Here is a 144,179-nt window from a genome sequence, read left to right as displayed (position 1 = left end):
CCGACCCAACAATTGGGTTGTTTTAACCCAATGGTTGAGTTGTTCTTACCCAGCAATTGGGTTGTCTTAAGCAACATTTAACCCAACCACTGGGTTAAAACAACTCAACCATTGGGTTAAAACAACTCAATTGTTGGGTCGGTGCATTTTCAACCCAACTTGGGTTGTTTTTAACCCAGCATTTTTTAGAGTGTATGTTCTATATAGCATGGATGTGTGAATAAAACTCTGACGTATGACCATGTTGTCATTTTTATGTGACATGGCATCAGTTGTGCTTCACATTCATTCACAAATCCCGTGGTCTCATGGGATAGTAAAATTTCCATTGAATGCACACTTCAGTTAGCCTAGAAATCTAGACGCACCCTAGCGTCAGCAAATTTAATCTGCCCGCAACTGTCGTCTAGGAACTCTCAATACCCTTCTGAGCTGTATTCCTCTCAATCTGGACGGGCCAATCACATCGTGTATAGAGTCGGCGGGCGGGGCCATAATGATGACGGCCGAATTGTGTTTGCGTTCTTCTAGTAAACACAGAAACTGGCGAATGGCGGCAGTCTTTTGAAACAGCTTTGACTCCGATTCTGGAAGACTTGGAGTTAAGCTTATCTCTGAGAAAAGAACAAAGAACGGCACTGAAGTCATTCTTAAAAAGGGAAGATGTGTTCGGAGTTTAGCCGACCGGATACGGTGAATGTTTAATCTATCAACAAGCTCTGTTTCACCTTCGTTGCTCTGGTTGGTGTAGCGCTATCCTATCGCGTGCAGAGGGAATTTGAAAGACAAACGTTTATTCCGCCCCTCGGATTGAGCCCTGTCTATGGTGAGTTTCCAGACCAAACATCTTGATGTGGGTCTGGCTTGTCAGGCTACACTTCAGTATCTCGCTGAAAGAAATAGGTCATCTGTGTACTTTTCGCCAAATGTGAGCTTGAAATGCCAATACTACTTGGCTCACATACTGTTTTTAGTCTACTATATATGTATGTTTGGCAGTATGGAAGTGTGTATATAAGTACACTCACCTAAAGGATTATTAGGAACACCATACTAATACTGTGTATGACCCCTTTCACCTTCCGAACTGCCTTAATTCTACATGGCATTGATTCAACAAGGTGCTGAAAGCATTCTTTAGAAATGTTGGCCCATATTGATAGGATAGCATCTTGCAGTTGTTAGAGATTTGTGGTATGCACATCCAGGGCATGCAGCTCCCGTTGCACCACATCCCAAAGATGCTCTATTGGGTTGAGATCTGATGACTGTGGAGGCCATTTTAGTACAGTGAACTCATTGTCATGCTGGAAGTAGCCATTAGAGGATGGGTACATGGTGGTCATGAATGGATGGACATGGTCAGAAACAATGCTCAGGTAGGCCATGGCATTTAAACGATGCCAAATTGGCAAAGGTGTGCCAAGAAAACATCCCCCACACCATTACGCCACCAACAGCAGCCTGCACAGTGGTAACAAGGCATGATGGATCCATGTTCTCATTTGGTTTACGCCAAATTCTGACTCAACCATCTGAATGTCTCAACAGAAATCGAGACTCGTCAGACCAGGCAACATTTTTCCAGTCTTCAACTGTCCAACTTTGGTGAGCTTGTGCAAATTGTAGCCTCTTTTTCCCATTTGTAGTGGTGATGAGTGGTACCCGGTGAGGTCTTCTGCTGTTGTAGCCCATCCGCCTCAAGGTTGTGTGTGTTGTGGCTTCACAAATGCTTTGCTGCATACCTCGGTTGTAACGAGTAGTTATTTCAGTCAAAGTTGCTCTTCTATCAGCTTGCATCAGTCGGCCCATTCTCCGCTGACTATCAACAAGGCATTTTCGCCCACAGGACTGCCGCATACTGGATGTTTTTCCCTTTTCACACCATTCTTTGTGAACCCTAGAAATGGTTGTGTGTGAAAATCCCAGTAACTCAGCAGATTGTGAAATACTCAGACTGGCCTGTCTGGCACCAACAACCATGCCACACTTAACATTGTTTAAATCCCCTTTCTTTCCCATTCTGACTTTCAGTTTGGAGATTTTCTTGACCAGGACCACACCCCTAAATGCATTGAAGCAACTGCCATGTGATTGATTGATAAGATAATTCCATTAATGAGAAATTGAACAGGTGTTCCTAATTATCGTTTAGGTGAGTGTATATTCGCACACAGCATGAATGAATTAGGGATTGGGTGAATCACTCACTCAGATATAAAGATTTTCTTTTCTTTCTTTCATTAACACGTATCTCATGTATGGCAATAATGGTCCAGAACTGCTTTTGATGCCCTCTTCAAAAATGCATGAGCTACCGTGAAAGAGAATATATGTTGAATGAAGTAGCTTTAGTAGAAGGATGTAGTTGGTCAGAGGTTGATGACTAAGCACTTTTTCTGCAAAAAGTGCATGTTGAAGACAGAGAGGCAGTGACAGAGAAAAACGTAAGCTTTAACATGGTAAAATACAGCTTAGGTTGGAACTCAGCCCATTGTACTTATTAATACTTACTCCCTGGGGTCGGAAGTGGATGGGAAGTCTGTCATGATGATGTCACCCAGTGAGAAATATGACCTACATGCACACAAACACGTGTGCGATGCTCTCCCACATCACAAACCGTTGGTTGGGATGTCATGTCACTTATCTTAAGCAGTGCAGAGATGTGTCAGGAGATGATAACACCGAGCCTGACTGAAAAACGCTGACTGCTTGGATTCGTGAACGATCGGCGGGGACCAAACATCTAGAATCACAGCATGAATGCCTTTAAAGTTCTGTAAAAAAAAAAGAAAAAAAGAAAAAGAAAATGTTTGGGAAGTGAAAACTGAGCTTTGTGCCAAGTTCTTGATTTGCTGCATCAACTCGGAGTGCTTGACAAATTACTCTCAAAGTATTGCGCTCGCAGCCTCGACTAATTACATTTAATTATTTAGCACTTCCCATTTTTAACTTTAGGTTCTTACTTAACTTTCTCACTTCAGAGTATTAATTTTCAATTTTCATAGTGAGTGAACATGTACAAAGTGCACAGTTTTTTTGTAATGAATTCTGGATTATACCGTGCGCTCTCCTCCCCTTCCGATGGGGCTTAGGGAGTGCACGCAATCTCTTGATAATGTTGATGAGAGCATTATAGGTAATGACTTCAACAATAGCAACAGTCATACTCATTTTCATTTTCGTGATTGCGTTCAGTCTAACGTAACACCCTCCTTTTCTCTGTTTTCACGACGATTCAACTGAGAGCTTCCCTTAAGGGAGCTGCTTCTGATCTCATCCATACTGCATCATTCTGTCAACATGGACGTCTTGTTGATGCCATTCACGCTGCGACTACACACTTTTCTTATCCTCTAGCCCTAAAATGTTTGTCTTTAAATGCATATGCGTTTTTGTTTGAACCCACAACTGTTTGTCAGCCCCCATTTACGAAGAGGGAACATCTATTTTAAGCTCTGCACCATAGACCAACCACCCACACGCTGCTAGTGAAGGAGAGAGAGAGGGAGAAGAAGGAGATAAAAAAGTGAGAGAAAGAGAGAGAGCCTAGCACATGGGGGAGAGAAACGGAAAGAGAAGGTTTGCTTATGTGTGTCAACAGTTCATCAAAAGCAACAATGCTGTTGGCACAGCAACAGTTTATTTATCACACCTCATACACACATTATAGGCAGATGCATTACATATAGATGATACATTAGATACAATATTTTCTCCAAACAGAAAAGAAACCGTCCGGAGTTTTCAAACTCTTCTGAGCAGCACAAATGGAGACCATTTTCCATGCTCTTATCCACGCAATTACAGTGAATGGAGACTGAAGCTTTCAAGCTTTAAAAAGGATGCAAAATCACCATGAAAGCAGGCCGACTTAATACGAATTTAGAAAAAATGTAAAATAAAAATCGCATGTATAATGAATCAAATAAGCTAATTTGTGACATGAGTATGTGAACTTCTTTGTACAAAAGGTCAGATTTTCTTGCTTCCATAAAGCACATGATGCTTGGAAAACAAAAGAACAACATTTGAAGACTTGTTTTCCTACATGCAATTACAGTGAACAATTAAAGCTTTCAAACCTAAAGTATCATCGTAGGCAGTGTGGCATATTCCTAAATCTCATAGTAAAAGTCATAGTGTTAGAAACAGGCTAACATTTATGCCATTTTCACAGTCTTTTGTTGAACTGAATCACTTTTAATTCATGTATGAATCATTCAGACCTGTTTTGGGAACAGAATGAATTGAGGCACTGAAAAGATCTCTCATGGACCTGCAAAGGAAGAGCAATGTTGTATTTAAATTAGTAAATAATATTTTTTTAGCTTTCGTATGACTTTCTTATGAAACCAAATAAACTTTTATGGTTCTTTTGTGTCTTTTTTAAAAGTAAAGCCTCCATCTTTAAATTGCATGCATGAAAAATTACCAATTCATGACAATTTCCTTTTGTTTTCCACATCAAAAAAGAAACCAATAGAGGGGTGTGTTTCCAAAAACCGTAGTTGCTAACCTGTTATTAACTTAGTTTGTTGACATTTGGGAATTTGCATTGCAAAGTTGCTAACTTAGTTAGCAACTACGGTTTTTGGAAACGCACCCCAGGTTTGCAACAACATGAGGGTGAGTAAATGAGGGCAGAATTTATTTTGGGGGGAATAAATTCTGAATAGTCCCCCAGTAGTCAATAATTGTATCTCTTAAAGCTCATCATTGATCACCAAAATGACATTTTAAGTGGTAGGTTTGTTTTTTTCCTTTGAAAAAAATACACTAAACAGGCATAACATTATGACAGGTGAAGTGAATAACACTGTTTATCTCTTCATCATGGCACCTGTTAGTGGGTGGGCTATATTTGGCAGCAAGTGAACATTTTGTCATCAAAGTTGATGTGTTAGAGGCAGAAAAATGTGTGAGTTTGACAAGGGCCAAATTGGGAGGAGTAGACGATCAAATCATATATATATATATATATATATATATATATATATATATATATATATATATATATATATATATATATATATATATATATATATATATATATATATATATATATATATATATATATATATATGAGATCGTACCAGCTTGACCTCATCTAACGGAAGTTACTGCCGATGGGAAAATTGGATGAGACTTGTTGGGATATGAGGTAAAAAAAATAAAAAAATAGACTATTCGGTTTCTCACAAAAAATGATCGGTTCGTGTCTTAACATCAATGTTTCGTCATGAGCAGCAGGGTTTTTGTGCACGGTGCTTAAGCATGTTTTTTTTGTTTGTTTGTTTTGCTCTCATATAATTTGAACCTATTCACCCCATTATATGACTGGCACAGCAACGGTTGGAGTTAAAAATCTACATTTGTCTTCTACTGAAGAAACAGACACACCTACATGTTGGATGCCCTGTGGGTAAGCAGATAAACATCACATCTTCATTTTTGGATGAACTAACCCTTCAATTCGTCGATATATGTTTGAACCAGAAAAGGATTCAGAAGTGGAATTATGATTTATACAGGCTTGTCTATAAGTCGATGTATCAGAATGGTAATGCATTTTATGTATTGCTCTCTACAACGTCAAACAGTAATTAATATGATTAGCCTTTGGCTTGAGTAAGTTATTAAACAGCTAATAATGTGTTGCTAATGTTACAAAAACCATTCACCAGCAGGCTGCCTTTTTAAAATCAGCATCCTTTAAACAACTCAGATCGACAGAGTATACATCATATACATAAATCACCCGCTATGTTGCTAAATGTGCGGATTTTCCATATCAACAGAAAAATATACCGGTATGCCCTTACGAAAGGAAAATATATTGACCAATATATTACTTGAAATATATTTTAATATATTGTAAATATATGTAATAATATATTGAAGGTATTATAAAATATATTATATATTCATGTAATATATTGAAAAATATACAAATGATTGCCGCATTCAATATATTGCAATATATTGGAAAAAATAAATATTAAATCCCATATATGTGGATATATTGCCTAATGTATTGCATGATATTTTCCAGTGTACTGCTGCAATATATTTTTGTTTCGTAAGGGTGGCTTCTCTTGAGACTCCCCAGCTTCAGAGCATAGTTAATATGCTAAAGCTGATGGGATTGGTTTCAAGGTAGCTTGTGACGTAAGAAACAACATTTTTTTTTAGACTCTTTTTTTTCACTGCAGTTTTAAGGAGAAAAAAAAATCAGCAATGGTGTTGACTGATGAATTTGCACATGGTTTGTCTGAAAGCATATTAAAATCTCCACATAGGCAAATTAACAAACATTTAAAAACTTGATTTTCACCACAGGAGTCTTTAAGCTCTATTTTAGAGCATCTCAGTACCAGAAGGTAGACAATGTGTGTGTGTGTGTGTGTGTGTGTGTGTGTGTGTGTGTGTGTGTGTGTGTGTGTGTGTGTGTGTGTGTGTGTGTGTGTGTGTGTGTGTGTGTGTGTGTGTGTGTGTGTGTGTGTGTGTGTGTGTGTGTGTGTGTGTGTGTGTGTGTGTGTGTGTGTGTGTGTGTGTGTGTGTGTGTGTGTGTGTGTGTGTGTGTGTGTGTGTGTGTGTGTGTGTGCTTGTTCTTATCCTCACATCACACTGTAACCAGGAAAATGACACATGCTGAACTCTGCAGTTGCGAAGAGGGCTTTTTTCCTCACTGTGCATTTCAGCAGCAGGGACAGCAGAGCACGCTCAGTACTGACCATGATTACAGCCCTCACCGAGCCTCATTTTGTCCTCAAGTGCTTTCAGATTGCCTTCAACCACTGTCTGTCCATCTATCTGACTGCTCTCTCACTCTGTCCACTGTACTGCAGAAAAAGAAGGAAATACTATTTTCTCTCTCAACGAGTTTATGCGTAAAAGTTTGATTGACCAGGTACATAAAGTGCTCAGCAGCAGCACGGTTCTAGGATCAGGGGGTACTTGGGGTGGGTGCATATGGGGTCATCCTTTGAATTATTGGAATATGATACACTTTCTTTTTCTTTTTTTTTCTTTTTTTTCTTTTTTATGAAGTAAATATTTTAGTATTACTGGAACAAAAAATAAAAAAGATTTGTCTAATCCGTTCAGCATCAAACCCATCGAAGGTCAAATGTTGTGCATTTTTATCACTGTGCGTGTAGTGAGGTTCAGAAGTCTGAGACCACTGTTTTTACATTATTTATGGGAATTAAAGGTTTAGAACATTTTAGAAGAAATATTACACAAAATTAATAAGTAATATTTCTGAGATTCTGCATTATTTCTAAACCACTAATTAAATAAGCAAATTTGATTTAGAAGATCCCTTTGGCCTTTTTTATCGATACACACTGGACAGAGTTTTATAATATAATTGGTATGCTAGGTTTTTTGCAGTTCTATTTAAAAGTTAGTTGGCTGTACAGCAAGTACTTCTTTGAGAATTTTGTATGGATTTGCCAGCTTTGCAAGGCTTATGGCACCATGCCTTAAAGGGATAGTTCACCCAAAAATGAAACATTTATTTTCTATTTTATTTACTGTATGAGTTCCTGTCTTCTGTTGAACACAAAATAGATATTTTAAAGAATGTTGGTATAGCAGACAGTTGACGGCAAATGTATTTTTACAATAGTATTTTTTTCATACCATTGAAGTCAATGGCAACCATCAACTGTTTGATACCAACTTTCTATGTATTTATCTATCTATCTATCTATCTATCTATCTATCTATCTATCTATCTATCTATCTATCTATCTATCTATCTATCTATCTATCTATCTATCTATCTATCTATCTATCTATCTATCTATCTATCTATCTATCTATCTATCTATCTATCTATCTATCTATCTATCTATCTATCTATCTATCTATCTATTTATGCAAGACTCACACATGGCTAGACTTGTGTTTTACAGTTACATGGCCAGGTACATAGATAAGATACAAAATTCTTCTCTTTTTTTTATTTCTTTTAGTTATATTTGTAAAATGTTTAGAGCTTAAAGGGATAATTCTATTTAAAATGAAAATTACCCCATGATTTACTCACCTTCAAGTCATCCTATAGGTGTATATGACATTCTTCTTTCAGTCAAATATAATCAGAGTTATCTTAAAAATGCCCTGGCACTTTCAAGCTTGATAATTGCAGTGAATGGCAGCCCAAAATTTAAAGCCCAAAGAAGAATGTCATATACACTAAGGATGGCTTGAGGGTGAGTAAACCATGGGCTAATTTAAATTTGGGGGTATTTTATTTATTTATTGATTTTTTTGTAGTTGTTTGTTTGCAAAACAGACCGCTTCCCCATTATTTAAATGTGCTGCCAGCTTCTTCTTCTTTTCTTCAGAATAAGCTACATGCCAGATTTTATGCCAATAGTAAGGAGTCTGTTTTGTGAGATTGGGTATGAAGTGTAGCAGTATTGCATCTCTAAATTGTTTTATTACTGGCCAAAAAAAAAAAAAACAGAAAGAAAAAGATAAAAAAGAGCATAAAATGTTACTGGGAAAGACAAGGCAATAAAAAAAACATTCACAAGCACACCCCAGTGCTGCCCATCTTCTGCTGTCTGTCTCTGGATGCTGAGTGACTGAATGCGGCTCCATCATTCAATATGGAAAATTATTCAGTCCCATTGTTTTGATGTCTATTCATGTTATGCTGCCAATATTCTTTGCATGCTATGCATCATACGCAGAGTGTACTGAATACATAAGAGTATCAAATATTCATATCAGTGCTTGAATGTGTGAATGTTCGTGCCACACGTTATATATGTTTAATTTGTGTGCTAACTTTGCATTTTCATTGTTTGTGTGACCTCAGGTCCATGTGCATGTGAGCAATGGGGGAAGCTATTGGCAAACTGTTTCTGATTTAAAGTAAGTAAACTACAGTAAAGCTACCAACGAATGAACAAACAAATTAAACAAATAAGTCCATCCTTCATATAGACTTGACTATGACTCTTTATTCCATGATAGGTATGCATTATTTCTCTTCTAATTAGACAATTTTTTCTAAACTATTAAAGGGTTAGTTCACACAAAAATGAAAATTCTCGAATTAATTACTTACCCTAATGTCGTTCAACACCTGTAAGACCTCCGTTCATCTTTGGGACACAAATGAAGATATTTTTGTTGAAATCCGATGGCTCAGAAAGGCCTTCATTGACACCAGTGTCATTTCCTCTCTCAAGACCCATAAAAGGCACTAAAGACGTCGTTACAAAGCCCATCTCACTACAGTGAATCTACAATCATTTTATGGAGCGATGAGAATCGTTTTTGTGCGCAAAAAAAACTAAATAACGACTTATATAGTGATGGGCCAATATCAAAACAAAGCTTCAAACGGTTATGAATCAGTGTATTGACGCATCAACAACAAACAAAAAAAATTTAAATAAAGTGTTCGATTTATATAGCACTTTTCAAGGCACTCAAAGCGCTTTACATTGAAGGGGGGAATCTCCCCAACCACCACCAATGTGCAGCATCCACCTGGATGATGCGACGGCAGCCATATTGCGCCAGAAAGCTCACCACACACCAGCTGATTGGTGGAGAGGAGACCGAGTGATGAAGCCAATCAGGAGAGGGGGATGATTAGGTGGCCATGAAAGACAGAGGCCAATGGGCAAATTTGGACAGGATGCCGGGGTTACCCCCTTACTCTTTTTCCGAAGGACATCCTGGGATTTTTAAAGGGGGGGGGGGGGTGAAACACTCAGTTTCAGTCAATCTCATGTCAATCTTGAGTACCTATAGAGTAGTATTGCATCCTTCATATCTCCGAAAAGTCTTTAGTTTTATTATATTTATAAAATAAATATGGGCTGTACCGAGTCTTTCCGGAAGAAAAAGAGCGCCTCGAGGCGTATCGTGTGGGCGGAGCTAAAGAATGACGAGCACACCCAAAGCCGTCCTCAAGCATGGAGAAACCCATGTATGCTATCGATCGGATTCAGCTAATACGTGATCCAGAATCAGGCTGAAATAAATTGAACAGGAGAAACAACAACAGCAGGACACTCGTCTCTGTGGTATGCACTGTATTTAGTGGCCTGTCAACATTTTTGTGTGTTTACTCGCAGTTTATGAGGACATGATTCGGTTTATGGACTATTGTATGCGACTAAACCTTAGCAGTAGCAAGCAAAATGGTTTTGCACGTCAGACTAGTGTAACGTTATACATAGAACAACAATGGAGTAACCATTAGCGCATTTGAATGACGAAGCATGCGATCGTGTCGTTTACTGATGTTTACTCACGCGACGAGCCAACAGCATAGACATTTGAAGCAGTTTAACTCACCGGCTGCTTCCAAAGCAGGACCGAACCTTTATCGCTGGGACCGCTCCGTCAAAAACACACTTCTTTGGTATGATTTGGTGAAGTCCTGTGACAGCAGTGACTGTGGAAATCCGCGATGTTGTGAAGCTTCCCGTCATTTCTGCGTTCAAATCGGTTCAAATGCAGCGCTGCCTTCCGGGAATGCTGTGCTGAAGCGTTGATATCACCCATAGGAATAAAGTGGAGGGGGAGCGCGGCGCCATAAGTGTTCACGGACGAGTGCATCTGCATCTGAGCGAGTGTTTATGGGCGTGCATTTCCTCTCTCACTCTAGTCACGCGCGGGCGCACCCTACCGGGAGAAGAGCCCGTACGGCCCATACAAGGACCTTCCGTTCTATTAACGTCAAGCCGACCCATACTCGAAAAAAACTCTCCGAAACTTGTGAGAAACCGGAAGGAGTATATTTGACAAAGAAATACTCCATCAAACGTCCAACATTAGTTTTTGAAACTTTGTCTATGTTTAGGATGGGAATCCAAGTCTTTAACAGAGTAAAAAGCTCAGTATGCATGAAACAGCATTTCACCCCCCCTTTAACGACCACAGAGAGTCAGGACCTCGGTTTAATGTCTCATCCGAAAGACGGTGCTCTTCGTCAGTATAGTGTCCCCATCACTATACTGGGGTGTTAGGACCCACACAGACATTAACAGGCATTAGCGTGTCAAACCACCAAACTGCTGAAATCACGTGACATTAGCGACCCGAATCATGGATCAGTACGCTGATTCATTACCGGTCAAATCTTTGTTTTGAAATCGGCCAATCACGGTCTCACAGGTGTCAAACGACATTAGGGTAAGTAATTATTGACCGAATTTTCATGTTTGGGTGAACTAACCCTTTAACATAGACATTTTGACACTAGCACCACAAAATGTCCTCCACATTGTTTTCAGATGTTAAAAGTATAAACATTGACATCAAACTGAATTATCTATCATTTAATATATTCAAAAAAGTATTATGATCTTTAAAATGATTAATTCATACTAAGAAAACTAAATACACTTACTGCACTTCTGAATTTTTAAATGAGCTCTATTCTGCTCGTTTTCTCGGCTACTCTGAATTTCTCTACTCTACAGAAGCTGAACTCTGATATTTGACCTTAATCTAATTAATATTCATAAGCCATTTTGTGACATCAGCATGTCCCCAACCTTTACACTTCAAAACTATTTCTTGGCCACATGTTAATATGAATTGAAGCGCATGGAATCGTCTAAATCGGTCGAAGGCCGGGTTGCATAATTCCAGCAGTGTTCTGCCACTCAGACCTTCATTTATCCTTCACGCGTCCTCATTTCAGATGCATTTTCTTTCATTTTCCTTTCATTTTCCCTTGCGTTTCGCACACCTGTTCGGCAGAGGTGTGGCATCAAACTGAAGATTCACTCCGTCTCCTCAAGGCCACCTTTAACATGTGCCTCACCGTGAGGCAGAATCCTGTTTGTGGGCGGTCGGACCTGCGGAGATGGAATTCTCTATTGGAGATTGGTTTTGGAATTTGAATGGAACTGTGGGACCCGCGGCTTGAATTGGCGAGATTGAAGTGAGATGGGTTTTAGAGGATGAGGTGGAGATGAGGTTGACCTTGACCTTTTTATCCCTCCCATCTCGACGGCACTTCCTTTTGTCCCGCCACCGCAAATGTACTTTTAACATTGAGCCTGAGAGTTAGTCTTTTTACATCTATATGTCTTTTCATCCTCAGTCTCCGTCTGCTCTCTCTCTCTCTCTCTCTCTCTCTCTCTCTCTCTCTCTCTCTCTCTCTCTCTCTCTCTCTCTCTCTCTCTCTCTCTCTCTCTGGTCTGCATGAGGGATAAACCCCACATTATGGGGACAAAATGTCCCCTAAAAGATGGCAATATCCGAAATCCTTGTCCTTGTGGGGACATATTTTGTTCTCCATGAGGAAATAATCCTATAAATCATAATAAGAGATGCTTTTTTTTGAAAATGTAAAGAATGCAGAAAGTTTTCTGTGATGGGTAGGTTTAGTTTAGTTTAGTTTAGTTTAGTTTAGTGTAGTGTAGTGTGGTGTGGTGTGGTGTGGTGTGGTGTGGTGTGGTGTGGTGTGTGTGTGTGTGTGTGTGTGTGTGTGTGTGTGTGTGTGTGTGTGTGTGTGTGTGTGTGTGTGTGTGTGTGTGTGTGTGTGTGTGTGTGTGTGTGTGTGTGTGTGTGTGTGTGTGTGTGTGTGTGTGTGTGTGTGGTGTGTGTGTGTGTGTGTGTGTGTGTGTGTGTGTGTGTGTGTGTGTGTGTGTGTGTGTGTGTGTGTGTGTGTGTGTGTGTGTGTGTGTGAGCCTGTTTATGTGGTTTATGAGGACACAAATTTGTATAACTACATTGGTATTACACTGGTATTACACTTTAAATGTGGTTTATGAGGACATATCAAATGTCCTCATAATTCAAATGGCCTTAAAAACATACTAAATTATGTTTTTTTTAGAAAGTAAAAATGCAGAATGTTTCCTGTGATGGGTAGGTTTAGGGGCAGGGGCAGTGTAAGGGGATAGAAAATACGGTTTGTACGGTATAAAAACCATTACGCCTATGGAGAGTCCCTGTAAACCACATAGACCAACATGTGTGTGTGTGTGTGTGTGTGTGTGTGTGTGCTTATATCAAGACACAAATGTGTATAATGACATGGGTATGCATGACACAGGTATTACAAGGAGAGGGTGAAATATGAGGACATTACCCATGTCCCCACTTTTCAAAAGGCTTATAAATCATACAGGATTTATAGTTTTTTACAGGATTCAGTTCTTTTTTTTTTTTTTTTGAGAAAGTAAAAATGCAGAATGTTTCCTGTGATGGGTAAGCTTAAGGGCATGGGCAGAGGGGGATAGAAAATACAGTTTATGCAGTTTAAAATCCATTTCTCCCTATGGAATGTCCCCACATTTCACAAAAAACAATTGTGTGTGCGTGTGTGCGTGCGTGCGTGCGTGTGTGTGTGTGTGTGTGTGTGTGTGTTGATGCATAAAGGGCCCTCTGAGCCCCTGGACTGACGTTGTACGTGAAGAAGTCGACCATTCAGAGTGAGTCAGATTTCCTGATTCATAGCCAAGACCATGTCGCCTTGAGACACTATTGCACATGAGAGAGTGCATGGGGGTGTGTGTGTGTAGTATGATGTAATAGAGTGCATGTGTTTCCATTCTTATGCTTTTTACAAAGGTCCTGACTAAAAAGGCAACGGCATTTTACTGCACACCATCAAAAAGTATCTCTCATAATGTTATTCTGTTATGTACAGTATTATGTAAATGCATGGGCAATAGTGTGTAACAACAATGAACTGTAACCAGTTCAACAAGAATGCATTACACTGATTAAAAACTAATTTATTTTGTTACATTTCCATTTCAAATAAATGCTGTTTGTAATACGGTTCGTAGATGGGAAGGAAGGAGGCGGGAACCGGCGAACGTTTCCAAACTTTAATTCAACATAAATAAACAAAATGAAATTAAAACCGCGGGCAGCCCCTCACGGACAACTGCCCAAAATACACAAAATAAAACGTGGGCAGCCCCTCACGGACGTAACATAACATAAACTCCAGGCCTGGTCCTCTCTCGTCTTCCACAGCTCTTGTTCCTCCTTTTATGCTCCCGTCACATGGCCGCGAGACGAGACCGGTGTGCCACACAGCTGGCACTCGTCAACATTAATCACCGGCCCGCTCTCGCGGTCCCTCGCCCCGCTGCCTGTCACACCACACTGTTCTTTTGAACTTTATATTCAACAAATTATTATAAAAATGTATCATGTTTTTCACAAATAATAATGCAGCACACTGTTTTCAACATAGGAAATTCTTTGGATTAGAAAATCAGCATATTAGAATGATTTCTGAATCATGTGACAATGAAGACTGGAGTAATGATGCTGAAAATCAGTTATGAAAAAATAAATCAAAGAAAATGCCTATGTATTTTTGGAAAAATAATGCAGCCATGGTGAGAATAAAATAATTCTATCAAGAGCATTAAAAACCCCAAATGTTTGACTGGTAGTGTAGATGGGATAAATAAATGTAAGGAAGAAATCATCATCACTGTCAGTTTTGAATACAGAATATTGAATTATCTTATAAGTATACTAAGAAATAAATCCAGCCGTTTAAATCTAAAGTGACAGCGATGATATTGTAACATTTTAATATTAAATTGTGATTGGTAATAGTCACCTTGATATAGTGCTTATACAAAATATATTTTTTTCAAAGCAGCTTTGCAGGGATAAACAGAAAAAAAAGAAAAAATAATAATAATAATAATAATTCATTACATTTATATAGCGCTTTTCTAGGCACTCAAATTGCTTTACATTGAAGGGGGAATCTCCTCAACCACCACCAATGTGCAGCATCCACTTGGATGATGCGACGGCAGCCATTTTGCGCCAGAACGCCCACCACACACCAGCTGATTGGTGGAGAGGAGACAGTGATTAAGCCAATCAGGAGAGGGGGATGATTAGGAGGCCATGATGGACAGCGGCCAATGGGCAAATTTGGTGCCGGGGTTACACCCCTACTCTTTATCGAAAGGACATCCTGGGATTTTTAACGACCACTGAGAGTCGGGACCTCGGTTTAACGTCTCATCGGAAAGACGGTGCTCATCACTATACTGGGGTGTTAGGACCCACACAGACCACAGGGTGAGCACCCCCTGCTGGCCTCACTAACTCCTCTACCAGCAGCTACCTGTTTTTTTTGTAATGATTTGGTGATGCAAACAGAGTTCGATTCTGCTGTAAAGCAGCTCTAGAAAGACTATAGTGCCATCGTCCAGCTGAGGTCAGTTCAGTGTTGTTTCAGTTCCATTGAATAAAAATATAATTCAATATTAAATAAATTCAGCAATAAAGCAGCTCTGTGGAAACAGTGATGTCATTGTCTAGCTCATTTAAGTTCTCACCCAATAGCACAATGCACACATAAGAATGGAATTACCTACGAAACAACATCTTAGCTGTTCAAGGTGAATTCGTCGAAGAAAACTGTGGGAGAAGAAAGAGAATAAGAAAGTATGAGTGATATTAAAACAGCACTGCCTTGTGTACATTGTAATTTCACCTGAGGTGAAGTGGAACCCAAGTATTTGTTTTCGCAAGACTGCAAAAAGAGCCACTACAAGCCGATACAAACATTCTAAAGATTCCACGTTCTTAAAGAGAAAAAGAAAAAGAAAAAGAACACGGTTGATCGCCTAGAGAGCTCTTTCTGCTTTCTGCATGCATAAGGGGCCTACTCATCAAATTCTGGTGGAAGTGTTCAGTGAGATGGAGCCCAATTCTGCCAAGGTACATCAGTATACTAGGTCTGTCAGGAGGCTACATGCAGCAGACTTCTTGCATGACCTGCAGCTCACTCTATTGTCACATCCTGTATTGCCCTTCGGGTGAAGAACTCTGATTGGTCGAGGCGGGTATAGCCAGGCTGTCACATGTTCCTGTGTGGAGAGTGTGAATGGGCCTCGGGCTAGAAGAGTGGGTTCATGCAAACAGGTAGAACACAGACAACTCTGACCTGGGGGAAGGGCACGTATACACACGTTCACACATATGCATAACAGTATGTGTGGGTGTAAGGACATGCAAGACAGAAAGTGAAACAATGTATTGGCTGTTTTTAACGGATAGTTCATGGAAAAATAGAGGATAACCTAAATGTATTAGGTACGCTTAGGTTTGAAATCAATTACAAGTGGAGTCTAGCTTCAGTGGTGTATTAAATGAGGTTTAAAGGCGTCCTAATGCCCCTTTTACAAGATGTAAAATAAGGCCACATCCACACGATGCCAGAGCTTTCCCTAGTCAATCTTTTTTTTTCCTCTTCTAAAGAAATATCTGTGTACACACGGAACCACTGAAACAGACTCAAAACGATGTAGTATATGTCAGACCAGTGTGTGGCGCTGTAATTCGGCTACAGAGATACACTAAAATAGAGAAGAAGACTTGTCGCATGTGCCTGCTTGTGCAGAGACAAGGGGTGATGACATTATCATTTCACAAAGTATATTCGGATTGGCTGTACACATAAAAACGCAGAGTGTTGTTTTCAGATTTAAAATGTGCCACTCTGGGGTACAATTTTAAAAAATAGAGGTTTCAGGCTCCCAAAACGCCGGTGATATGATACAAAATTTTTAGTCCCTGATGTCCCCAGAGTGTGTATGTGAAGTTTTAGCTCAAAATAGTCCACATATCATTTTATATAGTATGATCTTTTTGAGGGTGAGCTAAAAAACAAAACATTTTCTGTGTGTGTCCCTTTAAAGGTGCACTATTCAACTTTCCGTCCACTGGAGGGCACCTATTCTAAACAAAGGCGTAGTTTGATGACGCCAAGTGTGAGCGCAGTATCTTGGGACATGTGGTCTTCACCTCACAGCCGGTGGAAAATAGGACTCGGGCAGAAATCATGTTCATGGATGCGGTTATTAACGTTACTGTAGTGTCAAGCAGAGCAGGACCGAGTGTTGTGGAGCTGAGCACGGCCGCTGGAGCGAGTGTTATACAAACACACGGAGTACTGGGACTCGCGAGTACGGGACGGGACACAGTCGCCGGGCGCGCGCACTTTCGCTTTTTCCGGTCATGATTATAAGGTAACGCAGCTCTGTTTATCATATTAGATACAGTTAAGTGTGTTTAAAATTATGTTTTGACGTTCCTCTTTGCGTTCGCTCGGCGCTGCTGTGACATGTTCACACTGCTAAGAGAAAAGCGCTTCTGCAGAATAAAACCGAGGGTACGCAGATATGACACGTTTGACAGGCGACTCGCTCAAACGCTATGCTGAAACGTCCCGGTCCTTAGTTAAAATTGCAATTTTCTCACAATTTACAAATTGTTGGAGACATTTGGGATATTGTAAGTACTCAACTGAACAAAATATATAACACTGGCCTACACTCTAAAAAATGCTGGGTTAAAAACAACCCAAGTTGGGTTGAAAATGCACCGACCCAACAATTGGGTTGTTTTTAACCCAGCATTTTTTAGAGTGTATAGTGGTTTGGATATTTTACTGCAAAAATACTACATAGTGCAACCTTTAAATGCAAATGACCTGCTGCTCACAGCCCCCTTTCAAGAAAAGGCTCCAATTACCTCATGCAGACTGTTAGTCTTTTATGTTAAAAACCATAGTCGGGACAATGATGGGCAGACTCAAAGAAGTGACAACATGTAGAATGCAACAGGACATTTCTCTATGGTTAGTTGATGAATTTATGTAGCTGACGTGGAGTTAGCTATCTTCAAGTCATTGATTAACATATCCTGTCATGATAATCTATAAACTGCTGATGTGTCAACTGTTAGAACAGGTATGGTTTAGTTTCATCTTGCTTTTATTCTCTTGCATTTGTTTCATATACTGTACAGTATTGCAATAAATATGAAAAGACAGATGTGACAGCTCTACTTCAACAGCTCATCTTCTTCTCAACATGGCCTCGCCCCCTTTGTTCCGTGTTCCGAGGGCAGAGTTTTATGCAAATTTGAGGGTCAGTGATGTCACTAACCCGTGAATATGCTCATTGTAGTTCAAATCCTTTGCTTTGAAATTTGAGCATCATAACTTTGCAGATGTTTGCACAAATGCAATTAAAGTCACTTGGAATTAAATCATTGGCCACAAGCCATTACATGTAATTTTGATCATGAATTTGGTTTTAAATTGGTCAGATCCTCGCAAAAATCATGTGTTTAGAGGATATAGCCTACACTTTAAAAGTTTGTAAGATTTTTTTTTTAAATGATTTTGAAGTTTCTTAAGCTCACTAAAGCTGCATTTATTTGATCAAAAATACAGTGAAAATAGTAATATTGCAAAAAACTTTATTACATTAAAAAATAACTGATTTCTATTTGAATATATTTAAAACTGTAATTTATTCCTGTAATGCAAAGCTGAATTTTCAGCATCATTACTCCAGTTTTTAGTGTTATGTGGTCCTTCAAAAATCATTTTAAATATGCTGATATGCTGCTCAAGAAACTTTTGAAATCAGAAATAGTTTTCCTCAATCACATTGCTCTCTCTCTCTCTCTCTCTCTCTCTCTCTCTCTTCTCTCTCTTCTCTCGCTCTCTCTCTCTCTCTCTTTCTCTCTCTCTCTCCTCTCTCTCTCTCTCTCCTCTCTCTCTCTCTCTCTCCTCTCTCTCTCTCTCTCTCTCTCTCTCTCTCTCTCTCTCTCTCTCTCTCTCTCTCTCTCTCTCTCTCTCTCTCTCTCTCTCTCTCTCTCTTATCAGGATGACAAGTGCCATACCATTCTGTGAGATGTGCCAAGACAGAATTGAGCATCTGTCAAAAACACGTCGGTCCCAGCGGACGCTTCGCTGATGGACGCAGACATGCAGGAGAGAGAAAGATAGACAAAAAGGCAGACAAGGGATGGCTGAAAAGAGTGGTGGATGATTTGGATGGGTGGGGTCTCGTACTCACCTGCTGTGCCCACCAGCATCCTTGAACCCCGTTTCACCTTCATCGCTGCGAGGGGTGGACGCAAAGGTCTTCCACACGGTGTCTTCCTCTATTTGTCTGTCCATTTTGATTGTGCATGCTTACAAGCATACTAATGAACTCAACAGCAGAGAATAGAGCAAAAAACAAGAAGAGAAATGGAAATGAATGCCACGGCTGAAAATACAATTAAGTAAAAACAACACATTTGGTTTCTCCTTGCAGTCCAATGCATCTACTCAAGAGTAGAATTGCAAAGGACTATTAAATATTGCTCATTTTATTAATTCATTTTCACAGCATGTTTTGCTTCATGCAAAAACTTGAATCCATTTCAACAGGTCCACTCGCTCTTATCACAAGATAAACCAGTGGATTTCTTGCAGGTTGTTCTCAAGAGGTTTCAGTTGTCTAAAATAGCAACTTTGTCTTAAAGGTGCCCTAGAATAAAAAATCGAAATTAACCTTGCCATAGTAAAATTCAGTGCATGGACATCACATACAGTGAGTCTCAAACACCATTGACTCCTCCTTCTTATGTAAATCTTGTTTGTGAAAAACTCCAAGGAAAACAGGCGATTCTCAACATGATACCAACTGTGACGCAATCGCTGGGATAATTAATATGTACCCCCCCCCCCCCCCCCCCCAACATTTGCATGCCAGCCCATTTTCATTGTCAGGTGGAAATGTGCAGCCGAATCATCAGGAGTTGTTCAGGTAAATAAACGTCACACGAGGATAGCGAAAACTTTCAAATTCAAAGTTGTTTGTTTGCTAGGCCCATTTCACCATGGAGAGTTTTTCTAACCTGGGACGATATCAAGCAGGATTCGCTCAGCGTCTAAAACTGAAGAAAGGGCCGATTCCATCCATATTCAGTACTCAATCCCTCAATCTCTCCTCTCCCTGAACTGACAGGGGAGTTTAAGCTCATTAAATATGCAAATCTTCTCCAATTCTAGCAGTGGGCGTTTACTTCTAAGTCTCCAGTGAGTAGTAAACACTACAATGACTATTTTGAGTGGCTTTTATTCAGTAAGTAGTGATTTTATCCACTTCTTGCCTGTCAAACCTATTTCTGATTAAATTGTAAATTTCTTAGTAAGACAACATTAACAATATATCCCCTGTGTTGTCTAGATCTAATGCAAGATGCTAGTACAATTGGAAACTCCATTAACACAAATAACTGATTTAACAAATAACACCAATAAGTAGTTTGTCAAATGACAAAGGTTAATATTATTTCCTGTTAGTGTTGTCATAAAATACAACAGTAGGTATGTCGATCCCTTTTGACGGACTGAAATCTAAATTAGCCTAAATTTAATCATTAAAGGGGAGATGAATTGAGAAATCAACTTTCCCTTGAGCTTTTGATATATGAAAGTTCATGGTAATATAAGAATATCCTCTAATATTCAGAGCTGAAAACTTCATTGTTAGTCAAAGAAAAGCTTTTATAGACACCAGGCTCAGCAAACGGTCCTGTGCTTCATACTGACGTCATTGCGTGACGAAACACCGCCTCTACAGAATCTGCAGCGCGTCTAATCCAGTAGCCCCGCCCACCGACTCATGGAGGGCTCGTGTTAGCTGGTCAACAACAATAAACAAGACGAGGAAGATTAAGATATTCCACATTCCTGGTTGTGGAAGAACACAGTCGCTGCATAAGCTTCCTTCGAATCCTAATATTAGGAATGAGTGGTTGAACTTTATTTTTAATGAAATTCCAGCTCACGTGGGGAAGACATGTTCACTTCAGTTCACTGCGGGATCGTTTGTAAATAAATCTCCGGTCAATGCTGGATTTGGATCCGACAGGAGGAATGGTGCAACACACTTATGTGAGTAAAACATGTTTTTTTATATGTAATAGTACTGCATTGTTATAGATCGTTTTGCTTATGTGTACGTGTCTAACAGAACATACCTTTAGCACGCTGGACTCTCTCTCTCTCTCTCTCATCTGAAGTTGACATCTGAAAGGTGGCGCGCACGTGTATGTGTGTGCACGCGTTTCACGTTTATATCATCCGATCTTGCGGGCTATCAATCGCGGGTGGATGAAAAAAAATGTAGTTCGATAAAGAAGTTTACGAGCCCTGTGATCGAGAAAATGATTCCGGTTGTCGCCTCTCCCTCAATCTCTCCTCTCCCTGAACTGACAGGGGAGTTTAAGCTCATTAAATATGCAAATCTTCTCCAATTCTAGCAGTGGGCGTTTACTTCTAAGTCTCCAGTGAGTAGTAAACACTACAATGACTATTTTGAGTGGCTTCTACATTACTTTGTTTGGCTAAATAAATCGACTTTCAAATCAGTACTCTACTGTCAAACTGTAAAGTTACTGTACAAACAACATATTTACGTGCTAACCAGTTCATTTCGTGATTCAAAGTTAAGAAGCTATCATTGTCAAATCATTGCCATGATGGATGTTATAGATGTGTTAGCTGTCATTGAGTCGTGGAGTGAAACAGCCAATCAGAGCAGAACTCCACATTAATATTCACAACCCTTTCAAATAAGGCAAAAACAGAGCATTACATCCTAGGACGATTTCTAGGGTTGTAAATTGATCTATAAAACCGTATCTGGACAATTTTTGACCTTAAATAAGCCCCATATCCTCCATTTAGATATCAGAGAACAATTTAACATATGGTTTCAAATCATTCTAGGGCACCTTTAAGTAAATACGTCTGTACAATTATAGAATGGAGCTACACCGGGGGAAAAAAATACTTGGATATATAATACTTGGATTATCCAGGACATTTTTTTATATAACTCAGATTATATTCATTTGAACGAAGAATGTCATATACAACTAGGATGACTTGACGGTGAGTAAATCATAGAATCATTTTTGAGTGAACTATCCCTTAAAAGGTAGGGAAAGTGCTTTCTGGTAACCGTTGTTGGCATTTCAAATTATCAAAACAAACACGCCCCTACCCCCAAGGGTCTCTGCCCTATTTTGATAGCTCCGCCCCACACATATGTAACCCAGGCAACGACTATGGCAGAATCTGTGCTTTACGAATCCAGGTTGAATATTCAATGAAAGTCACCCCTTTTATCAGAAAAGCACAACCCGTTCTCATGAACAACTCAATAGTACACGAGCATGACAGTCCAACTAACGACATATTACAATTATGACAAGACTAGAGTTATGGCGATCACAAAAAAACGAACCGTTCTCATGAACAACTCAATAGTACACGAGCACGACAGTCCAACTAACGACATATTACAATTATGACCACATTAGAGTTATAGCAATCACAAAAACACAAACCATTCTCATGACAACTCGATAGTACACGAGCACACAGTCCAACTAATGACATACGTATTACAATTATGACCGGATTGGGTTATAGCCAATAGATCATGAAAACAGAAAACAAACATATATTAGGAGTATAGTATCTTACTTGTCGGATTTTGTTAACTAACGCTTGAAACGGGCAGTGAGGAGATTTAGATGCTCCATACGGTGTGGAAATGAACGGGTCTTTATCATCGCTGAGGTGAGTGACAATTCGATCGCAAATGGACAAACAAGCGAACATGACACACGAGCATATTAAAGCAAAGGCCAGCATATGTTAGTTCTCGGCTAATGTCTGTCATGTGTGTCGTGTGTTTTAAATAATGACATCCACTGAGTGCTCTCATCTCCCCATAGTAGACACGCCCCATACCTGCTGATTGGCTACAAGTTTGCTCGAACCGAATACGTTTTGTAAAACGGATTTAAAATAACATTTACCCCACCTTTAAGCCTCGTCTTTGAAACGGGGTTGAAAAACTAGAGAGAAAAATATGTATTTCTCCCCTCCAAATAGTTTTTGCACTTTAAATGACACTTAAAGGGGCAGGGTGGTAACAACATCAGCAGTTTAGTAAAGGTAAAGCTGCATGCTCGGATTTTCATAGTCTTTCCGCTGCATGTGCTGACTCTGTTCCTGATGGCCACAGGCAACTCAGGGTAAATGCACAGTGGGAGCTCTCCTAAAAAGACAAAGTTACATTACCAATGCAAACACCAAGTAAAGCACACCATGCTGGAAGCGTTAATTACGCCCCCAGACACTCCGCTGCACTCGCAGCCTCGCTAACGCTCACAGATTTATATGAGAACATGTCGTTTAGTTGTAAAATGACCCTTTCAATCATTCATCCATTCATTCGTTTTTTTGTTATTTACAGATTGAGGGATAAATGCGCAGCCATCTGGAAGCAACAGGCGTCCCCTGATGTCGTGCCCTTGACAAGATCATGGCAAGAAAGTCTATAATCTAAAGTTGAGCACGGCTTTCGCAACCCACTGTTTACATTGGCGCTGATTGAGCTGATCGGAGCCGTCCCTGAGGCGGCGAGACTTATCATTCACCGCAGAGGACCCGAGAGCTGACAGAAGTCTCCCTCCCCCCCAAGCAAATTTCAGCCAGGTACACTAAATGTTCCCATCATCTCACACCTGCAATACAAAGACAAACAGGGGACTCTCTCTCTCTCTCTCTCTCTCTCTCTCTCTCTCTCTCTCTCTCTCTCTCTCTCTCTCTCTCTCTGCAGGTCTGCTAGATCCTGCTTCATTAGACGTGCAGCTGTTGAGTAGAAAGGCAGTAGAATGAGAGAGAGAACCCAGGAGATGCTAGCAGACATGTGACAGATGAAGAGAGGGAGAGAGAAAGAGAGGGAGCAAGAGAAAAGGGAGGGAGGAAAACTAACAATGGCCTGTCATTCTGAGCGGCTGCCAAGCGATGCCCATAATTGATTGCTCGTCCCATTTTCAAAAGCTTTCTAGACACGGACACACGCACACACACACACATGCTGTTTGAACATAGTCTATAGTAATAGAGGATGAATCAGTGCAAATCACGGACTCACACACCGTGAATTTGTGAAATGGAATATTTAGGTTTATAAAGGACAGTTCTGACTCTACATTCTGATTGGATGAACTGTGTTTGAGGCCGTTATGATGCGGATAAATGCACACCTGTGACTACACATTCTATAGCAAATCACCAAGTTGCATTGCTCAGCAACCGTAAACACTATTAATCTAAGATCTAAGTTCCTTTGCTGAAGAAAAAAACTAAGGGTTAGTTCACCCAAAAAGGAAATTTATGTCATTAATCACTCACCCTAATGTCGTTCCACACGCGTAAGACTTCGGAACACAGTTTCTGATATCTAATATTTAGTCAGAGAGCGTATGCAAGTGTATGCATACTATACTGTCCATGTCCAGAAAGGTAATAAAAATATGATTCGGATTGCCAATGTCACGTGATTTCAGCAGTTTGACACGCGATCCAAATCATGAATCAATCCGCTGATTCATGACCTTTTGAATCTTTATTTGAGGTTTGGAAACAAACCCAGAAGAGAAGACAATGCTGAATAAAGTCGTAGTTTTTTGTTATTTTTGGACCAAAATGTATTTTCGATGCTTCAAGAGAGTCCAATGAACTAACTGATGTCATATATGGACTACTCTGATGATGTTTTTGTTTTTTTCCCTTTCTGGACATGGACAGTAAAGTGTGCATACACTTGCATATGCCCTCGGAGCTCGGACTAAATATAAAATATCTTAAACTGTGTTCTGAAGATGAGCGGCGGTCTTACGGGTGTGGAACGACATTAGGGTGAGTCATTAATGACATCAATTTCATTTTTGGGTGAACTAACCCTTTAAAATGAAAATTTGGTGTTTGCAAACCTGTATGACTTTTTGCTTTGTGGAACACAAAATAAGCTATTTTGAACAACCACAATGAGTCCAAAACAACATGTTGGCCTTTTTACACAAAACACATGCAGGAAGCGGCAAATTGTGGCCCAAACAGCAAAAGCTACAATATTTTATCAAGATAAAAATATAGTCCCTGACAAAAGTCTTGTCACTTGTATACAAATTGACCTAAAGTGCCGCTGAAATATATTTCTAATCAAGATTTTTTTTTACAAAAAATGACTCATTTTAATCCCACCAGCTTTTGTGATAATGTTTCAGTGAAAAACTAAACTTTCAAAAAGTATTCTAATATTCGCAGCTTGGTAAAGCCCATTGAGTCAATTTTTGCAAAGACATAAGTGTTGTCACCTTGTCATATGAGCTTCACCTGTGACTAATAATGGATCAATTAGGTCTCAAGTGTGTATAAAAAGAACCCCAGTACACTAGACCTTCACATCAACTGCAACTAGACCTCTGCAAACATGCCTAAGATTCACCCAGAGACTAAAGTTTTGATTATCAAGAGGCTGAAGACCAGATCCACTGCTGAGGTGGCAGACACCTTCAATGTGTCTCAGCGTCAAGTACAGAGGATAAAAAAAAGATTTGAAGAGACTGGAGACGTTTTTGACAAGCCCAGGTCAGGCAGACCCCGCAAGACAACTGCTCAAGGGGACCGTTTGTTGGCTCGAAAATCCAAGGCCAGCCCATTTTCCACTGCAGCAGAGCTCCACGAGACCTGGTCACCTGAAGTCCCTGTGTCAACCAGAACAGTTTGTCAGATTCTTTCTCGAAATGGCCTCCATGGACGAATCAGTGCCCAGAAGCCAGCACTAAACAAAAGACAATTGAAAAACCGTGTGGCATTTGCCAAGGCCCTCAGCCTGCTAAAAGGATGGACGCTGGAAAAGTGGCAGAAGGTGGATTTTTCAGATGAATCTACTGTTGAATTACACCACAGTCGCCGCAAATATCGCAGGAGACCTACTGGTGCCCGAATGGATCCGAGATTCACCCAGAAAACAGTGAAGTTTGGTGGCGGAAAAATCATGGTCTGGGGTTACATCCAGTATGGGGGTGTGCAAGAGATCTGCAGGGTGGAAGGCAACATCAATAGTCTAAAATACCAAGAAATCTTAGCTACCTCTTATATTCCCAACCATAAAAGAGGCCAAATTCTGCAGCAGGACGGTGCTCCATCGCATACTTCCATCTCCACATCAAAGTTCCTCAAGGCGAAGAAGATCAAGATGCTCCAGGATTGGCCAGCCCAGTCACCAGACATGCACATCATTGAGCATATATGGGGTAGGATGAAAGAGGACGCATGGAAGACGAAACCAAAGAATATTGATGAACTCTGGGAGGCATGCAAGACTGCTTTCTTAGCTATTCCTGATGACTTCATCAATAAATTGTATGAATCCTTGCCAAACCGCATGGATGCAGTCCTTCAAGCTCATGGAAGTCATACAAGATATTAAATTTGGATCTCACAGCTTCACAACTTAATTTGCTGACATATTTTTGTATTTGCAGTAAATTTGTTCAATTTCTGTATAGGCGACAAAACTTTTGTCTTGCCAAAATTTGACCTTTCTGTCTTGATTAAATGATAAATATTTTTTCTGTGAAAATTATTTATTTCAGTGCATTAAACATCATTTGGGAGGGTTTTAGCTTTTCATATGAGCTATTTCTAACACCAATGAATTAATTAAAAGTCAGGTTAATATCAGGTATTTCTAGAAAATAGATAAGCGACAAGACTTTTGTCAGGGACTGTAAATCATTTTTATTCACAACCAAGCAGAGGCGGACAGTAGTGAATTATTTTTATTCTAAGTAAATATTTCATCTGTGTTTTTCTCTGGAAAACATTTTACTTCACAACATTCCGAGCACAATAGTGTACGTTTTACTGCACTACTTCATATTGCATATTATTTAATACTTAATCACATTAAAAATGTAGTACTTCCTTACTTCTACTCAAGTAAAGTCAAATCAGTGTTTAATTTGAGTACAAGAAAGTACAAACTTTTGAATGTAATTAAGTATTAAAGGTTAAAAACATGTAGTGAATGAAATGTAGTGGAGTAAAAAGTACGCAGTAAGACCTTTACTGTGTATTTTTTTATTCATATTAACGTCGTAATGTAACAACATTTGTGGATTACAAATATAGCTGTGGACAAATAAAGTCTGTGAATTCACTGGAAGATTGTCATGACATTTTGATTAAAAATGTAAATGGTATACCTATACTAATAGGCACCCGAGTACAGAAGGTTGTATAAGCATTTATTTATTTTTTGCTTTTTCTCAAACAGATTTTCGAAACTGGTCACTTTATGAGCTGAAAACTTTTTCAGACTGGTCTAACACTCTGTTAGACACTCTGTTAGAGTCTGTTAAACTATTATTTGTGCAGAATATCAAATTCCTATAAATTACATAAATTACAATTGCATAAAGAGGGGCAATTTAGATTCCATTTCACTGAGTTTGAGGAACAATTTATTATCTCTGCTACCTACCTTGGTTAAAGGGAATACATCTCATTTTTATAGAATCTTTTCTGAAAGTTCCCAAAATTATTTTTCTTCTTTGAGAATAAACTGGGAGCTGGAGTTTAAAAGGAAGTTCATTGAAAAAGGATAGTTAACTCTGTACTGAATTGACCTCACCTTTGACTATGAATATTAAAGTTAAAGAAACTAATTATAAATTCCTCTATAAATATATAACTCCAGTGAAGCTTAATACGTTTGATGATAGAAGTTCACCTTTGTGTAGAAAATGTGGAATTGATTAAGGAACATTTATGCATTTATTTTGGTATTGTAAAGTGATTTAATCTTTTTGGGAGAAGATTCATAAAGCAGTTCAAGATATGTGTAACCGTACTTTTGAGCTATGCCCTGTTAAAACCATGATGTGGAGAATAAGTTTCCTTATACAAGAAAATGTGTGTTTACAATGTTTTCTTATCTTGCAAAAAAAAAATGTATACTTGCTACATGGATTTCCCAATCAGAACCCTTTTTGGGTCAATGGCTGGAGCAGATGATAGACTTGTTGCCTGAATTACAAGTAAATGGCATTCAATACTGCAAGACTTTTTATCCACATGGTGCTTAGAATTTATTATATAGAGACTATAAAATGACAAACTTATATTGAGCAACACAGACTATAGTGTAGGATGATTATTATTATTTTTCTAATTTTTTATTAATTTTTATTTTTTTGGTCCTGTATTTAGCTGTATTGTCCTTATGGTTTGTCAGTGTGATGTTGTGTTTTGTAGTATGAGTGTAAACAAAACAAAACTTTTTTTTATTATTATTAAAGGTGCACTATGCCATTTTTCCGTCCGCTTTAGAGGGCAACTATTCAAAACAAAGGCGTAGTTTGATGACGCCAAGTTTGAGCTCAGAATCTTGGGACATGTTGTCTTCACCTCACAGCCGGTGGAAAATAATCGGGGTAGGACTCAAAGCAGAAATCATGTTGATGGATGCTATTATTAACGTTACTGTAGTATGAAGCAGAGCAGGACTGAGTGTTGTGGAGCTGAGCAAGGCCGCTGGAGCGATTGTTAATTTAAATGAACAACACACAACTTGCAAGCTGCGGGACTTTTATTATGACGGGACACAGTCGCGGGCCCTGGTGCTATTTCCCGCTTTTCCGGTCGTATGTATGAGGTAATGCAGCTCTGTTTATCATATTAGATACATTTAAGAGTGTTTAAAATGATGTTATTACATTAGTCTGTGTGTTCGCTCAGCCGCTGCTGTGTCATTTGTTTCACACTGCTAAGAGTAAAGTGTTTCTGCCAAATAAAAACAGAGAGCTAGGGTAACACATATATTATGTGTTATAATATATATGTTTTCTTTATATTTATTTTTGTTATTTTATTTTTTTCCCTTTTTCCATTGTTGCACTTTGAGATTCTTTGGAATGAAAAGTGCGTTATAAATTAAATCTATTTATTTATGCAATTGACAGGCGACTCCCACAGAGGTCCCGGTTCCTTGGCTAAAATAGCAATTTTCTTACAATTTACAAATAGTTGGAAACATTTGGGGTATTGTAAGAACTAAATTGCACAAAATATATACACTGGCCTGGTGTTTTTGGAACATTTTACTGCAAAAAATACTGCCTTTAAGTTCAATTTCATGCTGAAATCCTTAGATTTTTGTATTTATTAACTATTTAATCAAAACTTGTATTAAATTTATTGAACATTATTGTCTCTTATAGCACTATTGCTTATCAACAGGTCCATAAAATGCATGGATTTCTCAAAACAGTAAGTTACCTCAAACGCTCTCAGCCCCGTACGTCCTGAACTGACACTCGTGTTTAGTGAAAAGAGAAGACATGAAGATGCTTTCCTATCTGTTTGGTTGTGAGGGGTCAGTGCCTGTTTGTTAGCGCAGAGGCTAGTTTGTGCTCTATTGGATGACTTAGCCTGCAGCTCTCTAAAGGGACGTCGAAATCTCCCAACCATACACCTGCTTTAATGCTGTCTGACATGCCGGGCCTCAAAGAACGAGCCTCCAGCTCAGGTAAGTCTCTGTTAGCCATCCGTATGCACACACACAAACACACATGCCTGGGGAACGCATGCCAACGTACACGCACACATGCTTATTTCCTCCCCCTCTCTCACTCTCGCTCCGTCTTTCTCCTCTGGCTTTCCCTGTAGCTCTCTGGCAGTTTTGCGTCAGTGCTGGAACCGCAGGGACGGTTGACATTTCAGTCTGGCTATGTTTCCAGTCCCTGTGATCAGAGCCATGCTGCCTCTACGAACTTAAAGGTCACAGCTTGTTGTTTGTCAAAATTTCTAGAAAAAAATAAATAAAGGTGAGCATGTGTGCTGGCAAACGGTGCATCATATTCTCTTGATTTTAATGCACAATATGATTTGCTTCCAAAATAATTATACCCCAGTACATAAAAGCGGGCCAAACAGAGAGCTTCCCACATCGTAATGAGATTGAAACTCCAATGTTAAACACAGTTGTGTGAAGAAGAAGAAAAAAAAACCAAAAAAACATTGCCTTCGGCTTTTAATTTGAACATTTTCTCACTATGAAATATTCTGTACCCATTGTTTAAAAGTGTTTTACTCTGTGCCTTGTAGGTTATGATGTTTTAATCAGCTATGAAATTATTTTACTTACATATCAATTTTATCAGATCTCTCTTTTTCTTTAGTTGCAAAGTTTTAAAGCCTTTATATAAAACCTAAATAATAGATTCTCTGTATAATTTGCATTTCCAGGGATCATTAAGAATCTTATTATTACAGCTGTACTGTTTTGCACTGCACAAAGGAAGATATGGCAGCACATATGGCACATATGGCAGATATACTTGTAAAACTTGTTAATCGTTTACTGTGGTTCATCCAGAAATGTAGTTGATATACCTCAGATGATTTTATAGACTATTTTTGATGTTCATCTGTTCTGAGTGTCCCAATCTGAGTGTGGTTTATTAAGGCCACCGATCCCCAGATGTTACAGTTTGACGAAAATATGTATACTGCGATATGTCATGTTGTAGAGTTTTGTGCTGATTTTTCTTTTCTTTTTTTCTTTTTTTTACTGTTTGCTAATGCAATTTGCTATTTTCTCATATTAAAAGCACAATATGTAAGATTTTTTGGATTAAAGTTATTACATTATCCTAGATGTTCCAAGAATGTTTAAATTCAGAGAAATAAGCTATTTTAACCAGGACACGGGCTGTGTGTGTGTGTGTGTGTGTGTGTGTGTGTGTGTGTGTGTGTGTGTGTGTGTGTGTGTGTGTGTGTGTGTGTGTGTGTGTGTGTGTGTGTGTGTGTGTGTGTGTGTGTGTGTGTGTGTGTGTGTGTGTGTGTGTGTGTGTGTGTGTGCGTGTGTGTGCGTGTGTGTTGCTTATTGATGACATCATATCTGCCTATACCCTCGATTTCCAATTTCATGAAAACACCAAAGACGCTTTAATATATTATGTATTATTAAATGAGAAATGAGGGAACAACATTTATAGACAGAAAACGAATTATTGTACAGTAATACAGCATTTTTTCCGCCATAATTTTTTTAAATGTATTTATTAATTGCATGCCATTTAGCAACACAAACAAGCCATCCAGCATTTATTAATATGATGTTCTGATATCAATCTAGGTATTAGTAGCCTAGAAATCTAGACGCACCCTAGCGGCAGCAAATTTAATCTGCCCACAAGTGTCGTCTAGCAACTCTCAATACCCTTCTGAGCTGTATTCCCCAAACTCTTGCCGGGCCAATCACATCGTGTATAGAGTCGGTGGGCGGGGCCATAATGACGACGGCCGAGTTGCGTTTGCGTTCTTCTAGTAAACACAGAAACTGGCTAATGGCGGCGGTCTTTCGAAACAGCTTTGACCGCGACTCTGGAAGACTTGGAGTTAAGCTTTTCTCTGAGAACAGAACAAAGAACGGCACTGAAGTCATTCTTAAAAAGGGAAGATGTGTTCGGAGTTTAGCCGACTGGATACGGTGAATGTTTAATCTATCAACAAGCTCTGTTTCACCTTCGTTGCTCTGGTTGGTGTAGCGCTATCCTATCGCGTGCAGAGGGAGTTTGAAAGACAACCGTTTATCCCGCCCCTCGGATTGAGCCCTGTCTATGGTGAGTTTCCAGACCAAACATCTTGATGTGGGTCTGGCTTGTCAGGCTAAGGTATTAGCAGAGTGAACACACAAAGTAACGTTCTAACATAATTTTCAACACACTCAAATGTATCAAATATGATAAAACAACGTTGTACTACCCCACAATGAAGGCCTTCTGAAGCGAAGTTGTACTAAGAAATGATGACTAAGAAATGATTCTTACACATGTGTTTGTGTAAGAAAAATATCCATATTTACAACTTTTTAGACTAAAATAACTAGCTTCCGGCAGTCAGCTCTGCGTGAGTTGACTTGCACTAAAAGAGTAACCCTGATGCTATGTTTTGTTTTGCTCTATCTTTGCTCTATCGAACGCTTCTGTGGTCGTCAGTAGGCATGCGTCAAGGGTTGCTCGATGTGTACGGCAATCTGCCAGATGTTAGTTATTTTAGTCTATAAAGGGATATTATTAACCTCCCGGAGCCGCGTGGAGCGTTTATATGATGGATAGATGCACCGTTATGGACTTCATAAACAAGGCAACATTTCACTGCCATTATAATGCTTGGATTAGCCAGGACTTTTTTAATATAACTTTTATTCGACTGAAAGAAGAATGTCATATACACCTTGGATGAATTGAGGGTGAGTAAATCATGGGCTAATTTTCATTTTTGGGTGAACTAACCCTTTAAATGTCTCATACATGAGCATGGTTTCTGCCTACATGAGTTCAGTTCGATTTTTTCCCACCGGCTGTGAGGTGAAGAAGACAACTCCCAAGATTCCACGCTCAATCTCAGCGCCATCAGACCACTACATTGTTTTGAATAGGCGACCTCTAACGGTCCTCTTAACCGTTAGTTAAAACTGTGCCTTTAACTATTTGATCACTAATCATTTTTAATGATAATATAAGTTAAAAGTCTTGGTAAGGACTTGATCTTGACATAATGATTTTTAACCCCTAACCCAACCCCTAAACATTACATTTTCAAGCTGTAAGTCCCCCACAAGGTCAAATATTTTTGGTATTACTGTCCTTTGTGTTTGGTCCCCATAATGTAGGGTTTACCAGGACAACACACACACACACACACACACACACACACACACACACACACACACACACACACACACACACACACACACACACACACACACACACACAGACACAGTACACACAACAGGCATTATATATACAAAGGCAGCAAACAGACCCAGCTGATCACAGAATACTTTAGAGCCTTGGGCTGAATCATGCTAATGTATTGCTTTTGGGAACAATGTTTGAGAATCAGCCTGTCAAACAGGTGCTACGTGCAACTCTCCTTCCCAAAGGACTGATTATGTGTCAGCAACAGATATAAAACCTATGAGTCCTGAAGGGGGGTGGTGTGTATTGGTGAAGAGTCCATGCTTGTTTCAAGCACATGCACAGATTATCCCATCCTGTTCAGGGCCACACTCAATGAGTGGAAGAGGAGAAATCGAGGCGGATGATATACGACACGCCATATTTTTAGCGGAGGAGAAGGACAGAGTGAACCTCGAGGGAGTGCTTGATGATCTCCTCCTAAAGACTGTGGCCCATTCCCTCGCTCTTCCCTCTCTTTCACATCGTAGCTTCATGCATCCTTCTGCAAGAATAATGAGCGAAAAGAGGAAAAGAATACCATGCTGGAAAGAGGACTGCGCGTGTGTTCCTCTGACAAACTGTTGTCCGTAAACAACCTCAAAGATAAACGTCTCCCATCTCATCTCCAAACACACACTTGCACACAAAGATTTTCCCTGCCTGCTTGTTTGAAGAGAGCACTGCTTCATCCCCAAGTCTTCCAGCGGGACCTACTGGGGTGAGTTGGAGGCAACAGAAAAGGCTTTGAAACCAATCCAGAAAAATCATCCCAGCAGAGCTTAAGAGGACAGACAGAAATGTCTCAGAGCTTTGTGGATGATGTGCAGTTTATTAAAAAAATATTATATATTTTTTTTGACTAGAAATCAATGTTTGAAGTTCAAGTTTGAACCTCGTCTGAATAATGGCACTGTAAATGTGCATAGAGGCCTGATTAAATATGTGTAATTTTGCTCAAATATGTTAAAGGAAGTAGTGAACATGCCTCAGAGGTGTTATGACAATATCAAAAGGATATTGAATGATGTATTCTAGACAAAGTCACACAATATCGCAGATCTGTCCTATACAACTCCGTAAGACCCAAGTCTCAGCCTCAGATAAAGGCAAAACAATGTTGCCCGCCTTTATTTTTCAGGTAAGAGCGAGCATTTGTAGACCATTTGTAATTTTAATGTAGCTGGTTTCCAGTGTCATTTGCTTCCAGTTATTTTAAGCTGTACAAAATTAGAAAGTTTTTTCTTACTATATTATTTTAATTGTATTGTCTTAATTAAACACGCAGTTTGCAGCAAAAGCTTTTTTACAGTTTACTGCACTTTGATATATTATTCTTATTTCCCTATAGCAGCTAATGAATTAGAAAGTCTCGCACAATCAAAGAAAACACCTTACTTACGCGTTGAAAAATAAATAAGGTGAATATACTGCTTTTAATCACTACATAAATGTTGGAGGAACAGCATAAGGCTCAGCTCATTAACAAACTGACCAATCAGAATAGGTATTTAAATGACGCAACGTCATTTGCTGTCTAAAATAAGCTACATGAAATGACAATGGACCCTTTTCACAGACTGTGATTACATGTTTTAACTGTCATCGTAAATCCTGCAACGTTTTGGTGTATTTTGTTTTGTTTTTTGTATTGTACATTTAGGCCTATAACAAGGTTGTATTATATTAATTTTGCATCAAATTACAATCTACAAATTATCAAATTTTATCTCTGCTTGATAAACATTGCCAACATGTGAACCAATAATCTAATAAACGCACGATTACGATGGCAAAAAAACTAAACAAAAAATAGGCTACATGAAATTCCACCTTTGCACATTTACTTCATAACCAATCATTATCAGAGCTGAGCTGATCAAGTAAACCAATCAGCTTTCAGTGAGTCACGCCGTCATCAATCTTTAAACCTGCTTGTTGTTTAAGCTGCCGGATTTCCTAGTTAGAAATTGGACGCGTGAAGGCCCTCTCAAGTCAAAATGAATGCAAAATGTCAATGAGATACAAATGAATGGATCTGAAAACGAGTGAAACCGCACAATAGGGATACATTTCCTATATTGGATTATGAAGTTCATCTTCAAATAGGTGAGATATTATAGGCTGGGTGACCAAACGTCCTGTTTTCCTAGGACAGAGACATTTAGTATTTTGTAGCCTAATATAAAAATGTGCTATCCATACAGAGGAGGCATAGGCCTACTTAAAATGTATTGAAATTAATAAGGCATCTTTGAGTAAACTTTGAGTATCATTTGAGTATCTCATTGCCAGGCCGAGTGTCCTGGTTCTCGGTAATCAAAATATGGTCACCCTAAGATATCAGATAAAATGGGCTTTCACCTTTCCATTCATGTATACATATTTATTATGATCATATTCTGCATGTGACGCTGCATAATTTGTTCCGTTGATTTACTATATTGAGTGTTTATCAGTGTTTGGAAAGACATTAATAACATGGCGTCATTAAAGGGGTACTTCAGTGCTGGGAAGATGAATCTGTATTTAAACTGGGTCATTAATGTAGTAGAAATGTGAAATTGTGTTTTTTTTTTATTTGATTTTTTTTTTTATTTGAATTTGGTGCTTTCTAGACTGAGAAAAGACAGAACATGTATTTTTGTCTCATGGGGTTGAAAGACTACAATTCCTAGAATACTTCGCTGCCCTGTGAGGCCACTCCCAAAGCCACCGCTACTGAATCACTTTTACTTTCCCACCGCGTCCATCTTCATAAAATCAGTTCAGTTAGAGAACAGACACTACAATTAAAAACTGAAAGTGTCTGTTCAATATATTGTGATTTAGCCGCTGAGGAAGTGTCAGCACAAACGTAGCAGGAGTCAGGCTGAATGAGCTCTCCTGATGAGAGCTGAGGAAAACGCATCCACGCTCGTGGCAGTAGTTCTCAGTGCGTGTTCAGTCTGGCGCGTTTTCAGTTCATGACTTTGGAAGATTAACTTTCATAGGAATTAACTTGAGAAGAAAAAATACTCACTTTGCTCCGCCGGCCGCACCGTTTCCATGAATGCCTGAGCTGAGCTGTGAGTGCGACCCCATGCGTGTGCAAGTTGAAAACATGAGGAAATGGCTCCCTCTGCTGGCTGTAGTCTTTAGCGTCTGTCCAAACATTTTACAGATGAAGCAAAACGACGATATTTGCGTCACTAGAGTAATATTTCCAGAAATAAAATGCACAAATCTCTCGTCTCAGGGGGATATGAGAGGGGGGAGCACGATCATTCGAATATACTCCAGGGTTTCTACTGATAGAAAACCATATGTTAATCGCTGAAGTAAACCCTTTAATTTACAGGACTATATTGGAATGTCAGTAGGGATCGTTCTTTCTCATGTGGCACAGATCGACTATGACTTGCATGAACTTGCATAAAAAATGCATGAATTTTGATATCCTCAGATCGGAATATATGTGGTAATAAGTCCTATATGATTCGGATACGTGCATTTGCGTCTGCCACGTAAGTGGTCAAATCGGATATTCCTCGGTAAATGCGAGTCGTACGTCATTGTAAGGGGGCGGAGGTGATTGACGTCAACTCAGGTGGATTCGAACCGCGATCAAGGGCTCTCCTCTTTGTTCTCCGCCTTACAAGAGCAATGTTTTTTGCTGACCTTTAAAGAAAAACATTGAATCATTTCGTTTGCATCCATTGCATATTGCTTCTTTTTCCGGGTCAGGACATCTTGGGCTGTTTCGCCAGTGTAGTGTGAATGCCTTTAATGTTGATTTGCATATCAGCCTCCCTTTCAAAATGTCCTTTTGCTGGCCGTTATCAAGTTTTGACTATTATTGGATATAAATTTGTATTTGATTCTAAGCACAACTGCCAATCCAGTTGATCCAGCCCATCAAAGGAAGAAACATTTCTTTATCTCATGTGCTTTTCTCCAGTCTTTACACATTGGCAAACATAAATTTTCAAATTGCTGTGCTAACCATTATTACAGCATAAAGAATGACTGTCGTTATTTATGGGGGTATGAGCCTTACATTTATTTGCACATTTATTAATGAATGCATTTTTGCAACATCATTCAATGAGTAATGCACCAACTACAGTCCCATATGGTACAGGAAAGTTAAATATTACATTTCACCCTCTGTGCAAAACATTCAGTAGCTAACAAATTCTAGTATGTACAGCCAAATTGCATTCCTTGTGTGGGGGAAAAATATTAAAGATTCATATTTGCATTTTTGGCTGGGAAGACTGTACTTTTGAACAAAAGTTTCACTCTCCCTGGGTATCTCTAACCTGTGTTACAATGCAGCCAGAGTTTACAATCTGTCCAGAAAAAACAAAACAGAGCGATAAAGCCTGGGGCTGGCCATACGTGTTTATAATTACATGTATTTCCTCATTTTATTAGCAGAGATAATCTATTACATATGACACAGATATGACCAGATAGGCCATTTGGGTTTTCTTTTTCTTTTCAACACATTCATATTCTTTATTTGGTCACCTAATAAAAAAATGTCAGTTCAGGTAAATTTTTCAGGTGTATATATATTTTAAACAGATTGCAGAAAATGGTATGTTTTTTTAACTGCTCATTTTGTGAGCACATGCACATACAACCATATTTGAGTCAGAACTTGGTGACAGCTCATGGATACTTAATCTGGGCATATATAAGTCACGCTCTTATCTCATTGGTTCTTGCGAATCCAAATTTAGTTCATGTCGACACATGCATAAATCCCAGAACCTTAAATTATGTGACATTTATTTGGGAGGCGAATATAAATCCTTTTAAATCCAATGCATTTAGGGGGGATTGACTAAAAATGTATTGTACCTCGCTGGTGTTGGTGAATCAGCCAGGGTGAGGTGAGGTGTACCACTGCTCTGGGTTTATATTTGAGAGCTTGTTATCTATTGGCTCAGAGTGGTTTGTTTCCCAGCAGTGTACTTTCACCGGGGTATATGCTTCTGTTTGTGTGTGGTATGACACCTGGTGACTGTGTATCTGTGTGTGTGTGTGTCTATATTTACTGTTCACCAGATGAGCTTTGATCAGGAGATGGACCATAGAATTGAGGTGGGAGGTTTGTGTATGTGTGTGTGTGTGTGTGCGGCTTATTGGGAATTTGAAGTGTGATTGACAGGGGAGAAGTCTATTAGCTGAGATTGTTAACTCCAGGGCACAGTAGAGGCTGTTATCGGCTGCAGACAGCCGTGAAAGGGCCCGGTTGATTCACAGGAAAGCCATTGTGCATTTCAAAGGTGTTGTCTGAGTGATTCGGGTCTGGGCTGACACCACAGAGAGGCAGAGAGAGCGAAAACACAGGAGAGAATGTGCTGGAATCCACAATGATCAATGGACGTTTAGACATCCCCATATACCCCCTCTCCCTCCGGCACCCCGTCTCTCCGAGGAACTAGTGTGACAGTTGTGGATAGAAAGGCTAGGGTGAAAGGAGAGCTAAATGTTTAAAGTTAAGCTGGAGTGATTGAGGCGGTTTGTCTGGTTGCCTGCTCGCATTGGTGTGTGGGTTGTGATTGGCATTACATTGGAGTCATCCTTCTCTAGGATGGCCGCTTGCTTGTGTCTGACTGCTGGTCGCGGTAGTTCGTCCATTTAGGAAGCGCACTGCACCTTATTATAACCGGGATGTAGTTTTGTTGTGATCAGTGTGTAAAGGGGCATTGGTGGTGCATACGGTAATAGTGGACAAAGTACACACCTTCATTACTTGAGTAAAAGTAAAAGTACTGCTGGTCAAATATTACTCCGTTACAAGTGAAAGTTGTATAAACAGATACTTACTTGAGTAAAAGTACAGAAGTATTTGTTTTTAAAAGTACTTAAGTATCAAAAGTAAATTTGCATTTTTATGCCAACACATTATTTTATCATTTTTTTTTGCATAAATGCTCATTATGCCATCATGATGGTTTAGGCCAGTCAGTGATGCTCTAATCTGACATACGACTAACTTAAACTAATTTAAATACTTGTACAAAAGTTACAAAGCTGCTGTCACTTTAAGGTTGAATTTACGGATCCAATACACTGATACACATCTGATATTCTCCCAACTTTTAACCTTCACTTAAGACATAATCAACTTTTTTTTTTTATGTGAATACTCGACAAAGTCAATATTTTGACATCCGTTTTCTTCCATTTTGCTATAAACTATAAATCTGTTTAAATGCTGTGAAATCACTGAAATTCATGTGACCCTACAAGAGTAATTCCTGAAAGGCTTTCTGCAAAAACCCAATCACCTTTTAAAGAAGAAAAAAAATCATCCACTTACTTTCAAAGCTGCTACAGAAACGACTTTCGACGTCGAGGACCTACGATATTTGTCTTTTAAATGTAGTGATGTTAAAGTCATACGTTTCAAGAAAATGTAATACTCAAGTAAAGATACTCAAAAAGTGTACTTAAGTAGATTACTTAACTAAATGTACTTAGTTACTGTCCACCTCTGGTAATGATATCATCTTGAACTAAATGTTCTTTTGAGTGATCTCATTAAATCTGGTTTGCAACAATGGGCGTAAAGATTTGTTCACAAATCAGACTGAATGGATTGATCGGACATCAATCTGGTGCACTTTAAGGGGAAAATACAAAACTGCAGCCCCTTTTCAGTGACCATATTGAACATAAAAGGCTTTTAAAGTAATCAAATATATTGGGTTTGAAACAGTTAATTCACCCAGAAAAAAAAAGAAGAAAAAATCTAATTCTTACTCACCTTCATGTCATTCCCATCCAAATCCTTAAGACTTTTGTTCATCTTCAAAACACAAATAAAGATCTTTTTCATAAAATCTGAGAGCTTTCTCTCTCTCCACTGACAGCTATGCAACTACCACTTTGACACTCTAAAAAGTTCATAAAGATATTTTATCCATAATGTTTTTATTTTGGGGTGAACAACCCCTGTAAAATGTTTTTATTTGATCATTTAATTTCGTTAGAGAATGTTTTGAATACATAGAACTTTCCGACAGTGTTACATTAAAATAATAAAGGAGTGCTTTACACACTACTGGTGTCAGATTTAGTATTTATTCTGCTTTATTTTTGTACTGTTGATTATCATCTCATCCAAATGTTTCTATCTCTCTTGCCTCCTCTGATAAATCAGCCCTGGATCATTCCTGAACTTCTTCTGACCCTGAGAGATGCAAACGCCTGGCATTAGATGGCGAAGAGTGAGGAAGGACACATTTGGTCAAAGACAAGGTTAGCTGTCTGAACGAGCAACACCATGTTTCCTGAACACAAACACACTTTCCATTATCCTATTTGAAGCGGAAACATTTCTGCTATTAAAGGGATAGTTCAACCAGTTGTCATTATTTCTTATGTCACACCCCTCTTGATCTCTCTACATTGGCTACCACTCGCTGCCTGCATCAAATTCAAAGCTCTTGCTTATGGATCAACCAAAAGCTCAGCACCCGCATACTTCGACTCGCTTCTACGAGTCTACACCCCCACCAGAAGCCTTCGCTCAGCTAACGAGCGGAGGCATGTGGTACCATCACAGAGAGGCATGAAATCCCTCTCCAGAACTTTTTCATTCACTGTTCCTGGTTGGTGGAACGATCTTCCATCCTCCGCACTCCTAAAAGTATGTACTCTTTTTGTGAAGAAAAAGTACATACTTTTGACTATGTAGCAAAAGAGTATGCAAGCTTTGGGACACACTAATTCGTCATCTTTAACCCACTCTGTCGCTTAGTTACGTGTATCCCGTCACCATTTAAACTGCCGTCAATCGTCGTCACAGTTCAAATCCTCCACGTTCAGATTAATTTCCTACCGTATCGGAGAGAAATATAGCCGCATGTTGATCTGCCATTCGTGGGTCTTTAATTCAGAGACTCTCCTCGTGTGTTTGCAGTTTAAATATATTGATGCTTTAAAAAGTTAATGGTCAACGTGTCATTACAAAAGTTCACAATGCTGCTGCAGGCGAAATATAATTTGGACAACACTGAATAAATATATTTTTGTCAGGTTAAATACTGATAGTTGGTCACTCAAACCCCTTTATCTAAACTTCTCAACTTAACCGTTAGACTCGCACATCCGTCATGTTTGTAGTTTTGTAACACTTTTTATCCGTCTCATGTAGGCCGCTATTTAGGGTTACGTGGTTGTGTTGAACGTGATTTTTCGTGTTCCAACTTGTGAAATTGTCCCGTAAAGTTAAGAGAACGAGATAACCATGAATACTAGGGCTGGGCGATATGACGAAATATATCGTCTGGACGATAGAAAATGTCTATCGTTTTATATTAGGCTCTATCGTTTACGCCACGATAAGGCGTTTACAGCAGAATTTTACGTCAAGATGCACCTCACGCCACGGCATGCACGCTGCAATACATAAACAAACATGGAGGAAGACGGTATACTATAGTAGACGCGGTTCAGACCAGGGTAATAATTATGCCAGAGTGGTGGCATAAGCGCGCAAAACAAACTTCAGACACAGGCGCTGCAACGGGCTTTTACGCATGGCACACCATATAGCCATATATTGAAATATTTTAATGGCAGGTGTAGGATGGCGAAAACTAAACATTTTCTTGACCGACCACCAAACCACATTAGCCGGTTGAAACCGGTTAACCGATTAGTTTAAAATATGCTACGCTATTTGAAATAACAGCCGCGAGCCGTGCTCCCTCTCTCTCTGTGTCTCTCTGTCTCTCTCTCTCACACTCTCTCACTCACACACACACACACACACGCACACACTCGCCTCCCTTCCACTCACGTCACTTTTTTAAATCCCCCACAGCGCGAAACACGAGTCCCGCAAACGCGCCGCCGTGGAGCTTGTTTGTAATCTGAGGACAATGGCTCCTTAGTTTCAAAATGGTTTGGGTACAAGCAAGGTGATCGCGTTGAAAATAAAGGCATTTGTCTAGCGTTATGAGCTCATTTGAAACATTGCCGCGGCTCATTTAAGAAAATGACAGCTCCGAAGAGACGCCGCTTTAGTTCGAGGTAGTGCTAATAATAAAGAAAGACGATCAACATCAACGATCATCTGTTACCACTGAAATGTAGATGTAAAATATTTCCAAATCTAAGTCCATTTTAAGCGAAATGCACGCTTCATATTGTCGTCTGCCCTGGCTCTAACCTCGAGTGTTTAGCCTGTTTACTTTTTGCAAACCTTGTGTGCGCACAAACCCAAGCGCTGTGACCTCGCGTCAAATGTTTTTATTGGTTTATTAAGTACAAACAGGCGAGTTATGAAAAATTGAGTAGGAGGGATATGTTCACTTCACACGAAAAGATTTTGGAATGAGATGGCTAACTGTAGTAGCGTTTAGTCCACTGTATAATAGCCTAATTTAGAGATCACTTTTTTTTTTTTTTTACTGACAACTTTGATCGGTTAACGTTGATACGGTCAATTCGGTCAAATGGTCATCGGTTAACATCCCTAGGCAGGTGTTAACTTTACCAACTGTCTTGCTTGAATAAAAGGTTCTAAATAAAATAAAAATGTAGTCCACTACCTCTTATTTGTGTTTTTATATATATATCATTTCAAACTGCATTTTCACATTGCAATTTTGTATAGATTATTCATAAACTGAATTAACAGAAAAAATGCTATATCGTTATGTATATCGTTATCGGGATATCAAATGAGCTATATCGGGATATGAAATTTTGGCCATATCGCCCAGCCCTAATGAATACTATGATAAAATGGCGCTCGTTTTCAAGCGGGACGAATTCTAAACAGCATAAGAGAAAGAAAGCCATGTATGTTACAATATAGGGTAAAAAAAAAAAACTTTAGTTTAGTCACACATGCAAGTACATTCTTAATGTTGATAAAATGTTTAAAGAGCATAATTTGCAAGAGCATAGTTTGTAGTTCTAATCAAACCCTTGTCCAACTCTCAATGGGTTGTGGGAAATATCATCCCTTAGAGTGAGCATCGAGCCGCACTTCGAATTCTGATCGGAAGTAGTAAACCATTCATCTTTGGAATACTCTTCTTTTCATGATGAGAAGTGATGGTAGTGATAATATAATAAATAGTAAATGGGTAATTTTGCTTATGAATACACACACCCACACCTACACTCACCCACACACACCTTATACATTAACACACTTTTATTTCACTTCTAGAATTATGTAATTACTCGATTGTCAATTACTGCACTATTGTGGTTTGTATGTCTGTATGTCAATAAAAAAAAAAAAAGGAATACTCTTTTCAGCATACTACGATTTGGGACACTAATTCTATTTTCAAATATTATTTAGTATGGATAGTATGCGAATTGGGACGCAGGGTCAGTCATTTTGACTGGTAACCTCCGTGTCTGACTCTTTAACCATTAGGCCAAGTCTGCCTCCAACTTGCATCACCTTTTTATAATAGGCACATTCTAGTTTCAACACTCAAATCTTAATTTATTATAATGGACCCACTGTGAGTTGTTGTCACATAGTGTTGCTCACTTGCAGTGTATACCAATTGATTTATTATTGGTATGTTCTAGTGCTTCCTTGCAGTGTAGACATGTCAAAGTTTAATCTAATTTTATTGCATCATGTCTCACTGCTTGTAATAGGAACTGAACTTATTCTTTTTTCTGTCTGTTCCTTGCTTGTTTGCGCATCATATAGTTTATAATGGAGCATGTGAATTATTTACTTACAGTAGGCCTATAGAAATGTTTTGTTGATTTATGAGATTTTTTTTTTTGGTTTTGTCAAGTTATGTTGGTTGTAATGAGATCATTCTACTTTGGTTGCAGATGTTGCATACTTGCAAAGCATAATTAGTACACTTGGTGTGTTTTTGATAATACAGAGTGTCGCTTTAGAGCAAGAGAGAGCATGCTTTATCATTCGCATTTTTTTTTCTCCTTTTTTGTTCTCGTTTCAAAAAGCATTCAGCGACATGCACAGCGCTTCAAAAATCATTTCCGCGACGCAGCAGAGGGATTGAGAGAGACATGCCACTATTTTTCCATGCTCTCCCTGCAGCACAGAGCATACTGTTCTCTAATCAGCTGCTCTCCCTATGAGTTCGCCTCCACTGATGGCAGAATTGGCTCTCTGGAAGCGAACACTGCCTGCATTTTGTTGACTCTCAGCGGTGGAAAAAGCTTCATAAATTGAGATGCGTTCTCTCCCTCTCTCTCTCTTTGCCTCCTCCCCAAACACATAATCGCTGTAAACAAGCGCGCTGAGAGTGAGTGCATGTGTGATTTGGATGTTGTCATGGTTTATTTTCCCCGGTTAGAGACGCTGCCAGCATCATCGTCATCCTCCCTCGTTCTCTTCCTCTCCCCACACAAGCGTTGTGGCAGCAATTTCTCCCGCTGTCACAGCGCAGAGGCGGCACCTCTCTCCTTCTCGCTGGCTGTCCGCCCGGTAATTTCTTTTCATGCAAGCTGCAAATGTTTCTGTTGCTCTGACAGTGGGTAGACAGTAGATTAAGAGAAAGGAATTGCAGAGTGTGGAGGATACAACGGCCCATCCACCTTCAACGGGAACAGACTGACTGCACGCACAAGCGCAGATAAGACATCGGGCTGACTGGAGAGCACCGGGCCGCTGATCGCTGTGTGATTTCACCCTGCGAGCGCAACGGATGCTATCCCACAATCATAAAGCGAACTGAAAAGCGGAATGCTTTTATTAGACTCCATATCCATTAGACTCTAGTACATATAGGGAATTTTCGTTTCTTTTTTTCTTTTCTTTTTTTTTTTTACACAGCTGGTGTTATAGCTGTACTGTCCATACTCAATACCAAGATATTGTCTTGTGTGAAAATCGGCCCAAAAGCAGTTTGGTCTATATGTCAGTCCTAAATTTGTGAATGCCTTTGCATGATATTATGAAATATCAAACAAGATATTGTCTTGTGTGAAAATCGGCCCAAAAGCAGTTTGGTCTGTATGTCAGTCTTAAATTTGTGAATGCCTTTGCATGATATTATGAAATATCAAACAAAGTTGTGGTCGACCAATATTGTTTTAGTATGCTAACGTTGATGCCGATCTAGCTTGTAGAGCTGTCTGGCATTCGGCAGCTATAAAGCTGTTGCTCGATTAATTGTTAAAAGATTGCAATCTCGATTCAAACACCCATGCGATCTCATTCCAACAAGCTATGTCTATTAAACACGCCAGAGCAATCAAATCTGCGTTTGTGCTCCTGCTGTCCCAGAGAGAGCAGTTGTCATGTTTAGGTATGAAACAGCTTCACAAACAGTCTTTTCAACCACGCAGTATCATTGTCTCTGTGTTACAAATATTCATATTATCACAGAAGTCATAAAAGTTTATAAGCTATCAAAATATAGCAAATCACATTTTGGTGTTGAAAAGTGACTGTTAACATTTTTTATTTGTCATTTAATCAATAGATGTGTTCCAAAAACGCTGATTCATCCAGTAATAAAGTGAAATTTTGATGTGTCATTAAATCATTCATTAAAAAAGTAATTCAAACATTTTAAACAGACTGCAGCGATTAACATGTGGTCAGAACCTTGAGTAAATTACGTGATTTGTCTATTCAGACTCGTGGGAGAATCATGATCTCTGTTATTCATCCAAATTATACAGCTCTAACCACACTATTTAATTTAAAAATAATAAAAACACATGCATATAAATACAAATGATTTAAAGGGTTACTCCACCGCAAACTCAAAATTTTAAGGCAACCAGGTTACTTACTTTTTTAAGTTAAGTTTAAGTTAAACCAACAAAAAAAAATGTACAGTGTAGCAGTGCTTCGCCTGTGTGCTTTCCCATAATATAGTCACAAGTTAATATCTGCATAATATAGACAAAAATGCATTTGTCCACATATCTAAATGTAGGAAAGATGTTGAATAAGCCCTATTTCTAAAAAACGGTGAAGTATCCCTTTAAATGTGCATTTGCTAGATTGGGTAAGAAAGCATTATAGTGTTTTTTATGTATTACTAATAATAGAAAAGAAAACGCTATTGTATAATGTTTGCTTTTTTTTGTTTAACATTTTTATCTACACTCTAAAAAATGCTGGGTTAAAAACAACCCAAGTTGGGTTGAAAATGCACCAACTCAACAATTGAGTTGTTTTAACCCAATGGTTGCGTTGTTTTAACCCAGTGGTTGAGTTGTTTTAACCCAGTGGTTGGGTTGTTTTAACCCAGTGGTTGGGTTAAATGTTGCTTAAGACAACCCAATTGCTGGGTAAGAACAACTCAACCATTTGGTAAAAACAACCCAATTGTTGGGTTGGTGCATTTTCAACCCAACTTGGGTTGTTTTTAACCCAGCATTTTTTAGAGTGTAATAATTAGACAGAACTGTTAAACAGATACATTTCAATGAAGCCAGAGAATTGGAACGTGCAGAGAATTGCCCAAATAAAAGTCCTGACACATCGGGTGAACAGAAAAACGTATCAGCCAATGGGAATAATTAAAAACTGCCAAATATCGCCATTGACGAAATATAGGTCGACATATCCTTTTTGGTGCCACTGTTACCCCTTTTCCATGAAGTCAGTGCTGGTGCTGGTTCGGAGCCAGAGACTAGTTTAAAATTGATTCTTTGTCTTTCCACACCCAAAGCACCAGCTCCGAGCCAGGAAAAGTGGTTCTTAAGGAGCACCAAAACATTGCTGGTCTAAAAGTAAGAACCACTTGCATTAGTGGCTGGGGGCGGGGTTACCGTGATCAACAAGACGAACAAAAACTTGAGAGCCACCCTTTTTTAAATAGCATTGAGGGGTATGTTAAATATGAAAATTATAGTTTTTGGTTGTGACGTTGTTACTTTACTTGCATTAAATGATTTATCTTAACAAGATGGACAGACGGACGTATGTAGCACAGCCTATTTAAAAGGTTAGTTCACCTAAAAGTGAAAATTCTCTTATTAATTACTTACCCTAATGTCGTATGACACCCGTAAGACCTCTGTTCATCTTTGGAACACAAATGAAGATTTTTTTTTTTAAATCTGATGGCCCAGACAGGTCTTCATTGACACCACTGTCATTTTGTCTCTCAAGACCCATCAAAGTCATTAAGACGTTGTTACAATGTTTCGAACGGTTATGAATCAGCGTATTGAGTCATGATTCGGATCGCCAATGTCACATGGTTTTAGTAGTTTGGCAGTTTGACACGCGATCCGAATCATGAATCAATCATTGAATTCGGCCCATCACTATATAAGTCCTTATTTAGTTTTTTTGTGCACATAAACTATTCTCGTCGCTTCATAAAATGATTGTAGATTCACTGTAGTGAGATGGGCTTTGTAGCGACGTCTTTAGTGCCTTTATGGGTCTTGAGAGAGGAAATGACACTGGTGTCAATGAAGGCCTGTCTGAGCCATCGGATTTCAACAAAAATATCTTCATTTGTGTCCCAAAGATGAACAGAGGTCTTACGGTAGTCTAATGACATTAGGGTAAGTAGTTAATGAGCGAATTTTCATTTTTGGGTTAACTAACCCTTTAAAGTTCATACACTCTTAAATGGTTCTTTGGCAGGGTGTATGGTTCCACGAAGAACCTTTAATATCAAAAGAACCTTTCCATTGCACAAAAGGTTCTTTGTAGTGCAAAAGCGTTGTTTTGACTATAAAATTGTTAGGGGGAAAAATGGTTCTTTAAAGAATGGTTCTTTGGGGAACCAAAAATGGTTCTTCTATGGCATCACTGTGAAAACCCATTTTTTGTTGTTCCTGTCACCTTCATTTTTAAGGATGTAGGGAGGGTGGAAAGGAATATGTAGATATTGTTTTTAGTGCAATAAACTCTGTCTAAGCTAATAGTGGTCCGTAGGGAGGAAATTATATGACCCCTTTAAGATATACAAAGTAAATGTATAATTCAAAACAGTAAATGATCATGAGTCAGGTTCTTGAGTTTTCCCATTGTGTTCCTATATTAAGTTGTTTTCAGCGTGCCCACTCCATCATAAAGATCCGTGCGAATGTACAGCATCAGCCTCCGGCTCGTGTCCCGTGGGTCATTTCATTCAGCAACCACAAATAAACTTAGCACTCTTTCTGAATCTCCAATGAGGAATAAAAGGAGGATTTTGAGATATATTTAGTTTGATTATATAAAGAGCAAAGTGCACACTTTTTTCTTCTTCCTTCCTCTCTCTCTGAACAACGCTGTGGAAATCGAATCTCTGGTGTGATGCGTTGGCCATGTCCAATTCTCAAAAGGCAAAATGCTGTAATCTGAAGAATTCATAAGCGACAGTACTGCATTTGTGTGCTAGTATTTACACAGGCATCTTCATAAAAACTCTGGAATATTCAATGACATTTCAAATCAAGCGTAGCCCTAAACATCCAATTTACTGTCACAATAACTCAGGGAGGCGCAAGGAAACGAGTAGAGTGTGTAACTATGACAACATACGTATGTGTGGACGCATGGGGTGAGATTCAATATAGATGGCAGGATGCAAGGATTTGGCTGAAATGAACTTGTGGCGGGGAGGGAAATGAAAGTAGCGATGGGTGGAATGAGTAAACGCGTGGGTCCATTTCCTCGCATGGCAATGGATGGATCCCTAGATTAAAGCTTTATGTGGGAAAGAGGGGATGCAGGCCATGGCCTGGCAGAGATGATAAGAGAAGGCCTACCCTCACATCTCGGCAGATGCATTATTGATCAAGACTACCGGTAGCTGAGGGGTTCTCCCATACGGGCTCGGCCCCTCTGGTTCTAGGGCTGTGCAGAAGGATGGAGACCTGCTGGAACTATCATAGGCATTTGATGTTATTACCTGCACTCGTCTGTTAAAGGGCACGTGGTTTTCTATCTGTGTCCATATTTTGGAGTTCTGTAAATGTGAGCAAAATTCGACAAATTAAAAAAAAATATTGTCATCAGTAGGAAATGATATTGTTCAGAGGTAGTTCTTCCATAGATCAGGAGAGTTCTTGCACTACCAATTAAAAGTTGGGGTCAGTAAGATTTAAGTATTTAATACTTTTATTTAGCAACAATGCATTAAATTGATCAAAACTGACAGTAAATAACATTCTATTCATCAAAGAAGCCTGAAAAAAAGTTATCATTGATAATAATAAGTTTCTTTAATGTTCACGTCCTTGTAGAACTCGTAATTACAACTTGTAAACTGAGAATTTTCGGAGAGCTAGCACTTAACTGCTGTACCACCTAACCTTCAAGTGTTGTTATGGAGTGAATGCTCCTGAAAATGTGTCATTGTCAAAATTTGTCATTTGGCTTTATTATCACAAGAATAAATTACATTTTAAAGCCCCCCTATGTGAAAATCAAGATTTATGTTGTATGTCTATATGGTGTTTTTAATATGCTTTAGGACAAACCATGTGCAAATTCATCAGTCAACACCATTGCTAAGTATTTCCTCTTTAGAAATGCCTTGACTAAAAGTCTCAAAAATGTGGTTTGAAATCGCCGGTGTTTCTTTCGTCACAAACCTTGTAACCAAATCTGGTTGCGGGCGGGCGGCTTTAGCATATCATTTAGCTCTGAAGCTGGGGAGTCTCAAGAGAAGCCAGGTTATCCCGGTATATTGTTCTATTGATATGAAAAATTGTGTGCATTTAGCAGTATAGCTGGTGAATTATATGATGTATATTATGATGAACTATATTCCTTTCTCTGCTGATGATCTGAGTTGTTCAAAGCTTTTCTAAGGATGCTGATTTTTGGAAGGCAGACTGAGATGGTGAACTGGGATATGGTTTTGTGTAACATTAGCAACACGTTTGATAACTTAGCCAAAGGCTAATCATATTAATTACTGTTTGACATTGTAGAGAGTGATACATAAAATTCATTGCTGTTCTGATACATTGACTTAGTAGACAATCCTGCGAGTGAGTGGAGGCGGGGCTCATTAACAAATTCATGGACCTTAAGTGTATTAAAATCAAAATGTTTTTTATTTTTAAATATTCAACAATATTATTGGTGCAAAGGTGTCATGAACTGGCTTTTTAAATTTTTTATACTGTTGTCTGAGGTCAACTAATGACGTTTGTATGGTTTTTACTTTAAAAAACATCATAACTAATAAGTAATAGGCTATTTTCTACACTGCTTTTGAAGCTCTCTCCAGAACGATGGGCTTTGATGGGCGTATTGCACTGGAGACTTGGATGTAGATGCCCATGGCTAGGATTGGAGAAGATTTGCATATTTAATGAGCTTCAGCTCCTGTCATATCTATGTCCCAGTCAGTTCAGTTCACATGAGGGAGGGGTCGTTTTGAAAGCAATTCTCTCGACCACAGGGCTCATAAACGTCTTTATCAAACAAACACAATGATTTATTTCTCTTCCACCCACGATTGATTGGACTATTATTTTTGTATTGCATAGCCCGCACGATCATTCCATATAAGTGCGAAATGCGCGCACACACATACACGTGCTCAGATCAAGAAAGGAATCAGATCAAGAATATAATGAGATTCATCGGCCTGCCGACAGGCTTCCGTTTTGGTATAGCCCGTCTGGAAAACACACAGCCCTTGGGCTTTGCGAGCTCTGGCCCATACATGTCTGAGTCCATTGTGCTAAATGTATGTTCTGTTAGACACATACACATAAGCAAAACAATCTACAACAATGCAATACTATCACATATAAAAACATGTTTTACTCACATAAGTGTGTTGCACCATTCCTGTCGGATCCAAATCCAGCATTGACCAGAGATTTATTTACAAACGATCCCGCAGTGAACTGAAATGGACATGTCTTCCCCACGTGAGCTGGAACTTCATTAAAAATAAAGTTCAACCACTCATTCCTAATATTAGGATCCGAAGGAAGCTTATGCAGCGACTGTGTTCTTCCCATAGACTGTATGTTCTTCCACAACCAGGAATAGCACTATCTTGCTATATTCTTCGGCATGTTTATTGCTGCTGGCCAGCGTAATCCGATGAGTCGGTAGGCGGGGCTACTGAATTACACATGCTTATTCTGTAGAGGCGGTGTTTCGTCAGTCAATGACATCAATATAAACGTGATCGTTTTCTGAGCCTGGTGTCTATAAAAGCTTTTCTTTGACTAACAAGGATGTTTCAGCTCTGAAACTTACAGGATATTCTTATATTACCATGACCTTTTATATATCAAAAGCTCAAGGGAAAGTTGATATCTCAATTCTCATTGTCCAACAACAATGAGACCGCATACTTGGATGAGGTGGAGCAACTGACATCATGGTGCCAAGACAACTGTCTCCTTCTGAATGTGAACAAGACCAAAGAACTGATTGTGGACTTCAGGAAGAGACAGCAGCGGTCATATTCCCCTCTCATGATCAGCGGGACACCAGTAGAGAGAGTGAGCAGCTTCAAATACCTGGGTGTCAACATCTCCGAGGACCTGACCTGGACTGCACATATCCAGTCTCAGGTGAAAAAGGCCAGGCAAAGACTGTACCACCTGCGCCAGCTGAGGAAATTCCGGGTCTCACCAGCTATCCTGAAAACTTTCTATTCAGGGGCGATAGAAAGTTTACTGACTCAGTGCATCACAGCGTGGTATGGTAACAGCACCAGTCACGACTGCAAAGCCCTGCAAAGAGTGGTGCGCTTGTCCGAGCGCATCTCAGGGTCAGCTCTCCCGTCTCTGCAGGACATCTACATCAAACGATGCACAGGCAGAGCTACAAAAATCATCAAGGACATTAATCACCCGGCCAACCCCCACTTCACCCGGCTGCCTTCTGGTAAGCGCTTCCGTAGCCTGATGGCCAAAACTGAGAGACTCAGGAGGAGTTTCTTCCCACAGGCCATCAGACTCCTGAACGCTGTCACTTAACTACATGTGACTTCACCTCACTTCAGTATTAACAAACTCACATACTGATATTGCACTGCACTTTATTCTTGTGTTTCATGTAACTACTCATTATAATGCTGTTTGCACATTACACTCCTGCACTTCTGTTATCCACAGATTTATTTTTATAGTCTCCAGTTTACTTTATCTCACTTATTTTATTCCACATCTCTTATTTCTTTTACTTGATTTATTCATAATTCTACATATGTATATATATATATGTATATATATATATATATATATATATATATATATATATATATATATATATATATATATATATATATATATATATATATATATATATATATATATATATATAGCACCTTATCCTATTCTTATTTTATCCTATTCCTATTTTATAATTTATTGTGCTTTTTTTGTTAATTGTTATTTGCTGTCCATGGAGCGGACCTGTTTACATTTCACTGCCGGTTGTATTCTGTATAACTGTGTATGTGACAAATAAAACTCTTGAACTTGAACTTGAACTTGAACTTGAACTAACTGTATTTTTGATCAAATAAATGCAACCTTGAGTTTAAGAGACTTCTCCCTCTCAAATGTTTTTAAAAAAATAAATCTTACAGACTACAAACCTTTAGTGTAAATTTTAAAGTAACAACTTTGTCTCATGTTTCTTCAAAGGCTTTAACTGAAATAAAAAGAGACAATTGTGAACAAGAATTGTGTAGAGCTCTAAAATAAATGTATAATTTGGCATTGGAAGAATTTGTTGAGGAATGTGAGTTGATGTTGAGAATGAGATCTGACTTCTGTTTGCTGGTTTTAGTGTCTTGGCAAATTTGAGAACTGTTTCAGACATTGTCGAATATTGAGGTCTCTTTTAGGCTGTGTTCAGATTGCTGGTAAATGTGACCCAAAACCTTTTTTTTTTTTTCTTTTTTTTTTCTCAAATGTGATCTGTGTTTTTGTCATGACAGTGTGAACAGCACAAACCACATGGAATCTGATTTTTTTCAATTCTGATTTGGGCCACCAAATCTGACCTCAAACAGTGAGAATTCATGTGACTTTTAAATCACTCTTGAGCAACATTCATCACAATTGTGCACTCATGGGAGTCACTTAAAAGATTTTACATTCCTAAAGCTATCAAAACAGTTGAGAAAGGTAGTCAGTGGAAGGATATTGATGTGTCAGAACTCATAAGTATTACAGCGACAGCTCTATACAAGAAAACATGAGGGCTCGTATCATAAATGTTTAAAAATGTTGCTCCTTTTATTTATATATATATATATATATATATATATATATATATATATATATATATATATATATATATATATATATAGTCTGTGCATAAATTTGCTGGCTTCTGTGGCAAATAACACTAATGTTATCTGTGTTTACTTCTGTATGACAGCGTACTTCATGATGTATTTTTATCGTTCTTTTACACATGCGGGTCAGTTCATGATCTCAGCAAGCAATAGCTGTCATTTCACTGTCTCGGTTAACTATAGACATGATATAGTCTGGCTATGAATAACCCACTTCTAGCCAAAATAACTTGGAAGCTGTGTGATATTCCTTCATGTAAGCAAAGTCAACAGTGATTACAATGTGTTTCATGTTGTTGTTTTCGTTTCAAATTATGACTAGTCTGTTCTTGAGCAAGGATTAGAGATCTTTCAGTGAAATTTTGCCTAGCTGTCAGGGCTGTTTGAATGGCTATTAGACATCTTTTAAAGGAAGTGTATGTAAGATTGTGGCCAAAACTGGTACTGCAATCACTATCCCCTCTCCCTCTTCCCCCTGACTTGAGGTTGCCAGATAGTCTGCAGGATCCACAGGAACATTTGTAGATGAAGCTGCGGTAACTAGAGTAGATCTGGCAACCCGCATGCCCAAACACTACTGACTTCGTGATTGGTAGATAGGTGGAGGGCGGAGCTTCAGGCCAAAACACGTCAACATCAACATCAGTTGAGGGCTGCAACAACAACTTTTAAATGACAATATCCTGGCTGGACTACTGTTATTATCATGTAAATCATGTAAATTAACATGATTTCTTAGTTTATAGTGCCATTTTATGATTAGTTGAAATACAGTTCTTACATACAGTTCCTTTAAACACAAAATTGCTTGCTGGGATCTGTTCACACAGAAATTTTATATTGGCCACATTTTAAACAACAGATGTACAGCATCGGATCTGAGCAATAAATCAGTCAGAATTAAGCACTAAGCCTCGCAGTGTGAACATGGCCTAAAAAGTGGCTCATGTGAGATAACTGGTGTCTATTTTTCAAGCGAAACATCTCTGAAAAAAAGAGATTTGCACTCAACATTTGGTCTCCATTTTGTTCAACTGCTGTTAAGGAGAAGTTGAGATATCTCATTCGTTCCTATGGGATGCAGTACAAGGTAAACCTAGATTTTTAGATATGATAATTTTTGAATCCTGTACATAAAAAAAAGAAGATTCTGTGCTTCCAGCAGAGAGACAAAAACTCCAAAAGAGTTTAAAAGCTCCAGGTACTGTCAAGCAACCTTGGATTTTAACTAGTGTAGAAAGTTATGAGGAGCTCAAAACAATCTTTTAAAAGTTATCATTTCTGTCCCATAAAGTGTGTGCACGTAAAAAGAAAGTAAAAAGTTTTAAAGGAGATACGTAAAAGAGGACTAATCAGACTCAAGGTGTCCGTTTCTCTCTTTTTACACTCCCTCCCTCCATCTCTCCCTCTCTATATCTCCCTCTCTCTCGCACTATCAGTCTGGGAGAGTGTTCTAAGATGCACTTTTTCCTGTGCCGAGGCTCTTGGCTTTCCCTAGATTAATTGAACAGACCCAGCTGTGCTTTAATTAGTGTTAAAAGATCAATGATTTTCAATACAGCGACGCCTGTTGTTAACCCCTTTCTGTCCGCCATGTTTTTTTTCATTTCCCATGATCCCCCCCCATCTTGTCAGTTTGGTTCTCACTGTCAGCAACCTGTAGTTCTGAGCATATTTAAATCTGTTGGCATGAATTTCAAATCCCATGGCCTGATAGCATACAAACACATGCATGGATCGCAAGATGTTGCTTTGCTTTTCGCCAGGACAATTAATGTTCCTTTGGCAGCAGATCTAATGACAATTAAAAAGAGTTAATTATTTCTGCCACAATGATCAAGAGCATGTTAGGCATGAGGAAGAGGGAGCGTGCGCAAGGAGATTTCCTTTAACCAATATAAGGCCTGAGGCATAGTTAACTCTCTGTAGGATTCTTTCAAAGCTCTGCGATTAATATATAGTAGGACGTTTAGAACAATGCATGACACCTTTCTAGACCCTATCTATCTTCTAAATTCATGTCATTGATCTTATTGTAAATTATTCTGCAACGGTTGCACGGTATATGAAGGCACGAAGGCGAAGAAGAAAGGTTCCAATGTAGTTTAGTAATATTCTACAGGGTGGTATTAAATCAAGACAGGCACGCTAACACAACCGGACACTGAACATAAGAAAAGCAGGAACTTGAGTAGTGCAGATAAAAAGGTGAAAATCAAACAACTGAACCAAACAAACTCTTAAAGGGGTGATGAATTGAGAAATCAACTTTCCCCTGAGCTTTTGATATATAAAAGGTCATGGTAATATAAGAATATCCTGTAAGTTTCAGAGCTGAAAACTTAATTGTTAGTCAAAGAAAAGATTTTATAGACACCAGGCTCAGCAAACGATCCTGTGCTTCATACTGACGTCATTGCGTGACGAAACACCGCCTCTACAGAATCTGCAGCGCGACAGGAGGAATGGTGCAACACACTTATGTGAGTAAAACGTGTTTTTATATGTGATAGTATTGCATTGTTATAGGTTGGCATCTGAAGGGGCGGCGCACACATGTCTGTGTGTGCACGCAGTTCACACTTATAACGTCCGATCTTGTGGGTTATGTGTAATATAAAAATAGTCCAATCAATTGCGGGTGGATGAAAAAAATGTTTTGTTTGATAAAAAAGTTTACGAGCCCTGTGATCGAGAAAATCTTTCCGTTTGCCGCTTCTCCCCCAATCTCTCCTCTCCCTGAACTGGCAGGGGGGCTTAAGCTTATTAAATATGCAAATCTTCTCCAATCCTAGCCGTGGGCGTTTACTTCTAAGTCTCCAGTGCGGCACACCCACCAAAACCCAGCGTTCTGGAGAGAGCCTCAAAACCAGTGTAAAAAAAAGCCTATTACTTATTTGTTCTGATCTTTTTGAATGTAAAAACCACACAAACATCATTAGTTGACCTCAGACAACAGTATAAAAAAGCCAGTTCATGGCACCTTTAATGATGTGTGACCATAGAGACGGAAGACTGGCGGGCGCTCAACACATCTTCCCTTCTTAAGAATGACTTCAGTGCCGTTCTTTTCTCAGAGAAAAGCTTAACTCCAAGTCTTCTAGAGTCGTGGTCAAAGCTGATTCGAAAGACAGTTTCTGTGTTTACTAGAAGCACGCAAGCGCAACTTGGCCCCTTAATTATGTTAAGCCCCGCCCACGACTCTATACACGATGTGATTGGCCCGAGCAGAGTTTGCCGTTTACAGCTCAGAAGTGTATTGAGAGTTGCTAGACGACACTCGCGGGCAGATTAGATTTCCTGGGGTGCACTTATGTTAGTATGAATTTAGCTTTATATTTAGATCATGGCATGAGAGGTTGCAGTGATACATATTGTAGCCGATCACAGTCATGTTGAGCACATGAATGCAGTGATCTCGTCATTGCAGCTCAATTTCTGCACACTAATGAGCAATTGTATCATAACTAACAGTGCGAACATAATGTAAACAAAAGTTTCGTTGATACAGGAATTTTTGGAGAGAGTCCAGAACTCTGTCACTGATAAACTCTGTTCGATTGACAGCTCCAGCGATTGTAAAGGGAACATTCTTTGATCGCTTTCTATTTATAATTGAATCACCACTTAAATAAAAAAAATATTTTTCATCCTGTTTAGAGAAACAATGTGAAGTTGACTACTTAGCAACTGGTTTATTTTTTCCGACACGGACAAATAACATCTGACCGTACATGAATCATTACATATCAGAAATCACCAGTTACAGATCAGGCATTAGAATTAACACGGTTTCTTACATGTTGCATTACTGTCGAGTCCATAACGTAAAAGTGTTTTTGCAAACCCTGTGCTGAATTTGCTCCTTATTTACCAAAGAATCCACAGTGAAATGTACCACATAAAAATAAATAATGCTCAACTGAGTTGAAAATAAATACAATCCTAACATTGGGATCCTTTGGAAGGTAATGTTATCTGTGTTCCATTGAATTGCTCCTCTCTCCTCATCATCTCGCTAACACACCAGTGGGCGGGGCCAAAGTTGCAATGATGAAATAGGCATTGATTTTCTTCTCCAGAGCTGGTCCTTCACCTATCTATTATAGATAGGCACATTCCACAAGTCTTTCACCGGGCTTGGTTACAATAAAAGCTGCTTTTTGACTAACAATTATGTTTTCAGTTCTGAAACGTATAAGATATTCTTATTGTATGTCAAAAGCTTAAAGGACATTTTATTTCTCAGTTCATGACCCCTTTAAAGCAACACAGAATATCTCTCTAAGTTTAAGATAAATGCAGCATAGGCAGAATTTGAATGTCCTTGAAGCAATTTTTCATAAGTATAATTATTGTGTTTTTATTGTGTAGCTGCTGTGTGAATACCTGTCACCCCCTCCCCTCTTTACCTGACTTACGCCAAGGCCTGTCCTACAGCATAGTGCCGTTATATGTGTAAGTGAGTAAGTGTGTGTGAGAGACAGAAGGGAATGTGACCCAATGTATTTTGTGCGAGGTTCTGATGTATGTGTGGTGACACATTTACTTGAGTCCAGATCCATCACGGTAACTGGAGATGCTACAGACGCAGGGAAATTAAAAGTGGAGCCCTGAGTAGCAGAGGCCAATGGCTGAGGCTAAATATGGACTCGGCTAAATAATTACTCCGGCGATTGGCAAAAACACCTTCAGATCATCTACAGACACTGAGAGTTTCTTAATGGGATTGCCTTGAATTGCCTGTGATTTCTAGAAAAGGATTATTCAGGTGGCATTCAGGCCTTTTAACACCATTACAAGCGAGCAATTTAAGTTCGGAAGTAATGTGCGTTTGCAGAGCCATACATTTTATGTTGAACAAGAACAGTGCCCTCATGGGATTTTAAACGCCATCATGATGTATGTTACACAACAAGGACTGCATTGATTGACCAGAACATGCACAAGGAAGGAGTGTTACCAAATATGATTGTTTAAAGTAGTATGATTTAGTAGAATTTACATTTCTTTGTACCTGTGATTCAAGCAGCCCTTGGATAAAACCAACTTTATCTATTTTTGCTCACTTCGCAACACTTGGTTCAGGTTACAGAGAGGCCACTTGCAGTGTCAAAGGTTTATAAAGCTGATGGATCAGCAAAAAAATGATTAATCAAATATTGAATAAATAGTGATATACAGGGTCCAAACTAGTCCGTTGCAGCAGTTTTAGATTATTTACAGTATATCTTTGCTGACACAGCTGCTTCAAGTTCAATTCAACTTAAGGCTATGACTGCAACTGCCAAAGAGCAATGTCACCAAAAATCATGTCATATTTCTGTATAAAAAGGAGTGTGCGGATGTATGTGTATATGGGAATAAATATACTCTTGTTTTGGAGTAAAAAAGGAATATTACATTTTTTGCTCCTTTTGATTTAATAATTCATCCATAAAATAGTTTTATCCAAAGAACGCACGGAATAATAAATCAGCAAAGTGGTAGAGGGAAAAGCTGCCTGCATTGTCGGGTTTTTATGTATATGCTTATACGAAATTATGCTGCCTGTAGGTTTATGAGAACCCGTCAAAACAATACGCATCAATCCCAGTAATAACAGTTGAAACAGACTCTATGATATGCAAATACGTAAAATAATGCAAGAACACTATGAATGGGAAATTATTGCACTATATTATTACAATAATAATTTAGACCTGTTGAAGGGTCTTACAGTGTTTCCTTGTGTTGGTTCACAATTCATCATGTTTGAACATTTTTGAAGATGTTTTGAAGATGTAGATTAAAGCAGTGTGGTATGTTTTACACAAGAACTAGTCTCTAAGAATGACGTTGCTAATATATTTGTACTTGATTATATATGATGTATAGTTAGTCGCATAACCTTTTAGCAGCACTTCATATCCAGATCGTTTACATGAGTGAGGGGTGCTGAGATCTGTCAATACTTTCCACATGTTGAACAGAAACATTTTCATTGTCTCAGCTCTAATGTGCTTGAACCGAATTGCAAAACAGCTCAATAGCACAGAATTGGCTTTTTATGTAATGTTATGACCGCAAATGATGGAGTCATAAACCCTGGGTGAATGCTTAAGTGTTTGAATTATTGTCATAATCATCATTACATCGCTGTGTGTAATGTGTACGGCTAGAGATGGCAGCACAAAATTTGAATTTGTATCAGGGAAAGAAGCTCTATTCTTGGAGCCGGGACTTTATTCATGACGAGAGCAACGTTCTGTCTCTGATCCTAGATCAGAGCTCATCTCGTGCTTTCTCCTTTTTTTCTCTCTGTTGCTCTCTCTCTCTCTCCAATCTCCCTTATTTTGCTCTTCACCCAACTCTACGGGAAGCTTTCCTATCCAATTTTCTCCTTTCCGTCTCTTCTCTCTGAGTGCAGAGTTTAGATTCGGCGACAGAAAGCTTCATAAACAATTTCCTCCCCCTGCCGTCGAGCCATTTTGCCCCGGCAGTGTGTGAACGCCATTCCAATTTCCCGAATCCATACTTCACAGATATTTCTTCCTCCTTACTGCGCTTGTCTCGTAACCTTTCCTTCCCTCTCTCACTCTTTCTCCAATCTTGTTACAGTACCTGTCTGGAGATTATTCTTGTCTCATTGCAGTGTAGTAACACTGGATAGTTATATTCCAACCAAGGCTGGTGGTGTTCTGGCAATTTACTCCTGTGTACCAGGAACCTCCACTGCTGCATGTAGATGTCCTCTGATCTCAAACCGTGCTTGTTTATACTGTATATCCTGTCATAAGGATATAATCTGCCCTGAAAAATACAGGAACATTTTTTTTTTTTTTTTGCTTGTTTACTTACTGTGTTGCATCAGTGTAGCAGCCTAGATGCTTTTTGACCTTTTTTTAGCTGTTTTGAGGCTTTTGCTATTGGCTGATAAGCATGTCCACTTGGCCCTATAACCGAGGTGTTTATCTGCCAACTTTTTCAGTTCCAAATGTTTAAATTTTGATTAAATGTTGGGCCACGGGGATATCATCGGCCACTTTGCATTCTAAATATCAATATCAGTATCGATTATTGATCAACCATCATTTTTTTCAGAGAGAACTTTTCTCCATGACATTCTGATTTCTCGTAAAAAACACAGTAATAACATAGGGAACATGTTACATAGACTCTTTTTAAGTCTGCTATAGGTGCAGCCACATTAGCGAAATTTTATTAACATTTTGCAGACAGAAAAGACAATTTTCTATTGTCAGTTATGTAGCAACGCATGATACAACTCTTGTACAGAACTAAGAAGCTTTCTTTTCGGCAATGCTGCAAATTTGCTTGACCATTTTGAACACACACAGAATCTGTGTGGGGAACTTTTCCACCCACATGTGGAAATTGCAATCTTGCAGATTCCTATTGGAATGACAGGTTATCACCTGCAAAATTGCATATTTGCAACATAACATAAACCCAATACAACCCCTATATTTATCTTGAGCAGAAACGCACAAAACGTAATTTCAGCATTTATTTCCCTTATAGTCTGACGTGAAGCATGTTGAAATTTAAAGAGTTAGTTCACCCAAAAATGAAATTTATGTGAAATTGATTAATGACTCACCCTAAAGTCGTTCCACACCCGTAAGACCTCCATTCATCTTTAGAACACAGTTTAAGATATTTTATATTTAGTCCGACAGCATATCTAAGTGTATGCACACTATACTGTCCATGTCCAGAAAGAGAAAAAAAACATCATCAATTTCTTGAAGCATCGAAAATTACATTTTGGTCCAAAAATAACAAAAACTACGACTTTATTCAGCATTGTCTTCTCTTCCGCGTTTGTTTTCAAAACACTTTATTTATTTATTTATTCACACCCGTAAGACATCCGTTCATCTTCGGAACACAGTTTAAGATATTTTATATTTAGTCCGAGAGCGTATGTAAGTGTATGCACACTATACTGTCCATGTCCAGAAAGGGAATAAAAACATCATAAAAGTAGTCCATATTTGAACAGTTATGAATCAGTGGATTGATTCATGATTCAGATTGCGTGTCAAACTGCTGACATCACGTGACATTGGCAATTCAAATCATGAATCAATACGCTGATTCATAACCGTTGTAATCTTTATTGAGGTTTGAAAACAAACCCAGAAGAGAAGAAAATGCTGAATAAAGTTGTAGTTTGTAATAAAGTTTTTTGTTATTTTTGGTCCAAAATTTATTTCCGATGCTTCAAGAGATTCTAATTAACCAACTGATGTCACATATGAACTACTTTGATGATGTTTTTATTAACTTTCTGGACATGGACAGTATACTGTGCATACACTTGCATACGTTCTCGGACTAAATATAAAATATCTTAAACTGTGTTCTGAAGATGAACGGAGGTCTTACGGGTGTGGAACGACTTTAGGGTGAGTCATTAATGACAAATTTAATTGATGGGTGAACTAACCCTTTAAGAGCATTTTCACACCTGGCTCGTTTGGAGCATTTGTTTCCGAACCTGGTGCGTTTTCTTCCTTAGTTTGGTTATCTTAGGCATATATGAACATGGCATTCGCGCTTGGATCAACACCAAAACAATCGTTTCGAGATTGCTTGAATGAAGAGGTATCGGCCAGATTGAAAACAATCTCTGGGGTAGTTCGGTTGAGGCATAGACCGTGAAAACCCGGACAGCTTCTGCAAGTAGTCTGGCAAAGAGCCATTCAAGCCCATTTCTAATCCGTCTAAATCGCGGCACCAATCAGAAACGTTGGGACGGGCTTTGAGCGATGACGACAGCGCAGTGGCGGCGAAGCAGATTTTGTACATTACAAAGATGGATGCCGCCGTGGAACATCACTCGTTTGAATCAGCTATCTGTTTTAAGCGATTTAAACTTTTCCTTTTCATTAAAGTCTCAGATATTTATCCATCGCTCTGCATACGTCATCACCTTCATCGCTCTGATTGGATTTAGGTCTATCCAATTGCGCTCAGAGGCATTTGAGCGACGTCCGTTGGTGATGTCCCTTTGGAAATGATTTGCCTATGAAGCTTTGCCAGACCATAACTCATTTACTACTGTTATTGATTCTCAGTTACTACTGAGAATCGTCTGGTTTTAACCAGGCTAGTTGAGGCAAGTAAGAGATCCAACACAATAGACCAATGAACCAAGTGGCATCATAATTCATAATAGGAAATGTGTTATGGAAAAAGCAGCAGTGACTGATTCTGTGAGTGAGCACATTAGTTATTGGAGTTGAAAACCAAAGAGCACCTCTTCATCTTAAAATATAATATTCATAAATATCATCATAAATATATGCAATTGCTCTTCTCTGTGCATTGTAAGAATGCTGTCCCGACGAAGCCTTGTTTCCTGCTCTAACTGCATTATAAATTATACAAATGTGTAAGAAAACTCTGGCCAATACTCAAATGTGACTTGCATAAACACATTTTGGTATCCTTTGAAATGTTGCCTTGTGAAAGCAAAATGAACCAAGAAGAAAATGCAACATTGTAACAAATGATGTCCTTGTTTCGGAACAAAGCAAACAAACAAACCAGGTCTGAAAATGCCTTAATATCACTCAAGACATTTACTTACAATAGGCGAATTAATCTTACATTCCTATACCTTCCAAATGTGTTGATGTAATGAAAAAGCCTTGCAAAATACTGCCTTTATTTTTTTCAGTGTATAGATACCCCGTGGACATCTGATCTCATAAACCTCACGTTTATACAGTATATCATGTTGCAGAATAATAATCTGGTCTCCATCTCAGTCATTGTGATTTTCCTCATGGGAAAAATCCAATGAGATGCAATAATAACAACTGTAGAAAGTATAGAGCCTGAGGCGACGGGTCTCTGTTTGAGTGTCACATTTGCTCTCATTCCCTTGGTGGACGGGCCTGACTAAATCTCCCGTAACATTATGAGCCATGCATCATGGCAAGGTTGTGTTTATTAGATGCTGTGTATGACTGGATTGTTTCTGACCTCGACAGGAGACAAAAGGTGAGGGAAAAAACGGACAAGCTGCTATAAACGGGAATTAGAATAAGACAAAGGAGGCGCCGTCGCTAGATCTTCTGGGGGTGAATAAAGATGAATGGCGTTCGTGAACCGTGAGTCCAAATTGCAGGATCTTCAGAGGCGTCCGCCTGTTGCTAATTTGTGTCCTGATGAGGGCAGCTGGCATGTGTTTTTGTCTGGGGTATTATCCGGTAGCAGGACCATGTGCACTCATTCTCTCCATAGTGAAAGGAGAGAAGAGAGGACAGCCTCTCAGCAGTGCCATAATGGCCAACACAGATTTTCTGTTAATATTTTTAGGAAAAGCTGTCTTAGAAAGAAAACAGTCTGGCCTAATTTCCTCACTTCATGTTGTTCCAAACCTGTATGAGAATATGGGCAGCTAAAGACAGCCCAGGTGAATAGGGTTGATTGATTACATTAAGAATTACAAACTTTTGTTTTAAGTTTTATGAATTATTACTTTTTAAATATGCACAATTAAGAGCGGAATATGACTACATAGATAGTAAATAATAATAATGATATTTATGATATACATGACCTATATTGTACTTTACAACAAAATTGCACTATTAATTTAGTCTTAGCTCTGGTAACGATGTAGTGGAGATTATAATTGCTATCATTGTGTCTGTGATTATTGTTATTGATGTTATTATTGTTATGTAAAACTATGAGTTATGTGGTTATATTTTACATAGTATTAGGGTTAGGGTGCGTGCGTGCGTGCGTGCGTGCGCGCGTGCGTGCGCGTGTGTACGTATGTATGTATATATGTATGTATATTTTTATTTATTATTTTTTATTTAATGTTTTATTTAATTTTTTATTTTATTTTTTGCTTGAAATAAACATCAATCAATCAATCAATCAATCAATCAATCAATCAATCAATCAATCAATCAATCAATCAATCAATCAATCAATCAATCAATCGAGGCATTATCTAATCAAATATGCACTAATTTAGATTTCCAGAACAGAAATCTGAACATTGGATAAAGTCAGTTGTACAAAATCAGGCACATGACCATTAGTAAAAACCCTTAAGGGGGTCGCACACCGGATGCGGAGGCCACGTCTTTAAAATTCGAACACATTGTTTTCAATGAGTGTACGCACACCGGTGGCGGCATTCGGCGCCTGTCCGCGGCGACTCAGGAAGTTGTTCTAAATCCTGCCGCGCCACAGAGCGCCATTTCAAGGCTTTATATTAAAAGTATATTATCGTTAAGGTATACTGATTTCACCCTTTGCTACAAGACACATTTGTTTTCCATTCTGAGTTCAACAGCTTGAATAAAGTCTAAACATATTTTGGGGAAATGTATGATAAACGTAGCCTTTTAAAATCCTTTTAGAATGTGCGCGTCCCAGTGTGCGATACCTGAGACGCTGCGCGGCGCGCCACCGAGCTCCGCGTCCGGTGTGCGACCCCCTTTAGACTATAGATAAGAATAAAACTGTAAAGGTTCGATATGTGTACAGTAAGTGCTACTGGAGAATTCTGGCTCAGTACTTGAAATTTACAGAAATAAATGAAATCTACAAATAGATAAAGTGCAATAAAATATATTAGTGTATTTTTCATGCTTTCCTTCCACTAGTCTGAATAAACATGTTATGAAAAGCCCAAATTCTCAAAATTAAAATGCCATAAATGTCATACACTCTATTCTGAAGTCAAATGATACATCTGTGTGATGAACAGACTGAAATTAAGAAATTAAGGGAAATTTCATGAAAATACCTCACTGTTGTTTGGTATCATTTGATGTTTTGTATCCTGGCAGAAATATGGTTGAGGAGCCTATTTACAGCAAAAAGTGATTTACATTTTAGTCTTAAACTCACACAAAGCTATTATATATCATCAGGAGACTGAATACAGTGTGTGGTTCGTATCAACCTATTTTGCAGGAGCTTGACGGTGTGTGTTGGAAAAGAGCTACCTTATACCAAGAGCCACCTTTTGTGCTCCATGAAGAACCTTTTGGATCATCATAAGGGTGAGTAAATTATAGAATTTTCGTTTTGGATGAAATACTCCTTGAGTGCAAAATGTGAAAGTTCATAGCATTATATACTGCAATCTCCAGAGATACTTCTGTAGCTGAAACCTGAGGAATGAGACCCTAAGCCACGTTAAGCATACTTCTACATGCAGGACTATTTTTAAAAGCGTACCGTGGATCTTTTAAAAAAAAAAATGTTTTTTTTTTTGGTCTGGGTCCTTGTCTTTACCAACTCTGCATCGGAATGCATGTGTGTTAGCCAGAGGGCAGTAAATGAAGTTTATTCCTTATGACAGCTTGCAGGACCTTCACACAGACACAAACTCTCTCTCTCTCTCTCTCTCTCTCTCTCTCTCTCTCTCTCTCTCTCTCTCTCTCTCTCTCTCTCTCTCTCTCTCTCTCTCTCTCTCTCTCTCTCTCTCTCTCTCTCTCTCTCTCTCTCTCTCTCTCTTCTCTCTCTTTCTCTCTCTTCTCTCTCTCTCTCTCTCTCTCTCTCTCTCTCGGTTCGGTTCGGTTTAAACAAACCCTGGTGCGATTGCTCGGTTAGTGCGGTGATCATTTGAATAAGTGTGAACGCTGCCATCCGAATCCTGGTGTGCACCAAACAAGCAGACAGTGACCACTAAAAAAGATGAGTCTTGATTCCCTTCCAAACAAACTTTGAATTAACAAACGGTCCAAAGACATGTAAACGAATCAAAAACGGGAAGATGAGACCCAAAAAATGCTCAAGCATATCTGTTTTTTCTTGTCATAGTTGTGATGTTGCAATCACAGTTTGGTACAGGCATCAGAACCGCGCCTCCTCACAGCAGATATTCGCTTGTGTGTTTGACGGAGGGATTCCTGCTGATGTTTTGACTTAACGCAAGCTATTCACGTGTCTCCAGCTTGTCAAAATACCCTCATATGTAGGCTATGCACATACAGACCAGCACACAGCATTGTTTTGGGTGTTAGGTAATTTCCTTCTCAAAATAGGCAATACGTCATATAAACCGACCAATCAGGTTGTGAACATATCCCTTATGTCTTGAGGTTCGGTGTTAAAAAATGCTATTCTGAATCAACCAACTGAACCAAGAGAACCGAAGTACAAGTGTGAACACACCCTTAGGCCCTGTCCCCATCCCCATCCAGATGCGTTTAGCTATATACATATACATTTTGTAACATATCAGCGTTTCGTCCACACGGATCTGGTGTTTTGGAAGCATGAATCCGATATTTTCTGAAACCGGGTCCCAGAGTGGCTAAATCTGAAAACGACAATCTTACGTTTTATTTATTGTTATTTTATCGTGAGATTTTGCCTCACCTCCTACCACTGCTATACCCCTCTAGCCACAACTCTTCTTCTCCATTTTTTGTGTATTTCTGTGGCAGAATTACAGCGCCACACACTGGCCTAGCATGTATACTACGTCATTTTGAGTTGTTTCAGTGATCTCGTGTTTACGCAGATATTTCTTGAAACGAAGAAGAAAAAATAGATCAGATTGGGAAAGTTCTGGCTTCATGTGGACAGGGCCTTAGTCCTGGTTCACTTCTCGTTCTTGCTGTCATTTTTAAGACTGAACCGAAGTATACAAAAAAAAGGTTTTAATGATGTATATTTTGCCAAACATCCAAAACAATGATGTGTGTTGGGTACATATGATGGTATGCTGAGAACTCATGAACATCTTATATATTGTGTAAAGGAGTCAAAACAGCACAAGGAACACACCCTTCGCTAAGCCACGCCCGAAAATCGCCACAGGCCAATCGTGGCTTAGCAACCGTAACTAACTAGGCACGGAAGGTCTGTCAAGCTGAGAAAACATGAGGTTTTTGACTGATGCAAATTATTACATATGATGCAGTGTATAGACTATAAAAAGGACTGTTTTGGCTTTATTTATTAGTTTTGTATCGTAGTTTGTTTTGACAAAATGTGTGCAAATTAACACCATCATAAGGATTGTGTTCATAATATTAATAAAACCCATCATGTTTGGGAGAGTTACTTTCCGTTATAAGGTTTCATTAACTGTGTGGTTTTTGATGAATGGCTCAGGTCCGTATCTCTGGCTAGTGCCAGGTCCAAGGCGTAGATAAGACCCACGACACGTGAGCAGTAGCCCGGGGCGCTAAATATAAGCCGGAGAATCATTGCAAAGTTTTCAGGCTAATGTCTTGTGTTTATTCCAAGCGAAGGGTCAATTCTTTCATTAAACACACAAATGAAGATCTACTGTGAGGAGAGTGCATTTCCAACGCCTGTACCGAGCTGTACTAGGCAATATCGCGACCATCCCAAGAAAAAAACAGGTGTGCCTGAGCATTCTATTCTTTTTAGGGGCACATCTTGCGACATCACATACTGTTTTTGGTTCGTTTAGATGCTTTAGTCTGTGTTGCATTCATATTTCAGTCAAACCGCACACCAGCATTTAGACAAATGAACCGCCCTAACAAAGCAATCACACCAGAGTTTGTTTTATTTTAACCAAACTTGCCAATATGAAGTACAGGTAAAATTAATCTTTACATGTATCAGATTTGTATGGCATCTCTCCATACACACATCTAGTATTTTTAGGAGTCTCCAGGTAACATTTAGAAAATGTATTTGTCCTGTTTGCACCTTCACGGAGAGCTTGAGCTTTCCTTCTTAATACATGAAACTCTCCATGCAGCTAAAAGGGTGAAATTTCAGCCATCACAACAGTCGATATATTTGAAATAACACGGTCATGTTCGGTCATAAGCACAATGATACAAGCGTCATTCGGTGGTGCCATAAAAACTTATGAGCGGTAAAATTCAAAGTAACTGGTGTGTTAATCGTCCTAAATGAACATCGATAAAGCATATAGCTAATTGTCCTTAAAATGGCAGAGCAAGATCGCAAATCCCAGCGTGCTTTTGTTTTGAGGCTGCCTAGCACCCCTCATAATCACTGTATTAGAGCTCTGTTGAGAGATGTCTGTCTGCGCCAGGTTATAAGATAGAGTGGCCTTTCTGCACGCTTTTCCATCAGCAGTGCTGAGGCGAGAATGAGTATTTTCAGAGGCTAATTAACTGGGGGCCGTCTTCATCACATGGCCATTATAGTGAGAGGCAGGGCCTAGAGGGGCGCCCGTCTCTCTCTACGCACTTAGCCCCGCTACTGCTTTAATTGTGCAGAAAATGTAATTTGTGTCTCGGTTCAAGTTCCCTCGGAGAGCGCTGTTCACAGTGGGAGACTCCAGTCACATGAATAGCTCTGCCATTCAACCATCCAGGGGTCAGGTGGTGGGAGTAGGCGGGTTGGACGTGCGTGAGTGTGTGTGTGCAGTGTCCTTGTGTAAACCAGTGCATGTTCACTGCACGTTGCCACGACAACCTGTCACTCACATGAGATCGCAGCAATAACAAACCACAACGATCAAGTCCTGCCCTCGGTAGCTCTCAGCACACAAAATATTTTCAGGAATCGCCAGGAAGCATGCAGACAGTGTGCACGGCGAGCTTGAGCTTTGCTTTTTAATGCATGAAACTCCATGAAGCCGAACCAGTGCATGTTCGCCGCACATTGCCCCGCCGCCTCTTTAAAAATCACACCGAGCGAGATCCGCTGCTAGCCACACTAAAAGCGTAGCGATCATTAGCTGAATTGTTACTTCTTTCATAATTAGTAATTACAGACACTGTGAGAAGATAATAGGCTGGGTCCTGTGTCATTTTTTGTAAAAGACAGCACAACGGGTAACTGGATTTCTATAACAAATGCCACGTTTGCCGCAATCAGTCCCTCGCTGGCAGGAAAACACGTTGGACAGAGGGCAAAGAGGGCCGGGATGGGATGGAAGGCGAATTGCATTGTGCAGGACTGGTGTGAAACACAATACGTGGCGTAGTTTTAAAAGAGATGCCATGATCTTAGCTGGTTATCATCTAATAGGCTGTGACAGCAAGGCATTATGGGAGTTCAGAGGAGACCAGGGGTTTAGGCGCTCGGAGAAAGAGAGAAAATTGGGAGGGGGATTGGTTAAAGGGGAGAAAAAGAAAAAAAGCGCGAGGAGAAAAAGAGGGAGGCTGAAGGACGAAGAGATGAAAGAAGCAGAGCGAGCGAGAGAGAGGAAGGAAAGGAACGAGAGAGACCGTCGCTGGAGAAATCCTCTACACTTGTCACTCTTTACCTGGATCTACTATTCCTGTGGTGGAAAAGTGCTGATGGGTGGTGTTCCAGTGAGCTTTTCAGCTCAGGAAAAAAGTGCTTACTGGCTGGCTCTCGCTGGAACGAAGAAGGGCTTGAGGAACTCTTCCCTCGCTTCACGCTTTTGTCTGAAGACTTTGCAGCGGACAGCATTTTCTATCTTCTCCTCCTATCTGTTCTCATTTTCATTCTCTTATTTATTCCTTTCACTCCCCTGCCTCTCTGCTCATGTGCAATGGTTCTGTTCTATTTCTTTTTTCCTGTCCATCTTTAAACCTTTACATTTTCTGGCCCTTTATAGGAGATATCATGGAAACAGTATTTGCTTTGCTCCAAAAGAGTATTTGTTATGTGAAGAAGCTCTAAAGTGCCCAAAGCAAACCTTTTTTTTAACAAACTGCCCATGGTCTTTTGTTTAAACTAGGATGTAAAAATGGCCAGGAGGACATTAACATATGACCACCCACATTTACATATCAACGCCTATTCAATATTCATGAATTTGGCTGGCAGTGATGGAAGACAATCATAACCCAGGTTATTTACATGTAGAAGTCCGAGGGTCAGCAAAGGCAGAAAGTGGTCATGCAAAAATAGATTTAGGCTGTTTTGGTGCAAGAAACCTTAATTGACTAACATACTGGAGTAATACTTCAAGGGTAATGCTAATGAATTAAGGTTTCGTCATATCTTTCTGTTTTAAACGTACAGTGGTTTTGTTTTCTAGCAGCCATAGTTATAGCCTGGATGCCACCCACCCACAAAATGTTTAGGTCGGGCGGTTCGGTCTGGACTCGATCCATAGAGGAGTAATTATCTCTGAACAGAAACTGTTCGGACCAATGAAATCATCGGGGCGGGCTTTAGACGATGACGGACAGATGATCAACAGTAATGTAATCATGCACGTCATCTTGGGGCTTGGGTTATATTTGTTCGAATCCTAAACGGAGAGCTTGTTTGTATATACATTTACCTTCACAATTTCTCTCAAAAAATTCTGAAAATTATAAAATTCATGTTGGGTAAGTACTCTGTGTATCATTAAATTATTATTATTATTTACAACACCGGCAAAGATTGTGTATTTCAGCGTGCGTGCAGACAAGGTTGCCAAGTTTTTACAACAAAAGCCGCCAACAACTAGCCCTAAACAATAGCTTCTCGGGGGTTCTCCGGGAAAAATGGCATTTGGGGGAGGAAAATGTGTGTTATTTTGGCAAGGATGCCTGCTAAAATTTGCACTCATGGGTCTATATATCACATAATAGTCGCTTCAACCCGCGGACATAGAAAACAACCCGCGGAAAAAAACACGTACTTGGCAACACAGTTCAGTTGAACTATGTTGACATTTGACAATGCGTCGCTTCGTTGCTCTGATTGGTTGTAGGTCTATCCAATTGATGTCTTTCCTGGTTCGGTTGAAACACGCCCCATAATCACAGCCCAATGGAGCAGTTTCAGACTCATATTCTGACTAGAATTGAGTATGACCAAATCACAAAGAGTTATGCAGAACTCTTCAAATCTTTAAATATCTGAGGTCAGTAAGATTATGTAATCATTTCTTTATTTATTATTAAATAATAGATATAAACTCACAATTGCAGTCAGAATTGTGATTCTCACAATTCAGACTTTTTTTCTCATAAATGTAAGTTTATATCTCACAATTCTGACTTAATGGGCCCCATTTTAACGATCTAAGTGCATGGCCCATGTGTACATAGGGTGTGTCCGAATCCACTTTTGTTAGTTTAACGACGGGGAAAATGGTTGACGCGCCAGGCGCACAGTGCGAAAGGGTTGTCCCTAATCTCTTAAAGGGGAGATGAATTGAGAAATCAACGTTCCCTTGAGCTTTTGATATATAAAAGGTCATGGTAATATAAGAATATCCTGTCAGTTTCAGAGCTGAAAACGTCCTTGTTAGTCAAAGAAAAGCTGTTATAGACACCAGGCTCAGAAAACGACTGTGTGCCTCATCTTGACGTCATCGCGCATCGAAACACCGCCTCTACAGAATAATAATCATGTCTTATTCATTAGCCCGGCCATAGTAACATTATAATATATTATATCGATCAAAGGTGACTGTAAAGTCATTTATAATGATTATAAATAATAGTAATAATGTTACTTTATAATATATATATATATATATATATATATATATTATATATATATATATATATATATATATATATATATATATATATATATATATATATATAGTAACATTATAAATGACTTTACAGTCACCTTTGATAAAAGAATACTGTTCTTTTGAACTTTCATCTAAGAATCCTGACAAAAATGTATTACAGTATCCACACAAAAACCATTAAGCAACTATTCAACATTAATAATAACGAAAAGAAATGTTTCAAACTGAAACATTTCAGGAATAATTTAAATTTTTCAAATGTATTAAAAATAGAAAATTGTTATTTAAAATTGTAATAACATTTTGCAATATTACTGTTTTTACTTTGTCTGTAGCCTTAGTCCCTAGTCTCAAGGAAGTTGTTTTTTTGATTGAAGCTCTCAATTTTCACAAGTGCTTACCAGTTTATTGTGCAATATGCATCAGGCAGTCAGTGAAAGGACTGTAGGCGGTCCGTAGGTGTTCCGTCTGAGGCTGAGACTTTATCACTGATATTGCAAGTTTATTTATAAAGACTGATCTGTTTTTGCTAGAATTATGATGTGGCCTGCCTTTTGTTGTACTTTTAAGTCTCCTTTTCTAGCAAATATCTTATTGGCATTCAAGGTTGGACAAAACATATTCCTATGATAGAAAATATTTTAAGTTCATTCATAGATTTTTTTGTAAAGAGTGTTATCTTGCTTTCTCTTTTCCTCTCCTCTTTGTGCTTTTTAGGTCTCATTCACTCTGAACCAGGTTATAAGCCAAAGTCTCGATCTGGGTGTCCATTACTAATCGATTTAAAGTAGAGAGTGCAACGTGAAATAATAGCTCATCCATGAGGAAAAAGAACAAGGGAATTATCCCATCGCAAGGTTTGTCTTCCCATTCAGAAACCCCTATGGCTTTGTAATCAGTCTTTATAAACCACCTTAATCTTTTAATTCACTTGTATCACTCCACCGGCTGGCCTTCTTTTATTTCTGGCGGGCACTTTGTAGCCGTTAATCCTCTAAACTGCGGGAGATTTCCTCCCCGTTTCCGAACCACCACCCTGACACGTTACAAGACGGGACCCACATGAAAATTAAGCACAAAATTAATTGTGGTTTTAAATATCGGTGTGTGTCATTTAGAGGCAGACATCTTAGAGCAGAGAACTTGGTTTGTTTCAGTTTTGGTGAATGTGGACTGTTCATTAATGATGCATGTTAAATGAGGGTTGAACATCTCTTTGTATGGTAATGGGGTCTGATCACTTGCTTCTTTGTGATTGCAATAAAAAAGGATTACAATAATTCCATGGTTAAGGACGCAAAGTACATAAACAGACACACAGCAGCCTTCTGTGAACCGTTTGAAGTTGAGCTAAGAATCAGGATGCTAAAGCAGTAAACATCTTTTGTTAGATACCATTTTTGCCATTTGCCACTAGCTTTCTTTTGCCTTTAAATAATGGAGAAAAGTTTGAACTTCTTCTGACGTCTGAAATAAATTGCATGTACAAGATCCAAATTACATTGTTTAACCTCAGAATTATTGGCCCGCACTTCTCTCCTGTGGCCCGCCGCACCATGATGTATGGCTTCAGTTTACTCTCCGCAAATCCCAGGGTGCACTGCAGCCCCCCGGGTGGGCAAAGGGCGCGGCTGCTCAGATGGAGTGGCCTTTAATGTTTTATAAGCCCCCCTGCACTCCTCTTTAATTTAGAAATATGAGAGAGTGTGTGGAAAAAGAGGATTATTAGCTACTACTACTAATCTCCATGTTTGCTCTTGTACCTTCCGTCCTCCAAATCTCCACTGGTGGGAGAACAGAGAGAGAGAGAGAAGGAGAAGAGAGGCTGGAGTGAGGATTTAGGAAGCAAACAAACAAACAAAAAGGAGGAAAGAAGAAAAAGAGTGAAGGATGAGTGGACAGACAGATAGACATAGATATTCGATTATATTTGAATACATTGCTTGATATTTGATTGCGTCTCAAAAATGACAGCCCTAGTAAGTATTATATTTTACGCTGCTTTCACTTTAATACACAGATCTAATATACGCATGCAATTTCTTTAATTGTTGTTTACATTCACAGACATAACCGACTGTGTTTATGTGTACTCTGTGTATTTTTGACATAAACTTGTGTGTATTTGACAGTTTAAGATGTGAAAGAGAACTTAGTTTAATACTCATGGGATAAGCCGTTTGACATCCAGATTTCTGTGTGCATGCTCCGGATGTGTGTGCTCAGAAGACCATATCTCAGAAGTTTAGACTAGAGACCTGCGCGGGACAGATGTTGTCCCGCTCCTGCAGAAATATATATTCTTTTCCCCCGCTCCTGCCCGCAAACAATCAACTTTTGTCTCGCTCTTGCCAGCAAAATCCTGCGGGTAAACGTATAAGTGTTTGTTTTAAAAGATATTTAGCATATTCTGCCTGCTACTGTTATTTTTTCACTTGCTCCCTTGTTATACACTGTAAAAAAAAACTCCAATTGAAAATTTTCTAGTGACTGATCACATCTAAATGTACTTTTTAGTAAATTTAGGAAAATAACTTATTAGAACATATAAATACAGTAAAAAAAAGTAAGACATGTCAATAAAAAAATGTATACCAATAATATTTAGGCTATAGTATATCGTAATAAATTATATAATAATAATAAACCTGGATTTATTTCATGTTCAAAGGAAAAAGTAGCCTAGTCTTAATACTGCTTTCTTTGCTTTTAGCAATCCTTTCAAACATTAAACAAAAAATATCCTTATTCCTCAATAACAAAATAGACCAGTAGTTTTGCATGTTCCTTTCTTTAATAACTTATAATATCTGTAGCACTTAGCGATTCACCTGAGTCATGAGATGCAGACATTTTGCCACGGTGTGGTATAGGCTTGGCTGTTCTGCGCCTACGAACCATGCGAGAGTCATTGCTTCCAACCATGTGCCTGTAAATCATTTTTATTTAATTGTCTTATATAAATCAGGGTTTATTTGTTTCTAGTTATTTTATTTTGTTAGATTTTTCCACTTTGCGGGAGTCGCGCAAATATTTTCCTGCAACCCGCAAGCATCCGCATTCACACATCAAATATCGTCCCGCGCTGCACTCGGTTGTGCAGGTCTCTAGTTTAGACTAATGCGGCTTTAAAACGCATGCAGATAATAACAAAGACCTGCAATGTCATGTGAACGTGACTGCAATAGAGATGATAATCAAAACCAGACAGCTGTTTTGTTAGTGTTTGGCAGAGTATAAGCATGAGGATCCGCCCTCTACTGAAAAACAGGGTGGGGCAGCTCATTTGCATTTAAAGATACATGCACGAAAACAGCATGTTTTTCCTTCCGCTCAAACTTAACCATTTACAACATTTTTTTTTTTTTTTTTTTTTTTTTTTTGTATTTTGAGCTGAAGTTTTACAGACACATTCTAGGGACACCTGTGACTTATTATACATCTCGTAAAAAGGGACATAATAGGTCACATTTTGGATGGATGGATGGATGGATGGACGGATAGGTGGAAGGTCCAACAGAGAGGGACTGACAATTAGATGGCTTGAAGGATAGATAGATGGACAGACAGATCAATAGCTGGCTGGCAGGATGGACAGACAGATAGATAGATCATTTTTGAGACAGACAGACAGATAGACAGATAGATAGACAGATAGACAGATAGATAGACAGATAGATAGATAGATAGATAGATAGATAGATAGATAGATAGACAGATAGACAGATAGATAGACAGATAGATAGACAGATAGATAGACAGATAGATAGACAGATAGACAGATAGATAGATAGATAGATAGATAGATAGATAGATAGATAGATAGATAGTTTTTGAGATAGACTGATAGACAGACAGAGAGGCAGACAGATAGATGAGTTCAGTTTGCGATTGTGTCACAGAGAGAGTGCTGGTGGGGTAGATCCACTCTTTCATTGAGGCAGCTGTGCAGTCTGTATTTAAAGGGGAGGAGACGTGCTGACAGAAACACTGCCCTCTCTCTGCTCACCCTTTTGTGAGGAGATTGCAGCGGTCGTCATAATCACACAGGGACAAAAGACGAGAGCTGCGGTGACCGTGTGATGGAACACTCTCGGCCTGACAGGCTTTTCACCTTTTCATCCATCTATCAACACGCCACTGTCATTTGTTTCAGGTCCAAATCATAACAGAGGCACTGCAAGGCTTTTAGATATATATTTATATACATATTAGTCACACGCTCAATTTTTTTTTTTTTTTTTTTTGCCGTTTCTTGCAGAAACTTGTTAAAGACACCCACACATGACAGAGACGCGCTTCGCCCAAATCAATGGTGTGCGTAATGAATGCCGGCGATGAGCAAAAAAAATGGCCCCATTTAGAACACGACGCACCGGCGAACGCGCGCTTACCTGTGTCTGCGGATTCAGCACATCACCATGGCAATTACAGCCTCTGTTTCCTCTCCAAGCCTGGGTGACCAAAGAAAGAGGGCCGTTTATTAGCCCCAGCGGGTGGCCAACTTTGGAATGCACACTCTGTTTATTCCCGGTTTCTGTTCCCGCTGACAGCCGCGTCGCCAAACTCTTCCAGGGCAGGACCCAGCCTTAGCGCTTTTTATGAATTCAAATACCTAGAAAGAGCCATCTGGATGGGAAGATATTAATGACACACACAGATCCCAGCATGCATCCCAGTTCTAATCAGGCGGCGCTTGCTCCGCAGCTCTGTTTTCCAGGGAATTAGGGGGTGTGCGGGCAAGTTTGGGGGGGCCGCCTGTACGCAAAGCACGATTGATGCTTTGTGTGGCATGTGAATACAAATGAAGGATTTGTCAAACTGCAATATTTGGGTCCCCATAGATTAGCATACGGCAGTTGGGTAATTATACTCACACTTGATTGAATGGAGTCAAAACAGGGGGATGAGTAAACTTCTGACAGCTTTTGATTTCAATGGAAATGGGGGCAACTAGATAGATGCATGTTACACACGCGCACATTTTCAAACAAATGGCCTCCATTTTGTTTGCTGTGACAGATGTGTCCCTTTTACTAGATAGATTGATACTTAGATGCATAGAAAAAAATGTGAAATGCTTTTTTCATTTCAAGTGTAGACCTTCTGCGGCGTGAATGATTTTATCTAACAACAAAAAGACATTTACAGCTGATGGAATTACATTTAGCTTTATTGAGTCATATGTTATTGTAATAATATTCAGAATGCTGGTGGTACTTCAGGTTGTTTCTGGTTACACTTGTAAGCTGTCCTTCGGTACCTGCTGTTTTAGTAAAGCCCAGAGGGGCGTCATATAAATAGACTGTATTAAATCACACTGAGATTTGAGAAGCGTCTAATTTGTATTTTTTTAATAGGTTTGAGTGGTTGACGCTGGACTTCGGCGTCTTCTGGTGAACGAGATCTGGAAGGTTAAGCAGGAATTTAAATAGGAACATACAGTAATTTAGTTCTATTTGATTAACGTTGTATTCCCCCAAAAAGCCAATACATTTTTTTTTCATCATCTTATTTTAATTCATGTTTCTTTTGATTACTATTCCAACAGAATTAAACCCAGCATGATCTAAATCCCTGAGGAATTTAATATTTTATTATCAAACAGACGTGCATGCAGAAACTCTTTCACATCAGTGGATTTTATCATGTTTCCTTTGTTCGAATGATTTCACTTTAATTTATTTCTGTAATCATCAGAGGCACTTTCTTTTATTTTCACTTCATATTTTGTTTTTGGATTTCCAGTGTAGTATCCTTCAATCCCACCCCCCCCCCCCCCCCTTTCATGTAAAACAAATTTATTCCAAACATAAAAGGCGATTATTCCAAAAACACTGCAGCTTTTAATCAAAAGAAAATTACAACAAAATTAATTTGCCAGATTAATCCAAGTAATGAGGGGAAAGCCTGAAAGCATGTTCCTTTTGACTTACTGTCTCCATCTATGACCTGTAGATGTTTTGGATGGAGTATCCCAGGACTTCTCCAAGATTCATTTTTTTACCGTTGGTTTATTATTATTTTACCCCCAAAAGTTGGTGAGACAAAATGTATACCAGTGGGGCGGTTTAATGGCTGCTACGCCCCTGTAATTCAGTGCCATGTAATACAAAAAGTAAAGTCGCATTATGAAGCATTGACTTTGTTCTATAATTTGAGACCTGAGCCTAGGCATGAGCAGGAACTATTAGCCCAGGCTGACTCGAGCTGCACTCTATTGCATCAGCGATGCTTCTGTGACAGACTGTTCTATTCCCCAGGATCCTCAGAGGCGGCTGGCGCTCTCATTCTGAAGCCAGTCCGATGTTCTTTCTTTCTCTATGTAGTTGGCAGGGCCATTTTGAGAAGCTACTGTGCATGGCGGCCTTTAGCTGAGAATGTAATTTCAGGCTCCAACGGGGGAATAAGAAAAAAAGAGGGAGAGAAGAATGATAATACTGTGGAAGGTCAAATATTGATCATGCTATAGAGAGCAGCTTTAGGCAGGCTCACCATGAGAACTTTCAACAGCCTCTCTCTCTCTCTCTCTCCTCTCTCTCTCTCTCTCTCTCTCTCTCTCTCTCTCTCTCTCTCTCTCTCTCTCTCTCTCTCTCTCTCTCTCTCTCTCTCTCTCTCTCTCTCTCTCTCTCTCCTTTCTGCTTGCAACGAGAAACGGTTTTTCATGCTTTTATGCAGTGTTTTAGACTGGATTCTTTGTTTTTAGTTTTAAAAACGTTTTTTAAAGGTTTTAATGAAGATTTTTCTTTGAAAACTTTTATTTGTGGTTTTAAATACTCCCAGAGCTGTAAGTATAAATGTCAAATGTTTAATTTTATTTTAGGACATGCAAAAATGGCAATTTATATGACACGAAAAGAGAAGATTGATCAAGGTGCTTGTAATAGTTTAGTAACAGTTTTTAAAAATTCTGTGAAATCAAGAATATTAATAGATTTTAACTATTATAAAGCAATGGATGATCTTACAAAGTTTACATTAATTTGGTGTTTTAAAGGGAGTTTATGTGAAATTGTTAATGGAGACTTAATTTTCTTAATTTAATGTAAGTTGTTGGTGAACATTGTGTTTCGGTGTATCGTATAATAAAGGTGTTCTAAAAATCAAATCTCTCTCTCTCTCTCTCTCTCTCTCTCTCTCTCTCTCTCTCTCTCTCTCTCTCTCTCTCTCTCTCTCTCTCTCTCTCTCTCTCTCTCTCTCCCCACTCAGGGATTCGTCCTTCATCTGGGGAGAGAGTGAATGAGGGAGGGAAAAGTGTGATAGAGAAAGAAAGATATAGCAAGAGAACATTTGGGTCGAGTGAATGAATGCTGTGCGCCTCCTCTGCTGATTTGAGTGAGTGTAGGGAAAGAAAGTGCTCTTCAATTCCGCGCCTGTCCAATAGTGTTTACGCCAGGTGGGAATATCCAGGCTGTGTCCTTGTAAGACAAGAGGCCCCAGCGGATTCAGATGAGGTGGTTCACTGTCGTTGCGTACATCGGCTCGCCGAATATTTCCCGGTGCTTTATCCTGGCCAGAGAGAGGCTTGAGACCAGAAGAAATGTCCTCGACAATCAGCAGAAACCCCCTCAACCTTGGACTCTCTGCCGACCTGAGCCCTCGTCTCTATGAGAGTAACTGAAAGAGACACACAGACAGGGGCTGTTAGCAAGTCTTATTTACGTACTTGGAAATCTCAGGCAGTGTTAAAACACTCCATTCCAGAAACATCTGGCCAACTGACACAGGCCTTTTACAAATTCCGTCTTGAATGTTATTTTGCCCACGGTTTTAGGAATTTGGTCCATAGAAAGATTTTCGGTTGGTTACCAAACCCTTTTTTTTTTTTTTGAGTGGTGATGTCTATTTGTCACTTCAGCATTTACATACAGTATGAACTGAAGTAATGTATATACATTGACATACTGGTGTCTCTTCATTTATGGGCACTGGTAAATTTTTAGAAATGTATTAATGCCTCCTATAGGGTTTTTATTTGGTCTATCTATTAAAGCTATACCTGTTTAACATTTTTTAGTTTATTCTTAGCTAAAAAAAACACTTAGTTCTTTCAAAAATATGTTCTCATTAATGTATATTTACTTCTTTCAAGTAATTCTCGTGAATTCCCTATTCTCGTAAGTATATAATATGCCATTGAAAATACATACGGGCGAGGGGTTCGGATGCCGGTCGCCATGTTGGCCCTCCATCTTGAAAGTACATTAGCCAAAGAGGGACATACCCATAAATTCAAGCTTCACCTTTCACGTTTTAACACTCGATGGCACCGTTTTGAATGTGAAGAGGAGGATTGCCGTGTTAATCTTGGACTAAATCGGCCACTGTAGGAGTTAAAACGAAATCCAAATTGAGAGGAACTGAAACTATTATTCACTGGATGGTCATATACCTTTTCACGGCTAGATGGGGGAAAATATCACACAGTGTAGCTTTAAATTTATTTTTATTTTTTTTACCCTTGAACAGTCATGAAAATTACATTCCCATTACATATCAATATACTGTTTATTCTGCGATGAAATGATGGCCATGGAAATTATATTGATGTTTTGTTGCCATGACTTTCTAATTTTATTTATTGTAAATATACACACTGTAAAAAAAAATGTTGGTTTAACTTAAAAAAGTAAGTAACCTGGTTGCCTTATAATTTTGAGTTTATTGAAATTAAAATTTTGAGTTGATACAATGAAGGAAATTTGTTTAATAAATAGAAACTCAAAATATTATTGTATCTGAACCACATAAAAAATTGATAAATCATGAAAATAGCACTATTTGGCATGTTTCACTATGTCTTAAAAAATAAAACGCACATAATTACCCAATATGCTTACAAAATCTTTTAATAAAATTTTAATAAAGGTCGTTGAATCTCAAAAAATGTTTATTGTATTAACTCAAATTTTTAATTTCAATTAACTCAAAATTTTAAGGCAATCAGGTAACTTTTTTTCTAAATATTTTTTTACAGTGCACAATTGAATATTATTTTATCACTTTTGCATGTTTGTTGAAAATTACAACTCTTTTTTTTTTTAAGGGGCAATTACTTTGATTTTTATTTTTTATTTTCTTGATTTCATTGGTTTTAGATTGCTCTAATTTTATTTAAGACATGCATGGATGAATACACTGGTGTACTCAGTAGCTACACAGTTTCATTCCCATTTACAGTCTATACTTAACGGACGGCTGACACATCCCCGTTATGCCACCAAATGAGATGACAGAAGTCTGAATGGCATTTATGTTAAGGTCACTCTGTTTTGTTTACTCAACTGAGGCCTGTAAGAGCATTTGGGTCTGTTGATCTATTGTTCGCATTGGGAGAGTTAAGTAACTTAGCCTTTCTCCACAAGAACACTCACAGTTGCCGCAAAGCAGATTTCCAGTCACTTAACATTCTGCTCACTGAGCAGCAAAGAACAGTCATTTACAAAATGGTCAAAAGATGCTAAGAAGTAACCCTAGAAAACTGCAATTTAGCATAAATAGCTATATGGTTTGTTTTAAGTAAATTTGTTTATGGTGTTCACTCACTGAAACGTATGTGATGTGTAGAGTGTAAGAACGATTTAGCAAATCTTAATAACTTCAGCGGAGGAATGTTCATGGGGAGTGAACGCAGTTAAGGGCAATAGTATTTAAACATTAACATTCAATCACATTATGATAGAATTTGAAAGTGTATTTAATACTAAGGGGTTGAACTTGTTAGTGAACGCCTGTTTAGTGAATTGTGTGGGTTATGATGGGCCAGTGTTGGTCTAAGTCCATCATTGCTAGTTTGTTCCTTGCTACTCCATAATAATAATTTAAAAAAAAAACCTTGCTGTGTCTGGTGGGATTATAATGAATCTGAACTTTTTATTCTGAATTAATCTCTTACTCACCATGTTAATCAAAGGTCAAGAGATGCCCTGTACTTTTTGTCTTCATCCTGTATATATTTAAACTCCAGTTCGGTCATTATCCCAAACTAGACTCCAAGGACTGAGATCTATCACCTCTGATAGATTCAGAGCAGAGGCTGGAGGACACGGGGCCTGTAAAACACCACCGCAGTGATCCGCTTGTAAAATATGCGGCGATTTCATGAACTGAGGAGCATCAGGTATGCAAGATATATGGTAGCGGGATAACCGCTTAGTGTTAGATGGTGGGTTTCATTTGAGCATGACACCTTAAAGAAAGGCGTATGACTGAATGTATAGTAAAATCTTTTTAGACTGTAGTAGGCCATTTTAGCCAAGCTCGAACACCAAAAGAACATGTCAGAAATACAATGTCATGGAGATTTCTTTTTCAACAATGTCACTCACTGGTGTGGCTATTTTATTTCAAATCAGACTTCGGAAAATAGTTGCAAGATTTATTTAAGTGGCATAGTAGAAAAATAAATGTTGAAGTTCCCCTATTATGCTTTTTCGAAGATTATCTTGCATGCAGTGTGTAATGAGACTATATACAATATACATGATAACTGCTAATTTGGTTCTTCAAATGAATTTGCGGATTGGAAAATATCTGGATTACTGGTAAATTGTCTAAGGTTACTGTGTTCATTGAAGAGGGCAATATGCATCAATACTCGAAACCACAATCAGTAATGCACCATCTTATTCAGGTTTACAGTGTACCCAACCCAGGCTCATTGGAAATACGTGACTCTGCCTACATTTTTGCAACCCCTGAAATATGTACCTCTAGGTACGTTTACCTGCACTTTCTGGGTGAACCGTCCACCGGAGGCGCTCCGCCATCTTGATCTCACAGAATGAATATTTATAGCCTAATTTTATATTTTGGAGCAACTAACTCCACTCCTACCCTAAACCTACCAACTCATAACAATATAGAACACGTAACAGGCAAATAAATGTACAGTCAGGTATTTATTGCAAAAATGTGTACTTTCTGAATAAATTGTGCCTGCAGTCGTATCTGCCTGTTATATCCTGTTTTTTTTTAATAATACACAAATGGGTAGGTTTAGGGAAGCGTTTGAGTTACGCGTTCAAAATGTGTCTGAATATGTGTGTGTGTAGGTAAAGGTAAATAGATTTATAAACATACTAAATAGTTTTTTTGAAAATGTAAAAATGCAGAATGTTTCTTGTGATGGGTAGGTTTAGGGGCTGTGTGTGATGGGTAGGTTTAGGGGTACCCATCATACACACGCAGTGTAGGGGGATAGAATGTAACGGCGTTGATAAACACACTAAAAAGCGATTAAAAAGTGCAGGTAAACGTACCTGGAGGTACATATTTTGGGTGTTGCAAAAATGTAGGCAGTCACGTATTTCCAATGAGCCTGGGTTGAGTGTACCATTGTGTTTGGCATGCTGAATGTTGAAGTCTGTGTGTGACTCAAGTATGATCAATTGCAAGATATTGCCACAGAAGGATTATATCAACCCAATCTAAGCATTTCACAAGGTATTTAAAAGATAATTGTTCAACATAGTTAAGTTAGAAGTTAAGTCCCCTTTTAAAAACAACCTATTTATTACTTATCTTCTTTTGAAACCAAATAACTATGATTTCTTGTTGCATCACTGCATCAGGAAGATGATTACAATTACATAAAGTTCCAAGTGCTCAACCAAAGCAAATACTAATCACCATAATGTTTCAAACAAAAACATTTTAGGAAAATCAACATCAATTTATGAAGTTATGTGATGTTCTCTCAAATTTTTCAGTTTGTTCTAAGAATCTATTAAGAATGTCTCAAAAACTTTTTTTTTTTTTCCTTGACAAAATGGCACTCAAACCAATTAATTAATCTTAACTTGGGTTTTTTGAGTAAGCAGCATAGTATGTGAACTAGATTGTAACTAAAAAGTGTTAGTTTGAAAAACTGTTGGATTTAGCATAATTCCAGCCTTTGGTCTTCTGATGTACAGCATCAACTTTGACCTGCCTCCAAATACTGTAGCTGAGCCAAGAGCTTGGTTCATGTTGTTGACATGTCGAGAAGACGCATTTCTGCGCTGTGAATCCACGTTGCATTGATTCATTTACTTTTTGCATCACTGTGCATCATGTGCTGAGGAAGCCTCCAGAGCTGAAATTCAGATCTGGTAATGAGTGTTTTGTTTACAACATATTCTATTAGTGGTAGACCAAACACAACAGACTAGGCCGTCTGACCAATCAGAGCAGAGTAGGCTCTCAGAAAGGAGAGGTTCAGAGAGAGATTGAATTTTCGAACAAATCATTCTCAGACTCTTTGAGAAATGAGGTATTGTGCATGAGAAAAGTGTTTTTTGATCTTTGAGGCATGTCGATCTTTTGTAGGAGACCTCCAAAGTAAAATAACCTTTAAAATAGTAAAATAGGAGCACTTTAAAACACATGTGGTTTTGCCACAGTGTTATTATTTATATATTATTATTATTTAATTTTATATTTTTACTATTCATTCATTTATGTTTTAGTAATGTATGTGCTTTTGTGATTTTCCCCCCTCCGTTTTCCTAAGCTTCATTTTATTTTAACTTCATTTTCCTTTTATTTTAACTTGTTGCCAAGGTAACATTTTCTTTTTCAATACATTTTTTAAAAAGTGTTTTCAGCTTTTTTTATCAATTAACGAACTTGAATAGTAATAATTTTAGTTAACAATAACAACAGTGGTTTGCAGCCTTTTATGTTTTTAAATTCATATTTCTAGTATGATTCAGCTGTTTGAATGAATAAAGATTTGAACTATTCTCACATGAGAGTTTGCCTTGGACCTATTCAAGTCAGAACATATTTGTTTCAAATAGTTAGGAAAGTGCATGATAGAAATGTTAATAATTGCATATTCGAGTGGGTTAGATTTAGGTTATGGTCTTTACTCATTTTATTAAATGTTCTGTTTAGAGGTTGCACTTGTCCACTGCAGTTCTCCGGTTTCCAAGCATTGTGCAGCTATGAGTGTTATTGTGCAACACCCAGAGACACTGCAGTGCAGTGCAGTGCAGTTAGCGGAAATAACGACAAATTGAAGTGTGCAAATAAAACGCTGTCTGCGAGCTCACTGTGGGCACTCGCCGACCAGTAAAGTGTAATTATTTACAACTCTTTAAGCAGTTCTCCCCGAAGATGGGTTTGCAGAAAAACAAGTCGCTGTATGAAGACAGAGAGCTTCTATTAGCGCACGAGTGTGTAAACGCACAATAGGCAAGTTTGAAAACTTAAATCTTACTTTGCCTGCCGACGGCGTGAACCAGAGGCTGACGAAAGTGTTTTATGCGGCATCGGCGGTTTATTCTGTCTGAATGAGTAATCGAACGTGCCCTGAGTGATTCACTTTGTAACGGAATTCATTATTCATGGTGAATAGCTCATTTACTGGTAATTTCTAATGGCTTTATTTGGATGTGACTTATTTGGATGTGACAAAATGTTCCTCCGCCACTGCTTATTAGTGTAATGCATTTATGAGTTAGCAATTCTTGTTAATGTTTGTGTGCTTTGATAATGCATGTGGCCATGGTAATGCTCATGCAAGTGGAGGGAAAATGCTTCAATAATGATTTGTTTACTAAAAGTCATTGTGGGCCATTTTCTTCTTTTAACCCCCCATCTTACCCAACGTTCATTAGAGTGACTGGACTAATTAAAAGCACCACTTTTGACTGTGTCTTTGTGTGTGTGAGTTCTTCTGGCCGCAGTGGAGAGAGCTGGATAACCTTCTAACTGTGCTCATTTAGAATCCGAGAGAAGTCTCCTGCACAGCGTGGAAAGGAAAGGAGATCGAACCTGTTAATGTTTTTTTATATAAGACGTCAAACTGCAGATAAAGATTCAAGCCACTGGCTAACCATTTTGACAGCTGCTATAGAGGATATTTTGTCTATGAAATGCAGTCAGAAGCACTTCGAGAGAGAGAGAGAGAGAGAGAGAGAGGGAGAGAGGGAGAGGGAGAGGGAAACAAAGAAACTAAGCTCATGCTTAGACCTGAAACATTCTCTATGTAAATATGTGAACACAAATATGAAAATGCTTCTATAGGAATGCAAGTAATTCATGTGTCGTTGAATTGTGAAATGTGGCAGGCCAACTGGTTCTAGTAAACACAGAAGCTGGCGAAAGGCGGTCTTTTGAATCAGCTTTGACCGCGACTCTGGAAGACTTGGAGTTAAGCTTTTCTCTGAGAAAAGAGCAAAGAACGCCACTGAAGTCATTCTTAAGAAGGGAAGATGTGTTCTGAGTTTTGCTGACCGGATACAGCGAAAGTTTAATCTGGCAACTAGCTCTGTTTCACCTTCGTTGCTCTGGTTGGTTGCAGCGCTATCCAATTGCGTGCAGAGGGAGTTTGAAAGACAACCGTTTATCCCGCCCCTCAGATTGAGCCCTGTCAATGGTGAGTTTCCAGACCAAACATCTTGTTGTGGGTCTGGCTTGTCAGGCTACCTAACCATATCCCTCCCGCTAAACCTAACCCTACCCATAACTTATCCCAAAAATCTGAGGGAAATTATGTGAATAATGCTGATATAGAAGCACCTAACCCTGGTTGTAAGCCTAAACTTGACACAAACTGTAAATCGGATTGGTTGATTGCAATGTTGTCCCAGGATCAACAAAGATGTTGATCCAGAAACGTGTGCTTGGTGAAATTTGTAGTACACTACTGTCATTTGTAGTACAATGTCATTGTCAACACATGTCAAATTCTGTAAGTGTTTGATTATATTTTGTGGTGGAAATTACTCTAAAATATTTACGAACAAAATATCCAACCTCTTTGCACAAAAAACAAAACAAAAAAACAATTAAACTTTATACAGTACATTGTTTTATGGACCGGATTAAATATCTACTCTGTGAAAAATATCCTGTTAAATTTAGGGTAAGAAATACACAGCTGAAGTCGCCAGAACATTTAATGCGTTACAGATTGGCAAATTGGGGCCTGTACATTATAACCATATTTCTTCACCATGTATATTGTAAGGTAACCAAATTAACAGGTTTTTATTGCAACGTATTATAACAACCATTTTTCCTTATAAAATACATTTTTTTACAGTGTAGCAATTTTTAGGGGCACATATTTATGCATATTTTTTAAGTTAAGCATTTTTTATTAGATTTTTGTTTTTATGGGTGCGTTCACACTTGTATTTCGGTTAGTTTGGTTCGCTTGGTCCGGACCAAAAAACAAAACATAAAGTCCTGGTCCATTTAGCGTTCACACTGGCATTTTTAACAGCGCACCTAAGTTACCGAACCAAAGGCATAGAGAGACGGTCACAACCTGATTGGTCGGCTTATATGACGTAGGAGCTTGCTTACCGAATATTGAAAAACAGTGCTGTGTGCTGGATTAAACGCGATCATTTTATGCATGTACATATCATTATTTTTACCAGCTGAGAACTCATGAAGAGCTCATAAAATGTTCAAAACATTCAAAACAGTAGCAGGATTTCCTCCGTTGTATGCAGAAAAGGGACGGCAGTTCTGTCGTCTGTACCGTCAAATGGGCAACACAAGTGCTTTGATGAGAAGAACCAGGTGTGCTTTTTGTGCGTTTTTTTCTAGCATTTTCGAAACATGCTCGTCGGACCAAATATTGATGTATGTATGTATGTATTTGTTTATTTAAACAGGGACAGTGTAAAATATACATTAAACCTTAAAGGAAAGATGCATTTTACCAGGTTGTAGCACTTGTGCTAATTTACACCTGCAGTCCCTGGACAGGCTGATGTAAACAAATCATGTAAATAATACATTAACAACATTAAAATAATCAAACCCTACATTCATTCTACAACATACATTTACAAATACACTATGACCTACACATCAACTAAACATTATGTAAACATGTTTGTTGTGAAAGAAGCCATTTTCTGACCCGATGTGAAAAAGTGTTAAGTAACTCTGCTGGCAGCTTATTCCACTGTCTGACGGCTACGTTAGAAAAAGCTGAGCCACCAAGTGCCAAGTACCAAGTGCCAAGTTGATGAGGCACTTCCTCGTTGCTCTACGTTTGCCCTCCAACGATAACGTTATTCATTTTGGATACACCGATCTTTCCACGTCGTCAAATCAGCTGACTATGCGTCACATCTTGAGACATTATGTCCGGTTTTTGGTTCGCTTATATGTCTTTGGTCCGTGTTGCGTTCATATATCAATCGAACCGCACCAGAGTTCGTTTGGAAGCGTACCGAGACCCATCTTTTTAGCGGTCTCGGTCCGCTTGTTTGGTGCGTACCAGAGTTCGGGTGGCAGCGTTCACATATGTTCAAATGAACCGCACTAAATGAGCAATCGCACCAGGGTTCATTTTAATCGAACCAACGTGTGAACGGACCCTTAGGGTGCTTTCACATCTCTAGTTCGGTTCATTTGTTCTGAACCAAGGGCAAAAAATTATACATTGTGGCATTTTTCAGCTTTTTTTGTTCCTTTTCACACCACACTGATTGCTTTGGTCCGAACCAGTTGAAACGAACCAAAATGCAGGAACATGACAACATCCACATCACTCATTGGCCATGCCATATTTCCTAAACTGCTTTTCGATTGGTCAGAATTTACGTGTGGGAAAATTCCAACAGAAGAGGCAAAGCCAGCAAACTATAACACTATGAAGAGACGACTGCGCGGGCCAGTTTTGTCCCTGGCCATAATCTACTACACTGTGTGTATTTACCACAGTATGCAAATACCTTTCTATAATGAAGCATCACTCATCACTTCAAGAGGAGGCATGCATTAATTATTAACTCTTGACATGCTCGTCTTCCGAAAATATTACCAGCGATCTATCAGGTAATATCATGCACAGCTAACTACAGCAGCTCGTTCAGTCCAAAAATGATCAGTACTTTTGCAGTTGGTTCGGTTCGAGATCGGATCACGTTCTCACCACAAACTAACCACTCCAGAGTTTGTTTGAAAGCGTACCGAGACCACCTCTTCAAGGAGGTCTCGGAGCGCTTGTTTGATCCGCTTTTGGTGCGCACCGAATGCGATTGCTGCTTTCAGACCTGACCAAACGAACCGCACCAAAGAGGGAAACGAACTCTAGTACGATTCAACCGAACTAAATGAGGCAGGTGAGGTGTGAAAGCACCCTTAGAGCCGGTGCCATAAACAACCCTGTCCCTACTCCAACTATTGAACGAAATGCTACTGAGCAAACACAGATGGCAGAGCACTGAATAATATGACCTATTAGCAAAAAGGAAAATTGCCTGACTCATCAATATGAATCAATGAAACAATTAAGCATGTTTTAGACCACCAGATATAAATATATTAAATACATGTTTTCAGTGGTTTTACTGTGAATTTAGACAAGGCATAACACCTCCACCAAAAGCAATTAATTTTTTTCTGCTTTGCTGAAAAACACATGCTCATTACAACCAATAACGTAACTCATTTTGACCCGTTTAACAGATCACATCATTTTATGTTTAGAACATACAGTGAAATAACTAACTGCAACCAATTATCTCGCCCTCTAAACATGAAAAAATATCTCAACATACCTGTAGCCTATTCATTAGAGCTGCATTATTCGTAGCACATGGAGCTTGTGTCAAATGAGCCACTCTAAATGTGACTAAAACTAAAATGTCCTTAACTAAATTGTTGCTATAATAGATTAATATTAACGCTAGAATGCTAGAAATGCACTTGGCAGTTGTCTTGTTTTTTTTCTATTTTCTCTTCCAAATCTGGTGGCGAAGGGACGACAACTCCTTATTTTCCAGGAAAACAGCTGTCACAAAAGATATTACTAGAGAACCTTGATGAATTGTAGCTAGCTACCTGAACAATAACATACTGTACCTGGTTTATTTGCGCAGACATTTGATGCTAAATCTGCCGAACCCTTCAGCACTGAGCGCACATATTAACTGACCTTGCTTTCAATGTGTTAGTCTAACATTTTTGTGTCTGTCCTAACCTCCTCATGACCACAGTCATTTAAAGAACCCAACTTTTTATATTAATAAATGTACTGATGCCATTTGAAACATCCACCCAAGACTGTCCTTTATGGGGGTTTGAAATGTGCAGTGTTGAAATTTTTACAGTGCTGACCATGGCTTAGCATACTCATAAAATATTTTATGAGTATGCTATTTTTTTCATCTTTAATATTTTATATCGCACGTCCAATAAAAGGTAATATTTGTAGTAAAAATGTAACATTTTCAAATATAAACTTTACAATGTACGTCATCAAATTTTGGACCAGTCAGCGAAAAAATAACCTGTTATTCCCAGCTGACTAGTTATGCAGCAACTGTCAGTAATATCATTTGTCTGTGACAGTTATTCAAGAGCTTGATTGATTATTTGAGGATTTGGGGCTACAACAACTGCAGGGTCCAAAGAAAAACACAATTTTAATGTAGAACGTAATGCAAAACTCACACGTCTACAAGATTTTTCTTCTGCATTGACGGTGCACGTCTACCTTCATTTCTTTCTCCATCTGTGATGCTGCAACCTCCAGCTGCAAAAGTTAGCACAGCGTTGGTGTGGTCCATATAATGCAAATATTTATTCATAAATCTGTTCTCATATTCTATTCATTTTTTTAGTCAGAAAATGTGTTGTGCGCACACTTGAGTCGTTTCATTGTGTGTGTGTGTGTGTGTGTGTGTGTGTGTGTGTGTGTGTGTGTGTGTGTGTGTGTGTGTGTGTGTGCGCGCATCTGTTAAAAAAAAAAAAAAACGACAGGAGAGATTTTTAGAGTGTGTGAACCCACAGAACGCCTAATTAAATTCCTATTCAAATCCAGCAGTATTTCATGACAGCTTGTGATAAAAACCCCATTGTGTGTAATGATATGCTTTGTGAATGTGTGTGAGGAGAGATGGAACAGAAAGCTTTGGGGGGAAGTGGGAGGAGGGAAGCTCAGAGCTTCCTACAGTCGAAAGAGAAAATGGTAATACAAACATGAAAGTAGCCCTTGAACTACTTTTTCACCTCTGTTACAAACCCAGAATTTCTGAATCAGCAAGCGTCTTTTTCTCCAGGTGTCCATGATCCGCTCACTGTATATTGATTAGGGAATATGAGCAGGGAGCTCATCTAATTTGCCCTGGTGTTTTATAGAGTATAGTATGCTATAACAGACCGTTCAATGATTTATAATATAAAAGTCTCTTATCATTAAAACATCCTGTAAATTGACTTTAATAGCCAGTAAATGCAGCATCTCATTTTATACTGTATTAGATAGAATTATGGTTCCCTTCATTGCTCTGTCACTCCAGATTGGGTATGTTGACTATTTGTGATTTTAAAATTAAGCAAAATTGTGAATAATATAATAATTGTAGTGTTTTTTTTATTTATTTTATTCGACCATTAGGTATCCTTTCTTATCTCACACCTAGAATGAGAGCGTTTAGACATTTGCACAAAACTGGCACTAAGTGGTGGAATTGTAAAAATTATCATTGCTACCTGAACTCCAAGGATGATATTCAAACTATAACGAAAACTGTAATTAATAAAGTTTTTAATTATTTGAGAATAGAGAAATCCACGGCACAACTGACAATAAACCCATATCATCAGTAGAATCACTTTCAGAATGAGCTGTTGAACATTAAAAACATTCACAGCCAATCAGGCTTGAGCGTTTAAAGGGTTCATGATCTGAGAAATTATATTTTCCTTGAGCATTTGACATAAGAGGACATCATACTATAAGAATGTGGAAGTTTCAGAACTGAAAAGCTTTTAATGTAACCAGTTCTGTACAAAACTGTAAAAAATTATTTAGAAAAAAGTTACCTGGTTGCCTTAATTTTGAGTTCATTGAAATTAGAATTTTGAGTTAATACACTGAACATTTTTTGAGATTCGACAACCTTTATTAAAATATTATTAAAAGATTTTGTAAGCATATTGGGTAATGTTGTGTGTTTTATTTCTGATGATGCAGTGAAACATGCCAAATAGTGCTGTTCCCTTTCGGGGAACTCGAGCTGCGTCGAAACGCTGTGAGAACGCCTCTGCGTTAATGCGTCGTGAAGCGCCTGTAGAACCATTCCATCGGAAAAAAGATCGATCGTCGGCGTGATGACGTCATCGACCGGAAGCTATAAAACGTCCGTGAAAACAAACAGGAACTAGCTTCTGTGCCTTCAGTAAGCGATCTGTGTAACCTGTCTGTCTATTTGGTGTTTTTGTCTGTCTATTGAAAGAGTTTTTCCACCCTTTGTTAAATATTCCATATATTTTACAAAAAAGAGAAAATAAAATAGATAGAGAAATGGCGAGCGAAAGCAGTAACTTTAAGAGGTGTGTTCATCCCTGCCCACGCTACATCACGAGTGGGGATACACACTCTCTTTGTGTTGCCTGCTTGGGAGCGCAGCATGCCCAGGCAGCCCTCGAGGGGGCTGCTTGCGAGCACTGTGAGCGTATGCCACTGAGAACGCTGCGCTCCCGCCGGGCACTCTTCGAGGAGGGTGCCTCGGCTCGTGTTCCCCGCGGCTCTGGTCCCGCTGCTGCCGAGGCAGAGCGGAGGCTGCAGTCGTGGGGTTCACAATTGGATGTTGCGGAGGGGTTTGAGACGGGCGCTGCCTTATCTCTGCCCTCACCCGCTCCATCCAGCGGTTCTTCTCGGGGCTTGGAAGCACGCATTGCGGTTTCTTCCCCCCCGAGAGAGCCGCCGGTGCTCCAACTATCCAGCTCCGAGGAGGTGGACGTTGAGAGCATCGCGACTGAAGATTCGCCACTTCAGTCTCCTGCGAGTGATGAGCTCGTTGAGGTTCTAACGCGAGCCGTGGCCAGATTAAACATTGACTGGCCCGTAGAAAGATCTGAGGCAGGAAAGAGACGTTCTAGTAAATTAGACGAAAGATTCCTGCCCGCTCGCGCTTCAGAACCTCAGCGGCGGGGCCTGCCATTCTTCCATGATTTGCACACCGAGGTGGCAACATCATGGAGGAGACCGGCATCATACCGTGTGTTCAGCCCTCAGACTACGGTCTATAGTAACATCATGGGGCTGAAGCACTACGGCTATGGGGCGATGCCAAAGGTAGAAGAGACGCTTGCGAGCCATCTCTCGCCTTCCTCGGCATCGTCCCTAAAGGCCCCGACTTTGCCCACCAGACCATTGAAAACAACGTCGGCACTGGTGGGCAAAGCGTACTCGGCGGCAGGTCAGGCTGCTGCATGCCTTCACACCATGGCAATTATGCAGGCTTATCAGGCTGACCTGCTCAGGGATCTAGATGGACGCGATGAAGTGGGGGGTGACGTCATAAATGAGCTTAGAACAGCAGCTGATATAACTCTCCGGGCCACCAAAGAGACGGCCAGATGTGTTGGCCGCTCGATGGCAGCATTGGTGGCTACGGAGAGACATTTATGGCTCAACCCCACCGAAATCAAAGAGAGGGAGAAGAGCTTTCTGCTCGACGCGCCGCTGTCTCCTGGTGGCCTCTTCGGTGACGCAGTACACACTGTCACCGAGAGGTTCCAGGAGTCAAAGAAACAAGCTGCGGCGCTGAAGCAGTTTCTCCCTCTCCGAGTCCAGGTCCCTGGGGCTGCCGCTGACATCAGGCAGCCCAAGCCGAGTACGAGCTCAGCTCACAGGGCACAACAAAAGCAGAGCGTCGCCGCTCGGGCTCCCCCTCAGCGCGGGGACCAGGGGCGGCGCTCTCAGACGAAGCCTTCGAGGGGCAGGGCTGATCTGCGGACAGTCCTGATCGCCAAGAAGGCTTCGTCGAAGCGTTCCTGACGCCAGAAGCGTCAGGACGCTGAGGGTGGTTCCCCCCGTAGGGAAACGGTGCTTACCCCTGCCTACGGTACCCGTTTCCCTACGGCACCCTCGGGGGGCCGCGCTGCCAACCCTGCCGCAATGCCGGGGCGCAGTCGGTCTCCGCGGGCCACCCGAGGGTGGTCCGCACCCCCTTCGGGGGGTCCCCGAGCAGTCAAGTCAGTTGTTCCCTGCCGGTCCGCCGCTTCAGGGCACTGTGCTTGTTGCTCAAAATACACCAGAGGCCAGCCTCGAGAGGCTGGTTCCCTTAGTAGATTTTCTAGACGAATGGAAACGTCTATCAAATATATCTCAGTGGGTCCTGCAGATAGTAGAAAAGGGGTATGCCATTCAATTCAGAAGTCGGCCACCTCCTTTCTGCGGTGTCCTACCTACAGTGGTGGGCCCGGAGCAGGCTCTGGTAATGGCACAGGAAGTAGAGACACTCCTGCAAAAAGGGGCTATAGAGAGGGTTTCCCCTCCCAGCAGGGAGTCTGGCTTTTACAGCCGTTACTTCATCGTGCCGAAGAAGGATGGGGGCTTACGCCCGATATTAGATCTGCGGCTATTGAATCGCTCGGTGGCCAAGCTCAAATTCAAGATGCTTACACTCAGACAGATTGTAGCGCAGGTCAGATCGGAGGATTGGTTTGTCACCATAGACCTCAAAGATGCGTATTTTCATGTCTCCATCCGTCCACATCACAGGAAGTTCCTGAGGTTTGCCTTCGGGGGAGAGGCATACCAATATCGTGTACTTCCCTTCGGTCTAGCACTGTCACCCCGCACGTTCACCAAGTGTGTGGATGCAGCTCTGGCGCCGCTGCGTCTTCAGGGCATCCGCATACTGAACTACATCGACGACTGGCTGATTCTAGCGAATACAGAGCAGATGGCGGTTCAGCATCGAGATGCTGTTCTCGCCCATATGTCGAAGCTGGGGTTGAGGCTGAACGCCAAGAAGAGTGTGCTTTCTCCGGCTCAGAGAACCACTTTTCTAGGTGTGAACTGGGACTCGATAATTATGCGGGCGCAATTATCGCCAACACGCATAGCGTCGATCCTGGCAGCCGCCAAAGAACAGAAGCTAGGCCGAGCCGTCACTGTGAAACAGTTCCAGAAACTGTTAGGTCTCATGGCAGCAGCGTCCAACGTGATACCTCTTGGCCTACTGTACATGAGGCCACTGCAGTGGTGGCTCAAAACACAAGGGTTCTCCCCGAGGGGAAATCCGCTCCGCACGATCAAAGTCACGCGGCGATGCCTACGTGCTCTGGTCATGTGGAAAAACCCGGGGTTTTTATCTCAGGGTCCCGTGTTGGGGGCTCATGTTCGTCGCGTAACGCTAACGACAGACGCCTCCCTCACGGGCTGGGGGGCGACCATGAGTGGTCGCTCATCCCAGGGTCTATGGCAGGAACATCAGCGGCACTGGCACATAAATCGGCTGGAGATGCTCGCAGTGTTTCTTGCATTGAAACAGTTCCTGCCCGACCTCAGGGGCCACCACGTACTAGTCAGAACAGACAACACGTCCGTGGTGGCCTATATAAATCACCAGGGGGGTCTGAGGTCTCGTCCGTTGGACAAATTGGCACATCGGATCCTCCTGTGGGCCCAAGGGAAATTGCTGTCAATCAAGGCAGTATATATCCCGGGGGCCCTAAACCAGGAAGCAGACAACCTGTCGAGACAGGGGCCGAGGCCCGGGGAATGGAGACTCCACCCAGAGGTGGTGGAGCTCCTATGGAAGGTTTATGGGAAAGCAGAGATAGACCTGTTCGCTTCGGCAGAGAACTCTCACTGCCCGCGGTGGTTTTCTCTGACCCATCCGGCTCCGCGGGGGCTGGATGCCATGGTACAGGAGTGGCCGAGGCTGCCTCTGTACGCCTTCCCCCCGATTGTTCTGCTTCCAGGAGTTCTGGAGAGGGTACGCCGGGACGGGGCCCAGGTACTCCTAGTGGCCCCGAACTGGCCGACCCGAGTATGGTTTTCGGACCTGATATCTCTCCTGGAAGGCTCTCCGATGGAGATTCTGACCAGGAGGGATCTACTCTCTCAGGCGGGCGGGAGATTCCTGCACCCACGCCCGGAGATGTGGAAACTGTGGGCCTGGCCTCTGAGGGGGCTAGGCTCATAGAGGAGGGTCTCTCGGCCGAGGTCGTAGAGACCATCCTACACTCCAGAGCTCCGTCCACGAGGAAGCTGTACGCTTTGAAATGGAGACTTTTCTCAGCTTGGTGCAGAGAACGCCAGTGGGATCCAGTTAACTGCCCGGTTGGTACAGTGCTGGAGTTCCTGCAGGAAAGGTTCTCTGCAGGGTTGACCCCCTCCACACTTAAGGTGTACGTGGCGGCCTTGGGCGCTGTCCACATCCCTTGCAGTGGAGTGTCTTTGGGAAGACACCCTCTAATTACACGCTTCCTTCGTGGCACATTAAGGTTGAGGCCAGTTATGCACTCGAGGGTCCCGGCATGGGACTTGGCCATTGTTTTGAGGGGCTTGTCCGGACCTCCGTTCGAACCTTTGGAGGAGGTTTCGGATAAGTTCCTCACCCTGAAAACTATCTTCCTTTTGGCCATTTCATCTCTTAAAAGGATAGGAGATATTCAGTCCCTGTCAGTAGGGCCCTCATGTCTAGAGTTCGCGCCTGGGATGGTGAAAGCATTTCTGCATCCCAGGCCGGGTTATGTCCCCAAGGTTCCTACGAGCCCACGGGGCCCCATCACTCTACAAGCCTTCTGTCCTCCTCCATTCTTGACGTCAGACCAGGAAAGATTAAATCTGCTGTGTCCGGTGAGGGCACTGGATACTTATGTCCACAGAGCTGCCCTGTGGAGGAAAACTGAACAATTGTTTGTTTGCTTCGGACCCCCTAAGAAGGGGGCTCCTGTATCCAAGCAGAGGATGAGCAAGTGGGTGGCCGAGGCCATTTCACTTGCTTATGAAGCTGCCGGGCAGCCATCTCCTTTGGCTGTCCGGGCACATTCTACCAGGGGTATGGCTGCTTCTAAAGCACTTTTGTCGGGGGCTTCCCTCCATGATATTTGTAACGCGGCCGGATGGTCGTCTCCTTCTACCTTCGTCAGGTTCTACGAGCTAGACCTGGCATCTACAGTAGGGGCACAGGTTCTCTCGTAACCGTGTGCGCTTCGGTTTCACACATACGAGACACTTGGTCCTATGGCGATGTGGGTATAAGCGTTCTCACAGCGTTTCGACGCAGCTCGAGTTCCCCGAAAGGGAACGTCTCAGGTTACGTATGTAACCCTAGTTCCCTGAGGGAACGAGACGCTGCGTCGCTCTGCCATACTCCCGGCGTGTCCGTGATCACTTACTTCAGGCTTTATCAGAAGTTAGTTCCTGTTTGTTTTCACGGACGTTTTATAGCTTCCGGTCGATGACGTCATCACGCCGACGATCGATCTTTTTTCCGATGGAATGGTTCTACAGGCGCTTCACGACGCATTAACGCAGAGGCGTTCTCACAGCGTTTCGACGCAGCGTCTCGTTCCCTCAGGGAACTAGGGTTACATACGTAACCTGAGACGTTTTCATGATTTATCATATTTTTCATGTTGTTCAGATACAAAAATATTTGTAGTTTCTATTTATTAAACACATTTCTTTCATTGTATCAACTCAAATTTTTAATTTCAATAAACTCAAAATTTTAAGGCAACCAGGTTACTTACTTTTTTAAGTTAAACCAACAAAAAAAAAAAAAAATTTTTTTTTTACAGTGCAGATAAAAATTGTGGAATCTGCCTATCTATAGTGAAAGACTGCTTCTGAAGAAGAAAATCAACGAATACTTCATTGTTGCAACTTTGGCCCCGCCCTCTGGTGTGTTAGTGAGATGACGAGTAGAGAAAAGCTATACAGGATTACTGGAATATAAATCACATTACCTTCCAAAGAATCCTAATACCAGGAATGTGGTCATTTATTTTTAACTATGTGAATGTCTCAGCTGAGCATTATTTATTTCTATGTGGTACATTACACTGTGGAGCTTTTTGTAAATCAGTTGCAATTTCGGGGCAGACTTTGCAAACAGACCTTTACGATATGGACTCAACAGTAATGCGACAACATGTAAGTAACCGTGTTAATTTTAATGCCTGATCTGTGACTAGAGATTTCTGATATGTAATGATTCATGTACAGTTAGATATTCTTTGTGTTGGAAAATCAAACCAGTTACTAAATGGTTAATTTCACATTGTTTCTCTTAGTAGGATGAAATTAATCTGTTATTTAAATGGTCATTTAATTATACATTTACATATACAAAGTGATTAAAGAACGCTCCTTTACAATCGCTGGAGCGGTCAATCGAACAGCGTGAGTTTATCAGGGACTGAGTTCTAAACTCTCGCCAAAAACTCCCGTAATAATCAACAAATCTCGTTTACATTATGTTCGCACTGTTAGTTATGATAAAAGCGCTCATTAGTGTGCAGAAATTGAGCTGCAATGACGAGATCACTGCATTCATGTGCTCAACATGACTGTGATCGGCTACAATACTTATCACTGCAACTTTTCATGCCATGATCTAAATATACGAATATAGATCTATATAATGCTATAATCGACACTTTTCATAATTCGTTAACCTTGAGAGCTGAAATAGTAAAAATGTGCTTTCAAGAGAGTTCCCAGTGTAATACTGAGCTATTTCATATGCAAAGATTTCAGCCAATCACAGCAGTGGGTGTTTACACTGGGTCTCACAGCAGACACGCCCCTTAAAACAGAGCGTTCAAATCAGAGGGATAAGATCAGGGTAGGATGTCTTTTAATGTCTAAATTATGGCAAATGTTTTATGTGGAAATCATACAAACATAAGTGCACCCTAGGAAACATTAAAACAATGCAGTTCATGACCCCTTTAAAGTGTCAGATGACAACTCCAGTAGAATTATTATTGTGTGCTATTATTATGATTTGGATGCTAATATAGTTGTGGTTATCTTTTCTGTTCTTGGTGCGAACAGACCTTTGAGTTGGTTCGTATGATTCAGTGAATCACCTATGGATCAGTTAAAAACTCATTCAGTGAATCAATTTAGTCAAAACTAAATCCATGTTTGGCATTTTTCACACATTAAAAATATTTATTTAGTTAAATATTGCTATTTATGATATGACGTCTTATTTGTGCATATAACTGAGAATTATTTAATATCATTGTTCTTGATTTTTCTTCCACGTTAACAACAAAATATATGGTGCCTCCTTTTCCGTTATCCTGACCATGATTAGTTGCACTTGTTTTTTTCTCTGCTGTCTGTTGCCCATCAGAACAGTTGTACTGAAGATCCTAAAAATTAAAATAAAATTAAGAGACTTATACATTTTGTATAGCTGTAACGTCAAGCAACAGTTACCCTTCCTTCTCAAGCTCTCTTTAACTTGTTCTCTCTGTCTCTCCATCTCTTTCCTGTCTTTTTCGCTCGGACAGTCTCCTGTTTTCAGCTGGAGGCAGAGTTCTGTCTGTAAACCTCTGGAGACGCGCTCTCTCTATCTCTCTCGCTCTGTCTCTCTGACAACTGCTGCAGGGGTAAAGGCCCGTTGTGTTTCTTAGTGTTTGTTTTGGGAGGCTGCATGTTAAGTGACCTGTCCATCCAAAACACTCTCGCCATCTGATCTGTCTTTACATCTCAGTCAGACGCTCAGCTTGGACAGCAGTATTCATTATATAGTTGCAACCTATATGGCGCACTCGCATATCCCCAAACCTATAGCACCCGAGCACACACATGCACGCAGACCAGCAGCAATAAAACAGGCACACCTCTGGAAAGGAGTTTGTGTCACATTCTCTGTACACCCTAAGGGAGTTCATAGTAGTACAATGGAGAGATAGAGACGTTCACTTCACTGTAAACAGCCAGCTAGATGTGTGAAGAAAATATGAATGGTGTTTGTGCAAGAGCTTGTTACATTTGAGGTAGGTTGCTTGGTTGTTGTTGATGGTTTCTAGGGATTTTGGTGGTACACTGTAAAAGTGTGTATATATATATATATATATATATATATATATATATATATATATATATATATATATATATATATATATATATATATATATATATATATATATATATATATATATATATATATATATATATATGTGTATGTATGTATGTATGTATGTATGTATGTATGTATGTATGTATGTATGTATATATATATATATATATATATATATATATATATATATATATATATATATATATATATATATAATAATATATATCCTGTATATAGCAGTTGCTTCAATGCATTTAGGGGTGTGGTCCTGGTCAAGACAATCTCCTGAACTCCAAACTGAATGTCACAGCAATTTATTTTACATTTATTGTCAGTATTGGGCTCACAGATCACACGGGTAGTTACTTTTTTCCTGTTGGGGTGTGTGTGCGTGCATGCGTGTGAAGAAGACCATTTCTGACCCAGGAAAAACCCTGTATTAGTATGGTGTTCCTAATTTAGGTGTGTGTGTGTGCGTGTGCGTGTAATCCCTACGTTATGGGGACAAAATGTCCCCACAAAGATGGCAATATCTGAAATCCTTATCCTTGTGGGGACATTTTTAGGTCCCCATGAGGAAAACATCTTATAAATCACACAGAAGGAGTTTTTTTGAGAAAGTAAAAATGCAGAATGTTTCATGTGATGGGTAGGTTTAGGGGTAGGGGCAGTGTAGGGGGATAGGATGTCCAGTTTATACAGTATGAAATCCATTACGCCTATGGAAGTGTGTGTGTGTGTGTGTGTGTGTGTGTGTGTGTGTGTGTGTGTGTGTGTGTGTGTGTGTGTGTGTGTGTGTGTGTGTGTGTGTGTGTGTGTGTGTGTGTGTGTGTGTGTGTGTGTGTGTGTGTGTGTGTGTGTGTGTGTGTGTGTGTGTGTGCATATATGTATGTATTTGTTTATTTAAACAGGGGCAGTGTAAAATATACATTAAACCTTAAAGGAAAGATGCATTTTACCAGGTTGTAGCACTTGTGCTAATTTACACCTATATATATATATATATAACAAAAAAGATTGCACGCGGTAAGACACTCAAATCATAAAGGCTTTCTTGTATGCATTCATTGTATCTTTACCTAACCTGCTCTTCAATATTTAATGTAATAAATTTGCCATGTTTTTGTTATAAAATGTTAAAGAATGGAAAAAAAATGTAGATGAATAACATAATTGTCATTAAAAAGTTTTTATTATAGCTATGTTATTATTATACTTATGTTTAAGAAGGTTATACAAATCAGTTAATTTTAATCTTTAGAAAATTTGCCATGATCTGTACCTGATACACACCTTAATTAATCAACAATACGGAATCAAAATCAGAATTTAATCAAATTGAAAGCTTGTGAATCGGAATCAAATTTATGCCAATACCAGGCCTTAGTTTGTAGGGTGTTGGTGGTTCACTATATGGTTGTTTTATTATATAATATAGTAATAATTTTCTGATAATTTATAAAAGGTACCATTTATGCATGAAAGTAGGGTGAGTTCAGCCATGAAATTTAATGCTTAGTGTTAAGAGTTTCCTGAAACCCAAACCTTTAGTATGAGCAATAGTAGAGATGCTTCCTTTAGAAAGCACCACTAATAAGGCACAGGGTGGTGAAGGCCCCATAACCCCCCACCCCCGTGTGGTTGCGTTCCCCTAGCTAAATGATGTGGTCTGTGTGGCAATACAGTGAACCTTGACATGTGCTGTGGAACATTTATCCTCATTAGGGCTGGTCTTTAATGCAGCTGTGCTGTGTTACCATTGTATGACACTCCATCACGGTCTCTCCAGGTGCAATGACATCCCTGTTACACCAGCCACATATGGAACCACAAATTTAAGCCCTTTTTGTACAATGATTGACTCATACTAACAATTTATTTCTATGAAGTGCAAGAATTGGTGTGCTTTCTTTAGAAACATATTACATCAATGGTTTCAGTAAAAACACAAATATGAGAGGTTCTCAGAGAGCTAGTGGCTTTTTGACTTTAATCAATCAAATATAGGGGAGACCAGGGCTAGTTGTCAAACGGGGAGAATGTCAGGAGTCTGTATATATTTTTTCTATTCAATAACCTACAAACAAAAAATATTATATCTTAATTTTTACTTTAGCTCTCAGAGTGTTTAGCATAGTAATGATATGTCAGTGTTAAAGTTGTCATGAACTGGCTTTTAAATTTTTTTTTATACTGTAGTCTGAGGTAACTAATGAAGTTTGCATGGTTTTTACATTTAAAAAAATAATAACTTATAAGTAACAGGCTATTTTCTACACTGGTTTTGAGGCTCTCTCCAGAACGCTGGGTTTTGTTGGGTGTGCCGCACTGGAGACTTAGAAGTAAACACCCACGGCTAGGATTGGATACCATTTGCATATTTAATGAGCTTCAACTCCCTTGTCAGTTCATGGGAGGGAGGGATTGTTTTGAAAGGGAAAACAATTTAAACAATTTGAAACCGAAGCATTGAGACCTCTGTAAGTGTACAAACAGTTTAATAAGAAGATGCTTTATAAAGACAGTGCATTACGCGTTTATGGTCCGGCGCCATCTTGGAAAACAGTCTTGACTAGTCAAGCGATGAACGCTGTTCTAAGTGAGCTGGTCAATAGGGATTAAGTTTGTAAAATCTAATTACATGGACATTTATATTTTTATTTTTTTATTTTCTCTGTTGCGTTCAGTGCTTTCTTCTGGAAAGGAAGTTCATCACTTAGCACAGCATTCGTGGTTTGATCTGTCAAGATGGCGGCTGTCCGTAACTGCGTAATGGACTGTCTTTATAAAGTATCATCTTATTAAACTGTTTGTACACTTACAACGTTCACAATCCTTTGGTTTGCATGTAGGGACCCTCATTATGTTACTGTGTTAGTGTGAGGCTATTTTGAGCCTTGTTAGTGGTGTTAACTAGCGATTTAATTTCACTTACTCTATGCCCCATAGACAAGCGTTATAAGCTAATCTGTTTTTAGAGATAAAACTCTTTACATTCGATTTTCATGAAAACGCATCCCAGAGAACGATCTACTCTGTGACCATCTGTTAATTACCCCTAGGTTCAATTCTCACCGGAGTTGTCCTTTAATGTTATTTCACTATTTAAGATCACCGGCCTGCCGACGTGCTTATGTTTTGGTAGTCCGTCTGGAAAACAGCCCTGGGACGTTGGGCTTTGTGAGCCCTGCCCCATACATGTCCGATCTGATCCCAAATCGCAATGAACTTACAAATAAAGGATTCTTTAGCCTGTGACAGTGTGCTATGATATGTGCAGTTAGAGAAGTGTACATAATCAAAAAAAATTAAAAACAGTGCAATACTATCACATATTAAAACATGTTTTACTCACATAATTGTGTTGCACCATTGCTGTCGGATCCAGTACTGAAGGCACGTCATTGTGTTTTAATCTCAGTATGTTTGCAAATCCAGTCTTGGCCTGTGTCTTGTTTACAAATGATTTTCTTGCTATCTTCGACATGTTTATTGCTTGTTTAGCTCCACAAGTTGATGGGTGGGACTACAGAAACAGGCGCACACATTTATCTGTAGAGGCGACGTTTCCCCCTTCTATTACTTCATTGATTTGAGAGCTCTCATTTGCTGGGCCCAGGGAAGCTTTTTTTTTACTAACAAGTTTTCAGCTCCAAAACTTACAGGATATTCTTATATTCCCATGACCTTTTATATATCAAAGGCTCAAGGGAAAGTTGATTTCATCACCCCTTTAATGTATTTGGTCTTGGCAGAATAGATCTGCTACACTACTGCTGCAGAGCAATTACAGGACTTTCTACTGCCACATACACGACACGCTGCTATGAGCAAGTAAGACAGGCTGCTGCTGTACAATATAGCGTACATTAATTACCTGTAACATATTTACACAGGTGGAGCTGGGGAAGGTGGAGGGTTTCTGAGTGTGCGCTGCACTGCTAAGACACATGCTAACCAAGTTTTTGAAAGTTGAGCACTCAAGCTCATTGGCTAGCTCATTGGGAACCAATCAGCTGTGCCCGATAGAGAATTATATGATTGCAAGCATTCGAGTTAAGGATTAGCTTGTGCCTTCTAGAGTTTTATTACAGAACTTTTTTATTTATATAAAAAGGGAGTAAATTGAAACCTAGATACACTATATTGCCAAAAGTGATTGAATTCCAGTTGTTCCAATCACTTCCATGGCCACAGGTGTATAAAATCAAGCACCTAGGCATGCAGACTGCTTCTATAAAGATTTGTGAAAGAATGGGTCACCGTGATAGGTTGCCACCTGTGCAAAAAGTCCATTCATGAAATTTCCTCACAACTAAATATTCCACAGTCAACTGTTAGTGAAACAAACATTATAACAAAGTGAAAGCAATTGAGAACAACAGCAACTCAGCCACGAAGTGGTAGGCCCCATAAAATCACAGAGCGGGGTCAGCGCATGCTGAGGCGCACAGTGCGGCAAATTTCTTCAGAGTCAATAGCTACAGACCTCCAAACTTTGTGTGGCCTTTAGTTTAGCTCAAGAACAATGAGTAGTGAGTTTCATTAAATGGGTTTCTATGCCCAAGAAGCTGCATCCAAGCCTTGCATCACCAAGTGCAATGCAAAACGTCAGATGCAGTGGTGTAAAAAAAACACTGCGACTTGTCTCTAGAGCAGTGGAGACATTTTCTCTGGTGTGACGAATTACGCTTCTCTGTCTGGCAATCCGATGAACAAGTCTAAGTTTAGTGGTTGCCAGGAGAACGGTACTCTCCTGACTCCTTTCCTTAGTTCCAGTGAAAGGAACTCTTAATGAATCTGAATAGCAAGACATTTTGGACAATTTCATGCTCCCAACTTTGTGGGAGCAGTTTGAAGCTGGTCCCTTCCTGTTCCAACATGAATGCACACCAGTGTACAAAGCAATGCACACCAAAATTCCTATTAACACACCCCTAAACCTTGTGGAAAGCCTTTCCAGAATAGTTGAAGCTGTTATAGCTGCAAAGGGAGGCCAGTTTAACCCTCCAGATTAAGAATGTGATGTCATTAGAGTTTACATTGTACATGTAAAGGAAGGAATCCCAGAACTTCTGGAAATAAAGTGTACATGGAAACATTTAGGCCTTGTCTACATAGCCTTATCATAGTTAACTATATGATATTGTTGTAATTCGGAATTGTTCTCAGGACATAGATATTTTTAAATCAAGTCAGGTCATACGACACTTTAAAAAAAAAAAAAGTAAGTAATTAAATATCTGAATTTTGAGTAAATATTTTATTGGTCCAAAACAACCAGTTGATATTTTTGAATGTTACCTTTTATATTCCATTTTAATGTGAACATTGCGATTGTTTTATCTTCGATATTGTGACATTTCTCAGAAATGTAGGGTGGGACTTGATTTTGTCCATTGGTAATTAAATTGTTGGATAGTTGTGGATTGCTATTGGTCTTTCTCATGGGTGCCAGGTTGTCCCGCCCTTACGCCAGTAAACACATCATCAGAGAACAGTTGCTGCAAGACGGAGGAGAAGTTATTTTCATTAAGATTATGAGGGCACATCAATCTTAAAAAAATAATGATGTGCACAAATAAATCATTTATAATAATTACTGCAAAAAGCCTATAATGAGATGTTTATAGGTTGCTTCCAGAATTTATTATAAATTATTATATAGATAATAGCAGGTTCCACTGTTTCCTCACATAATGTGGAGCATGTTGTCAAAAAATAAGTTTTCAATTGAGATGTTCCTAGGCAAAAACAGTGGAAATATTCATATATATATATTTTGTAGACTTTAAAGTTTAAGCTTTTCTCAGTAAGGGAGATGGTCAAGCCAAGCAGAGTTCAGGCCTGTGGGGGCAGGGATGGGTGAGTGTACCCAGGTGGAAGATGAACAAACAGCCTGTCAAGGTCAATCACATCCACCCATGTGAAGACCTCCAGCTCTGACAGTCTCTGCCCCAGCAGGAGACTCTCACTAGCCTAGACCCAGGAAGGAAAGGTGCTGGGGGAGAAACAAGCTCTCCTGACAGTTCAAACATGCTTGAACAACAGATATACTTGTATTTCCGTCTGGATACCACAAATGAGTTGGTGTGTGTGTTTATCTCATGAGATGCAGAATGTGTTGGTGTAGATTTAACGGTGGACAGGATGTCCTTTCCAATGTCAAGAAACCTTACAATAATTACAGTCTCTAACAGTAATTTAAGTGGAACATATTTTGTCATTTCGCAACAATCATGATGCTCTTCATGACTAAACAGATTTTGAGAATGAATCTGTCCCATAAAGACGGCTTAGTTAGATTCATGTTACGCATGCAACTTAATGGGATAGTTCACCCAAAAAAGTCTGTCGTCATTTACATAATTTAAGCTGTTCCAAACCTGTATGAATTTATTTATTCTGCATGAACTTAAAAGAAGATCAAATAAAAAGAAATCCATACCCGTTTGGAAAAACTTGAGGAAAATTGGGAAATTTTCCTTAAAATTACTTCTTCTTTTTTCTTGAATAAAACTTTTTTAACACAATTTTTTAAAATTATACATTTTAATACACTGATTTATTACCTAAATTTTTATTTATATATGTATGTATTAATGTGTATATTTATTTATATTTTTATAGATCATTGCTGGGGGATTAGTAATTATAATTAATAATTAGCATTATTAGTCACAGGTGAAGCTCAAATGACAAGGTGACAACACTTATGTCTTTGCAAAAATTGACTCAATGGGCTTTACCAAGCTTTGAATATTAAATACTTTTTGAAAGTTTAGTTTTTCACTGAAACATTATCACAAAAGCTGGTGGGATTAAAATGAGCCATTTCTTGTAAAAAAATCTTGATTAGAAATATATTTCAGCGGCACTTTAGGCCAATTTGTACACAAGCGACAAGACTTTTGTCAGGGACTGTACATCAATATGACAAATGTCAAAGTTAATATTATTTCCTGCCAGTGTTGTCATACAAATCTACAAAATACAACCGTAGATACATATGGCAATCCCTTTTGTCGGATAGAATTATAATTTAGCCTATAGGCTATTTGAATCAGGAGCTATGTGTAGTTGCTTACAGATCGCTCATTTAATCCTTCTAACTAATGTCATCACCACTTAAGTTGAAACGTTAGTATTTTTTTGGCAAGGCATCATCACATTGTTTTTTTTTTTAAAAACCTGTATGCTACTGTACTGTACAAACAACAATTCACTGTTTAGAGTTTGTGATTCAAAGTGAAGAAGCTATCATTGTAAAATCAAAGGGTGATGCATTTTTTTTTTAATCTTCGTCAGAAACAGGATCAAACTTGAGGTTGGATGCATAATCTCTCCATGATTGACAGTATACGGTAGATGTATTTCTGTTATTAAAAGGAGTCACGCAGTGCAACAGCCAATCAGAGCCGACCTCCACATTAATATTCATGACCCTTCCAAATAAGGCAAAAACAGAGCATTACATCCTAGGGACAATTTCTGGGGTTGTAAATGGACCTGTAAAACTGTATCTGGACCATTTTAACCCTAAAATAAGTCACATTCCCTATATGTAGATACAGAGAACAATTTAAAGTATTGTTTCAACTCATTCTAGGGCACCTTTAATTTGTTTTTGATGGGCAACATTAATTAGTTACTGGCACAAACTGGTTGAAATGTCTATTGTTGCAGGTTGACCAGTGTGGCCAGCGCCTCACTCTTATCCAGGATGTGGTTTTAACAGGTAATTTTAGATGGTTTGCTGACTTAATATTACATAAATGATATGGTTTATATGCTTTATACCTTTTATATTTATATTATTTCTTAGGAAAGCTGAGTGCAGTGCCAGTGTCTTTCATGCAAGGACATTATGCGATCAAAACAGGAAAAAAAAAGTACTTATATCTTTCAAACATACCTGCTAATTACTGCATGAATCAAGCTTTGCCATTTGATGTACATATCATTGTAAAACAGAAAGATACTGTATGACACTTTAACATGTAGTTTCATAATGGTATTGCTCAGTATATTAAATACCTATATGAGGGTTTTAACTTATCAAACACATCCGCCATCCAAACAAGGCTAATAATGCTTATCGGCCTAATTGAGTCTTCAGATGTCATTTTTCAAATGAAGGTCATATCTGGTTAGAGGAGTGGCTTAGCAGTTCCCTCTGTATCTTTAGCTCTCTCTGTCTTTCTCTCTCTCTTCTGTCCCACTCTCTCTATCTAGAGGGAAATGTAATTACTTTTGGGATCAAGAAAATAGCAAAAAAATGTGGCTGCACTGCAGGCTATCTGTGAGATTAGTCGTTTTACAGGAGATGTGTTCTGTAATTAGTTTGCTTCTCCGCGCTACAATATTGAATATCCTACTTTGAACGATTATATTTGATAGCAACAAGGATCCATAACATGCATAAAAATAATTCTGTCATGGACAGTACCATTATGAGAAGAGTTTTCAGGAGAATACTTAAAGAAAATGAAAAAACTCTCTGTTTCAGTGAATACATCAATGGATGTTATACAGTTGGGAAAAAGTATTTAGTCAGCCGCCAATTGTGCAAGTTCTCCCACTTAAAAAGATGAGAGAGGTCTGTAATTTTCATCATAGGTACACTTCAACAATGAGAGACAGAATGAGAAAAAAATCCAAAACATTACATTTTCTGATTTTTAAAGGTTTTATTTGCAAATAATGGTGGACAATAAGTATTTGGTCAATAACAAAAGTTTATCTCAATACTTTGTTATATACCCATTGTTGGCAATAACAGAGGTCAAGCGTTTTCTGTAAGTCGCCACAAGGTTTTTACATACTGTTGCTGGTAGTTTGGCCCATTCCTCCATTCAGATCTCCTCTAGAGCAGTGATGTTTTGGGCCTGTCGCTGGGCAACACAGATTTTCAACACCCTCCAAAGATTTTCTATGGGGTTGAGATCTAGAGACTGGCTAGGCCACTCCAGGACCTTGAAATGCTTCTTACAAAGCCACTTTGTTGCCTGGAAAGTGTGGTTGGGATCACTGTCATGCTGAAAGACCCAGCCACGTTTCATCTTCAATGCCCTTGCTGATGGAAGGAGGTTTTTACTCAAAATCTCACGATACATGGCTCCATTCGTTATTTCCTTTACACGGATCAGTCGTCCTGGTCCCTTTGCAGAAAAACAGGCCCAAAGCAGGAAGTTTCCACCCCCATGCTTCACAGTAAGTATGGTGTATCTTAGCATTCTTTCTCCTCCAAACAAGACAAGTTGAGTTTTTAGCAAAAAGTTCTATTTTGGTTTCATCTGACCATATGACATTCTCCCAATCCTCCCAATCCTGGATCATCCAAATGCTCTCTAGCAAAAGTTCAGATGGGCCCGGACATGTACTGGCTTAAGCAGGGGACTCATGATTTTTGCTCACCATTCTTGTGATCATTTTGACCCAGGGTGAGATCTTGTGTGGAGCCCCAGATCGAGGGAGATTATCAGTGGTCTTGTATGTCTTCCATTTTATAATAATTGCTCCCACGGATGATTTCTTCACACCAAGCTGCTATTGCAACTTCAGTCTTTCCAGCCTGGTGCAGGTCTACAATTTAGTTTCTGATGTCCTTTGACATTTCTTTGGTCTTGGCCATAGTGGAGTTTGGAGTCTGACTGTTTGAGGTTGTGGACAGGTGCCATTAATACAGGTAACAAGTGGAGGACAGAGGAACCTCTTTAAGAAGAAGTTACAGGTCTGTGAGAGCCTGTAGGTGCTCAAATAGTTTGTAGGTGAACAAATAATTATTTTCCACCATAATGTGCAAATAAATTCTTTAAAAATATATATAAACATAATGTGATTTTTCTGGATTGTTTTCCTCATTCTGTCTCTCATAGTTGAAGATGATGAGAATTACAGACCTCTCTCCTCTTTTTAAGTGGGAGAACTTGCACAATTAGGGGCTGACTAAATACTTTTTTGCCCCACTGTATAATCATGCATACCATGGAATTTGATTTAATTATAAAAAATAAAATAAAATAAATGACTGACTGCCATGTTCATGATCATCTGTGTAGAAAATGGCATAATATTGTAAGCCTATGCAGGCTTTCTTCTTTTACTCTATAATGATATATTTTGTCAGGTGGCATGTGCACTAAATAATATTAATAATAATGATAATTTTGATAACAATATTGATAAAGGCAATTATTATTAAACATGATTATAAGTATTAGTATTGTTTTTGTTATTTTTGTTATCATTGTTATTATATTTTTACAGGCAAAAATATGATATATTTATAATAAAAAGATTATTATTATGATTATTATTAATTATCATTATTCGTTTTATTGCTCTCTTTTTCTGTATTAATAATAATAATAATAATAATAATAATAATAATAATAATAATAATAATAATACATATTATATCATATTTCTATTACTAAACTTATTCCAAAAACGAATAACTTAATAATAATCATTATTGATATTATCAATATTTATATTATTACTAATAATAGTATTAGTATTATTGCTCTTTTCATCTGATAATAATAATAATTATTATTATTATTATTATTATTATTATTATTATTTGTACTGACAAAAATTATATAATAATAATAATTGTATTATTATTATTATTATTATTATTATTATTATTATTATTATTATTATTATTATTATTATTATTATTATTATTATTAATTATCATTATTACTTTTAATGCTCTCTTTTTAACAATATTAATAATAATAAACATTACTATATATATGGTCAAATTTATAAATACTAATAATTAGTATCATCATTATTGTTATCAATATCGATATTATTATTATTATTATTATTATTGTTATAATTATTATTATTATTGCTCTCTTTTGTCAGGTGACGATGATAATAATAATAATAATAATAATTATTATTATTATTGTTAGTAGTAGTAGTAGTAATTATTATTATCATTATTATTATTATTATTACTATTATTATTATCATTAATATTTGTAAAGACAAAAAAAAAATAATCATAAAAATCATAATATTGCATGCTTATGCATGCCTTCTTCTTCTGCCTGATAATGTTCTCCTTTGTCTGGTGACCTGTTATGATGACATGTAATGAAAAGAGATGGTCAAAATCACAGACTATGAGCACGCGTCTGAGTACATTTCACTCAGTTATGGCACAATAGATGCAATTATGAGACAAAAGTGTGACACACGGCTTTTATATAATTAGAATCTATTATCAAATGCACATGAATGGCCTTGGTTTCATCACCCTCTTTACTGCTGTTCAACAATAGGTTCATCACAATTCTTTAGAAAAAAAAGAAAGAAAAAAAAACATAATGTGCTACTTATCAGATCTCACCTTATGCTGAGCCTCTTGGTCTGGTAACTGCGTCCATAATTATCTTGCTTTCAGAGACTGCAGAGTATTTTGCCAAGCCCAGAGAGAGACTCATATGGCCAGTAGATACATATGAGAAACTGTGTTGCTATTACGTTAGGGCCTCCATGAATTCTGTTTCGTTACGCCTCAGTCAGTTTCTTACCTCCGAACACATTATGCGTATGGTCATTCACCAGAACATTTGTCTCGAAAATGCTTTGTCCAATTACCAATCAATTTTCCGAATGTTTCCCAGGGCTGAACATTTCATAACAGATTCCAGTCGAACCTGCGCCCAGAGGACATCTGGAGACCCGGTCCTCTCTCTACGGTATGCGTGTTTTTCTTTGAACAATAAACAACACAATTTTCAAACCAATTTTCCCCTCCCGAAACAATTCGTGTCTAATGGAGCAGGACAGGAAACGGTTCCTTCACTCCTCTTGAAATATTGAAAAAAGAAAAAGAAAAAATCAAAGAAAGTTGTCTCCATGCTGGAGAATACAATGCGAGCTTGATAGAAAACAATAGAACAATCTCTTGACTGGAGACGCGACTCGGGCTCTGATTGTTTCTTCGCCGTGCCTGCTATTGTTTCCAGAAATGCCCCCGCACGCGCTGTGACACAAACAAATTCAAATTCGCATGCTTAGTTTGCACGATTTACCGTTTTGACAGCTGATCATGGTGCAGTTTATTTGTACACAACCTCACACGGAGAACAGAACTAGCGTGTGCCTTTCCAGCGACACCCCACAAAAAAAAGCCTTTGTGTTCCTCACAGAGGTGTAGCGACAGCAATAAAAGGGATCTGACAAAATGTCCTGTGATTGAAAAACACTTCAAATCAAACTGCATTTTATTTACATCTGCTCCGATTTTGTTTAGGTTCTTGCTGCTTGTTCTCTTCCCCTTTACAAGATCTGAGTGATCTTCGCTGCAGGGTTTTCCATGTTTCCCTATAGCGCTTTGCTATCACTTTAATAACGATGAGCCTACAACAGAAGCCACAGCTAGCAGCCACGGGCAGGACAGTTACGGCAGTTCATCGTAATGTATTGCGACCTGGGATGCAGGAGATAACTTTGGCCCACAGAGACGATGCTTCCAGCTCCCATCGTTTCTGTTTGCACCCCCCTGTTACCTTGTGAGCACAAGGGCTTTGAGTTATGGACCTCCAAAAACCACAAAACCCATCACTGAGGTGAGTTGCCCCATCTATCCTCCTATTTCCCCGACCCTACAAGGTTACTCTAATAGATTCCCTCCCTGACCATACGGACACACGATTATACTGATGCTGTAACAGTTTGCTTCATTCACAATGACATCACAGTTTTAAGTTTTGCTATTTTAACCATTTTTAGATTGGAGGGCTGGAAGCGGGTGCAAATGTTGAGAGAAAAGTGTTTAGGGTCCAATTCTCACTATTGACTAGCTGCTTATTAGCATGCATATTTCTAGGATATTGGCTGGATATTGTTAGTTATAAAGCACATATTAATGCCTTATTCTGCATCTCTTGACTCTACCAAGTACACTTTAAAAAAAATAATTGTTGGTTTAAATGAAAAAAGTAAGTAACCTGGTTGCCTTAAAATTTTGAGTTTATTTAAATTAAAAATTTGAGTTGATACAATGAAGGAAATTTGTTTAATAAATAGAAACTCAAAATATTTTTGTATCTGAACAACATACAAAATTTGATAAATCATGAAAATAGCACTATTTGGCATGTTTCACTGCATCATCACAAATAAAACACACACAATTACTCAATATGCCTAAAAAAAAGGTTGTCGAATCTCAAAAAATGTTCATTGTATTAAAATTATTAATTTCAATACACTCAAAATTTTGCAGCCAGGTAACTTTTTTTTTTTTTTTTACAGTGTACCCAAAACATAACATCTATCTTACTAACGATTAATAAACAGTATTTTAGTAGTTTGTTGAGGCAAAAGTCATAGTTAATCATTTGTTAATAGTGAGAATTGAACACTAATCTAAAGTGTGACCAATATTTATTGATTGACTTATTTCCTTGCCAATTTGACGTTGTTCATAGTATCCCGTTTTTATAGCGTAATTTGTATATTATAATACTAATATAATATTATATAATATAAATACATTAACATAAATATATGCATATTATATGAATGTATTAATACAAAATTGAAAAACAAAACAGACATTTTAAAGTATGGCTTTTAATATAATAAAATAGTAATTAAAGCTGCACTATGTAATTTTTCTGTCCGCTAGAGGGCGCCTATTAAAAAAAAAGCATAGTTTGATGACGGCAAGTTTGAGCTCAGAATTATCTTCACCTCACAGCCAGTGGAAAATAGGACTCATGCAGAAATCATGTTCATGGATGTGGTTATTAACGTTACTGTAGTGTAAAGCAGAGCAGGACAGAGTGTTGTGGAGCTGAGCACGGCCGCCGGAGCGATTGAACGCAACACACAGCTCGTGAGCAGTGGGACTTTTATTATGATGGGACACATTCGCCGGGACCATTTCCTCTTTTTTGGTCATGAGTATGAGGTAACGCAGCTCTGTTTTGTCACATGCCTGTCCTGTCTTGTGTGCACTTGTGGGTTTTTCTGTCACGTCACAGACAAGGGAAAATGGTGCGAGGACTCAAGTGCAGAAAATAATATATTTATTTATAACAAATAAAACAAACTCAAAACAAAACCCACGAGGGGGAAAAACACATAATAGAATAATAACATATAAACTTAAACAAACCAACAGAATCACGGGGAGGACGGAGGACGGAAGACGCAGACATTACACAAGGATCCAACCCAGACTGACAAACACAAGGAGATTATAAAGGGAACAAACAAGGCAGATAATGAGGGAGAACAGGTGGGGCAAATTAACCAATAATCAGATAACAAGGGGGAGGGAACTGACAGGGACACGAGCACATGCTCAACATAACAAAACCCACAAGTGCACACAAGACAGGACAGGCATGTGACATGTTTATCATATTAGATGCATTTAAGTGTTTAAAATCATGTTTTGACGTTACTCTGTGCAATTTACAAATAGCTGGAAAAATTTGAGATATTGTAAGAACTCTACTGAACAAAATATATAACACTTGCCTAGTGTTTTTTGTATATTTTACTGCAATAATACTACATAGTGCACATTTAATGTCATAATGTTTTATTTATTTATTACTTTATTTTATTGTTTTCTTTCATTTTATTATTTGCCATTTTTTACCTTATGCCTTTTACCTTTATGTTTTAGAAATGGTACTTCGCAATAGAAATATCATATTTGGGGATTCTTGACTTTTTTATGATTTTTGAATTTTTAAAACAAAACCCATTAGACTTAGCCTGGCTCCACCCTCCTACGTACTTCCGTTTAATTTTTTTATTTTCCTTCAGTATATCATCTGGGTTTGGCGGTATATTCGTTGGTTTTCTCCGGCCAAATTTTAACCGGTCCAGTCAGCGAACAGAGGGAGTGGCTGAGAAAGATGAAGCCATAACCAAATGTTAGCAATGTTACGCTTGTCAATGAAGAGAGGCCAGACTCTCTGTACAAATGAAATGTACGAGAGTCTGGTAGGACCAGGCTACATAGACTTGCATTGAAGAAGATACCAAAGCCATATCTCCTGAATATTTTAGAGACTTGATGTTGGGATCTTTGGTCGAAGTCAACCAGTAATTAACCACCCTAGTAACCACTTAGCAATGTCTTAGCAACCACCTAGATCACCCAAGCGAACAAAGAGCAACAAGGTTTTGCCGTTGTTATAAATGGAGTCTATATATTGATATGAAAATTTTTCAGTTGCTTAATATTTTTATTCAAGCAGTTTGTCCCATTGCGTCTCTGTGAAACGTGTTTGTCTCACTACACTTGGGGAGCCACAATTTCTTCAATGCGTCTTCAGTTTGGAATGGATGGAGAGCACTTTAGCCCATGCTTTCATGTAGTGCTCTATAGTAAGAGGTAATGGCTTTGATACTGTTCCATGTGTGGGATTTCTTGTACATTTGAACGACGCCGTGCGCATATCTCTGTGTCAATAGCTTGGTGCCTGAAAGTCTATTCATGTTGAAAATGAAGCCAGTGAAGAGGAAAGGAAAGAAAGAGAGAGAGAATTTCTGTCACAAATCTCATCTGTCTGACAGCTGTCATCACTCACTTTTTGCTAGAAAAAAAGACTGGTTTAATTCTGCGGATAGATGGAGAAAATGGTATTGAATAACCCCCTTGGTCAAATATTTTTTTTCAGGATTTCAGGCAGTGTGATAAATTAGGTGCCCCCTGGATCAATACCTGCTTCTTTCTTCATAGCTCAAGATGGGATTTGTCAAAATAGGAACTAAAGGAAAGTCTATTGAGTTCAGCGTCTGAGGTGCGACCGTAAATTCTAGAAAAGTAGAAGGCGATAGGAAAATATATGCTTGTATTTGCACATGAGTGTCAATTTTTGTGGTGTTATGTTAAGTGATTCAGGTTTTTTTTTTTTTTTTTGGTTGTTAATTGCAGTCCTGTAATGCAGGGAAATATGTGTATGTAATGATTCAAAAAATATTTAGCTTTCTATTAAGTATTGAAACTCCAACTATGGCTGTCATTGGAATAAAAATAATGATGATTAATTACGTGATTTTCAACAGTGTTTTGGAAGCAGAATTCTTTTTTTTCTTCTTTTTTTTCTAGTTTAACAAGACGCCTGTTCTAAATTAATTACTCATGCGATATTCCAGTAGTAGCAAAAGCATAACTGATACATTTCACTGTTGGGATCAATGAGCGCACCTGTGTTAGCGGCTTTTAGAAAACGTTTGCACAAATGGTTGGAAAAAGCATAGCTTGTCACCAACTTTGATGCTCTCTGCTTTCCTTACTTTACCCTTTCAAAACATTTTCTCATCGCTTCTTTCCCTATTTTTTTCTTCTCAGGTCATGGTTCATGTTTACAAAAAAAGAAAGCCCATCTACACCATTCCTAGTATTTCATGAATTTACATTAGGTGTCTTTTTTCCCCACAGTTCCGTGCATGTTAATGGGAGAGTCTTAATTAAAATGTCAAGGTAGCGTGATGTCCCTTTACATTTCTTTGCCTCCCTCCACCATCTCGCTCGCTTTGAACCTCCCCAGAGGCCTATTAAGCGCTGGCCGGAGTGATTGAAGTTCAAAGGGGTGAGGCTGAAGATTGTGCCTCTCCTTCCATTCGTCCCAACATCCTCCCTACCTGACCTTTAGCAGACAGCCGTCCCGGCTAATGCGCTTGCATATCTAATGAGAGGGTCAGAGATGCCCTGACAGTCTATGCGCGCGATAAGACCCAGCCTCCCACTGCCGGGCTGTCTTTAAATGTTAGATCCTCTCCGAGTCTATCCCTCTCTCGTTTTCTCCCTATCACTTCCTCTGTTCTTTTGTCTCTCTGTTCGAGAGAAAGGTTAGTAGGAAGGACAGGGCACTGCCTGCTTTTCATAAATGGGTAGTTTCTGTCAGCGAGTAGAAGGCAAATTCTAATGAGGCTTTCTCTTACACATGTAATATAGTTTTGGCCTCATAAATCACAAGCTGTTGGAGGCATCAATAATGTTTATGTGGCCATTAACAGTTGTGCTTGCGCTGATTGTTTGACGTCCTTGCCAGGATGGTGCGATGGTCAAGGTGGATTGCTCTGGGCAGTAATCTCTTCAAAGAGGGGCTAGATGTGCTACTATGAGATGTTTGGTTTTTGGCAGTGTCCACCAAGTCCAGTTCAGATAGGGATTACTGAAGACAAGCCACAAATTACTTTCACTGGTAAACTCTATAGTCAAATGCACATAACAAATGGGGATTGGAGACTTCAAGCTTAAAAAGGGTAGCCTGACGTGGTCATAATATTAAATTCTAGTCAGAATATGAGTCTGAAACTGCTCCATTGGGCTGTGATTATGGGGCGTGTTTCAACAGAACAAGGAAAGACATCAATTGGATAGACCAACAACCAAGCAGAGCAACGAAGCGACGCATTGTCACATGTCAGCAGAGCTCGACTGCACTGTGTTGCCAAGTCTGTGTTTTACCCCCGCCGGTTGTTTTCTATGTCCGCGGGTTGAAGCGACTATTATGTGATATATAGACCCATGAGTGCGAATTTTAGCAGGCAACCTTGCCAAAATAACACACATTTTACCCCCCAAATGCTATTTTCCCCACGGAGAACCCCCGAGAAGCTATTGTTTAGGGCTAGTAGTTGGCGGGTTTAGTTGTAAAAACTTGGCAACCCTGTCTGCACGCGCGCTGAAATCAGGCTGGAATACACGATCTTTAGCAGTGTTGTAAAAAAAAAAAAATTTAATTATACACGGAGTACTTACCCAACATGATCATCATTTCTGAGAGAAATTGTGAAGGTGAATGCATATACAAACAAGCTCTCTGTTAAGGATTCAAAAAAATATAATCCAAGCCCCTTTGATGACGTGCATGATTACATTACTGTTGATCATCTGTCCGTCATCGTCTAAAGCCCGCCCTGATGATTTCATTGTTCCGAACGGTTTCTGTTCGGGGATAATTACTCCTCTATGGAGCGAGGCCAGACCGAACTGCCCAACCTAAAAATGTTGTGGGCGGGGCTAAATTCGGCTGGCATCCAGGCTATAAAAAGGGTGCAAAAGTATTCTAAAGCCAATGCAATAGTTTAGGATAGAAACAGACAACCAACTGTAATGATTAATAAATAATTAAAGAGGCTGTATTAAGCTGTTTTACAAAGTCTTGATTTTTATGTTTCGATTTTTATGTTTCGTCTACTTCAATAGTCTACACAAATGTGAGGAGTATTTTTTGCTAGTTTCAGCTCAACGCAGTTATCATTTTCATGTCCAGTGCCACATTGTTTCGTGGTAATAGCAATTGTACTCACGCTTGTTCACCCATAGGTCTGCTCCGATTGGTCGGGTGAACCAGTGTGTTGTGATTGGCCAACTGCATTAAGTGTGTGCTTTCGGAAATGTCCTTACCCTAACTACAAGTTTCAACATAGGCCTACGATTTACTACTGTAACTAAACAAAGTCTCACCACTTTTTTTGCAGATGCCTTGGGAAGAAATTATTTAAATCAGGAATATTGTAAAGTGTAGTGTACATAGTGTACAAGAAAACTCAAGACTACAATCGAGGTGTTTCAAGGGGGTTTAGAAACAATGCTTACTGATATAGAAAATAACTCTCCTTGGAGGCGACTTTGTAACTTTTTCCTTTCCACAAACAGCAAGTTTCAGCAAGAGAAAGTTCTAACCCAAAACTAAGATTTAAATATAAGTTGAAATGACTAGTTTTTGTTTGTATATTAACACTGACATCAAAAATCTCTTTTGTCACCACCTAAAAATCCTCTCTATTTCGTCATAGAGTTTACACTAGACTTTTATTGTGTAATTTCTTGATGCCCACCTGTTTAGCATTGATGCACTTTTATTGTCCATTTTTTATGATTATTATACATCAAGACAGCGAAATTGACAAGTCAGTTAATATTAGCATATTCTGAGTACACATCCCTGCAGACTTAAACCATGAATAATTCATCTCTTTTTTTTCCTCTTTATTTTGGAGCAGCATCAATGAGTCACTCTGTATTTCAGCCTTGGAGTGTGTGACAAACTTTAAGATTAGAAAAATACCTTTTCCTGAAAGCTAATGCGTTTCATGTCGTCGACGCTACAAGTCACATTCGCGTCTTCCGAGCAAGGCGAGAGATCTCTCATCAAGGATGAAGCCTCCCCTGATAAATCACTCCCCGCTGCTCTTTGGCCCCTCCGGCGTACCTGCAGGCCTTCGCTGAGACCGCCTGCCCGGGCCCTGCAACTTCTCCTCTGACCCCCTCTCAGACAATTATCCCCGAGACTGCCATCGAGCTTCACCGTCGGCCCTGCTTAATGAAGTGTGCAGCGGTGGCTAGGCCCGTAATCACTGCAGTATGCAAACGTTCACCTTCTACGGCTCATCACCGGAGATTACATTCACAAATCAATGAGGGGTGCTTCATCCTAAAAACGCTACAATTCATTTGCGTGCCGCGGGTTATAGCTTATCTTTAGCCTTTTGTGTCGACATGCATCTCCGGCGCGATGTTTTGGGGGATGGGAGATGGTTTTCGTTAGCTGTTTTAGAGGCGGCCGTGACCCCAGACGAGGTTAGTGTAAACCAGCCGTCGGCTGTAAATGCAGTTGTCCTTTTAAATCAAATTATTCTCTATACTCAAGCTGCTAAAATTCCAATCAAGAGCGAAATGCCATCTCCATTTCATGCCTTAGATATTAAAAACCGAGACTCTGTAATCTTAGACCTGCAAGGAACGTAACCTAAGCTATAAACTCACGCGCACACACACACACACAAGCGCGTGCGCGTGTACAGACAGAGCTGTGTTCAGCACTATCCCCTGCTTCACTGGTCCTATCTTATTAAAGGCTGTCTGTGCAGCTACTGAGGAGCTATCATAAGCTTTTCATTATTGACTGAGAAAATATGATAATTTGGAAATCAAATGCTGCCTTCCAAAGGCTCCACTGTCACTTTCAATTTTAGATTCTCTCCTCCACTTATATGAGCAATGTGATAGTGGCGACTTCATACGCTTCTCAAGTTTCCTTCTCCATTTTGTACTTTTATTTATTTATCTGTGTGCATTTTTTTTTTTAATTAGAATGTTATAATTGAGGTCTCGCACCTATTGCACCTTGGTAAAAAAAAAAAAAACTATAGCAAATTTAATTAAAAGCTGTATCTCCTTTCATAGTGGAAATTGAATTATGTTTGAAGTGGGAGAGATTGCAAACTGACAACATGTTTTCTTTATTAACTCCCCTCCTCTCCATTTCATTTCTTTCCTTGGAACACCTGACAAAATTTCCATGCAATTTAGTTTTTTTATCGTCTTTTTTTTCCACTTCGCTAATTTAACATAAATAATCTTATGAGTCAAGAGAAAGTCATTTTCCATTTCATACAGTGTGTGGAAATGAGAGTGGTCCTGAATGCTATTAAAATGAAACCGATAGGCCTGAAATGTTTTAATGAATAAACGATAACAGGATTTTCAACTGCGGCAGGGATTCTTTTGCTGTCCCAATTCGCTTACATATACTATTCCATAAAAGTATGTACTCTTTTTGAGAAGGGAACGTAGATAGTTTATGAGTGTATAGCAGAATTGTAGGCAAGCTTTGGGACATACCTCCACATCATAAAGAGTCATCTTGTCACAAATAACATATAAACACTCCACATTTTAATCAATTAAAATGTACACTATACTCAACCATATTGGAGAAGAAAACAAGTAGAACATTAAACATTGCTTGGTGATCAGAGGAAAATGTGGCTTTATGAATTTTACAAAGTACAAAGTCGGCCATTGCCATCTTGGCAGCACGTCACAGAGCGTCATTCTCAGATAACTAAAAATGGGCAAAGAAGCGGTACGTGGGTGGAGCTGAGGTGCCTGTTTGCTAAACCACGCCTGCCTAGCTCGACCATAGCGGCAATCCACCTGTCACTCATGTGGCCACGCCCTTAATTATGCAGAGCTTTAAGGCTTAATATAATTTAAACAGATGAGTTATAAAAAAGTGTACCCCCCTCACAGTTGTCATGCAGGGCAAAATTAGCCATTTAGACCAAAACCACTTTTTGTACTTTGTAATTGCATTTTAAAGGGATATTCCACCACTTTTTCATATTAAACTGTTATTCCCTTAACTTAAACGAGTTGATACATACCTCTCTTGTCTTATTCTCTCTGACACGCGGTGACGAACTGATAGCATTTAGCTTAGCCCACTAAGCCCAGTTCATTCACTATGGTACCAAACAGAGATCAAGTTAGAAGTGACCAAACACCTCCACGTTTTCCATATTTAAATACAGTTACACGAATAGTTGAAAATTAAAATGGAACTATAATGTATGGCGGAAGAGCACTTCTGAGAGTACTTCGACTCTCAAGTCAAGCCTGAAAAATCCTCCGTCACATCTCCCCTTCCCCCCTCTCATTTCCGTCAATTGGTCGTTCAACTATTTGTGTAACTGTATTTAAATAGGGAAAACGTGGAGGTGTTTGGTCGCTTCTAACTTGATCTCTGTTTGGTACCATAGTGAATAAACTGGGCTTAGTGGGCTAAGCTAAATGCTATCAGAATGTCACCGCGCGTCAGAGCGATTAAGATGAGAGCGGTATGTATTAACTCGTTTTAGTTAAGGGAATAACATAGTTTAATATGAAAACGCGGTGGAGTATCCCTTTATCATGGGGGAGATACAGATTTGACTCCCTTTTGGAGCCTGTCTCTAGCGGCCAGTGGCTGAATTTCATTTCAATGGTGCTTTCACACCTCCCTCGTTGAGTTCCGTTGAATCGTACTAGAGTTTGTTTCCCTCTTTGGTGCGGTTTGTTTGGTCAGGCGTGAAAGCAGCAATCGCACTCGGGTGCGCACCAATAGCCGATCAAACAAGCGTACCGAGACCTCCTTGAAGAGGAACTCTGGAGCGGTTCATTTGTGGTGAGAACGTGATCCGACCTCGAACAGAAGCAACTGCAAAAGTACTGATCATTTTCGGATTAAACCAGCTGCCGTAGTCAGGTGCGCTGACATTATGTGCATGACAGTACCTGATAGATCGTTGGCAATATTTTCGGAAGATGAGCAAGTTAAAGCGATCGCCTTTTGCAGTGCATTAGAGCGCTTTTTTCAAGTCGCATCCGCGCTTCATTATTGAAATGTATTATTGGCATACTGTGGTAAATACACACAATGTAGTAGATTAAGGCCAGGGACAAAACCAGCCCGCGCAGTCGTCTCTCCATATAGTGTTGTGCAATTTGCTAGCTTTTCCTCTTCTGTTAGAATATTCCTGCACGTAAATTCTGACCAAACGAAAAGCAGTTTAGGAAATACGCCATGGCCAATGAGTGATGTGGATGTTGTCATGTTCCTGCATTTTGGTTCGTTTCAACTGGTTCGGACCAAAGCAATCAGTGTGGTGTGAAAAGAAACAAAAAAAGCTGAAAAATGCAACAATGTATTATTGTTTGCCCTTGGTTCAGAACAAATGAACCGAACTAGAGATGTGAAAGCACCCTTAGTCACTTTCTGACCATGTTTGCTTCAAGAGAGACCGCGGGAGGTTGACGCTTGTTTGTGATGCATTTAATAGTGGCCAAACATATCTGTTAATACATATTTGCTATTGTGCAATTTGTATCTCTATAAAAGATATCAGGTAAGATACTGACTTAATAAATCAAGCCCCTCACTCACATACACCATGCTTGTAGTTCTTTTTATTTGTGTTTGTAGTTCTAAACCAAATCCTCCTCCAAAGCACAATGGGTTGTGGGCAATATTAGCCGTTAGTGTGCACGGATCCACATTTCCTGAAATAATAGACCATCCGTGGACTTTTGGCATAATCTTTTCAACATACTGTGCTCTAGGACACACTTTTTCTAATCTCACATACTATTTAGGATGGATAGTATGCACATTGGAATTCAGGGTCTTTCTATACATCCGCACCCCTGTCTGAAGCATCATATATTACCTCTATTCACACTCATCCCTAGGATTCCCAGAAATCCTAACATAATCCTTACTGTGGCATATTCCGGGCCAGCCGGAAACATATCAGGCCCTGCTGAGTAATTCTTTCACCCCCGCCATCCTCTTGGTGCTGGATTGTGCTGACTCTAGGAAGTGTGATAGCCTGTAAGCTTCCCTCTGTCGGGATAAGGAGCCAGGCCTTTTTCCCAGGGCAGCGCTGAGGTAAGAGGGGAAGAGCTTCTCCGGCTGGCCAGCGGAGCCCAGGATAAGCTTGATCCGTGCTAATCCTTCACACACGCCGCTCCTCGCAGATAATGGCGGCACTCTCTCTAGTCCTTATCAATCCAGCGCTGCTGCTGCATTACCTGGTGTGCGCTTGGCCTGATGGGAGATTTCTTGCTTTAGTCTCATGCGGTGGTTGCTATGGTGTGAGGGGGAGACGAGAAATGAAAACAGGCTAATTCGGGAGATTATTTTTATTAGGGACGATAATCAGACGACCCAAAACTAAAGGTCTGGAAGGATTAGACAAGAAATGGGAATTAATTTTCAGAACATAAAAGGGGTTCTGCCTTTTTTGGGGCCTTGTTTACCACATATAATAATATATTTAGAACACCACCGAATGCTTTTCGCACTAATGGCATATGCTTTTTGCGTAATGAACCTGGTGATTTATCCTGGTTCGGCTAATATTCAAGCCTAGACCTGCTATTAGCATTCAAGCATTCGGGATGCACTTAAAGCGATGCTCTTCTAATGAGAAGCTTTTGGATTTGTGTGATCAGTAAACCTCCTTTGTACCTATTCCCTGATAACCCAACATAAATATTCATGAGCGCATAACTCTGTCTCTTTTCTTATAGGCCCCTTCACTGATTGGCTGAATAACCTCACTACAAGGAAAGTGTAAGTGAGAAATCTGTCAGGTTAATGCTGTTTGGTGTCTCTTGTAATTTCAGGCATATAACAATGACTTAATCAGCATTTCTGGAGAGAAACCGTATCTGTGCTGGATGGGACCTGTGCGTTGTTATGGAAAACAGATGCATTTTTGGCCACAGGGAGTCTCTCTCTCTCGCTCCCTCTCTCTCGCGGCAAGATCTTAAGCAGAGAAAAGTGAAACGTGGAGAATTGGTGGAGGCGAACGGAGGTGAGCTAATGGATCAAAATTACCCCCGTCTGAAAGTTTTGACGAACGCTGACGAAATTGCTTTTCTTCCCCTCTCTCCCCAACCCCTCCCCACCCCCACCCTCACCCCTTCTCAATAGGAGACGCAGACAGAGAAATCCATCTGTAACAGGCATTGTCATCGCCTTGCAATTTACACCCATTCCTCTCAACAGTGGTTCTTGTGCTTGATGGCGTGATAAATTAATCTTTTTCTGTGCCACTGCGTCGATTCTTTTAAAAGAATACATTAAGGGGCGTTAGAGACTTTTTTTCTCCCGGAGTAAACATTTTTTCTTTCTTTCTCTCTCTCAGTCACCATGACAAATCATATTCTCTGGAGATGAAGAGAAAAGACCATGGAAATAGGAAAAATGAGAGAAGGATGGAGGAATGGAGAGGCAGAAAGCCATTTTGGAAAGCCGTCGTGCTAGCCGGATCAGTCTGAGCGCTGCCTTTGACAGAGTGCTCCGTGGAAACCATCACACACCCTGCCGATGATAGTTGTGGTTGTTGTTGAAGAATTAAGTATGACCTTCACTCTAATCGTGTTAGACATTGGAAGGAAAGCGTCTAATCATCAATCACTCAGCAGTCAGCAGAGTGGAAAGATCACCCAACTTAAACACAGCAGGGACAAACAACAGCATGTGGGGCTGTGACTATACCGGCCCACTTTAACCATTATCGCCAGGATTGTCCTCCACTTAAAGCCAGTGCTGCTGTTTTAATGGGCTATACTGTATGTGTTTGGAATGTTTCTCAGCTGCTGGATGGTAACCCATTATTTTATAATACTTTTTTTTACATATATATTTTTGTATAGAAGCACTTCTGTGTAGAAGCACCTCGGTAGTCCTACTTGTACTTTCTGAATCCCTCTCTGAGCCTGGTGAGTAGGTCTGGTTACATTTGGTGCTGTGACCCGGATGGGAGTGAGGTTTACACGCACAGCTCTTACTGGCCTAAGTCCGTTACACTTTGCCACAAAAATTTTTTTTTTTTGTAGAAGCTAGTTCGATTAGGTAGATGCCAACACTGTTTGCGCACCATAGGCTTCTCTTTGTGGTTGCTTCTCTTTGCAAGCACAAACAAAAATACATAACTAGCAACTTTATGTTTCCAGAAATTGAGGGTAATGCGGGTATGATGTCCTTGATAGGCGATGTGCAGACATGGTCCGCTTCCTGTTTAAAATTGCTTATGTATTTGGATATATATTTGGGATAATGTAAGTACACAAGTAAACAAAATATAATATTTTTCTATATCTATGGCCTGGTTTCACAGACAGGGCTCAGATTAAACCAGGATTAGGCCTTAGTTCAAATAGGACATTTAAATAGATTTTAGTGCAAGTTGTTTTCAGTTAAAACAGCTCACACATGCATTTTAGTCTGGGACTAACTTAAGCCATGTCTGTAAAACTGGGGGAATATATTATAAAATTTAATGTATTCCTTTGACAATTTTTATTATCTATGTTGAAAGCTATAGTTTTTGTATATTTTTGTGGAAACCATGATTTTTTCCCCCCAGTATTCAGATAGCCATGTACACACTGTAAAGTTTCAGGAGTGACAACCACATTTAAATGTGGTAGTGAGGCCTTAAAGGGGTGGTAAAATACGATTTCACTTTTGTAACTTTAGCTAGTGTGTAATGCTGAGTATTTTTAGGGACCGGCTTCATAGAACCAGGAAACCATCAGACTGTTTTTACAAGGAGAGACAGAGCAGTGTAGAATAAAGGTAAAATATATGAAAAATTATTGTTCCGTGTGTGTATGGAACATGATTGGAATATTCCCAAATCTACAATGATTGGCACGTGGTAGCCAAAGCAACATTCTGGCATCTTGCATGTCTGCTATCTGCTTTTCAGAATTTATTTCAGTTTGTTGTGAGCTTGTTCTTGTTCGCTGTTTTCCTAGCAAGATCTGGCAACATGTATGAGTCAGGGCTCATACTGCTTTCCCTGTGATTTCTTGCACCACACAAAAGGGAGAAACATGGTTGCATGTTAAAATATGGCAATAACAACAAGATGTGCAGTTCGGTTCTGTACACATTACATAGAATTTTAGTTGATTTGGTTGTAGAAAGCAGTTTTCACTACAGTAAATTGCTGAACTGTGTGTGAACAGAACACGATTAGGCACTAAAAGGTGAATTGACAACCCAGTTTAGTTGTAGTATTGTCTGGCTATCTCCAGACCAAGCTCAATTTAAGATTGAACATTGGTCTGGGGAGTCTGCTCTGTATGTTCTACTGCACATGAGGCGTGAAAAACAAGCATTATTCAAATGACTCTTTACGCAATTGGACAGTCCTTAAACCAATCAGACCACAAGATGTGTGATCAACATGCAACGACCCATCGCTTCTCTATCCGTCATTATGTTAAACCCGCCAATAGCACGCCAGGTGGATAAGCCAGTCTGTGATTGGTTCCCGCAAAAGTGTACCGTACAAATTAGGGGTGTAACGATTCATCTACTACATCGATGTATCGATTTATATTCCTATGATCCAACTACATCGATCTGTGCTCGGCAAGTTGGCCTTCCGGACGACATGTATCGATCTAATATCGTTTTAAAAGGTAATCGATCGATTGTATCGATAATAGGAAATAACACATTTGATTTAAGCACGTCAGACTTTATATGGATGTTTTTTCTTAGCCCTTTTAATGATAAAGGCGTTAAACTCAGTCTGCCAATGTGACGTCAGCCACACGCGCCAGCAGCAGCGAGTGCAAAGAGAACAAAACATATCGCGGACAGGATTTATCATGACAGCGGATTAAAGAGAAGCCAACGAGCGAGAAATTATCAAACCACCATTGCGGTCCAGTGTGTGCGAACACTTTGGCATTAGTAAAGACAGAGATGTTCTTAATAAGTCGCTCGCTGTTTGTAGTAGTAGCAGTTTCAGCCTCTGCGCATTTAGCCTGAAGAAATGTTGGTTGCACTTTATTTTTGATATTAATATCATATTTGTATTATTTTTATGTTGAAAAACAACAGCAAAAGTAGCAGGTAAACCTACTGTTAATTAAACCTGAAGAGATGTTAGTTTCACTTTATTTTTCATATTAATATTGTAATATTTTTATGTTGAAAAACAAGCAGAAGTAGCAGTACTAGTATGTTGGTTGCACTTTCTGTACTTTTATTGAAAATGAGAGCAGAAAAGGTTAACTTCCTGTTAATTCAACCTAAACTGCTGGTTGCACTTTATTCAAATAAAATGTGAACACATTTGCCATTAATTGTTTACTTGTTTGTTCATATCCATAATTAATTGATATCTGATTCCCTTAAAAGAAACAACAGGAATCTAGGAAACTTCACCTGCACGTATTTCAGTCACACTTATTAACATTTTTGGCTAAAATGTTACTGAATCGATTTCAATTCACTGAATCGTTTCGGATCGTATCGTTCTAAATGAACCAATATCATCCTTGAATCGCATCGACAACCTCAAATCGTGATACGAATCGAATCGTTGTTAAAACTAATTATTACACGGCTCTGTGAAATACTTGATTCTGATTGATCCAGCGCGCATTCCAGCGGTACGTTATTTCCAGATAACACCCGCTCATACGGGTACTACGAGTTATCTTGACCGGTACTACTTCTATGCTTAACGCTGGCGCCATCTTGTGGCTTAAACAGCCGTGGGTTACAATGGAAGACTTCAAGGCAGGTTTCCTTTATAACGTTTTTAATATAGATCTTTTTCTTACACAAACGCATCGATTCGTATCAGAAGGCTCTATTAACCCATCGGAGCCGTGTGGAGCACGTTATTTGATGGACAGCTGCATTTTTTATGGACTTTAAACACAACTACAACAACTGCTGGGATTAACGTTAGCCTGGACTTTTTAAATATAACTCCGATTGTATTTGTCTGAAAGAAGAATGTCATATACACCTACGATAACTTGAGGGTGAGTAAATCATAGGCTTGGTTTCATTTTTGGGTGAACTAACCCTTTCAGCATTCATTTTCAACATTTAGCAAGGGCATATGGCAAATCTTCAGCAATAGATAAAGGCTTAAAGCAGGTTAGAACTGTTTTCCCTTGCGGAAGCTTTGCGGAAGAGCTAATAAAATATTTAATCTCGAGACAATATTTTGTGTCTAATAATTATTTATTTGAGACTAGTAGCCGTGTAATAAGCGGGATAATGTACACCCAGCCGGTTGTTATCGCAGAAGAAACCCCTTCAGAGTGATGCAAGACCTGTCCTGATCACTCTGTCGGGGTTTATTCTGCGATAACAACCAGCTGGGTGTACATTATCCCTTACTCGTTACACCCCTAGTACAAATGAATGTACAGGTTTCCAGACTGAGTTGCCGGCCCGGGTGAAATCAAATCGCTGGCAGATCAGGCTGGGCTTACCCAGTCTAGTTGTAGTATGTACATGGCCATGAATCGAAAGTTCAAAAGAATTTAAACATGTTTACTCTCACTTTTGATTAATCTAATGCATTCTCTCTGAATAAAAATATTAATTTCTTTACAAAAATCTTGCTAACCCCACTCATTTATTTATGCGTAGAGTGCACGCAAGACAGTGAATTAGCCTGTTTGTTCCTGAGAGTCATCACAGTTCAAGAGACTCAAAATTCCATTTTCCAAGTCCATTTTCCTTCCCGATCTTTGTGATTTTATAAATCTTCTTATATTGTTTTTACTTTTGCATTTATATTGTTTTTACTTTTGCAAAAATGATTAACAATTTTGGTATACTAGCCATACTAGCTGAGAACCACAGTGCTGCCTGGTGTGCAGTAAGAATCGGGCTGAATATCCATCCTGATCCTTATTTTAAATCTCCCTAGAGAGAGAGAGAGAGAGAGAGAGAGAGAGAGAGAGAGAGAGAGAGAGAGAGAGAGAGAGAGAGACAGGCAGGTGAAGCATGGGGCCGAATGCAGATGTGACGCAAGTTCATAGGGCTTGTGCTCCCTGCAGACGTCCCTCTGCCTTCAAGCAGCCATAGCGCATCACTTACCCAAGCCCACTGCGGTGCCCCACTCATAAAAGACTCACTTTTAAGGGGATGAGAGGCACATAAATATTCTTTACAGTGGTTATAAAAGTAAAATGCAGGATTAATGCTGCCCTGCACAACCAGTGCGCACAAACATACATATATACATCATTTCCCCCTTTTTCCAGAGCATAACCTACTGTGATTTCAAAGTGACCCCCGTGGGGTCCTCAGGACACGTTTTGAATGTCAGCATATGGTGGACAGCTGGAATAAGTCCTTTAGGATACACCGCCATAAGACGAGGTCAGTTTACTTAAAGTGACCATAAAGAACCAGTACAGTATTTGATCTGTCAGCCTGTATGTGTCTGCAGATATGCGCAGATCTATTTTTATTCCCGACAATGTTTTTTATACCACTCCTTTTAACTACGGCTCGCTCGGATGGATCCATTTTCTTTCCTTTTTTTTCCCCCTCGCACTCTTTCCCTCTCTATCCCCAGCTCCCTATCTCTATTTAAATACAAATGGAGGGCTCTTAAAAAGAAATTGTCCTCAAAATGCCAGAGTCCCTGTTGTATTTCACACTCAGGGAGCATGTCGCACCAGACGCACACGTGTTGAAAGTGTGTGCCGAGAATTATTGGCGCCTGTGCCTCGTTTCCAAGGTTACAGGTTATTATTGGTTTGAGTGGGCTTCACGTGGCATGATGCAGCACAGGCTTTGAGAGGTGTTTATGGCAGCAGAAAAGGATCCAGATTTTAAAAGCAGCATTAGAAGGTTCAGCTCAGAGCACATGTTGAGTTGTGAGCTTATGACCTGCACTGTTTATTTTAGATAAACTGATTTTTTTCCTGTTACTTAGTCGCAATGATTTGCATTGTTTACAGATGCCTCCTCCTTCCCTTGAAATCAGACTACTTCTTAGTGTTGTTGTGTTCCTTTGAGGAATTTTAGAAAACCAACCGAAGGCCAGAGAGGCGAATTGATTTACTTGATGTGTGTTTTAGAATATTTTTGTATTAGTACAGAACATCCAGATCAGAATGGTTACAAAGGCTCAGACTGAATAGTATTTTCGTCTGTAAGGGAATTTAATTGCTAAAAATCCCAAAAGAAATGCAACAAGAATGCATTAAATTGATCAAAGGTGTCAGTTAAACACTTGGTTTGATCAAAATCAAACTCTTCATCTAGGTGTCGTTCACACCAAGAACAGTGACAATAATATCTATATTAGCTTCCACACCAGCAGAAAAAATTGTCCTGTTTATTACCCATTGCATCCCATTGTTTCCCCCAGACATAACAATATCTAAAAGATGTGTCATTAGTAAACCCTTAAAATAATCTTTACTATTATTTGAAAAGTGTGTGAAACAATTGTGACCAGTGGGATAGTGTGTATACTATATCAACATATTTCTGCAGTCATCAACATTCTTATACTGTATATCTCTGCCAAGTTAACACATTTTAAAGAGTTGGTTCAACCAAAAATGAAATTTATTTTATTAATGACTCACCCAAATGTCGTTCCACACCCGTAATCCTCGGAACACAGTTTAATATATTTTAGATTTAGTCCGAGGGCATTCTGTCCTTTGAATGTAAGTGTATGCTGTCCACGTCCAGAAGGTAATGAAAACATCATCAAAGTAGTCCATATGTGACATCAGTTGGTTAGTTAGACTCTTTTGAAGCGTCGACAATACATTTTGGTCCAAAAATGAAAAAGAAATACGACTTTATTCAGCATTGTCTTCTCTTCCGTGTTCCTCAAATAAAGATTAAAACGGTCATTAATCATGATTCGGATCGCGTGTCAAACTGGCAAACTGCTGAAATCACGTGACGTTGGCGATACGAATCACGGATCAGTCTGCTGATTCACGACCGTTTGATTCTTTATTTGAGGTTTGAAAACAAACGCGGAAGAGAAGACAATGCTGAATAAAGTTGTTGATTTTATTTAACCTAAATGTATTGTCGACGCTTCAAAAGAGTCTAACTCACCAACTGATGTCACATATGGAATACTTTGATGATGTTTTCATTACCTTCTGGACATGGACAGCAAGTGGGCATACACTTACATTCAAAGGACAGAAAGCCCCCGGACTATCTAAAATATCTTAAACTGTGTTCCGAGGATGAACGGAGGTCTTTCAGGTGTGGGACGACATTAGAGTGAGTCATTAATGAAAGAAATTTCATTTTTGGGTGAACTAACCCTTTAAACTCGGTCTCATCACATTCTAGGGTTACAATTATAAACCCTTATATACAACACTGAAAAGAATACTGAGATAACAGACAAAATAATACAACTATCAATGCATTACTTTATTGTAACATATAGTATTCTTTTATTAGTGCAGTATTAAAACATTAATAGAGTGACATTTGTTACATTTCAACTTTTAATTTAGTGCAATATTCACTGTAACTTTGCCAATGCGACATTTTAGTGCAACCTTCACTAACAACCGCAATTGGAATTTTCATTGGATGTTTAATTGCTGAGAGGATATTATATTCTGCTATTTATTTTTATTTTGTATTTGTTGAATTTTAACATGTTGTCTAACTGTATGGCTTCTACCTTAGCCAGGTCTCTCTCTTGTAAACGAGATTTTAATTTCAATGAAACTTTCTGGTAAAATAAAGGCTTACTACTGTACTATCTTAGCGGTCACTATTTTTGCCATCAAAAATGGCAAATCATTGTTTAATCATTCTATGACCACTCTTAACAAAAATGAATAATTGTGAATTAATATTAATACTAGACACCTTAAAGACAACGTGTACCAAAAATCTTTGTCATATCTTTACGTTAACATACTTTATTAACCTTCTGTTTTGGAGCTTTGATTCAGCCATCATCATATCATGGTGCAAACAGGAAATGAACTGGTCATGTGACAATTTGCATTAATCATGTGACAACACATATTTAATTGAAAGACCTTTTATTTGTTTCCATATTTGCAGGAAATGCACTAAAACACCAGTCCGTAACATTTTTAGAAACATTTTGAACAGCCTAAAGATGAACATTTTGTTTAAATATCTTTTTTTTTAATTATTTAGTACTGCCCTTTAGAAGCAACAGAAGATACTTACATGTTTCCCGGAAGACAAATTGAGTACAATTTACCTTGATCTTCAAATTCAAAAAGTTTTCACCCCTGGCTCTTAATGCATTGTGTTGCTTTCTGGAGCACCAGTGAATGTTTCAACCTTAATAGTTGTATTTGAGTCCCTCAGTTGTCCTCGGTGTGAAAAGATAGATCTCAAAAACATAGTCGCTACTGGAAAAAGGGTTCAAATATGCAAAGGTGCTGGAAAACTGAAGAATTTTAGGGACCTGAAGGATTTTTCTAAAGAGTATTGGGCAGTTTAACTGCTCAAGACAAACAAAGGACTCATGAACAACCATCACAAAACACAAAAAACAGCCATGGATATTGAGGATCAAGGGTTCATAAACTTTCAAATGGGGCAATTTTTATAAATTGTTATTTTTTTTGTCATGTGGACTATATGTAAGCATATTTTATTTAAAATATCTTATTCAAGACAGTACTAAATAAAAAAATGCCCTCTTATTTTGTTCAAATTATTCACATTTTCACTGATTATGCAAGAGGCTTTTGAGCAAGACTGTATGTATAATGTATCGAGCTGTGCTTATTTGGCCTCAACATGAATTTCAATATGAACTCTTCTGAGCTATTATTCACATTTATTTATACATATTATATATATATATATATATATATATATATATATATATATATATATATATATATATATATATATATATATATATATATATATATATGTGTGTGTGACAGTAATTGTATCTTGTGCCTTTTTTATTTTTTCTAAAGGATGTTTTTTTCTAAAGGATGTTCTAAAGGACAGTTAAATGAAACGCCTGAGAATTCCATCGAGCCTCTTGAGCTGTGAAACAAAGAGCAATAAACTTTTCCCCTGAGAAACGTGGAGATGTTTAAAAATTGAACGGCGAACAAACTGACATCCTCAAAAGACAACAAGATTCGAAGGCAAAGATAAGAGAAATGGATCTGTGAGATTTTGTGACCACAGAGAAGGACTCCCGTCGAGAAGGACTGAAGTGTCTGGCTGGCTTCAGGGGGCAGGTGCGTTTCAGGCTCCAATCCTTTCGCTATGCTTTCTCCTCCTGTACGTCTTTGTACAATGAGAAAGCGAGGAGGGGGGAGTGGGACCTTGTGAAGACGAAGCCTCCTGCAAAGAAGCAATTAACAGCATAGCCCTGTCAAATTCTCTCACTCTCTCTTTCTCCTCAGTCTCCTCTAACAAGGCCACAAAATGACTCACCTCTCATTGGGAGGGTGAGATGCCCTGAGAAACAGCACAGAGCATCACACCAGAGTATTTCCACTCTCCAGAACCGCCGAGATTCATTCCTCCTCGTCTTCAAGACTCTTCTGTGGAAATGAATGCAGTCACCCAAGGTCAGTAATACTGTAATCGTGTGCAACACTCGGAATATGGAATATAAACCAAGCATACTTAATGCAGAGGAGAGGAAGTCGAAGTCCCCTGTTGGAAGCAGGGATGGCGAAAACCACCCTCACTGCATGTTATGTATGCATATGTGCGATGCAAACACATGAATTATGCATTGCGTAAATGACAGAAATGACAGGACAGAACTCTAGTTGTGTTCAACAGCTGAACTGAAATGACAGAGGACTATTGTGGCCCGTAGAATTCTTGGGAAGATCTTTCTTGCTTTATGGGCCCCTTTAACCCCCTTTTGATGCTTTTTTGTGATGCATATCTTTATTGTGATAGAACTGTAAATTGCTTAACAACACAGCGCATTGTAGAGTAGATTTGCATGCAGTTGCTGAGCATCACTTACAGAAGAACTTTGACCTTTGAGCATCACTTACAGAAGATGTGTGTGTGTGTGTGTGTGTGTGTGTGTGTGTGTGTGTGTGTGTGTGTGTGTGTGTGTGTGTGTGTGTGTGTGTGTGTGTGTGTGTGTGTGTACGCAGATCATAAATCAGGAATCACATTTCTAAAATATATTTTCATGTTTATCTGAATAGATGAAGGATCAGGGTGTCTATCTATCTATCTACACTCTAAAAAATGCTGGGTTAAAAACAACCCAAGTTGGGTTGAAAATGCACCGACCCAACAATTGGGTTGTTTTAACCCAATGGTTGAGTTGTTCTTACCCAGCAATTGGGTTGTCTTAAGCAACATTTAACCCAACCACTGGGTTAAAACAACTCAACCACTGGGTTAAAACAACTCAATTGTTGGGTCGGTGCAATTTCAACCCAACTTGGGTTGTTTTTAACCCAGCATTTTTTAGAGTGTATCTATCTATCTATCTATCTATCTATCTATCTATCTATCTATCTATCTATCTATCTATCTATCTATCTATCTATCTATCTATCTATCTATCTATCTATCTATCTATCTATCTATCTATCTATCTATCTATCTATCTATCTATCTATCTATCTATCTATCTATCTGGGGGGGGTGCTAATGCCATTTCATCTGACTTATTTACACTGTTAAAGAGTTGGATTCTTATGCTAAACATGGCACAAAAAAAGTTGGACATATGAACAGAGTATCTATGTGCCAAATACACTCCTTCTTGATTTGAAAAGTATTTTTCGAGTATGTGCCTGTGTGAGGTCCTACTAGGCGTAATTGCTTGTATTGGCACTTCTCCTGGATGAGCGCACATCAACGAGTTTCATTTGGGTTACGGAAGCCGCTGTCATTTTGTTTTTAGACCACAAAATCATCAATGTAACTAAAGAAGTGTGTTTCTGGATGTGAGGGAAAGATAACCTTGTTCAGCTTCCCAAATAACCCAGTGTTAAACCGTGTATGCAGTCAGGGACGCCTGCAGAATTTTATATGCAAGTGGTCATGTCAACGACTCCACGTCACGATTATTTTGTCTGCTATGTTCGCTTCTTATTGATTAAATCCATTTAATTGGTTGATGAAAATAAAACTCACTTTAAATAAAGGCTTTTACAAAACAAACTTAATGAAGTGGTTAAATTCGTGTCTGACCCACTCCATGTCTTCTGACACATTGTGTCCTATCATACTGTTAATTTTTCATAATCAAATATGATGACATTTTAAAATTATTATAGTTTTTAAAGCTAATCATGAAACTAAATGTGTTTTTTAATGGCTATGAGAAGTATAGTACAGTCAGTTAAATTCAGAGCGGGATTTGAGCAAGCGTCGTTTTATCGGTAAGCGTGAGGTAGTGCATGAGTGGAGCATTCGCTCTACCTGCCACAGGATGGCGCCGTATTAACGGTCATAATCTTGATGCTTTAAATATTTTCCCTTAAACAAAGAGAAATGCTTCCAAGATTTAAGAGGCTTTGTTTTTCCATCCCTATACTCAATAGTTTTAGGCATTTTTGCAAATGTTTCTATCAAGTTTAGCTGTTTTAGTGTTTTTACTCATTTTGATTTTAAATATTAACATTAGCTGCAATGTCATTTTTTGTTTGTGTAATGTGTACATTAATAATCAACTTAGCAATGTATTAGCACCCTCATGGTACGCACAGTCCGTACAGCTGCAGGCGCCACTGGATGCAGTTTGTTTTTCCAGAGTAGCAACATCGTTCCTGGTAATGAGTCGAAACCGGTGAGTGAAAATGCATCAAAAATAACAAAAAGTGTTTTGTTGCCAATCGACACACAAGTGCATTTACAGGTCCTTCTCAAAAAATTAGCATATTGTGATAAAGTTCATTATTTTCCATAATGTAATGATAAAAATTACACTTTCATATATTTCAGATTCATTGCACACCAACTGAAATATTCCAGGTCTTTTGTTGTTTTAATACTGATGATTTTGACATACAGCTCATGAAAACCCAAAATTCCTATCTCAAAAAATTTGTATATTTCATCCGACCAATAAAAGAAAATTGTTTTTAATACAAAAAAAATTCAACCTTCAAATAATTATGTTTAGTTATGCACTCCATACTTGGTCGGGAATCCTTTTGCAGAAATGACTGCTTCAATGCGGCGTGGCATGGAGGAGATCAGCCTGTGGCACTGCTGAGGTGTTATGGAGGCCCAGGATGCGTCGATAGCGGCCTTAAGCTCATCCAGAGTGTTGGGTCTTGCGTCTCTCAACTTTCTCTTCACAAAATCCCACAGATTCTCTATGGGCTTCAGGTCAGGAGAGTTGGGAGGCCAATTGAGCACAGTAATACCATGGTCAGTAAACCATTTACCAGTGGTTTTGGCACTGAGCAGGTGCCAGGTCGTGCTGAAAAACCAAATCTTCATCTCCATAAAGCTTTTCAGCAGATGGAAGCATGAAGTGCTCCAAAATCATCTGATAGCTAGCTGCATTGACCCTGCCCTTGATAAAACACAGTGGACCAACACCAGCAGCTGACATGGCACCCCAGACCATCACTGACTGTGGGTACTTGACACTGGACTTCAGGCATTTTGGCATTTCCTTCTCCCCTTCTCCAGTCTTCCTCCAGACTCTGGCACCTTGATTTCCGAATGAAATTGCAAAATTTGCTTTCATCTGAAAAAAATACTTTGGACCACTGAGCAACAGTCCAGAGCTGCTTCTCTGTAGCCCAAAAGTGGCTTGACCTGGGGAATGCGGCACCTGTGCTGGGCATCGACCCATTTCCTGCACACGCCTGTGCACGGTAGCTCTGGATGTTTCTACTCCAGACTCAGTCCACGGCTTCCAAAGTACCCCCAAGGTCTGGAACCGGTCCTTCTCCACAATCTTCCTCAGGGTCCGGTCACCTTTTCTCATTGTGGAGCGTTTTTCCACACTTTTTCCTTCCCACTGAGGTGCCTTGATACAGCACTCTGTGAACAGCCTATTCGTTCAGAAATTTCTTTCTGTGTCTTACCCTCTCGCTTGAGGGTGTCAATGATGGCCTTCTGGACAGGGTCGGGTCAGCAGTCTTACCCATGATTGCGGTTTTGAGTAATGAACCAGGCTGGGAGTTTTTAAAAGCCTCAGGAATCTTTTTCAGGTGTTAATAGTTAATTAGTTGATTCAGATAATTGGGTTGATAGCTCGTTTAGAGAACCTTTTCATGATATGCTAATTTTTTGAGACAGGAATTTGGGGTTTTCATGAGCTGTATGCCAAAATCATCAGTATTAAAACAATAAAAGACCTGGAATATTTCAGTTGGTGTGCAATGAATCTAAAATATATGAAAGTTTAATTTGTATCATTACATTATGGAAAATAATGAACTTTATCACAATATGCTAATTTTTTGAGAAGGACCTGTAATGTAAACCACAGAAATGCATATTGAATAGAAAGTTATCCAGGGAGGAATAATGCCATGCATGTATTGTGCATGTGCCCACTCTTTTTAGCTCCGCCCACTGCACGCCTCCACAAAGTTGGTTTGCTTTCAGAAAAAAAGCGTATCTGTCTATTATAAATATCATAAAACTAAAGACTCTTCAGAGATAGGAAGGATGACATGAGATTGGCTGAAACCGTGTGCTACCTCCCCTTAATTAAATTTATTTCGGGAGAAGTACGCCCATCTATTTTTTCAATTAATAACAAGGTATAAAAACTGGATGCTCTTACCACTCTGTTATTTTTTCAGCATCCCTCCTCCCCCCCTTCCCATTTTGCCTGTGTTATAGGGGGCAATCAGAGCTCGAGTGGAATATCCTCTCTGAGCTCCGCTATAGCAGACAGCATGCCAAATCTGTTTACCACTTACGCTAAGATTATATGGGCATATGAACTCGTGAAAATCATGCAGCATTCAAGTAAATGTATGTATGTGTGTGTGTGTGTGTGTGTCTGTGTTTGTCTGTCCACAAAGACGGCATTTTCTGGCATCCTTGTCCTTGTGGGACATTTTTTGGTCCCCATGAGGAAAACATTTGTTTAATGAAAATGTAAAAATGTGTAGGTTAGGGATAGAATATATAATAGAATATACAGTACACTATCAAAATGATTATGTCTATGGAATGTCCATGAAAACACAACAAGCATGTAAAAATGTAACATGTAAAAAATGCAGAAAGTTTTCTGTGATGGGTATGAGTAGGGTTGGTGTAATGGATACAATAAATAAATCCTAAATTAGTTTGCACCATGCCTTCACATGTATCCCTTTTGGGTTCCACTTTTTGGAGCCAATGTATACAGTATGAAATATGCTATAAAGAACAACACCAAACTGATACAGAGTAGGTTTGAAAATGGATTAGAAATGATCAGACTGCACAGGGACTGCTGCAGTCTCTCATGCAGTTTCATAATTCGGAGATTCATCAACTGTTTTAGTGTTGCATCAATTCACCATCCCACATTACAAAGGTTTAGAATTGTGTTTTGTCTCATATGGTGTATAGCACATTACCCATTACCTTGAATATGATATATGGTAATATGACAGATACCAGATTATAAGCAAATGAAAAGTTAATTTTAGAAATGTGCTACAGGAGTTTTGTTGAACTAGATGATTAAAAAGAAACATTATAAAGACAGTTTTGCATTATAGCAGGATACTCCTGCATATAATCCCCTAAAAAAAATATTGAATCCATCTCTTAGCACGTATCAAAATATTTGATTAAAAGTGACAGGTGATTTAGAAATGTAAAAATACATACTTTCTCTCCTTTTCGCTGTTTAATGCTTTTCTCTCGCAATCCCCGCCTCTCCGTCTCCATATATTTGACATCCTTAAATAAAAATAAAAAACGGTGTCCGGAATCTATCAGTGCAGGCTCGTGGGCCTGAAAACACCAGACGGATATATTGTGGCCGCCATTTTTGGTTAAGCTGTAGACAGTGAAGATAAGTGAAGTCTGAGGATTTTTGTGTATGTATGCGTGTGTGTCTGTGTTTGTTCGCCGTCGCCGCTGCCAAAGGGAGGAGGGACCGTGTGTAATTTGGCTGCGGGAAGAGCGGCAGAAAACAATTATGTGCACGAGGTGGCCACGGAGATGAGGCAATCGCCGCGCGGTATAATGGAGAGGACGGTTGACACGTGGGCTTTATCCTGCTCTGGTATTGTTTGAACGTGGGCAAAATGACTCCACTATATTGTCAGGGCCTAAAATGAATTGCCAATTATATCCGATGGCATCCCATTGGAGAGTAGGTAACATTTAAAGTGATGGATAGAGACAGGGAGGATCTTTAGTGGATGCCTTTTTTATTCAGAAATGGCTAAAATGTTCTCGCGAGCAAGTTAAGTTGGGAATGCGAAATGAACGGTGAACAAACAACAGATTTAAACAGATATTCATTGAATCATATGCTTGCTCTTAGAGGTAAATCGATTCTGAAGTTGAAATCTGGCACTCTCCCTGTTGTGCTTTCAAGATGGCGTAAGGCGGCGACTTTTGTTTTTCTTCTTTGAGAAATCGCCGTTCTCAAATGGCAGTTGTTTGCCTTGTTTTGACATCTGCAATCTGTTTTATTCACCAGGTAATACAGAATGCTCTTTATAACTTATAAGTGATCTCAGATGGTAGTATGTGTGTGTGTAGATGACATTTTTAGACCGTCTTTTAGTGTATTTCAAATCTTGTTCACTCCAGAGTCCAACTGTAAACTCCTATTATTTGGAATTTTTAAGCGTGTGCTTATCCAATGAGCTCAATTTCCATTACAATATTCCTGCACATCAGTTTCCTCTGATTCTTTTTTTTTTCTGTACGAAAGAGTGGAGGAGAGAGATTAATCCTCCCACCTCTGTTCACCCAGGATGCAGCTGTGTGAATGAAGCTCAGCTAATAAGCAGGATCAACCATGTTCCGTTCCAACTTATTTAAGTACATCTCCAAATGCCAAGATACTTTTTCACATGTTCCGTTTTTCGACAGTCCTCGCTTTTTACCTGATCTCACTCTGTTCATTTCTTTGAGTGAGCACGGTTACCTGCACGGCTGATTTATGTCGGGTACATCCTGTCTGAACATAGAAATCCACCCTGTTACATCCATTTCTACCACGTGTGAGATTCTCCTAAAATCCTAATATTATAAGATCGAATCTCTCGAAACATGCAGAGTATGGGTCATATTTCAACCTAAAACGTTCTCATAAATTCTCATCTATCAAAAGTTTGGCCTCTATGATTTTTCATTTTTTAAAGAAAATATAATGTAATAGTTATAATACTCAGCAAGAATGTGTTAAATTGATCAAAGGTGACAGTAAAGGCATATTTAATGTTATAATAGAAAAACATTTCTATTTCTAATAAATGCTGTTCTTTTGACCTTTCTCATTATCAAAGAATCCTGAAAACTAAAATTTTGAGCAGCACAACTTTTCAACATTGATAATAAAAAGGAATTTTACTTTAAAATCAGCATTAGAATGATTCCTGAAGGATCGCAATTCTTTTCAACATTGATAATAATAAGAAATATTTCCTGAGCACCAAATCCACATAAACTGTAAAAAAAAAAAAAAAAAAATTCAGGGCTCCAATTGAAAATGTTCAATTGACTGATAACATCTACATTTTCTGTGAATTAAATTGCATCAATTCACAGAATTTCAATTCGGCCAACTAAAAATATTTCAATTGGAGACGGAACTTTTTTTTTATTTAATTTTTTACAGTGTATTAGACTGATTTCTGAAGACTGGAGTAATGGGTACTAAAAATTTAGATTTGCCATCACAGAAATAAATTACATTTTAAAATAAAAAATATTGTCACATGATGGAGTTTTGGCACCTTGCCACCGTCGCCTTTGGCTTTTGTCTTGCTTAGTTGGGGACACAAAATGTTCAACTATATGACTGATCTGCCCATATTGGCACTATATGATAATTGAAATTAGCTATATGACATCACTGTTTTCTCTGTACAGCCGAATCAAATTCTTATCGGCAATCGGCATTGTAAAAAGCGCTATATAAATAAAGATGACGACTATAATTACACAGTATTGTTTTTTTATATAATTTTTTAACCAAGCAGACTCGGGGCATGAGAGACGTTTTCAAAAACCTTCTTAAAAAATGTGAACATTTAAATTTTTTTTTTTTTTTTTTTTTGCACGTTATTTTTGATAACGTGCAAAAATAACTGTCCTGAATAACACATTATATATAAAGATTATATATAGATGTTTACATAGTCCACAAGAAAAAATAAAAGTTTAATCTGTTCAAAAATCCCCCAATTGTGTTTATTTTTTTGCATTGATATTTTCATGATATTTTCATGAATTTCATTCAGACATAAACACAATTCACAGTGCAATACATGGCCACATTTCTTTTTGAGTAAAACTTAATATACAGAGGTAAATAATGTAGTGCAACACGGGATTTAAAAAAAACATACATTTATTTATAGCTTTTTTAGTAGATCAAGGTTGTGTGTTCAATTCCCAGGGAACCACTGTTTTTTAGATAAAAATGGCTGCCAAATTTGTCAGGATGGTAAATTAATTTTGTAGATCAAACAGTAATACATTAAAATCCTTATCCTAAAAAGCTTAATTTTTTTATTTGTTTTACATGTCACTCTACATCTGCTTCTACTTTTGTAAATAACCATGCTCATTTTTGATTTTCCCGTCTGCAGTTCTCACTGTGTTTGTGACCCACTCGCTGCGGGAGCCCCGACCAGCCCAGAGTCCTCATCCTGACACGTGTGACTGACTGACAGAGAGGACAGACGCAGGGAGAATGATGCATTGTATGTCTAACCGGCCCACAACCTTCTGGAATGCCCGGCAAGAGCTGGGAGTCATTAACTTTTAAAGCAGGCAGACTGAGCGAGAGCGACGGAAAGAGAGGGGTCAGACAGACACGGGGGCCGGTGTCCATACTGCTGCTCTGTGGCATACCAATCCCTCCCAAAACCCCTTCGAATGGGTCTGACGGACAAGAGCGAGAGGGCAGGGCGCAACCCGGCAATGGCGGGGTGTCGCTGCTGTCATCCGCCGTGGCGCAGGTGGCACAGGTGGCGTTGAGGATACGGGCAGGTATGTGTGCATCAGAGGAACAAGAGGGTTGATTGACAGGTCTCATCAGAGACAGCCTAATGACACCCCCAACCACCAATTAAGGCTCATCAAGGTCCCCAATTGAATGTCGCTGATAAATAATGTATGCCCTCAGTAATTCCACATAATCTTGATACTGGAGAGTCAAAGGTGTATGCATTATTAATGGGGCCAAATTGGACTTTAATAACTGCCTCAGTGAATCCTACACGGTGGAGGAATTCACTTATGTTAATATGGCTTTATTATTAATGGGGTGACGGTTTTCTAAAATGTTAACTGACTGAAGCACTCCAGAGGCAATTCCCAAGATTGACGAGTCCACCGTCCGGGAGAACTGGAGCGTTCTTATTTATTTACCGGCCTACCTGTGGTGTGTCGGCCCGGACTATTAGATCAATAATTTGTTCATCAAATCATTAGCTTGTATCAGAGTGGCACCATTATGCGGGTGGCACGTTCGGAAGACAGGACGTCGTTAATCGCATATTAGCTCGAGACGGACCGGCTTACTCTTAACAAACACAGATGAGATGATAAAGGTGCGGCGCTATATAGTTTGTTTGGAGTGTTGCTGTCGCCTTAATTGGCTGACAATGAGTTTGCTGATGGGATTCTGGAGAATATCACTAAACGATGTCCCTAAATGATGAGCATTTAATCTGAAAAGATCTCCCGGGGATTAAAGCGCCAGCACATCATCGTGTTTTGAGTGAAACGACTAATATTTGCTGTAAACCTGCTGTCGTTAGACTGAGGAGCAATTTTCTTATCCGTTCCCAGTCTCGAGGGCCTGATATAAAGGAGCACTTTGTAAACACAAGTTACAAGAGAAGTTTCCGTGGGTCTGAAACTGGTTCTTAGCTTCTGTAAGCTTGTTGAAACTTCAGATATCATGTCTGTGCATGCGTCCCAGAAAGGAAGGAAAGTGATTGAATTGTTTGTGCGTTTCCCTTGCATTTGCATACGTCCGCGGCGCATCAGAGGCGCGGTTCTGCTTCGCTTCTCTGAGCTAATCTACCTGGCAGAGGCTCTGAGATGTTGCTGGCACGTACACGGATCACAGCCCACTTGCACAACATCACAAAGAAGCCAAATGAAAATATGTGTTTTCCATTTGTGTCTAGAAAACTCTGTGATGATTAAGAGATGCTTGTTTTTGAACTTATTCGGATTTTGGAGGTACAAAGTTCTAAATCAATTACGCAGAGTAAACATTGAGCTTCAGTATGAGCACAAACAAGAAGTTTCAAGGGTTACGGGGATAACTTTTGTTTTTCTGTTTGTTGAAAAATGTATACTGTATATACAGGAGTGCACATAACTTTTTTTTGCTCTGGTTCTCAAGGGAGCACCGAGAGGCAGCTTGGTACTCACACTTTACGCGGCACACTTGTCCTACAAGCTGTCGTCATCACATTAATCTCACTTCAGGCACTTCGATACATCAGAAAAATTATGCATATATTTTAGCCTATATAAATATATATATATATATACTAGCCTAACTGATAAAGACACAGACACATCAGGAATATAATGGTTTATCTCCACCGAGCAGTAATGCTCAGTACAGTTCTGTAAGGTACATCATTTTTGCTGTTTACATCATCAATTTTGTGAATTGGACCCTAATTCTGAACCGTACGTAACATTTTTTGGCAGATTTCCACTGGGGTACCTAGCACAGTAGTCCGGTACTAAAGGGTGGAGCTAGACTTACTGCAGAAGTTGATTGGTTGACAGAGAATTGTCACTTGCGCATGCTTTTTCGGCTGTGTTTGTTCTTGCAGCCTTGGCTCAAACAAAGTGTATCATCTTGTGACAAACAGCCACATGCTGAGAACAAGATCTGCTGTATGTCGTCCATTGTTGTCTACAGTTTACCGCCCCGAATGCACTCTACTGAACCATACCGCCTGGTGGAAGCGAGTCGTAAGGCTGCTGTCACTTTAAAGGAACTGTATGTAAGAAATGTATTTCAATGAATCATAAAATGGCCCTTACATGTCACTAGACATTAAGAAATCATGTTCAATTTAAACACTTCTATCACTGACAACAGTAGTCCGGCCAGGATATTGTCATTTAAAAGTTGTTGTTGCAGCCCTCAACTGATGTTGATGTTGACGTGTTTTGGCCTGAAGCTCCGCCCTCCACCTATCTACCAATCACAAAGTCAGTAGTGTTTGGGCATGCGGGTTGCCAGACCTGCTCTAGTTACCGCAGCTGTAGCTACCAAGGGTCCTTATTAGTTCCTACTGGTTCACTGAGAGAATACTAGCTGAGGCAGGTAGATTCAAGCGCAAGTAAACGCAAAAGAGGAATGCATCCGGTGTTCAAGCACTGTCTGAAACGTGACTCTCTTGCCTCTTCTTCTGTGTTTAAAATCATTTGAATATGTAAATTAGCACGACAAAACACATCATCAGTGGGGCCTGGTCCGTTGTACCCCTATTAAAGAACACACTTATCATGATTGCTATCTTACCAGAGATAGATAAATGTGTGCCTGTCCCCAAAAATGTTGGTACTCAAAACCACTTCCCTTCTTGTTTTTTTTGTTTTTTTTACCATGTATGCACGCGTTACGCACACCCCTTCTTATATATATATATATATGTGTGTGTGTGTGTGTGTGTGTGTGTGTATGTATATATATATATATATATATATGTGTGTGTATGTATATGTATATAAAATTTATTTTTTAACCTTCTTTCATTGTTTCTTTTGTTTTATGGTTTTACATTGACTAATTTTTCCTTCAAAAGTGGCTTATGGACTTTGTTCCTTTTTATCTCTTTCTTATGAATTCATTTCTCCTTATCTTGCAAAACTGCAGTTCTCAAAAAAATTGAAATAAAAACAGTGTTGTGACTTCCTAAAAAGCATCAAGTGTGTGTTTTAGTGGACTGTGCTTGGTGCCAAACCAATTGAGAAGCAATAAAATCTCCTGGATATCAGATACTGGTGTCCTTACAGATGCAGCATGCAGGTATCACATTATTTTTGATATATTAAA

General features: G+C 39.2%; 1 long non-coding RNA gene across 1 annotated transcript; it reads left to right on the top strand.

Annotated features, from left to right (window-relative positions):
* The first annotated feature begins 39,649 nt into the window (after nucleotides 1-39,649).
* Nucleotides 39,650-123,735, top strand: LOC137046843 (uncharacterized). The gene is made up of 4 exons (XR_010899093.1): nucleotides 39,650-39,714; nucleotides 64,623-64,711; nucleotides 122,839-123,029; nucleotides 123,149-123,735. It is a non-coding gene; the product is annotated as an uncharacterized lncRNA (long non-coding RNA).
* Nucleotides 123,736-144,179: the final 20,444 nt, after the last annotated feature.

This window comes from Pseudorasbora parva, chromosome 18 (genome assembly GCF_024679245.1).
Source record: "Pseudorasbora parva isolate DD20220531a chromosome 18, ASM2467924v1, whole genome shotgun sequence".
Lineage (NCBI taxonomy): Eukaryota > Metazoa > Chordata > Actinopteri > Cypriniformes > Gobionidae > Pseudorasbora > Pseudorasbora parva.
This window is presented reverse-complemented; position numbering and strand designations above follow the sequence as displayed.